Below are 137,319 nucleotides of genomic sequence, written 5' to 3'. Positions count from 1 at the left end.
ATCCGGGGAGAAAACAGCTCTTTTTGGGGATGGGGATGGTAAAAAAAATAATTCTCCTGGCAGGGAGTGGGGCATGTCGGAGAGCGGAGGCCAAGGACACGGCTCTGGGAGAAGCATTCTCATCACCTAGTTTTTAACCCCAAAATGAGGATGATGAAGATGCTGGGGCATAATGGGGTGCAGGCAGGGCTGCTGGCCTCTGCTTGATTCCCCTGAGGGGCTGGGACCCTCCGAGCAGGGTAAGGTCCCCTTCTCAACAGCATCGCCCAGCTTCCCCTCCTACGCCTGCCCACCGGCCTCGGGCAGCAGCTCTGCCTTGGCACAGAGTTCAAACGGTGCCTGATTTGGGGCCGTAACCAGCAAGCATTCAACTGGAGTGTCCGAGGTGGAAACCCTCTGCGTGTCTCTAGGGTGACGTTTTTATTCTGCATCCCAATAAAGCCCAATTCCTCCTTGAGACAGAGCTCCCAATTATTTTTACAAGGATTTAGGGGCATGACATAAATAAATGTACCTATATATATATTTAAATATGTATAAGTGCACACCAAATTAATACCCAATATTGGCTTAAAACCCACGGCACCAGAACACGCATGGATGGAGGTGTGGGCTAGAAGGGGGATGTCTAAGTTTGTCCCCGGAGCAGCTGATGGATGCGCAAGGAGGAACCGGCGGGGGCCGGGTGGTTTTAATCAGTGTGTGTGTGCGCGCGTGTGTGTGTGTGTGTGACAATAGTTGGGTGAAGAAGGGGACCTGACACCGGCATCCTTGATTTGTTATAAATCACACCCGTAAAAAGAGGGGGGAAAAAAAAATTAAATCCGGGGGATCACGGTGCTTTTAGTGCCAAGTCAATCCCCAAGCTGGAACAAAGCTTTGCCAGCCCTGAAATAAATGATGCTGCACCTAATGGCTCTTATCCCTTCCCCGCTGCCTCCGACCAGGCAGCTTTAGGGTTTTAACGATGCCGACGTGATGGGAAGCAGTGTCTGGGCCTGATGCTGATTTTTACCGGCAAAGGTAGCCCCGCCGGGTGGGGTGGAGGTCCTGGGTGACTCGTGGTGGGGAGGGGAGGCTCGTCCCAATGTCCCCAGGTCCCTGCTTGGCCGTGGCTTTGCTGATGCCCCGCAGCCGCCGGGCTCCTCTCTGCTCAATTGCACAGTGCGCAAATGGAATCGCTCTCCTCGCTGTTTGTGGCCACGGGAGTGGAAGAATTACATTGGGCTGAAAATAGTATTTACTTTTACTGATTGAAAAATAGATGTTGGGAAAAAAAAAATAAAAAAAAAATGCAAAAGCAGGAATTGAAACTATAATTACAACAAACCATATGTAAACTCCCAGGTAAACACTGATTATACTGTGTCATTTCAGCCAGACTTTATTAGTGAGGAAAGAAGCAAATCTTCTTTCTTTCTCTGCCTGCGGTGGATGCAGCACGCAGGATCCCACCGCCTGCCATTTGCAGAGCACTTTTCACCCTAAAAAAATCTCATGTTTATGGCCTGATCCTGCATAGCTCTCATCAGCTCAGTTTCCTAGGCTGAGCCGTGCTGTCCCCTTGTGTGGGTGCAGAATGGGTCTGCTGGGGTGCTGCTGTGGGTGCAGGGCTGAGCTGCCCTGGGGCACTTCCTCCCATTTGGGGAGAGGCTGGGAAGGGGCCAGAGTGTGCCAGGGGGATGAGAAACTTGGGGTGCAGGACCCAGCATGCTCACTCCTACAGTGCTGTCTCCATGGGATGGGATGGGATGGGATGGGGTGCCCCAGCTGCAGCATCCCCTTTCCCGCAGGCACTTCACAGGCCCAGCTGCGGGAGGACAGGGCTGGACAGATCCATCCTATGAGAAAGGCTGGAGGAGGTGAGTGGCCGCAGCCTCGCCAGGCCCTTTGCTTGGCCCCCAGCAATGGAACCAGACCCCCTTTATTGGGGAGCTGCATCCCCAGAGCCCAGCACCCCAAATGCAGGAGAGGAGCAGGGTTGGCACGCTGTTCCCGGCTGCCTGGGTTACGCAGCATCCCACTTGCTCGCTGGCACAGCCCATGGTCCCGCAGAGCCTCCAGGATCTCTCCTCCCTGCTGGTCTGGCGGAGACAGAGGAATGCCATTGCACTGGTGATGTGTCAGTCCCCACTGTCCCCCACGTCACTCTCAGGACACACCGGAGGGGACCGCAGCATCCCCTCCTGTGCCATGTGGTGCAGGGGTCACCTGGCAGCACCATCCCCTTCGGATGAATATTTGGGGTGCTCTTGCCGCAGTTTCCTTGCGGGGGCCGTGGGGAAGGTTGGGAGTGGAGGGGAAGAAGGAAATCACGACTAACGTGGGTAAAACCAGGTATGGCTTATACAACAGGGCTGCAGGGCCCGGCCGGCCTTACAGCTTTGCCATAGTGGCACCCTGTGGCAAAATGCATTACTACAGCTGGCAGGGGCTCTGGAGGGGGACACAAGGCCGTGGGGACCCTCGCCGTGGGGGCTCGCAGCCCCACGGGGACACCCCCCCCCCACACACAGGCAGGGATGGGATGCCGGGGGCTGAGCAGCGGGTGGTCGCCATCGCTGTGACATCCCGGTCTCTCGTCATGGGTACCACCCATCCCCATAGTTGCCCATGGGGTCAGCCGGGATGCCCAAACAGCCTAGACATCCCCCTGGGCCGGTGCCGGGATGCTGGCAAGCTCGTCGGTCACTGTGCACTTCTTGCTCACTTAGGGGTCTCCAGTGGCACCTGCGTGGCCAGGCAGCGTGGGGCTGCACGGTGGCGTGGAGGGGGGGTGTGTGTGTGTGTCTTGGTTTTCTCCTCCCGGAGCAGACCCGGAGCGACGGAGTGAGCTCTTTGTCTGCCTGCACGCCTGCCTGTCACGGCTCCCGGCGTTTCCCAGCCACCTTGCACAGCGCGCAGCCACTTTGGCAGGAGCTGTCTCGGAATTTTAATGCGGCTGATTAACGCGCCACGATGCAATCACGGAGCCGGCCATACCCCTTGCCAGCCTTGCCTTTTGGGGGAATAAATAACCAAACCCAACCAGCCACCCCCACCCATGGCACATCACCCCATCCTGAACTGAGCTGGGGAATGGGACCGAGCTGGAGATGCGAGGTGATCCCAAAGGGAGAGATCCCATGCCAGTCCTGTCTCAGCCCAGCAAGCCGTGGGGTGTAACACAGATGCTTCTGCCATCCCGGCCTGGCGGTGGCAGAGCTGGTTTTGGGGATGTGCCAAGGGATGTGGCACTGGGTAACACAGCAAGGAGTTGTGGGAAGGGTCACCTCTCCCTCTGGGAACAAGGGTGAGCGATGGAAAACTCCAGGCAGAAGGGAAAACGGTGAGGGAGAGAAAGTGGAGAGACAGGGGAAAGCTGCCTGCTGAGCAGGGAGGAGGAGATGGGTGAGCAGATAGCCCTGCCGCCCAGGAGAGGACGAGGGGGAGTTATTGACACAGAGGACACGTTGCTAAAAATTAAATCTGTCCCTTCCTCAGGCGGTGTTGACAGAAGAGGATGGGTAGGAGATATCAATGGCAGGCACACGTGTCCCAGGAGAGGGTGAGACACCAGCGGAGACGGAGCAAGAAATGAGCCTTGGACGGCTGCAGAAAAGAAACTCAAACCCTCTTCGGAAAGTGGGGGGCACCTACAGGCTGGGGGCACCCCATGAAACACCCACCCCTCCAAGCATCGGGGAGGATCCAGTGGCCATCAGGGCCTGGCATGGGCCCCATCGGTGTTGGGGAAGGTGCAGGACTGTGCGAGGGGCTGGGAGACACCCTGCATCCCTTGTTCACGGAGCTTTTACAGCAGAGAGGGGTGCAGGAGGAAACCTCCCCTGAATGTCAGCTGCTCTGGTAGGGCTGTGCCAGACCTTCGCTGCAGCCAAAAACAAGATGGGGAAGAAGAGATACTGAACTCCTCTGCAGCGGGGTGGGGGCTTGTGCCTGCCAGGCTTGGTGTGGGGATGCTCCCACCTCCATTGGCCCTCCCTGCGCTACCAACAATTCCCATGCAGGCAGCCGAGCTGAGCAGAGCGGAGCCGGGAGCGGCCAGGGAGGGAGGGAAGGAGGAAGGCAGCAGCCGCAGTGACAGGGCCTACAGCCTGGGCAACCCTGTGATGTTCATGTGCTGGTGACCGGGAGCACCATGGCATGGTGCTTCTTACGGCATGGACATACAGGGGAGGATGCTCGCAGGGGCACAGCAGAGCAAAGGGGGAGAGGTTGGGAGATGCCACTCAGGACCCATCACGCTGCTGGGATGTGCCCACAGGTAGAGGAGGACATGTGAAGGGGACGAGCGGGCACCCAGGGAACACAATTACTCCAGCACCTAGAGTAAAGGCCTGAAGGTTGCATGTATGAAGCAAAGGTGGTTTGGGCCCAGATGGGAGAGGAAACCCATTTCTGGAGCACCTCCTCCAGTGGGAGATGACTTCAGAGCAGTCATGGAGGTTTGAGCTGGCCAAGGGTTTGGCTGAGAGAGGTTAGGCTGACATTTCTAACTTGATTGCAACGAAGCAGCTCTGCTGGGGAAGGTTGCAATGTTTATTAATGGTAGTGAAGGAAGGGACCAGCAGATTTTTAGATCCCTGCAAGCGTAAGGAGGGAGAATGGGCCCTTTCCCAGGCGTTGACCATGGACCATGACCATACTGCTTCACCATGGGGCTTCCCAGATGTCAGCCATGTCCCAAAAAATAAATGATGAAGAAAGGGGGAATAAACCCCAATGCAAGGAAGGTGGCACAAGCCACCCCTCTGCCTTAGGGCTTCTCTCGCTAAAGGCTGGATCAACCCTATTTTGGGGGCCTGCAAGGCAAACCCCAAATGCAGAGCAAATGCCACTTGACGGGGGTCTCTCATTTCACCTTCAGACCAGGGAATCCCTGTTTCCACAGCTGCCGGGTGCAGACCCGTGGTCCCACCATAGCAGCCTTTTCTCCCAAGTAAGAGCTTCCTTTGGGAAGGTGATTTCACTCCCATATGCACACTCCCTGGTTTTCTTTGGGGTTGTGTCCCCCCTTTAGCATCCTTTTACCCTATTAATATCCTTTGACTGTCCTCACACCTGCAGACAATCTGGTCCCCAACCACCTCCACCTCCCCCCTCCTCAAAAGCTTCCCTCAGCTGTCTTGAAGTCGTAGCTGAAATCTGCGGTATGTAGGAGGAGAAATTCAGTCTGACAGCAGTTTAAAACACCGCACTACTTGGCAGATTTAAATGCTATTTTAAATATAAGCTATGACACAACGGACAAAAATAGCATTGAAAATACCCTGTCATGTTCCATATTGCGAGGAATAGAGAAGCAGACCAGGCTAGAAAGGAGCAGAGAGAGGGGCCAGATGGAGAGGAGAGGTTATTTTATTTGTTTTAAAGAAACTGGATAAATGTATTTTGTATGTGACTGGGTAAATGTGTTTTATGGAGCATGGAGCCAAATAAAAAAAAAAAAAAACCTTCTCATGAAAAATCTACATATTTTATTCTATGTGGGATCTGCCGAAGCAGGTTTGCTGGTAAAGAATTGGTGAGAGGATATATTTGTTACCAGGTTGTTGTGGTGATGCTCAACACCAGCAGCCACCAGCTATCGGAGACCGCTTGGTCCTCTCTGAGCCTTTTTCTCCTCTTTATTTATCTATGATTTAATAGGAATTTTCTCTCCTTGAGAAAAAAAAACAGCCACCCTAAAACACCTGGAAGTGATGGTTCGCTTGCAGCTCCCGGGTCGGTGACCCCGCAGTGTGCCAGGCCGGGAGCAGGTGCCGTAGGACCTGATGTGTCGCGGCGCTGGGCTGGGGGTGTCGCTGCAGGGTCAGCCTGTGGGACCAGGGAGGGATGGAGGGATAGAGGGATGCGGGCTGAGCCGCCACCGATTTCCTGAGGCGTGTTGGTGTGTGGCTGGAAGATGCCGGGAGCTCTCCTGACCCTGCAGCACGGTTGCCCACCCAGTGTGGGTGCAAAGCGCCCAGAGTATCTGGGCCCTGAGATTGTGGGGCTGCAGGGAAAGGTTTCTTCTTCATCGTCCTTCCCGACTACAAGCGCTGCTCCAAGCTGCTCTCCTCCCAGCATCTGTTTTCCCACTCCTCCACACACCCCAACATACAGGGCAGGACAAACATCCATGCCCTCTTTGGGTTTGTCTCAGAGGAGTGGGTTTTGGTTCCTTCTGATCCCCCCAGTATAACCAGCAGTAAATCTGGTGGGAAAGGGCTGACCTGAGGACGGTCCAAGAGGTTTGGGGAGAGGTCGAAGTGTGAGCGAGGCTCAGGCTGCAGCACCACACACCTCCCTGAAAAGCTCTGGAGATAAGGGCTGGCACTCCCCACTGAGCTGTCCCTGCCTGGGGACAGGCGCAGGGGTCAGCACCCACAGCACAGCAGTGCCAGGTGCCAGCTGTACCCCCCAGAATGGTGTAGAGTGTGGGATTTGCTCCCAGTACAAGATCCGAACAGCTCTGCCTCTGGCTGCCTGACTGCAATAGCAATTGCCCCTGCTTATGCTGCGGTAAGGATTTGGTACCCGACAAGCACGCGATGGCACAAGTTACCAGGGTGGCCAAGCTGCCAGCACACTGTTGAACTCCCCGGCAGGACTTCAGGGCCTCCCTGAGCCCCCTCCACCCACTGCTAGTCCCACTGCAGTGGCAGAAACCAGCAGCAGAGACCTGGAGCAAAACGTTTTTGCCATCACCTTCAGAAAGGTCTTTTTTATTTTAAACTCAGCATGTTATTATAATAGAAACACACAATTTAAAGAGTTTAACAAAACAGTTCAATGAAGCCACGTTAGCATTAGAAACCAAAGACTGAGATCTTTCAAGCCCTTACAAATCACCATGGCCTGGGAAAACGTGCCCTTGGTTTTCCCAGCCAACATCTCTAGGCAGATTTCCCTGACTGTACAGTGTCGATGGCAAAAGCTTTTTACTAGGAGAGAGAGAACTGCCCTGAGGCTGTGCTCCCATCTCATCCCCTCACACTCTGGGTGCCTGCCCCCAGCCAGGGGCTTGCAGCTTCTCCTGACCCTCCGGCTGTGTCCACCCATGGGATTCCTGTGGACAGCAGCTCTGTGGGCACCATGGCAGTGGGACCTCGAGCACCGCTTGGCATCAGGAACGGCATCACTGCTCACACAGCCAGGCAGGGAAGAAACTCTGCGAAGCTCTCGACACGTTACCATGACCTTCTCAGGCTCTAGGCTAAGGCAACCTGCAGAGAAGGGCATCCACACCTGCACATCTTAATAAAGATTTTAAAGACCCCCCAGTTGCCCTGCCTGATGCAGGCTGTTGCAGGGGCAGATATACAGCCGTTTCAGCGTGAAGTCTGGCTCTGGACTCTAGCACCAAGTGGGATGTACTTGTACAGCACCTCTCGGCCCTTGTGCACCTTGCAAAGGGGAGTGCGTGCCATTCTCAACACCTCCCTGTGTGTGCAGAAACCCAGAGCGAGAGGGAAATGGGAGGATCCCCGGTGAGAGGTGAAGGAAAACCTCCTGGTAGGGCCAAGAGAGGCTTTGCTGTGTTACAGCCAAAGTAGCATCACTGCTGCCAGAGCTGCTCACCGGGTGATTTTTATGCCCCATTCACAGAAGCAGAACCACTGCTCTGTAAAAGCAGCCTTTTTGTGCTTGTTTTCTATTTTAGATGAAAATAAAAGCATTTCTGTGTGTTTTGATCTGCCTCACTTCCTTACTGACACTCTCGAGATGCTCACAAGAGTTTGGCCATGGCAGGTCCCCATAGGTCAGCAGGGTCCCCAGGACTCCCCAGGGAACTGCAGCCATGCAGGTACAACCAGTAGCAGAGAAGTGGAGCAAGGATGAGATGGATGTGTCCCCAGTCCCTCTCAGCCTTTCCCCTGGCTGCCTCACCCTCTGAAACATCATCCCCTGTTGCAGTACAAGCCTCGGGGTGCAGCGTTACTGATGCTCGGGTACATGGCAGGCACAGCCATGGGGGTACGTGGGGCTCGTGGCCACCTGCGGCAGGTATCACAAGGCCAAAGCTGCTCACCAGAGCGGTGGCATTGCAGTCCTGCCTCCTTTTACCACCCTGCCCAGCTGCGACGGCAGCTCAACTCCCTCCCTTGCTCTTTGTTAACCACTGAATTCATCTGACAACTCAAAGAGAGAGAGAGAGGGGAGAGACCCTGCGGCCCGCCGTGGCCGGCGCGGTTCCCCGGCTCCCCCTCTGCCCTCATTTGCAATGCTTGAGTGGGGATTTCTCTATTTACTAAGCTAACAATGTGGGTTCCCAGGGCCTGGGCTGATGATGACATCCCGGCGCTGGTGGGTGGTGGGGCCGGGGGGGCGGCGAGGGCTGGGGGGGGGATTGCATAATGCCGAGGCAGGCGTGGGAAACCACAGCATCTGCGAGAAAAGTCTCTGCCAGGCGCTTTCAGCATGGCTCAAAGGGCTCCTGGGGAAGCCACGGGGCAGAGGGAGCCCCGGGGACCCAGTGGCAAGGGCAGAGGCTCACACCCACCTCCCACGACCCCAGCCCCGCTGCCACGGCCCCACTGCCACGGCCCTGCTGCCACCGTCTCCGTCCCTGGAAGGGTTAACGCGGGCCGCCACGGGTCTGCTCATTACAGGGTTAAGGGGGAGATGGCACTTGCAAATCCCTCAATTACCCGGGCCAGAAGGCTGCTCGGGAAGAGCTTTATTAACGGTTGCCGTCTTCATTAACCGCTTCTCCACAGCTGCCTAATTACGGCCGCCATTAGGCTCGCCGGGTCTCCCCACCACTGCCCTGACCCCCCGGCCCTCTGATTAACCTTAATTACACCTCCATCCCTGGGAACGGGGTGCTCACCTGAGCGGGGCCGCGGCCAGGGGCTCGAGGGTTGCCTAATTGCAGGCATCCCCGGCGGCGTGGGGAGGGGGCCAGAGGCGGCCGGTGGCCAGCCGCCCGCGGCTCGCCAGATGTTCGCTGCTGAAAAGCAGAGGCCTGCCCTCGCACTGAGCTAAGCGGCGGCAATGAGATCGGTAGCAGGGCATTGAGGGAGGCGGTGAAAGGGTTTCCCACCTGAGCCGATGGGGCTCGGCCGGGAGGAGAGCGGGGCTCGCAGGCGAGGGAAGGCGAGGGATGAGGGATGGGAGATGCTGCGAGTGCTGCTGTTGGTCCCCCAGCTCTCATCCCTGCCGGGAGGCCCAACGCCCTTCTGGCTGTCCCCCACAGCCTCGTTCCTCTCTGGTTAGGCTATGGGATGTCTCCCAGGCTGGATGCAGCACATGGGGACGCCTGTCCCCAGAGGTGGCCGTACGGTGCATGCCCACGCTCGGTATTTCAGGCAAGGCCACAGGCGCTATAGAGGGTGGCAGAGACCCCGCTGCCCTCCAGCTCTGCCTTCCCCAGGGTGCTGCCACTTCTGCAGGACAGCCCCAGCCTGACATACCGCCCTGGCCTCCTTCCACAAAGACGACGCTGCTGCTTTTCTTCTCTCCCTTGCTGAACAGGGCGAAGCACAGCTCCTCGCGTGCAGGGAAAATGGAGCCGCTTTCTCCCGCGAGATGCCCCCACCACCTTATTCCCCCTTCTCGCCACACACCTCCCTTTTGGGAGCAAAAAAAAAAAGAGATAATAAAGTTCTTATTTCCACCACATTTGCCATTTCCTGGTCTAAGTAAAGAGTGTCATAAGAGTGACAAGCTAAAAGCCACTGATTACTGTGGATTCATGGCATTTATTCTCCTCGTGAAAAGAGCAAACATCAGAAATAATGTGGTCCGGCCTGCCTTGGAGCCTAACCCTGCAATTAATCAGCATTCATGTACAGAAGGTGCACGAGCATCTGATATGCAGAGAGGGAGTAATTAAAGGCAGATGCAATCCTTGCTTCCTGCAGGCCTGGGGAGGGCAACTGTGCCCCCCCCCCGTTGGGGTGCAGCCCCCCAAAGTCACCACTGTCCCCCCTTTCCTCTGCAGCAGCCGGTCACGCTCACCCTGTCCGCCTTTGCTGGGTGCATCGTGGACAGGCTCTGCTCCCCAGAGCAAGCGGGGCAATAGGGACCCCCCATCCCTCGGCTGTTCAGCAACAGAAGCAGGAGGGTTTGGGGATGTGGCATTTAGGCGAGCTTCCGATGCCTTGAACCCTGACACGGCTTGGTGACACCGCGAGGTCCCCAGAGAGGGGGATTGCTGTGGGCTGGGGCTTGTCCGGGACTATCACTGGTCTCCTCCTGCCGGGGTCTGCCCCGCTGCTCCTGCTGATCCTGTCGAGACCTTTAATCCGTGGGGGATCAGCAAATTAATCCACTAAAGCATGAAGGGCCTGAGCTGTGTTTAATCGCTCCCTTTTGTGTCAGGGGACGGCTAAATGACCATACAAGAGAAAAACCCACAGAGGGGTCAGAGGGGAGGCGGTGGGCGATTAACCCCCGTCACCTCCCTCCAGGCTGCGGCGCAGGGTGAGACAGGGCCGAGCCCGCAGCCGACGGGGCCGGGGCATCATGGGCATCAGTTGAGCCGGCGTCCCCTTGCGCCTCGATGCCCCGTGTCACTGATCAGGGATGGCATTGTGGCCCACGGCGCTCTGCAGCCCCCCAGCATGGTTGGAGCTGCCCCAGCTGCAGGCGAGACGAGCTGTGCGAGGTCTCAGCCTAGCTCCCAGCAGACAAGCTGTTATCACGGCAATTACCCCCCAATACGCCCTTTGGGAGCTATTTCGGCCGAAGGGTCAGTGGTGCTGACAGCGGCCGAATCCTCCCCTTGCCCCCGGGGAGGAGGAGCTGTGCCGGGGGAGGCTGAGCAGAAGCCGTCTGCTTGCTCCAGCACAGATTGTGCCAACGCGTGGTTGAGCACGGCGAACACTCACAGCCAGCACCCTTCAAAAATATCACTCGGGGAACAAATGACACCACCTCCCCCTCGCCATCCTCGCACACCAACGCCCTCGCTCCGGCAGGGGCGGCCACACCAGCCTGGGTGCCACGGCCCCCCCGGTCCCCCCCCTCTCATTTTCTTCAAAAGGAGAATAACCTGCAATATATATATATTTTTTTTTCCTTTCTGGAAACTAATGGACTCCTTAAATAGCAAAAATTGCACCCTGTAATTAAGATCTTGCTTTTTAAATGATTAATCATTCTAACCCCTTCCAGCGGCATCCCACTTACTGCTGCTCTCATATTGAAATGCAGATCTGAGAGGGAGGGAGCCGAGCAGGTCTGCAGAGAGGAGCAATTAAATCTTCCAGCTGTCGCTGGTCCACCCCATCCTCCGTTTTTTTCGGGAAGCCCTGGGCGTTGTCCGCCGGGCTGGCTCTGTGCCCTGATCCACAACCCCCCTTTTGATCCTCTCATCTCCATCCTCCTCCCCACCTCCATCCCTTCTTTTTCTGTTGTCTCTTGGTTTCCGGGCTCAGCGATACTTTCTCACTGCAAGGTCTGACCTTCTTTTCCTTGGAATTGCTGTCAGCTCCCCAAAAAGCCATCTGTCCCCCTTTTCCCAGGTGAAAGGGGAAAGGATGTGAACGCAAGGTTACAGTAACATCAGCCGGGGCCGGAGAGAACCAGCAATCCCAGTCCAGCCCATAACAACCAGCTGCCTGTTTGGGGACTGCTGCTCTGCGTCTCTGCCTACACCAGTGTCTGCAGCCCTCCGAGGTCTCACCCTTCTGTCCTTCTCTTGGCTTTCCCCTGAACCGCATCCCATTGCGAAAAATCAAATCCTGCAAAAGACACCCGTGAACATCTGCCACCTCCTTGCAAGGGGTTCCCCACAGCCTCGGCACATCGCCTCCCTCATTCACACTTCCCTGGGACCAGCTACGGGTTTCTCAGGATGCTTCAGCAGGAAAACTGCTCAGCTGTGCAGAAACCATAACCAAAAGAAGGTCCTCTGCCTAAATGCCTCCTGTAGACCCTCTTCAGGTTGGAGGGGATCCTTCAGGTGTTTTCTAGAAGCATGCAGCTGGTTTTTCAGCCCATCACGGTGAAGCTATGGGTGGATGGAAACCAACCAGGGGAAAATACATCTGGTTTCAGTCCCCAGCAGGGTCAGGCTGATAGCTTGGGAAGGGCAGGCTCTCTCCTGATCACTACCTGAAGGGGAAGGACCTCGGATGTGCGTTTCTGTTTCAATGCTCTGCAATAAATCCCCTTTTCTGTCACCCTCTCAAGCCAGTCCCATGGCAGGTCTGCGAGGTGGCTGAGACTCCAACCCGCATCCCCACGGGCCGAGGAGGAACTTGGTACTCTGGGTCTATTGAATTCAGTGTAATAGACACAGAGTTTCTCCAAGGAACCAGAGAGGGGTGTCTCCGGAGTTTCTGTGTCTCTCTGACAGTTTGATTTTTCTGATATAGAAATAGAGAGGAGATAGGAAAGTGTATAACCATGTGAGATAGGGGAAAGGGAATGACAAAAAGGGAAAAAAAAGAGAGGCTGGGATGGGGAGAGCATGCTCCCGACAGAGTGGAAATGAGAGGAGAAAATGGTTTCCCAAGGCAGAGGAATGGGAAGGGGGCTCCTCTGTTACTGTTATCTCTAAAATGCTGCACCTGTCTTCTCAAATGTTTCAAAAAAAGAAGATTACCAGAAGATCTGAGGAAGGGAGGGAGATTGGAGCTCCTCTGGACCATCCATCCCACAGCCACTGCATGGTGCATTGGGCCAGCGCAGTGCTGAGCACCAGGGCAGAGCACGGGAAGGGTGCTCCACGGGTCGGGGGAGCGAGGAGTGAGCCTCTTTCATAGTACACGTAAGACACTGTTAGCCCTCAGCATCAGCACTGTTTCCACTCTGATTTTCAGGCTTATTCCTTATATTCTGGATTGTAACATCTGGCTATGACATGGCTATAGGACAGGACGTGTTTCTCCTCACCAGGTGCTGACCCGTCCCAGGACACAAGGCAATACTGCCAATGAGGTCAAGGGGAGTTCCAGCCCTCCACCCTCATCCTCTCCACGTGGATGTATCCAAGAGCGAAGAAGGTTCCAAGGCGCCTTGTCCCTGCTGAAGAGTGCTTTGGTCTTTATATGAATATGTTAGGGAAGAAGGTCACAAGGACGGCTTTTAATGGTGTGGACAACACTGATTTGGGACTTCATTCTCTGCCCCCCCCCAGCTAGAGCTCAGAGGCCTTTTTCCCATGACAAAATTGAGACAGTATCAACAGGCCACATAATAATCAATGGGGAACCATGCAGAGCATGAGCTGCCCTTCCAAAGGAGTGACTCCTTGCAGTCTCCACGCTGCTCTGACACCTTCTCTTATACAGTCTGGATGCTCCAAAAAACCCAGTGACCCTCCAGGTTTTTAAAGCATTAAATGCCCAGTTTGTTGGTGTTTTGGCTTTGGTCTTGCTGGGAAAAACCTACACAATCAAGCTTGTACGGCCAGAAGCACCTCAAGGGTTAACCAGCAGGAAGCGGAGTCAGGTACAGACTAGTCCTGATGGGACCAGATTTCCAGAGTACCAGAAGGAAAGTCAGCAAACTCCACCAAGATCTCTATTTATGGATCCCCGCTCCTCTGCATGGCCCCTTTCTTCCTCCTCTTTGCTTTCCTCTTTTTACTCCCCGGCCTGAGTTGTAAGGCACAGGACTCCGTCCCATCCCCGAGCCCCCTCCATGCCATCATTTGCATTTTCACCAGCCTTGATTAATGCCAGAGCCTGTTTATAGAGTTACAATCTCCAAATTAGGTTGCCGAAGGCATCCCAGGCCAGCCCTGGAAAAATCTCGGTGGCTGAAAGGAGCCATAACTAAGCCTCAAGCAGACGTCTTTATTCAGCTGTAATTGACGTTTAACAGACGTCTGTAACTTCGTCTGGACTTATAAAAAAAACCAAAAAAAAGTTCTCCCCTCTCTTTATGTTCCCCCCTTTTATCCAGCAGTCAAAAGTGTAAGAGCCCACCACACCGGCCCCACTCGGTCAGTGTGCAGCAGGGGCAGTGACAATAGTGGGGCTGAGACAAAGCCGCAGCCCACGCTGCACACACTGGCGCCTTGTATGTCTATTTACCTCCTAGAGTGGTTTATGCTAATTTATTGGCGAGCGACGACCACTTCTGCATACTGATGTGCCGCCACTTCTTTCTGCGCAGGGGCCCTCGTCTGCAGGGAGGCCCGTGGGGGGACCCCCTTCCCCACCCGTGGTGCCCCAGAAAAGGATGCTGCAATTCTCGAGGCTCCCCATGTGCCCCCCAACCCATCCAAGCTGCCGGTTTGATAGCACGACGGCCTTTTATTTTGGTCCCCTTTGGACGTAGGGTGCTGATACCATCCCTTTGCACAGGGATGTTCCACGCGCTGGAGCCAAAGAGAAGCAAACCAGACCCATAGCCATAGGATGGAGCTAAGGGCACAGAAAGAAATGCTATAGATAGCTGTGGAGACAGCCGGATTTTCATATAAATATATCTTTGCTGTGTTCTGCTGACATGTGTGAGTATGGAATGGTGCTCACAAGTCAGGAAGACACTAGAAATCAGGATAAAATTATTTTCTTCTTTCCTGAGTGCTTACATTGTGTACTATTCTTTGCTGCACAATGGTTTATTTCAGCACTGGGACATGAATTCTCAGATCAGGTTTTGCCGACTAGTCCTTGAAGGCAAATTTTCCTTTCTTCCTCAAGAAGATCTGGTGCTGCCCAGCCCATGGCCAGGCAAGAGCCCCTGTGCTCTCCCGCAGATGATCGGACCATCAGGAGGACAGTCAGGTATCTCTCTGCAGACCACATCCTTCCCAGAGGAGGGTTTTATAGAGCATTTTCAGTGTAGAGACTACTCAGAGTTAAAAAGTAAATTGGTTTTAGCGGCTCAGGATTCCCCAGAGAAAAGTGAAGCCAAACGGGATGCTGCTGCTCTCACCCACAAAGCACTTTCCAGCACCTACCAAGCACAAGTCAAGGCGAAGCCAAGGCTTGGAGGCAAAGCCAAAGAAACAACCGAGGCAAAGGGAACAAAGTCGGCAGCAATTCATTTTGACTCTGGGGCCTTGCTGTTTGTAGCACATGGACCTCCTAGAAACCTGATTAGTGCCATGATGATGTGAAGGTTGGGGACAGTCAAACATGGGTCTTCATGTCCATGGCGTGAGCATTGGGTCATCGTATTGCAGATGATAAAGTGAATAAGTCGGGCAGTTTACCCAAAAGGAACAGAGGCCATTTGCAGGTTTAACCAAGCAGTGGTCCAGGAAGCTTTAAGATGTATGTCAAAAGTCCTTTGGAATTCCCCAGGAGAGGATGCAGGGTGTGCTCCAGCACCCCAGTTCTCCTACTGCTCCTCCACACAGGCAATTCATGGCTGCAGAGCAAGGCAGGAGACCTGTCTGTGCAGTTAAAGGACGTGCCTCATGGCTGGCAGAGCCACCCAAAAAGAGTGAGAAATCTCGCCTGAAGTACCAGAGCAGTGGTAAGGTCCCAAAGCCGGGAGCTTGCTCCTGCTGTGGTGGCCAACAGCCAGAAAAAAAGGGTGGCAGAGTTAGTTGGACAGGTGGGACTGCGAGAGATGTCTCAGAGGTCAGCAGACCTTGCCTGTGCTTTGCTGGCTCAAGCCTAGAGACACTTGAACATGCCCTTGAGAAGCTGCTGGTTGGCAGGGATTTGTTTGGGGTGGGTGCCTACTGCCAAGCACAGCAAGCAGCCTGCACAGCCGCTGCTATCCACAGCAAGCATAAACTGATAGAGCACCTGCACTGCAACACCACCTTCCCTCAGAATGCCAAATGTAGGTACTCCTATTCCCTGGAAGACTGGAGAAAGTCATCGTGCCTCCAATGTGACTTAGGACAACCTCAGGGCACTGGGATTCCCATCCTGCTGCCCATGGAGCTGGAGGTGGCCGTGGCATCGGCACCAGTGCTGCCAGTTCAGCGACTGAGGGACCTCCCCAAACTGGAGAAGAGCTCAGCTTGCCAGAGAAGCCATTTTTTCAGCTGCTTTATGCTGCTAAATTTACAGAAAGGGGCTGTGTCACAGCCATGAATCCAGTCTTTTGTGTTTCAAACCCAAAGGCTCAGGGTTTCTTTTCTTTTTGTGCTGCTCAAAGCAGCAGTAACTTTTGCAGCCCCTCTGGCATCTTTCCCTGGGGCTTTTTGCACCAGCTGGGGGCATGGCATGGCTGTGGGGAGGGAGCAGCTTGTGATGCCATGCCAGAGTGGTTCCCCGTTCCTGTGGAAAGGGAAATGGCCTCCCCGTAGGTCTCTTCCACAGTCCTCCTGCATGTCAGTGCAATGAGCCCTGGTCATTTCCCTCTATCATAAGATCAAGGGCTTGCAGGAGTCTGAGGTCAAGAAAGTCTTCCCAGGCCAAGGTAGGGACGAGGGGGTTTCTCCAGGCTTCCTACAGCAGTGGAGAAGGAGGATTTCCCACATAGGGCTGAGCACAAAGAGCCATAGCTGCCGTGCATCAGTAATACTCAGGGGTGCCTTTGCTTGGGGCCAGCGAGGGAGGTTCAGCAGCGGCACTAGAGAATCACTGGAGGGGTACATGCATGAAGGAGAGCCTCTTTCCTCCCCCCCGCAGCACCTTGCCTGTGAGGGAGGGCAGGCAGGGCAAGCAGGGCTCTGGGAAGGTGCCAGCCCAGGGCCTGGCAGCCTGCAGTCCTGCCTGCACCGCTGCCTTTCAGGAGAGGAGGGAGATGTGAGCACCATGTCTTAGGCGAGGGCACCTCATGCTGGCAGCTCCAGAAATAGCCTGGAAAGCCTTTGTTTTAGTGATTTCCCTTCTTTCTTGCAGGGCGGTTTGCCCCAGCTGGTGCTGGCAGGGGAGAGGATGCTCAGGAGCAGCGTGAGGCTGCGGGGACCAAAAAGCCAGCCCAAGCCTGGAGATCATGCTCCTCTTTCCTCTGCCACACGTCCCCCTGCAAACCCATGCCCAGAGCCACCCCTGCATGAGGCCAAGCCAGGCTTTTCCTTGGTCACCAGCACCAAGCATCCTCCAAGGCCAGGTCCCCAAGGTCTCGCTGCACCCCAACCCACCAGGGCATGGGGGCTGTGTGTGTGTGGGGTGGCTGCCCTTCCACAGCCTGACTAGGGACACCCCCACGCATGGCAGAAAACCCCAGACATTTAAGGCTGAGCCCCCAACCCCAATGCCGCAATCTGCCCTCCAAAGGCTTCTGCATCTTCCTTCTCCTCCCAGGGCAAGCTGCCTCGGCAGGGGCATCCCCAGGCCTCACCGGTGAGCTGTTATCTGCCAGTCAAAAGTGGGTGAGAAAAGAAACACACCCCCCCCCCCCCCCAAAACAAGATGTCTGGTGTGAATCTCCTGATCCTGCTAACCCAAGGGCTCCACTGGAGCCGGCCGCGTGCAAGCGGCAGCCCTGGGTCTTGCTTAGCAACGGGGCACGGAGCAGCCTGCGGCTGGCGGGAGAAAAAAGGGTCTTTTCTTGTCGGTGAAAGATTCATCGTTGGGCTGAAAGTGGCCCCTCCCCTCTTTCAAATACTTGTCAGCAGGGAGAATACAGCTTAGATACTGGGCTGATCAGATCATGGCTAATCTGTTATTCCTGGCCGCGAAAACTGCCGGAAGACTTTCAAACAACTTCACTGGGAGCGTGTGCGGCGGGAGGGAGCAGGCAGGAGATGCCGAGCTGCTGGCAGCCCTATGCCGGCATCCCGAGGGCATCTCCCGCTGATGAGGTGTGCAGGGGAAGGCAGCACCGGTCCCCCACCCCATGCTGGCTGGGGCTGGCAGCACCCTCTGTGCCACAGGCAGGGGTGACAGAGGGGAAGGGGTCAGTGCTGAGCAGTGGGAATGGAGGAGATGGATTGGCCAAAGCATCCCCTGCCATGAGAACTAGTCCCTCCTGGTTGCATGGCTTTTTCTCCCAAACCAGGTGGTTTGGAGGTGTTTGTCACTGTGGAAGGACAGTTGCCATCTGTACCTGGGAGCCTTGGTGCTGAAGAGAGAGTACCAACAAAAATGTGGACAGCTTGGAGAAAGGTGCTTTCCTGGTTACTTCCTCCCTCTGGGCTGAGATGTTTGCAAGGGAAAAAAATAGACCAGGCAAATTAAAAAATTCATACTCAGTGGTTTGCAGGAATTTCACGTGCTGGCCCAGATTCTGTTCCTGTACATGGGGGTACATCAAAGAGTTGCAGTTAGGGAGCACACTCACAAATATTCCCTACATATCCTCCTATGCCCAGCACTGGGGCCAGTGTGGGCAGCCAGCCCAGGGGACAGTGGCAATGCACCCTTACAGCCAGGAGCCCACTTCTCCCTACAAAACCAGGGTAGATGGAGCTGCTTTAACCATTGTCACTGCACACAGAGGTAAGACCTGATGCCCAGGCCTGGCACATGCTGCTCTGCCTCTCCCCAAATGGCCTGCTTGCCCATGCATTTTGCCCATGCGCCTCACCCTACTCCCTAACTCTCTTGCTGCTGCTGCCTTGGCCTGCTGCATACTGCTGCCAGCCTGGCTTTAGCCTTAAATCTACCTCTTCTGGGCTCAGCACTAACCATGGTTATTGTACAGGACCTGCTGTGGAAATGGACCCTTGGTGGGATGGCTCTGCCTGTGATGGAAAGGAAAACTACCCTCAAGTGGCTCAAGCTGATGGGAGCCTGTGGGAGGGGGATGGATGCCCAGCGAGCCTGGGGACTGGCTCGCACCCCGGCAGGCTCCTCTTAGTCAGGAATAATTAATTACCTTCTCGAGGATCTTAGCTTCAGCCCTTCCCTGTTCATGCCCCAGCCCAGGAGAGGAGGGAGGGAGGAGACGGCAGCGAAGAGGGTAGAGAATTAATTGGACATTGTGTTGGGAATCGCCTCCTGGTTGCTGTCAATCTTGGGAGTGAACAGCCTCTTGTCTCACTCAATAGGAACTTTATATGGTCCTTTAATCCTTCAGTCCGTATTGTCAGAGCTTCCCCCCTCCTCCTGTCTCTCCTTCCCACCGCAGGACTTTTGATGACCCCAGCTGTCTGAGGCAATACAAAGAAGCCCCTTAACTAACACCCTGTGATCTATACAGGCAATAAAGAGGCTCCCCTTGACAAGGATTTGCGGGCAGAATATATGCAAATGCTGGGAGGTGCACGGGTGGGGAGGTGTGCTGAAAAAAAAGCCGCCGCACAGCAGTGCATGGCTCCCAGCACTGGGGTTGTGGTGGCCCAAGTGGGGATGTGGTGCAGGTGAGAGATGGCCAGAGAAAACCAGGGCTGGCCGGGGCTGGCCGGGCATCGCACACTCCGCCATGGGCTAAAGCAAACAGTAGTGCCCCGTTCATCTGGGCTGCAAGTCCAAGGCATCCATGGGCATGTAGATGGGGGGGTCCTGGCCCGTGCCCCCCTGTGCTTTGCTCCTCATCGGCCACCTCCTGAAGTCAGGAGGCCATGCTCCTTCCCACATTAGCACATGAATGGGGTTAGGGGTGGGGGGGAGGCGGGAAGGGGGGCAAGCCCCCACTGTCCACTCAAGCAAACAATTTGGCTAGCAAATTGACATAATTACAAGGGACAGAGAGAAAAGAAAGGCGAGCCCCCTCCCCTGCGCTCCAGAGGGCCCGACCCCTGCCGAGTTACTTAGACCCTTTGTGCGACTCAATGCTAGGTACTGATGAGGGGACGTATGCCCTTTTCAAGGGCCCTAAGCGACCGGCTGCCCTAATCTGATTACAATTTACAGCGCTCCTTCAGAAGGGGCTGGAGTGGTGCTCACGCAGGCCTGGACACGCCGGGTCTGACATGCACGCGCTCGCAACCAGCGCAAAGGTAGACGGACGTGCATGGCGAAGGTAGATGGATGTGCACGGCAATGCTGTGGCCAGCAGGCTGGCACGTGTGTGCGAGGGCATGCCGACACCGCCGGCAACATGGACAATGTGGTTTTCAGTGCTCTGGTTGCGTGTGGTCAAGAAGGCTGAAGGCACGTCTGTGGGGACACAGCTTTGCACACATGGGCACACTGCCAACAGGAGATCTGCTGTGGTCAGCATGTGGGCCATGCAACGAGCCTATTTGAGCCCAAACCTGGGGCTTGCGCAATGTGCCTGCACCCACACCCAGGCACACCAACACACACATGGGCACAGATGTAAGCATGTGACTCCCTTTCTCGCGGGCAGGCTCGCAGACAGGGATCCTCTGCAGAGGCATGGGGGTCCCCACCAGGAGTGGGGGACAGCAGAGGCGAGCAAAGCCCTTCCCCCGAAATCTCTGCAGCAGCTCGCAGGAGCGGGAGTGCAAGCAAAGCCTACCACCTGCCTATTAAAAGCGGGATTAAACGATGCTGTTCCCCCCCCCCCCCCCCTTCCTGCTCTCCTTAACATCATCCCCTTGGGGAAACCACCACCTTTACACGAGATTTTCCTTCTTTTTTTTAAACCTCTTTTCTGCTCTGTGCCCAATAGATCTCAGGGGATTAGCAGCCAGGCTGGGCCTTCCAGCCTCCTTGAAGGCAGGTTGTTTCAACCAGCCCCCCCATGGGAACCTGCCTGAGGACAACTTTGGTCAATGCCTTCGGTGCTTCCCAGCCAATTTGTACCACCTAATCCCCGCGGGTATGGACAGCCCCTTTCTCACACGTCCTCCCGCCAATCCTCTGCTCCTTGCGCTCCCCTGTTGAGAAACCCTCTGTCCACTGCTGGGGCCGCGACCGCACTTCAAACACGCCAGCCCGACCCCAGCATTGTTTGCCAGGGAATTAAAACTGCAAGGCCAGCCCCAGCGAGTGATTTAGGTACTGAGACCAGACTGAGCCCCGCAAGAGCATAGGCAATAAAATGCTTCACTGCCCAGCAGCCTGGGCAATTTAGGTGTCTTCCCACGAGGAGGAGGCAGAGCCCAGAGGGACGGGGAGTGGGGTTGGGGCTCCTTCTGCTGGCACGTGCACATGGGGCAGGACCATCTCCCGGTGCTCGCTGACCTGCCCCACCAGAGATGCAGGCTGGCCACCTTGCTAAAGCAATGACGGTCACTCAGTTTTTGCCATTATGGACCCTTGCAAGCTACTAGGAGCAAAGACCGGAGGCCATCGGGGCTGGATGCACAGCTGGATGCTGGCTTATCTGGGACATGGCCAGAGATCAAATGGGGTGAGACAGAGCGACAGTGATCCAGTGACGCAGTAGGAAATGAAGTGCCCAAAAGGTCTGCTTCTGCTTACAGGTTTTGCAGACTTGGGGCAAAAAGTTTAGGACTCCCTTTTTGAAATGAGATTGTCTACGGTGCCTGTCACTAAACAGCCCTGTGGTGCTTTCTGACGGGCTCTCTGGATGAAGCTGTGAGCAGAATATGGCTGTTACATCCTTTCCCCAGTGCAAAGAGGCTGGGAGGAGATTTCCTTCCTCCAGTGGAAACCAGCACAGGGAAATCAGGAATTGCCCTTCATCTTCCCATCCGGGCCCTGGGGCAAGGGAGCAGCTCAATGTATGCTCAGCCTTGTCAGGGATCATTCTCCGGAGACCATGTCTAACCCCTGTCAGACCTGCCTTTGCCATCATAAAAGAATATAGAATATACCACCAGCTGGCAAGAGGGCTAGACCTCCTGATGGCCCAGCTACGGTATTTCTGCATTTCCCCTTAGCCAACAAGCCGTTTCCCTGCGTCCCATGCCACTGCCGTGCTTGATACCGTTCCTGTGGACGATTTCAGGCCTTTTGTTATTTTGTTACTCTTCTTGTTTCAAGGGCTCGGTTGTCTCAGGCCAAACAGAGGCAATGCCGGTTCAGAAGACAGCATCTCCTGCGCCTGGCTGTCCCTGTCCCCATGGCAGGGGAACACAGTGTTTCGGTGCCTCCTCCTCTGTCACAATGTTTTTCAGCTCCACCAAGCAAAGTGTCCAATTAGAGCAGAGCCTCTTGCTTCCATCTTTGCCGACATTTAATTAACATGCTGCTGCTGGCAGCCGCTGACAAATTCCAGAAACATGTTGTAAAGGGTTTTTGTCTTTACCCAGCATGGAAAATGAGGGTGTCATATCCCAAGGGGATGTGAATAGCTACTTTTGACTCCCCCCCCCCAGGTGTGAGAATTACAGCTAGACGCGGTGAAGAGACCTATCAGCCCTCCTACCTCCTTTTTTCCCCGTTTTTCCTCTCCTGCTCCTCACATCATATCACCCTGGAAAACATGCAGGTTTTAGGCCTGATTTTCATTCCTGTCTCTTCCAACTCTGGCTGAAGCCTGATGGTCTGGTTAAGAGGCAGGGGCTGTGCTCTGGCTTTGGGCTTTTACCACCCGGATAGCACTGGTAAGTGGAAGGAGTGGTCTGATGACACTGGAAGAAATGGCTGAAACCAAATAAGAGGAAAGGGTCGTGCCAGCCTGCGCTATACGCACAAACAAGGCTCCCAAGGAGCTGATGCAGGCCTCGGTAGAGCAGGTCAAGAGAAGGTGATGGAGGAGGCATGTAAAAGTATAGACAGACTCAAAGCTGGCCCTCACCCAGGCCTTGGGTGGCAGCACGAGTGCAGGGACAGCTGCTGTGCCCCAACACCCCCCCCCCCCCCCCCCAAAAAGCGCCAGCCTGGCCTGTGCTTCCCACACGGGCTCAGCCCCCGCTCTGGAAGGTGTAGCTGCTGCCGCCAACTGCTGTATTTTAAGGCACCGGGTGCTAAGCCAAGGGTCTCCACAGCCTGCGCTATCCCCGCATTGCCATCGCTCGTGCATCCATTTTGGCCCCTGGGCACCAGGAGTGTCCCAGTGCCTCCGCTTTACCCCCAGCAGCCAAGAGCTCTCCCACTAGCTGCTCTGTGCTGGCAGCGGGCGAGACAGGGTCTGGGTGACATCCCATCCTGCTCCACTACTGACGTAAGGGAGCACAGGCCTGGAAAGAAGAACACGTTTTTAATTTATTCACAACAGCTCGTTACAAAAGCGGGAGAGAAGGGCAGAGCCGGGTGCCTCGTCGTCACGGGGAGAAAACGAGCCTTCGCCCAGCCGGAGCAGGGCCCGGGGTCCCGCGGTGGGGGACGAGGCCGGCGGGGGCAGCCCCGCAGGCGGGAAGATGGCGGGCAGCCCCGCCGACCCCCCTGAGGGGGCAGCGCCCTTGGCGGGGGGGGCGGCGGAGGGCCGCGGGCGGCTCAGGGCGAGGCGGGCTTGTCGGGGTTGTGCATGTGGTACACGTCGCTCTCCTCGTCCTCCGGCACCTGCGGCGCGGCAGAGCCCCCTCAGCGCCGCGCCACGGCGGCCCCTCACGCCGCGGGGCGACAGCGCCATCTTGTGCCTCCCGCCCCCTCCGCCCCGCTCCCGCCGCCGGCCTCGACCCCGAGCCCCGCCTCAGCGCCTCGGCCCGCGGCCGGGCCAGCCCGCCCGCCTCCCTCCCTGCCTCCCTCCTCACCTCCCAGTAAACGTCGTCCTCAAAGCAGTTCTCGGTGGCGGCGTCGCCCCAGACTGGCAGCCTCAGGATGGCCCCTGGAAGCGGGCGGGCAGGGCGGTGGGCAGGGGGCCGTAATGCCATGTGGGATGCGGGCAGGTGCGGATGGCTGGAGTCCACCCATCCCGGCAGCAAAGGGGGCAAATGCAGCCCTGGCATGGTGCCTATCCCCCCTTTTCTCCAAACCCGTTTGACCTTGCTCCCCCCCTTGGCTGCCCGGTTTCCCCTGCTCCTATGGTCCCACTGCAGGGCGTCCAAATGTGAGCAAGCCAGGGGCCGCAACCCTTGCAATGCAAGTGGGGAGGACGCATCCAGCCACAGGCAGGAGTACGTGGATGCCTCCATTGCAGCCGCAGGCTGGACTCAACCCTCCCCTCTCTGTGCTCCCCTCCTGCTTACCCACAAGGGCCCCCCCGGCAAAAGCTATCAGCAGAGACACCACAATGCCAGCCGCCTGGAACCCTCCCTGGACGCTGGGTGTCCGTGTCTTGTATGTGCCGGTGAAGTCAAATGCCTTGATGAACCTGCCGAGGGCAGAAATGGCAAGGATTGCTCCCGGCAGGAGATCTTCCCCAGATCTGGAAGAGTCATGTTGTCCTGCTCCCTCAGGGACTCCTCCCTAGCCCCATCCCTCTTCTGCAATGGACCAGGAGAGTGTTGCAATGACACAAAAGACTGCTCATTTCCTTGTCCTCTGGCCCCTGGCAAAGCTTTACCTAGGAGGAGCCCAAAATACAAACATTTCTTTTGTATTTCAGACCTTCAGCCTTACCTGACCCCCCCAAACAACACAGGGATGGAGGGAGGAGCACCTCCCCACCCACTGTGCCCCAGAATAATGCCAAGCAGTAGGGTTGTGGCTCACTTTTTGAGGCTACCAGAAGTCAGCTGCAAGAGATGAGTCTTTTACACTTGAGTAAGCCCGACACTGTTAGCGCACCCCATGTTTTTGAGGGGGAAAAGGGCAACTGAACAGTTAACAAGGTCTGTTAATTCCTCCTTGCTCCCAGCCCAAGAAGCCCCAGGTGAAATCTATTCTCAGGGAAGATTTTCAAGCTGTCTTACCCTTCCTTTCCGTATACATCCTCTGTGGCTGCAGCTGCAGTGATGGCCCCCACAATGCCCCCAATGAGGCCCGGCATGGCGTGGAGGTTGTGGATGCCACATGTGTCCTGGATGTGCAACCTGGACTCCAAAAAAGGCTGAGGGGAAGGGATGCAGAGGGAGATCAGGGACATGAGCACAGCCCTGGAAAGGATTAATTCCTTCCATGGAGGACTGGGATAAGCAGAGAAGGAAGAGTGGTATTGTGTCCCATCAAAGAGCTAAGGGCTTGTAGACAAAGATGTAAGCCAAGCTCAAGATAAAATAACAACATGTCCTCCAAACAGTCTCCTATTGTGAGACTGAACCTTCCTGAGCATTTTGGGGCAGCAAATGGAGTCAGAAGCGCATCTACATAAGGGATGCTGGAAAGCAGTAACCCTCAAAGGGAAGTGAATCCATTTCTGGTCTCCTTAGCAGGACCAGGGCTGCAGACCCTTAGAGCGGCACTCACCGTGAGGTAGACATACCCCACCGTGGACACGATGCCACAGATGAACCCGACAATAAGGGAGCCGTATGGAGTCAGCATCATCTCTGCACTGGTGCCCACGGCCACGCCGCCTGCCAGCGTTGCGTTCTGGATGTGGACCTGCAGAAGTAACCGCCCTGTCTTGGCATCTCGGGGAGATGCAATTGCTCAGGGATGGTGCAAATGGCAAAGTGGGAGAATCAGCTCTGAAAATGTTTCTAGAGGAAATATCAGGGCCCATTTTCCTGCTTGTTGGTGAAAAACAGGAGAAGAACAGGCAGCCTCTGTCTGTAGCACAGGCGCACATAGACTCCTACTCCCTGTACCACACACATTCTTTGCATCCACAAATCTGGGTGGGGAGTTATGATGAGATGGAAATTGTCTCACCCATGTGTCATGCAGGCTCTGCTGTCACAGAGACATGTCACCCACACACATAACACGTACAAGTCAGCCCCCTGATTGCTCACGAGCTGCCGTGCAGGCCCTGCTTGCCAAACATGGCTCTGCAATATGCCTATCAGTAGCTCTCTGGGCAGAGCAAGTCCAGTCCCTGCTGTGACTTAGGTCCACCATGTGCGGGGCATCAGCCTACACATCAAGCAGTGTAGGCTCACTCACTCACTTCCCACTTGCTTATTTTCAATATAGGCTCTGGGTTTCTGCCTGGATGCTGGTTTCACCATCATCCCCTGAAACCCAGTATCTGTTCAGCAAAGGACAAGAGCCAATCATTTCCTGAACCCTTGATCAACCTCATTATAAGTCCCCTGGGCAGCACAGGGCTCTCTGCTTACCATGTCAAGCTTGCCTTTCTTCTGCAGCATGCTGGAGAAGGCCACTGTGGTGAGGACACAAGCGGCCAGCGAGCAGTATGTGTTAATGGCAGCCCGGTGCTGGGCATCCCCGTGATCAGAAATTGCTGAGTTAAAACTGGGCCAGTATATCCATAGATACAGGGTACCTGGTGGGATGGGAAGGAGGGGACGAAGAAGAGGCGGGGAAAAGAGAGAATACAGGGATTGAAAAAAAACCCTCTAAAGAAGATCTTTCTGCACAGGGGGAAGTTAAATCCCATAGTCCTGCTGCCCTGGAGCTGCACCCCCCATGATGGGACCAGCATCAGGAGGGGCTGGCACAGAGGGGGAATCAAAACACGTCCTTGTCTTCCCAGGTACTATCTCAGTCCAGCCACTGATGAAGGGAGCTGAGTAGCTCTGAGAGGTGGAAGACGGGGATACAGAGCTTCGCAGCCCCAGATCCTGGTTTCAGTTTGGTTTTTCCAGAGACACAGGAGGGACCAGTCCTCTGCAGCCATGTGGTCCACATGTACCAGCACCCCTGAGGTGGGGGCTGACTCACCGATCATAGCGAAGAGGTCGGAGTGGTACACAGAGCCCTGTTTGTCCTTACTCTGCTCCAGGTTGGGTCTGTACAGGATGCGTGTCACTGTGAGGCCAAAGTAGGCTCCGAAGGTGTGAATGGTCATGGAGCCACCTGCATCCTTAACCTGCAGCCATGGGAAAACAGAGGTTTGCTTCTGGAATCGCCACTCATTATGGAGCTGAGGTCTGGTCTGCATCATGCCCACCTTGTCTGCCCACTGATTCTTCCAGCCTGCACTCAGTCATGGGGAGAGGTAGATAAAAACGCTCTGGTCCTGCTATCTATCCTCCTTGTTTGATCCCATGCATGGCCATGGCATTCCTCTTAGCTTTCCCTTGGAAGGCATCGAGGCAGAGGGGAGTTTCTGACCTGTCCCAATGGCAGTGGGTTGCAGCGATAGCCAGGTTGGCTCCCAAGTGCACTCAGGTCTTCTGGGAGCTCATTTGCTTCCCAGCCATTCAAGCCCTCTCTCGGAGAGCAGGAACCCTGCCTCTGACAGCAGACATCTCGTCCTTTTTGATTTCCTTTTACAATGCCCATATTCCAGCAGGGAAAACAGATGAGAGGGAAATCTCAGGCACGAAGAGAGTGACTGGTCCTTTGTGCTAAGACTTCTTGTCTGCCTCAGGGGCCGTGGCAGAGGGACCCAGTGCTCTTGAATTGCCAGGCTTGTGTATAAAACCCCAGAAGATCTCCCTTCTCAGGGAAGTACCACCCGCTGACCCCCTCCTTCATAATCTGTCTACTTTTTCTGCCTGAATTCTTGCATTTCAAATGCTTATGAAGGCAGTGCCTTGGTGGAGCCATAGCAAAGGGAGACAATTTGGAGAGACACGAAGAGGAAGGAGCAGAACCAAGTGGGTGCTGCCTAAAGCCTTACATGAAGCAGGTTGAGGAGGATGTACTCGTTCACCGCGAAGAGCGTGACTTGAAACAAAGTCATGATGAGGAGCTGTATGGGGCTGGTTTTGCCCAGGATGGCCCCAAAGGCAATGCACACAGAGCCCACACTGAAATCAGCATTGATCAGGCTGGAAGAGGGGAAGGAAAATTGTGGTTTAATAAGGAAATGCTCTTCTGTAACTCACCCTCACCCATCCCCAGCTCTAGAGATCCCACCTGAAGACAAATAGGTGATTAGGAGAGAGCCCTGGATTTCCCACTGACCTTCCTCCAAACTTTACATACTCTCCAGGAAAGGTGCTTTCCCCCAAATTGTTTAAATAATGTGGAATATATGTGTTCTATGCACTGGCATCCATGGTGCTTGGCCTGGGACTAAGGGGTGATGCTCATCTCACATTTCCCTTTGAGCAGTACCACCATAATGGCAGGTACCTTTGGGCTAAAAGGTGGAAAGCAAGTGGAGGTATGCAGAAGGAAGACAACATTTTAGAGACTTGTTTGCACATAACAGAGGGACAGGCGCTGCCAGCTGCTTGGCTCCCATCCCAGTTCTTCCACTGGCCAGTCAAGAGATGGCATCCCAGAGCCCACCTCCTCCTTACTTCTCCACTCCAATGAGGATCTTCCCACTCTTGAAAGAGTGGAACCAGCCTTGCATCAGGAGAGCCCACTGGATCCCAAAGGCAGCAAGGAGGAAATTGAAACCCACGGCTCCGAATCCGTAACGCTTGAGGAACATCATGAGGAAGCCAAAGCCCACAAAGATCATCACGTGGACGTCCTGGAAAGCTGTGCAGAGGGAAGGGACCGTCAGCTCTGTGGCAACACCAGGGCTGTGAATGCTATTTGAATTTGGTTGTGAAAGGAAACTAACCACATCAGTGGCAGTAGGGGGGAAATTCAAGAGAAAATGTGTGTTTGTCCCATGTCCCCACATTTCTAAGTCTGAAAATGGCTCAGTTTTTGGAAACTGGCTTTAGGTTAAAAGGCTCAGTCTTGAAAGTAAAAAATGTTTATTAAAAGCTGTGTGCAAGAAAAGACCGGAAACTAATGGAATGTACAAAGGAAAACATTTTTCTATTCAGATTGTTTTTTCCTCTTCTGCAAAAAACCTTAGAAAATGTCACATAAAATGAACAGCGAAATTTTGTTGAAAACACATGAATGGTTGTTTTGGGTAGATCCATCCAATGCAGGGTCCTGGTGATGGCTCAGAGCAAGAAGAGTACAAGAACAAGGGAAGTTTACAAATACATTTTTAAATGCCACTGAAATCAGTGGCAAAATACCCTTGAGACCAGGATCCCACCTTGTGAGATTCTGAGTGCTTAAACCAGAGAGACCCAGTTCTTCCCACAAATGTTCAGACCTGCTAACTTGAGACCCTCAGATGCCCTTCCCCGGGGGAAACCAAACCTGCATGAGCCTCTTGAAAGAACTTCTCGGTGCAGTAAACCTGCTGTACTTTTTAATGCTGCACGTTTCTATCAGATAAGCATCACTCTGCAATTAAGTGAGCTGAAACACTGCATACTTACAAAGTGAGCCATGCAAACCCTCACACTGGAGGCCACTCTGCCCATGAAAAGACCAGGAGACCCAAGGCTGGGATCCAATGCTGGGAGATTCCCACTAGCAAACCCACTCTGTAGAACAGGTAAACACAGCATTGACAGAGCTATGCCAGCAAGTTCTGCATTATGCAGCACACAAACCATTATAGTCACTATAACCAGCAATATCTGTGCACCACGGAGAAGGCATAAGCTCAGGGCAAAGGAAATTCAGTGATTGAGAGTCTGCTCTACTCTGAACCTGTGCTGAAATCCAGCAGCCCCAGATCCGCTCCTGCAGGGACAGTGGGGTTGTATCTGCTGCTTCCACTAAGGGCTGGGTGAGGTGTAGCTCTGCAGAAGCCGTGGCTTTTGTCCTTTGGTGCTTTACAAGATCCTGCAACTTGTTTAAGGACAAGCATTTGGACAGGCTCCAGAAATGTAATGCCATGTTGCCAAGACAGGTTAATCTGCTTGTTTTTATAAATGCCCCCCATGACTATGAAATCACTTGTAAAAAAAGAAAGGAGGCGAGATCTGCAGCTGGCACTGTTCAGCAGAGGTCACTTCAAATGCACTTCTCTGCATGTCCTAAGAACCAGTCTTCCTAACTCTGGTTTTACCATACAATCCCACAGACTTTCCCTCTGCAGCTGTATTTATTCTCCCCACCTCTCTTCTCCAGTGTAAGCAGCACAATACACAGCTAGAATTATCTGCTGCCATTTGCATTATATATTCCCACTTTCATCCTAAAAGCAGAAATACACAGGTCAGAGTTAAAGCTGTGGACCGTGCGCCCTCTGAAAACACTGAGGATCCCCACTGTGTGTTAGACCTTGTAAAAAACACAGGAGGAAGAGCAGGTCTTCCTTCAAACTGCATCCAGTCTAAAGCCTTTTCCTAAACCTTGCATTTGTTTTCCCTTGGGAAGAATAACATTGGCATTGCTCAGAGGCAGCCTAGGCACTGCCATGCCCTAAAGGTTTTGTGACCCTGCTTTTGTGGGAGGACAATTGCCATCACTATTGAGAGGAAGTGTTTGGGCTTTGGGAATGCTACCTGTGCAGAAGAATGTAATTTCTTTTCCCTAGAGAGCAGATGAGTCACCCATTAGGGAATATCAATGTGTGATTCAAAATGAGAAGGAATTGCCTCACTGACTGGACCTGGCAATTGGCACCACTGACACAAACATGCATAGGCTTCCCTCTGCCTGCCTTTCCAATCATCTCTGGGCTTGGAAGACCTGTCAGTTTGTCACTCCTATCCCACTGCTATTGCGAACAGGTCCTATGGACAGCAGTGGTCGCAGACACATTAATACAAATGATCCTTCGGTGTTCAAGCATTGCACTCTCTTCTGAGCAGCGCTGGATGGACACAGGGATCAAAATGCCAGGGCTTGGCTGCCTTGCCATGTTTGTCCATCTTTGCAGAGAGATAATATTTCTGATTAGATAATGGAGAAAAACCATCTGTGCTTTTGGGCACATGAGCCCTTCCTCAGGTTTGAAACAGAAACATAATTCAAAGCTCAACAGAGTGAAGCAGTTGCTCTTAGGTTGATTTAGTTGCGTGAATCCATGTAGCCATTTGAGGGGGAATATTTGGTGCTGCGGAGCAGGGGTGGGAGATGAGGACAGAAAAGATGTCATGCCCTTAGCTCCTACAAGCTCTTTCTTGGACCGCTGATGTCCTCCCAGCACATCAGTGACAAGAGCAGCCCTCAGGCACTGCTGCTGCTTCATGCCAACCAATGTGGGGTTAGTCCCAAGGGCAGATCTCAAGGGAGAGCCCAGGGCAGCCGCGTCCGTACACTAACCCAGAGGCTGGCTGAGCAGCAGGTTTCTGCAAGCAAATCCTTTTCTGAACTAGCTAATCCTTAGCAGCTACAGGTTTCTATAGCTCCTTTGATTTAGCAGGTGTTTTTAATGGAAATGTTCTAAATAGATGCATGACTCAGGCCTGTTGCTTCCTTGGAAACAATTGCCTACAGAAGCAGCCTGTTCTGAACGGCTCGCAGAGATGACCAGCCCTGGAGATCAAAGCTGGCCAAAGGTACCACCTGGCCAGAAGGGCTTTAACCACCTGAATAATCCCCGTGGCAATACGATGCAGTGACCCAAGAACCTTGGGAACCTGGCAGGTTAGGAGGACTCCAGCATCAAAATGCCGCTAGCTAAAGGGTAATTTACTAGTGAGGGGGAGGACGTAGGAAGGGGAGGAAGATGTCACAGGATCTCAACAGCCATTCCTCTGTATGCACAGAAAAGCTTGCTCTGATCCAGAGCTGAGGGAGGGGGCAGCAAGCCGAAACTTGCAGGGTGGTGGGAACACGTCAGCCCTATTCCTGGAAAAAAGACGTCAGGTACTGGTGTCACGGTACCCTGCTGACAGAGCCCCAAGAGCACTGGAGGGCCATGAGGCTTTTCTCTTACTCTTTGGTGTACCCCAAACCAGCCTGAAGGCAAGAGCTTGACTTTCCAGCAATCGGTGGAGATGTTGCCTCTGACAGGCTCTGCCATGGGATGGGCTGGGCTGGGCTGGATGCGATGGCCTGGGATGGGATGGATGGGGTGGGGACCAGCCAGCACCAGGACTACGCTTCCCGAATACTCACATGGGTATCGGAAGTAGAAATCGTTCTCTATGTCGCTGGTCAGGTTCATCTCTCGCTTCTCTTCCTCCCAGTGTGCATCAGCTTCGGGGCCAAAGCGCACGAAGACCCCGAAGAGGACGATCATGGCCACCTCCCAGAGGAGGCATACGAGCGGGAGCCGCCAGCGCATGTACGTGTTCTTCGCCATCCCCTGGTGCCTCGGACGCTCCATCCACAGGGATCCCCAGGGGCCCAGCAGACCGTGTGAGCCCACAGTGCCTGGCCAAGGCTGGCGACATATATAGGTTGGAGAGGGCGAGGTGGGGCCCAGGGAGGTGCCTGCAGCAGGATCACGTTTCAGGAGCTTCACCAGGCTTGCTCCTCTCGCCCTCCTTCTTCCCTGGGAGGAGGAACAGGTCTCGGCCCCTTTTCTGTGAGCTGCTCCGAGGACCTCTGAGCCCTGCCTCCCCTGGGGACAGTAGCTGTGGAGGCCAGTGCGAGGGGAGTGGAGCCTGGGCGTCCTGCCCCTTGCTCTGCCCAGCCCCACACCCCTTCCCTTCCCCTTGCAGGAGCACCCTGACCCCCGCTGCCCCGCGTGCCCTCCGTCCCTGCACTGGGTTCTCCCCTCGCCACCCCCCCCAGCTCTGCAAGCACCCTTCCCCAGCTGGCACTGAGGGTGAAGGCAGGGTGCCCCTTGCTCCAGCTCTCAGCTGTCCGCCCCTGTCTCATCTGGCACAGCAGCAGCGCCAGGAGGCCCTTTGTCCCGGGGTGAGACTGTCCTGCTCCTTGCTTTGCAGCGTGTATCCAGACAGTTGACTGCACCCCCTGTGAGCCAGGATGGAGGTGAGCCCCATGCAGGGCAACTCCCAGAGCCTCTTGGGCAACACCAAACTGTCACCAGCATCCGCTTCCTCCCGCGAGCCTCTGTCCTGCGTGCAGAGATGGGGGGACACAGCCCTGCTGCAGCGGGGGTCTGCCTGGGGCTGCCCGCCCCCTAACCAGAGTAGATGGTTCTCTCTGACCAAGAGCAAATGGGGCTGAGCCCAGGGGCCATGCTCCCTTCCGACGACCAGGAGAAGATGAGTTGTGGGGCCTCCCCACATCCCTGCAAGCAGCCTGAGTCACTGGGCTGGGCTTTTGGAAAAGCAGTCTGTGGGGCAGTCCCAGGAGGAAGAGGAAGATATATGCTTCAAACCAAAAGCCAAGATCCTGCATGCATGCACAGGCATGCAACGGCCCTGCCAAGGCTGCCATATATCTATAAGGATGTTCAAGTGACACGCGTCCCATCATTTCCCGGAGTGATTTACCCAGCACATCCTCCTGGCAAGACAAGCTGGGCTGGGGCTGCATGAACCTGGGCAGTACTCTGAGATGGTGCTGGAGATGGGGCTGGAGACATCAGCGCTGCAGCCTAAATGTCCCTCCTCTGGTATGGGGCTTCCTTTAATTAATAAATGTAAACACAATACTCCTTTTTTCCCATGGTTTTGAAACATGTGCTCTTTCCCCAAAGAGCTGGGCAAGTCCTTCAAACAGATCCCAGCTCCTTCCTCTGCCTGCAGATCCCCGAGATGCCTGTCAGTCTTCAAGAGATGAAAGACTGCAGCCCAGGCAAGCTGCCCAAATTTGCTGATGGCATCTAATTGTGGCCGGCAGGCTGAGCAAGTAGCACTGATTTCTGTGTTGATTAGGCAATAATTTGAGTTTATTAGTTTTTCTTGTTTGCTTTCTTCTCAAAATGACAGATGGCAGAAAAATGCTGTGGATGGTCTTAAAGAGACTGACAGCCACACAAAATCATTCTCCAACCTCATTTGGGCCCTGTGCAGGCAGCAGGGCAGAGGCAGCTTTGGGAAGAGCTGGGGAGATGCAGCTCAGGAGCACTTTTCTATGGCAGCGGAACCAGCTAGTAATCCAGACACACCAGGGAGGGTCAGCTGGGAGTAAGACAGTGAGTGAACCCAGACAGCAAGGGAATGCTGGACCATGGGAGAGCATCGGGGTGCAGGCTCCTTCCTGCAGCCCCGGGGGAGCACTGGGAGGTTGGGGCCGCAAACCCGTGCTGTGCTTGTCTTGGCAAGGGTCCAGACACCAGCACCCCTCCCCTCCTGTCCATGCCTGGGCTGAGGAAAAGAGAACCCCATCTGCCTAGCCCTTACCCTGCATGAGCTGAGCTTCAGCTGGCTGTGGCTGGACTGGGGTCACTTGGTGGAGACACCTAAAGCAAGTGGATGTTGCTGTTGTCCTGAGGACGGGCACTCCCTTGAGCAATGCTGCTTAGGGCCCACCCACTATGTTTTTGGGTCTCCCATTACACACAGTTTCTGCAGGGCAGTCTCAGCTGTACACACCAGGAAAGAAGAGATCTCCAGCTAGAAAGAAGCTGAAATCCCTAAACAATACCTGAGCCATAATTGCTAGAAGCAGTGTTGATAGTTGCATGTTCTCCTGCCAGCTACGTGGTAGGACCAGTCTTCAGCCCTACCCTAGAGCAGCTCTTATGCACCTTGAGAAAGGCAACACAGTGGCACAGAGGAGCATCTTACAACACAAGGGAACTTGCTAAGGTACCGTAGCCACCAGCTATTATGCTTTGTGACTACTCTTTAGCAGAAGAAACTAAACTGCTGAGCTTTTCTAATCTGTGGTCTCACTGAAATGGCAGCGTCCCCAGAAAAGCAGCTTGTGAAGCCCTTGCACAACCCAGGAGGTAGCAGCTCTGTCCCACCCGCTGTCCCCAGCCCCTTTCCCCTGTGTCTGGAGGCTGAGGACAAAGGCTAATGGCTTTTCCGCTGGCCCGATAGTCTCACCTTGCTGCACTGCCTTGTGCTACCCCTCCTTATCGACCTGGAGATCAGTGCTTTGCTACTGCAGTCCCATCACAGCTGGCATGCTCCACTGACCGCCCATGCTGTGAGAACCCTTTAAAGGACCAGCTTCTCTCCAGGCTCCTTTGCAGGGCCAGGGTAACACTGGAAAGGCTGACAGGGCCGTGCCAGCACAGGTGCCTGCAGCGATGCTGGCAGGGTGCTTCCTATGGTGGGTTAGACCAAGTCCTTTGTATTCATCCTACGAGGTACCTAACTGTGTGGTAGGACGCATGGGGCAGATTTCACCATGCCCCAGTCACAAATATCAAGCTGCTTAAAAGCCCTGTTGGGAACTCCACGCCGGTGTGAGCCAGTGCAGTGCCTGCTGGAGGCAATGCTTGCCTGCTCCACCACTGAATTTGGCCCATCATGTCCAGCACCTGTAAGAGCAGCAAGGTTTCCCCAAAAAATCAGTGGGATGATGCTGGGGGAAGAGGAGCAGGTACGTTTGTCCTTCTGCTCTGGAGACATGGGAGTAGGGCTGGCAGCGGTCAAGTCTCAGTTGCCTTGGGAAGGCTCTGGGTGAGGGTTGTACAGTACTGGTCCCAGCTGGGTCTCTCCCAGTTTCTCACTTTTATGAGCACTAAAAATATTTGAGAGATGTAAAAACAAATTCTGAAGCACACAGAAATCCCTCCCTCTTGCCTAGAGGCCTCAGGGCAATTTCACCCTGGAGAGGAGGGAATGGGGGCTCCTTGGGTCACTGCGAACTGTCTCGGCAGATCTTATCGCAGCCAACGCTGGGCCAAGGCTCTGTGCTGGCTCTGAGAGGTGACCGCAAAGCCAAGGACTCTGGGGGCCTGGAGACACCCAGGGGAGAGCAGAGCTGGAAGCTCCATCTCCACCATCTGCAGCATTGTGGGCGCTGGCCTCACAGTCCTTGCCTGCTTACCCTCGCCTTTCCCTCCTTTATCTCCTGGCAGCTCCAAGGATTCACTGGCGTGAGGAGAACCAGGTAAAACCAGGCAATACCAGAACTTCCCCAGAGGAGGGACGTGAGGCTGGGCTACCCCACATGCAGCGATCCTTGCTCCTGGCTGGATTTACCCCAGAGCTCATGCTGTCTTGCCTAGCTCACTGGCAAGCAGAAGGGAAACAGATCAAATTCTTCTCCATTAAGACAGAGAACCGAAGAAGCTGCCCCCCAGGAGGCACCAGTGACCTTCCACATCATGCTGCACCCACACCAAAGCCACCTCCAAGGACTTTAACACCCAAGAAGCACAGTCAACCCTCAGAGCTGCCGCCTTCCCTTCCTGCAGCTTCCTCCCTTCTCAGACAACTGTCTGGAGATCCACCAAGGAACCCTGTGCCCAGCTTGACTTGCTCTCCAGAATTAGTGGGCAAAGCAGCAGCAGCCACTACCAGTAGCCTTTGTGCATGTGGGGTGGAGGGGGCACTGGAAGATGACGATATGGAGAGGCTCAGAAGCGTTGATGCAACACAAGTGAGTCTCTGGGCATTGCCCAGCATCAAAGGTGACTCATTGCTTGTGCAGGTCCTTGAGGAGTGTCCAGAAACCAAAGTATCTGAGTCAATCCAAAACAAAACCTTTTTTGGCTGGCTCAGCAGAATGGCAAACAAACTTTCCACCTGGGCGGGAAAGAGTGGTGGTATGGTGGGAGATCAAACAGTTCATTTAGGTCTGGGTTTTCTCAGCCCTTTTTTCAGCCCTCACCATTAAATATCACTTGGAGAGAAATGTTGGAAAAAGGTCAAAATAAAGCAAGACTTTTTTAAGTTAAAAAAAACCCTATCTGGATCAAAGTGCCAACCAAACGTGAGCCCAATTTACAAATGGTTTTTCCTGTGCCCTCTCCTTCCTCCCAAGAAACCACATTTAGCAGCAAGTAAATGATTGTCCAGAAAGAACCCAAGGACTCTGAGAGAGAAGTCAGTGTCCTTGGGGAGCAGGCAGAGAGGGCGAACGTCTCTGTGAGCCCTGCAAGTGCGGGACAGTGCAAGAAGCAGAGGCGTGAGCGACTCCGGCTGTCATGTTGGGAAACATGCAGGTCACTGGGGCTCAGCCAACACTTCTGATGGCTCTCCCAAGAGTTGAATGGGCTTCAAGAGCAAATATGCTGGAGTGGGGAGGAAAGGAGCAGGGGCTTGAGCAGCCGGTGGCAATTCCCGCATCGGGAGCTGGCGGGCTTTGCTGGGAAACTTCCCCTGTGCCCCAAGTTTGTTTCTGGTCCCAGGTGGACCGTGATAAGGCAGGTTTTGGTCATGGTCTGCTAAGCATCCTCAGCAGGCTGCTGGGATGGATGCCAGTGGCTGGGCAATGGCAGCAGGAGCATGGTCGGGTTGGCTCTTCTTCAGGGCTCATACAGGAGAGTGATGTATTGATAAGCAGCATGAGATGTCTCACAGGGCCAAGAGCAACCCCCAGCCAGGAGGAGGGACCCATGGCTCCCCAGGGAGCCCACATCCCCAAGACCACAGGCTGCCCGCCACCCTTTCAACCAGGGAGACCTGGTGTCCTTCCCTTGCTCTTGGTGGCAGGTTACTCCTGCGCACCCGAGTGGATCAGCTCCTCGTTCCAGCTCATTAAACCTGCTTGCGTTCATAGTCACCAGCAAACCGAGTGGGTGCTTTATTGCCTGCTTGTCTTTGTTGCTTTATAAATACGACTGGCTGCTGGCGACACTGGTTTAGGCTGGGGCATTCAAGCTCTGGAGAGAAGGGTGGTGTGGACATCTGGGTGGCTTTGGTCCGTGGGTCTTTCTCCTCCCTGTTACCCGGTGTGATCCATCCACACTTGGATCACACCTTGACTGCTAACACCCACGGGGTAAAGATGTGCTCCAAGACCTGCAGGGAGACGATGCTCGGGGGCAAGGCAGTTGACGACAACCCAGGGTCTTCGTCCTCCACCTCCCCAGACGTCAGCCCCTCTCTAGGCGCCCCAACCCTACACCTTTTCACCCATACGGGCCCTGGGTTGTCCTTGCTGTCCTCCGGGGAGGCTCAGGGAGGAGGATAGGCCCTCGGGTGACACCTCCGCCAGGTCTGCAGGACCTTCCGGGGGAAGGCTCTCCCTCCCGCCCTGGGCTGGGCCTGCCCGCGGACGGCCGATCGGCGACGGGGGCCGCCGCCGTGCCGGTTTGCAGGCTGGCGTTGACCTCTAGCGGCGAGCGGGAGCCTGCTGCGGTGCGGTGCGGGGCGGGCCGGGGCGGGAACGGAAGGGGAAGCTCCTGCGGCTCAGCCCCGCGCCCGCCCGCCGCCCCCGGCGTGCGCTACCGCCGCCCCCCCCCCCCCGCTCTCCGGGCTCCGACGGCCGCGCCTCCTGCCTCGGAGACCCCGCCCCGCCTCGGGGAGGTCACGGCTGTGACATCATCGTGGCGTCACAGCCTTTACGCCCAATGCGGGGGAGAGGAAGGCAATGACGTCACCGCTACGCGCGCCCTGCCGGCTTTAAATTTTAAGAAGGCGGCGGCGGCTAATCGGCTCGCTCCGGGCGCTGGCCTCGCCCTCTACGTTCGACACGGATCCTGGCCAATGGAATGCCGCGCTGCCCCGCACGCACGCCGCGGCCGGCCAATCGGCGGAGAGCGCCGCTCGAACGGCCGGCGCCCCTCCTCCCTTTCGTCCCCCGCCCGCCGCCAGCGCGGGCGCCGCATTGCGCAGGCGCGCCACGGCGCCGCCGCCGCCGCGGCCCAATGGGGAGCGAAGACTGGGGGGGGGGGGGGCGGTCCCTCGGCGGCGGCCAATGAGGGCGCGCGAGGCGAGGGCGCCAGCAGTTGTACCGGGCGATGGCGGCGGGCGCGGCCTGACGGGGCCTGCGCGCGCGGCGGGGGCGGCCGTTGGGCCGTCTGTGGGGCGGCGGGCGGGCGTCATGGCGTGCTCGCACAGCGTGGTGTTCCTGCTGGACACCGCCAGCCCGGGGCGGCGGGCGCGGCTCCAGCGCGGCGCCCTGCGGCTCCTCAACCACCTGGGCTGCCGCTTCGGCCTGCCCCGCCTCCGCTGGGCCTTCAGGTTCTTCGACTCGCTCGGGGGGCGCGGCGGGGCCTCGCGGGGCGGCGGCTTCCGCCCGCCGGGGCCCCACGCCTGGGCCCGCTTCGAGGAGGAGCTGGCGGAGCGGCTCGGGGCGCGGGGACCCGCCGCCGTCCTGCCCGGGCCGGCGTCCCGCGCCGCCCTCACCCACAACGGCCTCAAGGAGACGCTCCTCGACTTCCAGTGGGACCGCCCGGAGATCGCGTCCCCCGCCAAGCCGCTCCGCCGGAGCCGGAGGACGGGGCCGGGCGCCGAAGAGCCCCCGGATAGCCAGACGCCCCCCGAGGGCTTTGTGAACGCCGTCTTCCTCTTCTCCCCCTGCCCCCACTCGCGGAGGGAGCTGCGGCAGTTCGTGTCGGGGAGCGACGCCCCTTCCTCCCCTCGTGACCCGCCCACGGCTCAGGAGCTGGCGGAGAAACTCCTGCCCAAGACTGTCCAGGAGTTGATTGTGGACCAGAAGATCACCCTGTTCTGGGTGGACACTGCCGAGTGGCCTCAGGTAATGAGATTATACCGCACAGCTTTCAGCTATGGGTACTAGTGGGCCATCTTCTACACTACCTTCCCGTATAAGAAGGGAGAGCCGTTTTATGCTGTAGTCTTTGAGTGGTAGGGAAAGGTCTGCAGTTTCTGCCACGTAATCGTGTTCAGCAAGAGACTGAAATCTGGAATGGTAGTTCTCCCCGTGGAGATATATCAGCAATTGAGTAACTGTACAGTGTTTTTTGATGGGTCATCTTGTGCTTTGAGTTAGGTTGGAGTTACAGCTATTCAGAATTCCAGATAAACAGTCTGACAATTCAGGAGTCTAGATACATGCTTGAAAATATTAGCTACCTCTTAATTCAGTGGGAATAGTATTTTTTTTTATTGGGTTCCTAATAAGGTTAATAAATTCTATAAAATACCTGGAAAGCACTGTGTTAAGATGCTCTGTAGGTGTTTCTTATGCCAGTTTTTTCTAAAAGCATGCAATCTCTATTTGTTTGGATGGAAGTTATGTCACTGCCAACATTAACTTGAGATCTCTCTGTTACTTTATTTCAGCTGATCCAATCCCCAGATCATGTTGGATACTGGACAATGTTTGAACTGATCCATCAGATGGGAGGCACCATTTTGCAGTCTGAAACTTTAGTGCAATGTTTGAGTCACCACAGGGCAGATCTTGCTCATGGTTTTCTTGGAGACTCAGGTTCCCCAGTGCCACAGACTGTGCCTTGGACTATGCTTCTGCCATTGGATTCAACTTTGAACTGCTTGTTCTCAAAGCCGTCTGTGTTTCAAGCAGTATTCCCTCAGCAAGAAGGAACAGTGTTTCTCAGCATGCCTGGTAATTAAAAAAAAAAGAAATTGGTGTGCAGAGTAATAATTGAGATCTCTCATGCAGGGTCCTTGATAAGTTTCCCTTGTGAACAGTATGGGTATAAGTAATTTCAGATATTTAAGAGCCTAAGTTTAAAAAAAAAAAATTCCTGCATGTGCTCTAGTTCCTCTGATAAGACACCTATTAGCCCATATTTCTGATTTAGTCTCTTCAGTTTCCCATGCTTCCAGAGGTTTGGATGCCTGAAGAGCTCTTTGCTGGTTCCACCTTACATAGGTAATACACCCTTTTCTTCTAAATGCTTTGTCTCAGCTTCAATTTGGCTAAAGTAAGAACACAAAAAGTACCTTCAAAAGACAGCAGATTAGCTTTAAAGCAACATGAAGTGCGCATTGTCTCTTTAGGTGTCCCTTTGTGCACTTAGTTCCTCCATGAGAGCTTGGGAAGATCAGTTCTGCAATACGCTTATGGTAGAACTATTCCCAGTTTAATCTCTGAATTTGTTTTTCTTGCGTTGAAGTTGTCTCTTCATCTAGATGAAAAACCTGTTTTATAAGCTTTATCCTATCCTTGCACAGGAGGAAAGAAGCAGGAAAGCTGTGCTGTGGTCCTGGAACCCCTAGCCATGAGCCAAAGACAGCTGCATTGTCCAGTCAATATCTTCCTGAAAGGTAGCTTGACGTCTTGGAGCTTGACGCAGGCTGGCCACTTTCTCACAGAGAGCTGGATACTGCAGAGCTCACCGGCTGAGCAGGCAGAACGTAACAGGTCACTGTTTCATCAGCTCTTAAGGAGTCTAGTGACTGAAGAACTGCACATGGTAATTTTTTTTCTTTGCCTTAAACTAATATCTGTTCTGAAATGAGCTGTGACAAAAGGGGTGACAATGTATCATGTTGTGAAGACAATAGTAGTGGTATTTGTTGCACTGCAAATTGCTCATTTGGAGCTAAATATAGAACATTCTTTAGAAGGTCATGTAAATCTATAACCTGTTTGTAAAGTATAGGTCTCTGTATTTCTAGATAATGTAAACTTTGGGGTTTTTTTTCATGTAGGTTGCTGAGGTATCTCTATGTAAAACTTGGTGCCCCTGCACGGCTGTCTTATCACCACTTTCTGAGAGCACTGCAGTTCTGACTATACTTGGCACTGAGAAGACTGCTGAAGTTCAGCAGTGCAACCTTGAAGGAGCTGTAGTGGAGAACTCTTCCCAAGACCATGCTCTTCACATCCCAGATGTTGTGAATAGTGTGTTGAGTAAAATTAACACATCGGTGGAAGATTCTCTGGCCAGTATGGGTAGGTGTCAGCCAATGCAAAACTTACCATCTTTTGATCATCTCTAGATCTGATTTGGTGTGGAAAAATCTAAAACTAATAATTTCCTCAGCAAGGAATCTCTCATTTTTGGGACTTGTTAATTTCATCTTGTCTTCTGTGACTCGGGCCTTGTGATGCAGAAATCTGCACTGTTGTACCTTTCCGTTTTATTGACAGAGCATTAGTTTCCATTAGCTTGTAGACAAAGCGCAGCTACTTGTGCCTGGGGACAAGTTTTTAGAATGAGGTTTCCTAAAATGTGTCATGTAGGCCAGCCCTGGCCCAGTAAAGATTTTGGGTGGGGCTGCAAGGAGGCTGCTTTTAGCTCACCTGTTTTGTGTTATAGTAAATCTTAAAAAGAGTCTCCCTGCCTGATGTATTGGGTATTAAATTGTCTCTCCAGGAGCAAAGGTTTGGAAACCTCTGCTTTAGAGCCTCTGGAGGCTGGGACCTTCTGCCACTTCATTTAGTTTTCTAATTTTTTTTTGTGTGTCTGCTCACAGGAGAAGAAACTCCTATGCCAGAGTGGGTCGAACGGGAACTGTCCCATACAGGGGGCTGGCATCCTTCAATGCTTGAAGCATGGTATCCTGCATCAAATGCTTGTGGAGCAAGCTCAGATCTGATGGAGTCATTCAGGTATTTTTCTGAAACATGTCTCTCAGTAATAATCAAGGATTTCTGCTTCCTGTTAATGGAGTATGGCTGCAGTGTTGCTCAGAGTTCTAGAATTAAATGCTACTCTTAGTGCTTTTATTACTGTACTTAGTTTACTGTGTACTTTTGCTTCATTATGTCTTGGTGTATAGACAAAAGGAACCGGGAACAGGATGTTTGGGTAGCAGTTTGTGTGGATTAAGATCTTGACAGTCTCAGGAGTGATATAGGTGACTTAAAATGACCTTAAGCTACTTGGGGAAATGTCAGACTTCATCTGCTCTTATGGTATGATAAGATCCACTGCAAGATACTGAAGATAGTGGTTGTTATCACAGCTGGTATTTAGTAGGAATGAATAAACCTGTTTTCTTCAAAGAGCTTGTTGAGTGAAACAAAAAAAAAAAGCCTAATGCAGGATAGCTTAGATAGCGCGAAGCTGCTCATGTAGTTTTTTGGCATGGGTCAGTGGCATATCCATTGTACATCAGGCAACTCTTGTTATGCTTTTTTTGAACTTGGTGTCACCCTCTTGGTCTTTTTGTGTCTTTTAAGGAAGAGTTTTGGGGAGCAGGCATCGGAAGAGTACTAGCATGCTTTAGGCACACTATATTGCTGTGGACTGGCACCTAGAAAAACTGGATTCCTGTCCACTGGGAACTTGGGATATGCCTCCCACTCCCATATTTTGTGATAACTGTATTAAATGGCTCTTCTATATAGTCTCCTGCAGGTTCCTTGTGCTAATGGGAAGGATGATGCAGACCAATCTGAAGTGGAACTCTCGGAAAGGCTATCTGAGCTGTACCAGAGAAAATTCAGTGAAACATCTGCTGCAGCTGGACCAGGAAATAATAAAAGAAGACGTATGTATACTTCGGGATTATATGTGTGTGTTGTCAATTAAAGATCATAAAGACTTCTCAGCGGGCCTTTTCAATGCATGAACCCTAGAGATCTGTCCTCTCCTCTGAGTAGCCGCATGCTTTAGATTTTTTTTATTTAGAGACAGCATTATTTACATATTAATATTAGGATTGTCCTTTAGTACAATCCAAATGACTCTAATTCAAGGCTGTGCAGTGACTGACAAAGCTGTTAAAAAGCAGCATGCAGAGCTTTGCAGTTTCACTAACTGTTGAAATAGGGACCGCTCCAACTAGTAGTAAATATTGCAACCTCTCAAGTTTGTTCTAATTTTGAGAAATAAAACACTTTCTTCTAGAAGAGTTTTATCATTGCATTTCAGTACACTAACCACAGTTGATTATATTCTGACCTGATATATCCCTAAGTCTTGCTCTGTCAGCTATGTCGATTTCTGTGATACAAGATTGCTTCCTATATATGTAACTTCTGGTTATACCTGTGTAAGTTCTTATGCAGAGCAACAGTTTTCACCTGCTTTTTACTTTTGGTCATGTTTTCCACAAGAAGGTTACTAATCTCACTTGGCAGTAACACAGAATTCAGTATTATGCTCTACCTTGGGTTGATTTCCTGCCCCAGTATGTCTGACAGTAGAACTCTCTTTTTGTGGCATTGCAGGTGGGGTTCCCCGAACTCCAGTGAGGCAGAAGATGAAGACCATGTCCAGATCCCTGCAGATGCTCAACGTAGCAAGACTGAACGTAAAAGCTCAGAAGTTTCAACCTGATGGTGTGCCATCAACAGTCAATGAGAAGGTTCCGCAGAAGCTTTCATCAAAAAGATTGGATGAAAAAGTGGAAGAAAAGGAAAAGGCACTTAAAATATCAATAGGTATGCATTATCAGTTCTGATATTTGTAGGAGGTCATATGGAATTTGTATGGAAGGGAGAGGGAAGGATAATAACGGAGTAGTGGGTGCTAGGGAGAAGATCAATGTTTGGGTTACTGTATCTTCAGCTTGGCACAGAGCGGTTATTTTTTTCCACCGTTTTACCAGTTAGTTTCTAAAAATGTTTACAACCTAGTGTTACAACTACTCCTGGGGTTAGTTTCTTGCCTTGTCTCCATCTGAAAAAAGCAATAAGGAACTATCTTTTTTCTTTAACCAAAAGGAGTAGAGGGGAGTGCCCTATTTACTAATTATGCAGAAGTAAAGGAAATTTCTTGACTGCTACAGTAACCTGAAAGCTTGCTAATCTACTCGGAACTAAGCTTATCATTTGTCATGGGTTTGGAGCTGGGACTGCTTCTGTTAGTGTTCTGTGGTCTGGATATGTCTTTGCTGGAGAAAATATATCTTTTGATGACCTCTGTGCCCCTCTTCAGCTGAAATGGGTGTTTTATCAGTAAGGTGTGGTGAACAGGCATTTAGTTAACTTGGACCATTTCCCTTGCAGACTTCAAAACTGAGGAGGAACTGCAGTTCCATTTAATTGCAAGCTACCAGAAGGCTGTTGCTGAGGGAGTTCTTTCATCTGTGTGTGCCCAGAATATGATTATGGTCATTAAAAGGTTCTTGAAAGTACAAGATACCAAAGAGAAAGAGGTAGGTAAGAGCATGTGGGCAGGGTTGTTACTGATCTGGAAATGAAAGTTTTTAATATTTTAGGCTACCTTTCCTTCATCTTACCTGAAGTTTTTATGCACAGTTGCACGTAGTCAAAACCACAACTGCTAACTACTCCTATCTGTGCTGACTCAATAGCGAAAAACTGTAGGTAGTTGTAAAGAGTGTAGGAAAATCCATTTTGGTTGTCAGTTTACACCTTTACTAAAGATTGCAACAGATGTCTTTTTCATTTACATTGACCTCATTCTAAATTCTAATTTCACTTATTCAAAGACAGTATTTTAAAAAATACATTCTTGAAAACCATATTTTAAAAAAGATGTATCTTCTGGTTTTTCTTTATATGGCAAATCTAGGCCTACTACTTTTCCAGGAAAGAAAAATAGTTCAGGGTATTTCTTACACTCTTTAACACTGCTTATAGATTTAAAGTAACTCACTGAAACCAAAATTGGTAAACTTGTGAGTAATTGAAAAAAATAGTGTGAAAGACAAATCTTATAGTTACTGAAGAAGGCCTGAAGCTGCAAACAAGTGTCCTTCTCTATGATTTTAAGCTACAATTTCTTCTGTCTCATGTCATTGTGACTTTGCTACTAAAAGAAAAAGAGAATTCTTTTCCTTGAAGGAGAAGAGAAAAATTGAGCTATTCCCAAAAGAATGGGTCAACAGAGGAGGGGTGGGGGGGAAAACCTGTCCTGCAGACAGGGAACAGACTTGAAGTTTTTGCTGTAATTATGTGTCTCTGCAGGTGGCCTGTGTGGAAAGAGTTAGAAACCATCTCCTGAAGACCAGCAAAATGCTCAGACAACAGCATGGCTTACAGAAGGAGGCCAAAGTCAGAGAGTATGAGACACTCTATTTACTTCAACTTCTGAGATACTGTGGAGCTGGTTAGCGATTTTTAATGGTGGCTTTTTTGTACAAGTGGAAAAGTATTTACATGGGGTAAATATTCGAAGGAGAATCTCTGGTCACAGTAAAAACATTTCATTAAATTCAAATATACATACGCTGTGTGATAAGCATTGCAGCCTATATCTGAAATGAGGCATCTCCCATGCCACCAAAATGAAATGCTAACCAAATTACGCTGTCAGAAGGAGCCACTTCCCCTCCCATTGCTTTTTTGAGCATACCTTTTGCAGTAAATATGCTGTTTCCACCAGAAAAAAGGCGGGGAATGATTACTTGTTTTCTTAGGTGCCGACTTCAGGTGTTTTTGCGCCTTGAGTTATGTCTTCAGTGCCCTTCACTGCAAAGTAACACTGACAAAATGGAGCAGCTGTTAGAAGAGGCAAGTAAATTATACACCAGGTTGTGTTTCTGGATGGCACTAGAAATGTGGACCTGGAACCTGTAGTTTTCCCTTGGTCTTACTGTAACACTTTATATTACTTGCTAAAAAAAAATCTGGTGTTGCAACTGTCACAACTTAATCTGTTTTCCCACTGACTTTCTCTTCCAGATGACAGATATGCTGCGCATTTTATGTCTGACTGAAGACCCAGGGTATCTTACAAAGTTTCTAGAGGAAATATTAGAATTGTAAGTTCTTTAGCATGACTTAAGTGTTACTGGGGACTGTGGTTTTGGTTGGATATCTTCTTTGAGTAAACAGCAATCTACAGCTTTGATTTACTGCATCTTTGTAATTTTCAGAAGTTTAGGCATGTGCTGTTTGTTATATCTTGATTAAAGAAAAAGTAGCTGATAAGCAAGTAAACTAATGAAAGAGTTGATTTTCAGTTGGTTTTTTTTAATTGACACTTAAGAACAAAGATTTAGTTCAAACTTTGGGATTGAAACACTGACAGTTTTATGGGGCATTGTATTTGATGTGGGTTCTCTCTGATGCTCTAGGTATGTGAATTCTATACCAAAGACCCTTGGAGATATTTACTATGGTCTTGGTACACAAATACCCCTGAAGCTGGCATCTGTTCTGCCTTCAGACTTCTTCAGTGATGACTCTGTGACTCTGGATAGCAAATCTCCAGGCCTTCCACCATCTTTATCATCTGCCTTAACTCCCAGTGCTGTTCACCTACTCACTGAGAGTGATCAGCTGGAGGAGCTGCGCACCAGATCTGCCAAAAAGAGAAGGTAATAATTCCAAATAGGAGGCAGCTTGTTGCAGCCTGGGCTGTGGCTGAGGAGTTGTCTAAACTACAGCTCAGTCATTGTTTCTGTTGCTGGAGAGCTAGTTGGGGCGAGCTGACACCCGCTGATAGCTCTGCAAGCCTGAGAGAAATATTAATTTTTCATTTTAACTTGCCATTGTTGACTATATCAAAGTGTAATCTTGATTCTGTATGTGTATCTTTTGCACAAGTAGAGTTCACGGGCATCTTCCATCAGAGAAAGAGGATGTTCTACTGTGCAGTAGATGACCCTATATCGTTAAAGTTAAAACTGCAATTTACTGTAGACCTCTATGTTGGGGGTCCTGTGTACATGTTGGCAAACTGTGAAATGAGCTTTAATACCAACCTTAAAGTTAGGTATAGCTATTTATATTGCAGATCATCTTTCAGTGTTGTAATGTGAAGTACCAATGCAATTTGCAATCTGAATTTAGGTAAAGACTTCCTATCTCTAGAGTCAAACCTAAGTTTAATTGTCATTAGGTTGATAACTATGCTTCTGATCTTATTTTAATTTAAACTTTGTATACTTTCTAAAGGAATAGTGTATTAGCCAGACACAGGAGCATGACAGAAGCACCACAGAACCTGCGTCAAATTGAGATTCCCAAGATAACCAAGAATCCCATCAGAAAGGTAAAACCTTCCAAGAGGATTGTGTGTGTTTTGCTTCTGTAGGGGTGCAGCAATGTTGTGAAGTGACACTTGAGTGCAAAAACTCTTGCTCTGTATTCACTTAGTAAGTATGCCCTGTATCAGCTGTGCAGAGATCAAAATTGGTTTGAGGGAGAAATTGAAATAATGTGTGGTTCAGAGCTTACAGTTAGTATTCTTAATAATTAAACATAACATGCTGGTGAGGCTAATTTCTTTCTTGTTTCAGGAGAACTTGTGTTCTTACCTTGCCACTGAGAAGTCCCAACAGATGCCTTTGTTGCAGAAAGCAGCAGTGCAAGGTATATTAACTTCTAGCTTTTCCATGGAAAGGTGCATCTTCAGCACATGTTCTCCCTGTAAATTTTAGTGAGCTGTGATGAAATTATGCTGAAGCATGCTGGAAATCGAAGGAAGTTTTGCTGAATTCTGCAAAAACTTTGAGGAAAAAATAATCACTGTATTCTGTGTGTGCTCACATGCAGAAAACTTAAATCATGTATCCTGAAAAGAAAACCTTTCCATTCTTCCTTGAACCTTGTAATTATTTCCATCTTCTCTGTCCTGAAAAGAAAATGAGGACAAGAGTGAACTCCTATATCTGGAAACAGGCTAGCTCTCTGCAAAATACTTAATAAAATTAAATCCTACATAGCATTCTCTGCACCAACATATACTTCAGTGGAGATTTTGTAGCTCACTTAATGTTTCTCTGTCTGGAATGCTGACTGGCTGCTTTTTCTGCTATGGATCTGCTCATAGCTTATTGCTGGGATAATGCAAATAATGCAAATTTGTAAGAGAAGTCCAGGATGGACTTGTTCCAGTAGCAGAAAAGCAACTTTTCAATGCTTTGTGCCCTCTAAAAAGTTGTTTTTCTATGCTGGTATGTGATGTTCCCATCTCTAGTGGCCTGACAAAATTACCTTCCTGTGATTTCCACCCCTCCTCCCCCCTTTTTTTCCCTTTTAATCTGATAATTTCTTGCTTTGTCTTGCCTCACAGAGGTTACAAAGGTAAGGAGGAACCTCTTCAATGAAGAAATACTTTCACCATCGAAAAGGTCTATGAAGAAGATGCCCTAGAAGCCAGTCAGTATCTGCTGTGGAAGGCTTAAGTTACAAATGCACTGATGAAGGCACTAAAGGTAGGATATGACTTGCACATGTAGGATTGCTGTGGAAGAGCTTTTGCTAAAATTCCTTTTTTTGCATGCTCAGTTCTATGAAACAATTAATTATGACATATTTTTAATGAAAGAGGAAAATATTTTTAGATCACTGCTGTGGTGTTTTGGAGGGTGAATAGGATGGTATTGAAACTGAAACCTATTTTTTATTGAACTCGTTCTGGCTCATAAAGAAAACTGTTAAAAATGCTTGGTTAAAAAAGGATCGGAGAATGAAAGTTATCTCAGTAGGTTAATTTATGTCTGACAGTCAGTACTATTAATAATATTGAGGGAGTGGGAAGGAAGTGTAGACCCCGGACTCATAGCTCATAAGTTATGATGATAGCTTATGAGTGCTGAGAGACTGATGCACAATGATTCTATATTGGCTGTCATTCTTCAACTGAAGCCTGTACAAAACTATGTATTTATTTGTCTGAACTGCTTTATAATTATGTGATGTTATAGCTCTTGCTTGATTCTTAGATCATCGCAAGTTATTGACCAAGAGAGTTGCAGAAACACCACTACATAAGCAGGTCTCCAGGAGGCTACTACATAAGCAGATCAAAGGCCGGTGAGTAAGCTCTTTCTGAATTTCTTCATTAAGTATTGGATGCCTAATTAATGGCTGTGAGTGCAAGAACCAGGTATCATCTTTGTGGTCAAAGTGTCGTCTTCACCTAAGGCAGTAAGAGAACCAGTGGGGGCTAAGTTCTGTTGTCTCACTGGGGAGAAATACTGCTTGCTTCATCATGTAGGTCAGGGTGCTTTAATACCTGCAGCTAGCTACTGTTTAGGTTCAGTTGCTGTTTCGAGGGCTTCTGAAGAAAAGGCCTGTGCTGTGTTTTGTGCTCCAGGCTGAAATTTAACATTTACTTCCATGTAGAACTGTTACCTATACAGCTAGACAGTTACCCATACTCAATCGAATGTTAATAGGAGGCAAAGTGCTTACTAATTGCTCACTTAGAGTAGCCCACAAAGCCATATATTGTTGTAGAATAGAGTACTGCTTTTCAATCTATGTGGTAAGTTCTGTTTTTGGAAATGTGAACAGTATGCCAAGTCCAAAATGTCTGCTGTTTCTCAAGGTCTTCTGATCCAGGTTGTGACACTGGTGTTGTAGAAGAATCTCCAGAGAAAGCCATAAATGGTAAGCACTTATTTTTTATTAAAGGTGGTTTTGCTGTGTTGTAGCTAAGAGGAGCATGCTTCAATTTAGGTAATTCATGAATAGTCAGTACAAAAGTATTGTACTATTCTGTTGGTGGAGCACAGCCTTCTCTGACAGAACCACTTGCTGCTCGCTGCTTTGACAACCCTGTATAGCAGAAGTTAAGAAAGAAAGGTAGATAGTAACTCTTTTAAATGAAAATACATTAAGGACTTTGAGGATGAACAAGATTCTGAGCTGCTATAATTACTGTCAAACCAGCACATGTGGGTGTTGGTTTTTTTAATGTAACTTCAACATGTTGTGCTGTGGCCCTAACACTGCTCTGATTTCTACTGTAACAGATAGGCACCTGGCTCTGTGAAGTGTTTCTATGTTATGTTGGCTATTGCTGTTTCTTAGTCCCAGGAAGGAAGGAGAAAACAGCATGGTTGGGCAAGTGGAAGATGAAATCACTAGTAAAAAGAGACAGGAGCTTTAACTAATCATTTAACCTGGCTGTAACTTGAATTGAACATGGCTTTTCTAGCATTCCTTTCCATATAATTGCTAGAGAGAGGGATGAGAGTAATCATGACTTAGAGGAGGGGGCATCATGATTGGAAGAGGATTTGTATGCATTAATGTTCCAAATCCCCAAGAAAGTTGAAGCTTGCTTCTTCGCATGCTTGCCTTCCTACATGAGATAGTTAGCTGTGTGGAAGTTTCTTCTTAGAGTGTGTTCTTCTTGGTTATGAACTATTCCTGAAGATGTCCCCATGGTTGAGGGAGAGAAAGAAGGCTCAATCTCCAATATCCTTACCTTTTCAGAAGCAGGCTTGAGAAGAAGCCCACGCATCAAACAGCTGTCTTTGAATAGGACCTGCTCTGGTGTTTTCTATTCCACTACACAGCCCAGCTCACAAAATTCACACCGAGTCCATCAGGGACAAGAAGAGAGCTGTACACTGCCAGATGTAGAAGGTACTGAATGGGATTTGAGCAGGCTGATATTGCTGATCTGAAAAGCTGGCATGGATAGCTCTGATTTGATTTGTCTCTACAAGAGACTGTAAGAAGTTAAGAGCTATTGTGTAATATCTTCTGTAGACAGAAATTCATCCCCAGTAATTATTTTTGAACTGGGATACTGAATTTAGAGGATGGTAAGGCAGCTATTTCTATGATGAATACACTGCCATCTTAAGAAACCAGTCAGGCCCATCTAACAGAATACCACTTGATTGTCAGTCTGCATTCCCTAAATGCAGTGAAATCCCTGTAAAATATGGGACAGAAATCCTAAAGCTTACTTCAGTCTACTTTGGCAGCATAAAGGAATGACTGATGGGATCTTCTTTGCTGGCTTTCTCAGTAGGATTATCAGCTATAAATGGTGACATTTGGTTCTTTATATTGTACTTACTAGAATCCTTAGTTGTGAACCAGAACTTTCTTAAGCTAAAAGCTATAAATAGAATAAGAGGCTGAGCTATTTTGTACTTTTTTCTGCTAGAGCACTCTTTCTACAGATGGATATTAGTTTCGTATTGGGAAATAACAATAATTCTGGTGAAGCTTTAACAGCTGGCTAGAAAAGAACATGCCAGGGCTATAGGCTTTGTATGCTACTTGTCCATACGTCTGAAGTGATTGAGACAATTGTTTGTGGCAGGTTACTTGGTGTTAGTTGTATTGTACTGTTCCACTTTATAGGCATTAAGCAGCATTCAGAGAGCCCCACTGTCCAGACTCCCAAGAGGTTTTTCTTTGGTGCAGTCATTGACGTGTGTAGTCCTGCAGTGAAGCATTCACCTGGAAGGAGGAGAACAAGAAAAGATTCTTTAAACTTAGAGGAGCTGACTGCCTGTCAGGTAGAAACACTTACCTCTCTCTTCCTATCCCCTGTTTCAATTCATGTTTAGTGAGACCTACACATCTTAAATTTAGTGTTTCTGTTAAGTCTAATCAAATGTTCTTTGTGTTTTAAATCTTGAGAAGTAAATATCAAGAGGGGTAGATAATACTGCTGGAATAGAACAAGCATGATTCTTTTTTTTTTTTTTTCCCCTGCAGACTCCTAGAAAAACACCTCATAAATTTTCCCAGAAGCCACTGAATTCTGCCAGTAAGCTACCAAGGAGGTCACCTCGCATTCTCCACAGGACACCACAGAATCTGGAGAAGACTGTTGGCAAAAGTCCAGCTGCTAAGCAGACTGCAGCTAAGTGTCTGGGAAAGTACTTTTCTCATCCTGTACAAAGGGTCAAATCGCCATCTGCGTTAACTGAAAGTAAGAGGGTTCACTTACTGCAAGTAATTTCTAAGGATTGTTCTCCAGCAGAAGGACTTTCCCCTCCTTGCAAAGAGGCTGGCTTACAAATACCAGAACCTGAAGGGTTTGCAGTGCTCAATGCCTCATTATTACCTCTGACACCTTCAAATCCAGCTGCTTCTTCCCCCTCTGCTGTCCAGGAAAGATGTTTTACAGAACTGCAAACTCCAACAAGACGTTCTTCGAGATACCTCTCAAAATTAGCATCTCCAGTTAGTACTTGGAGGCAAATCCTCTCAAAGGAAATTCAGGTGCAGTCAGATCCGTTATCTCAAGCAATTAAAAGTACTCCCAGGAAACCTGAAGATCCAGGTTCAAAATTATGTACCAGCCCACTGGGTGCAAAAATATCACAGCTCGCTGTGAGGCTAGAGCCTCCCTTCAGTTCTCCTCTCTGTGAAAGTTCCACGAGCACTGTAACAATCTGCTCTCCTTCCCACACGCAGGCTAGGGAGTCTGACCGGGAGCTTAGTGCATTTAAACCATCTTTTCAAAAATCTCCAGGTATTACTGGCACTTCACTGAGGTCCCTGCTTCACACATCCAAGCAGGCCAAATGTGGACCAAATTCTGGAGGAGAGAACCTCACACTTGCATGTGCAACACCACCTGAAAATAAGGACAATCATCATGATAGTGGTAGTAACTCTTCTGTAGAAAGCCTTCAGCTTTGTCAGTCCCCAGTTACAGAAGATAGCCCTTTATCAGAGAAAAATAAACAGATGGATGTAGTGTCTCAGAAGTCTTTTCCAAGAGAGGAAGCAGAAGACTTGGAAAAGCATTTGTCTCCAAAGCCTTCTGCTGGAGGGCAGGTATATGCACAGAATGCTGAGATAGAGTGTGAGCAATTGGTTAAGGAGGGAAACTCCAGTGCAAACACCTGTGAGTCATTCCTAAGTGGTTCTCAAACAGTTAGTGATGAGTTGGAACCAAGAACCCTGCTGAGAGAAGAATATATGGGGCTGAAGGCTCCAAGTCTTAAGAGACATTCCAGATTTTCCCTGAATACTACACCTCCTATGCCAAAGTCTGCTCCTGCCTATTCTTTACGCTGCACTGCAGACAGGAGGCAGCGGGAGGCTGCAGCACGGATGGGAAATCCTCAACTTCTAGCCAAGTTCTCTACTCCTAAAAGTCGTTGCAAACTGCCTTCTGTTAGCACACCGACTTATGAGGTTGAACTTGAAATGCAAGCTTCAGGCCTGCCCAAACTTCGCATTAAGAAAATTGGCTCTTGCTCATCGTTGGAAGTTCAACCTGAAGCAAATGCCAGCAAACCCAAGGGAGGAGAAAGCCCCTTTGGTGATCTTGCTATGACCTGGTGTAGCAAGCACCCGGGAAAACTAGCAGCTGCCTGTGTTTCGCCATCCTGCTTTCGCTCTTTCCACAGTACACCTGGGAAAGGTAGAGGACAGACCTACATATGCCAGTCATACACCCCAACAAGCTGTGCCTCTAACGCCACCTCGCCATCCCCCTTAGAAGCAGGAGTTCCCTGGACGCCTTCTCCAAAGCAGAAAGGGAAGACTACCCCTGATGCTATCAACGATTGGCCTCGGAGAAAGAGAGCAGCAGGCAGTACTGCTAATGCTAGCTGTGGTCAAAGTGAGAAGAATGCTGATGAACAGAAAAGAATGTCAACAGGCAGAGAAGGAGAGATGAAGACCTTGGAGCATTGTAGCAGCAAAGTAACAAATACTCTTGGGGAATTTGAACTGGAAGGGATCTACAGGCTCCAGGACCAGGCATCTCCTAGTGACTCTGAATCCAGGGCTGATGAGGACTCTGCCATGGGAACTTTTGGCTTGAAATCTCGGAAGCGGGTCTTTACGTATCTATCACCAGAAAAGGAGGAGAATCATGATGCCAAGAGATCTTGCACTGATAGGGGCAACTTGGATCTCACTGACTTTTCCAGAGATGAGGGCAACAGAAGCAAATCAGGGATGGACTCTGTACTTCCTGAGAGACAAGGAGCATGTGCGCTCATAACCCTTGAGCAGTGCAGTTGTGTAGGGGATGATGATGTCTTCCTTTTGTCAGGTAATTAAGTGGCATGAGTGACACTCCATTGAAATTCAGAGATGGTTAAAAGTGTGGGGTAAACAAAAACAGGAACACAATTGTTTTCTGTCTGACTATCTGAGGGAGAATGAGGTGGAGAGGGAGAGTGGGTTGTAAATGACATGGAAGTTAATTATGTGGAGAGGCAGACTGGATGTGATGAGTTCATCAATGGAGTGTTAGTGATGGGAGAGAGATCAGAGAAATATGAAAGAGCAGGAGGCTGGAAGAATTAAAAGGAAGGTTTGAGAACTTGGGGGGGGGAGGATCCCAATTGCATATGACTGGTGATTTATTTGGGTCTGTGTTGATGCTGCTAGCTGTTTCTGCCCAGCATCCAGCACTGAAGCCAACTGTCTTAAGTCTAAAGCTTTAGTATAGACTGGAGCCCTGGCAGGGTTAGTCCTGTGGATGTTGATATTTATTGGTGCTCCAATTATTCTATCTGCCTGCAGTGGCAGGCCTATTGAAAGTGGGTATCAGAAATGATTGCCTTGCTAGCAGTAATGTTGTATTGGTAGGTATTTAACTTTACCTCTGCTTTTGCTGTGGGTACTGATGATTCAGCTGACCTTGATGAAACAGGCTGTCTCAGCTCTGTAAGCAAGGCCTTCTGAATTTCAAATACTTAATCCAGTATTGTTCTAGAAATTAGGTGTTACAGGGGACTATGGCAGATGTTGTTCTGTAGTCATTGCATGCCCTGAAGCATTAAGCTTGTGACTGTTTCCTCTTGCAAGGAAGGGTTTGTATACAGAGGCAGTGCCTTACTCATTCAGCAGGTATCACTGAGAAAAATGGGCAAACTTCAAAGCCATGTTAGTCCATATTCAGGACAGGAAATAATAGCAGTATTTAGCCTTAAGCTGGTCCTGTAAGAGACTTTCTGTACCTACAGACCTTGTTTTTGTATTTACAGATCATCATGGTTGTAACAGGTTTTTTTTTCAGGACACATGAGTTAACTGAAGAGTAACTATGTTTAATACCAGTGAAGTGCTTTTCTACTAAACCACCTAAGAAAATTAAATGTGCCAAGAGCTAATTCCAGACTTCCGTTTACCTTTCTTGATGCCAGAAACCCACTGTGCCAGCCTAGATTTTGTTTCAGATAAACTCCAAGTATCACTTGTACTGATGGAAATTTTGAGGTAGAATAAAGGCTGTGTATGAAACTTACCTGAAAGCACTCTTGAGTTGTCAGTTTACTGCAGCATCTTGCTGTGCTTCTCTAGGCTCAACTCCACCAGTGAAGAGTGTGCTCTCTGCTACCAGCCTTCTAGCACTGACCCAGTCTCCGCTGTTGTGCCAGGGGCAAACACCACCATCTCGGAGAAAGTGTGTTCAAGGTAACCACCTGTGCTGTAAGGAAAGGCTGGGCTTGAGCAGACTAGGTGTGCTCTCTGCTTGCCTGCAACTAAATGAGAACAAAAGCATACTGTGCTAGGGATTGGTCTTTGTGCAGAACACCTGTGGCTGTATCTGCCATTTCTGCATTCAGTGTCCCGATCTCACATGCTTCCACAAAGCTTGGCATGAAGTGGGAAGTTTGGAAGGGAGGGGAGGTAGCAATGAAGAAAGAGCGTAGCTTAGTAGGAAGGGTGCTGTACTGTTCTTGTTTCCAGTTGGTATTTGGCTTCTTGGAGTCACCGGTAAACTTTGGCAAACTGGCTTTAATTTATTTTTTCTGTTTTGTAGAAGAGGAATCTGATGCTTTTGAAATTACTGCCAACCAGGAGCTGTCTCCATTCCACATCATGGCTTCCAGGAAGCATCCCCTTAGCAGGACTTACTCACGGAAAAAGCTGCTCAGCTGAAGTTTGGAGCCACAACAGTATGGGAAACTTTGCGTTATTCCAGCTATACAACATTGTTTTTAACAAGGACCGTATATTTGGTGCTGGACTGGAGCTGTTTTGTGTTGGTAGGAGACTGGATGCAAGCGTATGACAGTGGAAATAAGGCCCCCTCTCAAAGTTTGGGGGTTTTTTTAACCTCAATTGCAGCATCTCTCCACCCATTCAAAGCCTAGCTCAGTCTTTCTGGTACTTCTCCTGCACGGGGTAGCTGAGTTCTGCAGTGAAGGTTCAATTCTGCTATGTAAAGAGGGAGAATTGTCACTTTTCTGCAGTGAAGGTTCAATTCTGCTATGTAAAGAGGGAGAATTGTCACTTTTCTGCAGCTTTCTTGTAAAATAAACTGATGTGAATTTTCATTGTGTCACTTAATCAGAAATCTGTCTTTAGCCCAAGTGATGGGCAAGGGATTGGGGCTGCAGGAAGAAGGATGCTGGAGGTGAATGAGCACAAAACAAGTTGCATGCTCCTGCTGTGTATCTTGTCCTGATACTAACTGGATCCCTCTGTTAGTTGCATCCAGTTTGCCACAGCTTAGTGGGAAAATAACAAGCAGATTAACTCTGATAGATTGAGTAAATTGCTCAGCAATACTTGACAAATGCCAGAAGAGTACAGAGGAAGGGAAGGATAACTTCGCTGGGAACAGGGAGGGAGAGAAGTTTGATTCTCCCTCTTTGTAGATCACTAATGGTTTGGTGTATCTGCTCCTAGCCACTGCTGGGTAAGCAGGTGCTGATGGAGTAACTTTGTTGTCCTTCCCTGCAAACTTGCAGTGAGCCAGAGAGGACTGGCTGGGGAAGCTTCCTTGAGTGATAAAACTTGGATGGACTAACTGGAGATGACAGTTCAAACATTACTGTACCAAACTGAGTCACTGATTAAATAGTGACTTAGGTGCCTGTGACATATGTGCCTGCATTCTAACCCCATGAAGACAGCTGGAGCTGTGATTCAGTGCCTGAGATGTAGCCTACAAGGGGCTAAAATTGTGCATTATCTTGGAAGGGCTGAGGTTTTTTTTCCCTTAGGATAGCTATCTGTTTGTGCATGGCAGGGTATTGGGGAAGTCACCCTACTGTGTCTAGTGAATGCACAGGAAGCAGAGAGCTATGAAGATAGTGTGAGGTCATCCCAAAACCAGGCATGGCGATGCAGAAGTTTGTTACATAGCTTTAAGGCTTTGAGGGGCTAGATTGTATTGAATGGCATTCGTTTCCCAGAAACACTTGTTTGTTGCAGGAAAGCTGACTTTCCTTCTGCTAAAAGAGGAGGAATGCTGTACTTATGAGCGGTTCTTTTGCTTGTGGGAAGGGTGCATCTGCTTCAAGGATGTGGGTTGATAAACAATCGTAGAGCTCCAAGACTACTACTTGAAGCTTCCAAGTAGGATGGATTCTTCTTTTGCCTACTGAAGATCTTTATTTTGAACAGCAGAAAATAAAGTCTCTGAACTTAAATCTTGTGGACCTCTGCCATACCCAGAGCCCTCAGTAATGTCCCCCCTGAAAGCCATACCCCTACAGGCAAGATCAGGTATGTAGGACGAAGTTCAGAAGGTGGTTTCTACTTCAGATGCTGGCTTTTAACTTGGTGTGTGTTACTCCTCCAGTGGTAGTTGTGGTAGCTGTGTTCCTCATGATTTCAGACTGAAGCAGTGGCTTGCTTTCTGGGGTTGAGTCACCAAGCTGCTGTTTTCCCCTCTTGCCCTTCTTAAAGGAAGTATCTGGGCTTTCTTGCTCTGCCAGAGTTAAAACTTATGTCCCCCTTCCTGAGGTAGATGGTGTCAGTGTTAAGTTGCAGGATTGTATTTAATCTTCCTCGCATCCAGACTGGAAGTTTTCCCAAGAATATGGAAACACTGCTTAAAGCAGCTTAGAGGCACCCTGGATGCTTCAGACAATTGTGCTGGCTGGAGATGCTTTTCCTGCAGCAACTCCATGCAGGAAGCTTACCAGCTCTGGCTGTGAGCACTTAGAAAGCAGATATTTAAACATTAAGACAACACTGTGACAGCAGCTGATGGTTAAATAAAACTCCTTTCCTACATAACTGGAATAAGTGACCACTGGACCCTCACAAGTGACTGCTTCATAAAACTCACTCTGCTTTATTAGAAAAGTTACAGTAGAAATGTAAAAAACCAAAGTTACTACAAAAATCTATGTACAAGTTCTGCAGGACTGCAGAGCATTTCCCTCTGAGGCTGCTAGGGCTGAGCAAGCCCCACAGCAGAGGTTTCCGAACTGTAAACAAGTTTTTAGTGTTAGAGGCCAGGATGGAAGGTATCTCCCACTTCCCAGTGTTTAAGCTGCAGAGGGTGCAGGAGGGAAGGTGTGCAGTCAGTGCTGTCTGGACTGACAGCAACATGGAGAATGCAGGCTGGTGGTCCTATACATTACGTGTTTCTTCCCTTATGATGAGAAGTCAGGTCTTTTTCTTCCTCAGGCCTCTGAAATGTAACAGGTTTGTAGCCAGGCTGGCTTGAGGGGCAGGAAGGCTCTTAAGTTCACGCCAGCAACATCTGCTCCTCCCTGCCCTGTGCCAGGTAAGCGTTAGGCCTACGTCTAGAGTGGGTTCTTCCTCACATCTATTATTGCTGGGTGGTAAGGCACTGGGGTCATGTTGAGGCTGGCTCTGCGCAGCTCCCGGCGGGGCTTGGAGGCAGGAACGAGGCTCCACAGCGGGTGCACCTCATGGGGCTGCCCTGCTCGCAGCAAGTGCTCGGCATCCCTCTGCCGAAGGTCCCCAGGGCTGTCATTGGGCAGGGAGGAACGCCTCCATGTCGATGGCAGAGGGGCATGCACCAGGTCCCTGCTGTCATCCCTGACCCGATGGCTTTCTTCAGCAACAGCCAGAGGCACGGGCTGTTCCCCAAGGCTGGATTCCTCGCAAGTCCCGAGCACAGGGGGAACTCTGTCCCCAGCCCCGTGAATGCTTCTCTCCATCCCTCCTGGGAAAGATTGGGGGTACAGTGAGATGAGTGTCAGGATCTCTATGTCCTCATCAAAACCAGTGCCTGTAGAGCACTTGCTCAAGGCCAACAACCAGCTACGCCCGCACTGCTCCTGACTCTGCTCCAAGCTCTCGCTCCCAGGGAAAGGAATTTAAACTCCCTCCCTTTTAACTTGGTAGGAACAGCAAAGCCCCCGCCTGGGTTTCCCCTCACCTTTGGTCTGTCCAGGATGGAGGTTCATGTTACTCAGCCTCTGGTTCAGCTCCTGGTTTGTCCACATATAACGGCTCAGCTCCTTTTCCAGCACCTGAATCCTTGCCTCATACTGCAGCTTGCTGCTGGCCAGCCCCTCATCCATGTGCTCTACAAGGAAAAACAAGGCCATTTCAAGCTGCGAGCCCTACGAAAGACAAAAGCCATGCCACTGCTGCCTGTTTCAGGAGCTGGGGGGGTTACCGCGGCTCTGCTGGAGCAGTAACTGCATGTTTTGCTCGTGCTCCTTCTGCTGCAGGGTGAGCTGGCGGTCCATCTCCAGGCGCTGGCGCTCCACAGCAGCCTCCAGCCAGTACACCAGCTGCTGCTGCTCCTCCAGCTGCATCTCCAGCTCCGAGAAGGCAATGTGCTGCCTGTGCTGATCCTCTCGCAGTGTCACCACCTGGCCAGGGCCCAAGAGCAAGAAACATCTCAGCTCCCTTCAGAGCTCGGAAGCTTTCCTGCACCGCTAAGCCTGAGGAAGTTTTTTGGTACAGTGTATGAAGGTTAATAGTCCTGGGACGTCACAGCTGCCTCACACAGGGAACAGCAACATGTGGCTGCACTGATGTGGCAGAGCCACCACAGGGATCCAAGCCTCCTATGACTAGTTCAGCCTCTCCCCCAGGTGGGACAGGTGGGGATCATGGTGCTGTGGCTTTGTGGCCTGACCTTACAGGGCAAAAGTACAGTAGGAAGCAGGCAGAAAGCTTGAAACTGAGGAAAACAAAGAGTTTGGCTGGGTACTACAGCTCCCACCAGCACAGAGGGCAGTTGTCTCCCACCTTGTCAAAGTACTTGCAGAGCAGAGCTCGGGTCTCAGAGGAGGAGAGGTAGCTGAGCTTGGCCATGAGGTTCATCTCACACTGGGACAGCAGGCTGGCCGAGGCCCGCAGGACTCGTTGCCTGCACGTGATGGACTCATTCTTGTACTCGATAGCTGCATCCAGAGCCTCGATTGCCTCATCCAGCTGGAACAAGATCCGTTCTTCCTGCCAGGGCAGAGCTGCAGTTACTAAGGGACAAAGGGTTTGCTCTGTCTCACCCTGCCCTAACTTCCCTTCTCATCTCAATAGCGCTGGCAAGAAGTTGGGATGTGCACAGTTTGGGGACATGGGGGAGTGTCTGCTAACAAGCCCATGCTCAGGTCTTTACTTCTCTCTTACTACCTCATGCTCTTGCAAGCAGAGCCACCCAGCCCAAGAAGAAGTACCTCTGGGGACAGCAGGGTGCCCTGACGCAGCTTGTTGTCAAGCTCCAACCTCTGTTTGAGCAGCTGGTCCTTCTCCTGGCGCAGGTTGTTGATCTCCTGGCGGATCTGCTGCTGGTCGTGGGCACTGCCATGACGCAGCTGGCCATTCTTCTCAGTCAGCTCCTTTTCCAAGTGTTCCAGGCGGCTGGACACGCGCACTATGTCATCTGTTAGGGCCTGCAGCAGAAGATGCTCAAGGGGATCCGCTCTAAAGGCAAGTCAGGCCCTCAGCCCCTTTCTACTCCCTCCATAGGTCAAGTGACCCCACACGCACACATAAGCCAAGGCCTATCAAGCCAACTAGCTCAGAGGCACAGCACAAGCAGGCTCTTCTGTAGAGGCAGATTTCCTACCCGCTTCCCAACACCACCTCATCCTGGCCTGCAGCCCTCTGCCAGACCCAGGATGGCACCCAGGTCTTCCAGCCTCCCACCTCTGCTGGAAATCAAGCAAGGGGTTGAGGTGTCACACTCTTGTCCTACCTGGCTGGAGCGCAGTCGTTTGCTCTCCAGGCCGTTCTTCTCCTGCAGCAGGGCTTCCTTTTTGGCCACGATAGCTTCCCGCTTCCTCAGCTCATCTTCCAGCTCATCCAGGGCCCGGCGCTGCTCAAGAACTTTATCCATCTCCATGTCCAGCCACTTCTTCTGTTCCTCGATTTTCTGACGGAAGGAGAGGCAAAGGGCACGTGTGTGCATGCGTGCGTGCAGACAGCAGCAGCAATGCCCACGACTGCTAGACTAAAGAGCAGTGGGGCTGAGATTAGAGCGAGAGTCTTGATCCCATCTCTGCTAACCCCTATAGCCCAGACTTCACTGGTTTTATCCTTCCAGCTCCTCCAAGAGGCAGAGCTAAGCTAAATCCCCAGCTGCCAAGGAGTCCCTGGGGGCCACATCTCCCACCACCCTTCCGCTAACAGACAAGATTTCACAGCTTCTTTACCAATGCTAGTATTTAGAAGAGATCCTGGTCCTGGGGGTAAGACAAGATTTAAGTCCTCTGCTACTAGATGCAAGTGACATTATGGACTGTCCTCCTCAAAGGCAGGATGGGCTATGTCCCCCGTCTCAAGCTGAGGTCCCTGCTTCCAGATCTCCCATCAGCCTGCGGTCTGCCAAGCAGTCCCCTTCAAACAGGAAACAGGAGGCAGGCTTGCTCTGCCGGTACCTGCTGCTGCTCCAGGCTGATCACGGAGCCGTTGCTGCCACTCCGCCGCTTCCTCTGGAAAGCTGCAATTTCCTCTGTTTTGATGCGCAGGATTTTCTGGTGCTGCTCGTGCTTCAGTTCCAGTTCCTGCATGGGAAAGAGCAGCCATGAGCGTTGAGGGGGTGGAAGCTGTTTGCCCTACGGCCAGGGGCTGAGGGACAGGTTATGTTCTCCGCTAGCTCCTTGAATACTCTTAAAAAAAATCCTCTCGCCATCTCCATGCTCTCCAAGACAACCACAGACCCGGCCGGAGCTACCCTGGCCTGCGGAGCAGCTTACAGAGCCAACCCATCGTCATCCTCGCAAATACCGCAGCAGCACAGCTGCTCCTGCCCATTCCTACCTTGACTTGGTGCTGCCGCTTATTCACCTCCGTCTCCAGCCGCCGTTTCTGCTCGCTCTCCTCCCGCAGCCGGCGCTGCAGCTGGCCCTGCTGCCGCCGCATCAGCTGAATGTTCCTCTCCAGCTCCTGCACTCGCTTCTCGCTCTGGGCCGAAAGCGACACCAGCCTCTCCGTCGCCTGCTTCTTCTTGCACAGAACCTGCCGGAAGGCGAAAGCTGCCCTTGGGCTCGGCACCTCCCCTGCGTGCTTTGCAGAGATGCCCCCAACTCTGCCCCTGCCCACCTCCCCGGGTGGGCAGAGCCCTTCCCACTCACCCGTGCCTTGTTCTGCGCGGCCGCCACGCGTGTGCGGTACTCCTGCAGCTTGCACTTCTCCCCGGGGTCCCACAGCTCTTTGCCCTCCAGCTCCTGGAGCTGCTTCTGGCTGTCAGTGAGCTCTGCCCGTACCTGCTCTGCCTCCTGCTCCAGCTCGCTGATCTTCTGGCAGTACTGCCTGTTCAGCGCCTGGGCATCCTTGCCTGCAACACAACCCCCCTCTGCCATGACCTCCAGGCCCCCTTCCCTTGCAGCCAGGATCCTGCCGAGGGACGGACCTTTCCTCTCTCTCCCCAAGTATTTTTGGCTACAGAGAATGAATGCTCCCTTTCCCTCAGCTACTCCAGGGAAGGGAGAAACCAATGGGAAGGGTCTCAGTCAGCCGGAGGGATGGAGAAACAGGGCTCTGCTGCCTGCAGGAGAAGGGACCGAGCATAAGCAACGCAGGGAGGGAAGGTGAGGATCGGAGTAGAGACCAAGCATCACGACTGGGAGGAGATCTCATGGGGAATGGGTGCATATTCCCACCAGCAGCTCTGCACCTGTCTTAACGAGCTCCGTGATCAGCTCCTCCTTCATGCGGATGTTGATCGCCAGCTCTCGGATCTTCTGCTGTGCTTGTGCCAGCCTCCACTCGGAGTCCTTCCCTGGCAGGCGCTCCCACGGACTGAGCAGCGGCTCCCGCCTCCGACAGACCTCTGCAACACGGATTCCCAGGTAAGGAAGGTGTCCCATCTTAGCAGCCAGGTGACAGGACAATCCGATCTCAGATCTATAGCCAAGATCTGGCACAGCATTGCCCAGAGTCACCCGCAGCTTCCACCAAAACACCCAGCTCTTGCCAGATCCCAGCAGTTCAAGTTTCTCCTTAACAAAAGCAGCTAGACTCATCTGCTCCATTTTTGTCCTCTGGGCTCATCCAGGTGGGACATCAAGAGCACCCAATGAAGCACTGCCAGCCTGAGGAGGACTGTCCAACAACCTACGGTTGCCACTTGCCTTTTGATAGCTCCAGCTGCTCCTCCTGAATCGAGTGGGCATTGCCTCCGCTCAGCTCCTCGCTCAACTTGCAAATCTCTTTCTTGCTCCAGCTTTGGATCCCGTTTCTAGAAGGAGCAGCAAATTAATCAGTTGGGTCTGGGCACTGCTAGAGCTCTTCCCAGTAAGGACCCTCACTTATCCACAGGCCTCAGAAGGAGTTAGAAACAGTAGCTGCGGTCAGGAAAGATGGTAATTAGCTCCCCAATGAGCAGGCAGCTGTCTCAGCAGAATCACTGACCTCAGCGGCAGCATTTGCTTCTACATCCTACGTGAGATGTGGGACTGCCAGGTCACGCAACTGCCAGGGCACTGCACAGTGCTGAGACAGCTTCAACTCACCGGCGCTGGGACAGGGACCGTTTCTGTTCCCACTGCTCCTCCTCCTCTCCCGAAGACAGCTCTGATGGCTTCTCCAAGTCCTGGCTGAGCTCCCTCCTCAGCACCACATCTTTGACCTCTGGGTTGCCGGTTGGGCACTGTGCGTGGTTCAGGTGCCAGCCTGCCAGGTCCTCCTCCTGGAAGGAGGGGTTGCTGTCGAGCTTCTGGGGCAGAGAATTGGAAAGAGAGGAAACATGCTGCGTGAGAGCCGGTGTTAGAAAAAGCAGCTCTCAGATGGGCATCACTGCTACACACAAAGAAAAGCAACGAAATGGAGTTGAGCCTATTTTCAGGAGAACTGGTGTGTTGCTAGACCCAGCTGCCTGCCCTCCTGCCTTCTGCTGCTCAGACGCTGAGCAAATCTGGAACCTGCCTGTAACATCAAAGTAAAAGCCTCAGTTTTAAAGCTGGGCTGTTTTTGCTGGAGTTGTGAAACTCTTTGGATGTGAACACTGACTGCAGCCCTCTGGACTATTTCTCTCACAAGGTTCGCGTTCAACAGAAGGAAAAAAGCAGTTCCTACAGTGGAGGGCACCCAAGTGAAAAGGCAGCAGCTCCTCAACGGCACAGACTTATGCCCTCACCTTCCTGCAAAGGGCTCTTCCACTCTGCTCGGTGGGAAGGAGCCCCGAGGAAACCTCGCTGAGGCCATGGGACGGGGCAGCATCCAGTGGGGCCGTGTGAGGTCTCTGGCTGGCAGTCACCAGGTGAAGGTTTTCCAGCAGTCCTGGCACACACAGGTTTGGCATTGCCATCTCCAAGCGCACGTGCAGCTCTGAGATCTTATCCTGCTGCTCTTGCAGTTTGTCGCTCTAGGAAGCAACGAGAAAAAAGTGGTTACGTACACGTGGATCCCAGACCTGCTGCAGAGGAACCCAAAAACTGGGCTGTGCTCTCCTGCGGAGGAAGGGGAGGAGTGGGGCCGGTGCCTGTAAAGAAAGCACGGCCCAGAAATACCTGCAGCTTATACTGCTCCATGGCATCCTCCAGGGCAGCCAGGAAATCACGGTTCTCCTCCTCCAGGCGCTCCACTTGCCTCTGCAGTTTGGCCACCTGCTCATCTTTGATGGACTCACACCTCTTCTCGGTGTTCACCTGCCCCCCAAAATATAAGACAGGCAGCATCAGCATCCACCTTTGTCCTTCCCTTCCCATGCTGGACTCTGCACAGGCACAGCAGCTTTGCAGACCCTGATTTTTCCTGCGAAATAAATCTCTCAGCTGCAGATGAATCCAACTTCTCCCTGCGTGCTGGGAGGACCACATCTTTCTGCCTCCCTACGGTCTCTTGGCCAGGTTGCCGCTTCTCCTCTCCCTCTCCTGACCCTTCCCCCATGCCATGCTGAGGCTGCTGCCTTCAGCGGCCATTGGATGAACCCAACCTCAGAGCTGCAACACCCCAACCATTACCTGGGCTTTTGCCAGCTTTGAGCCTTGTGCCTCGGGGCTCTGGTCTTCCGCAGAGGTGCTCTCGATGCCGCTATCCAGGCCGGCCGACGTCAGCTCACTCCTCTCGCTCTCCACCGCGCACAACCACTCCTTAACCCGCAGGATCTGCTCCACCGTCAGGTTACTGTCCTCCTGCAGCTCCATCAGCAGCCGGTACGCGGCATCAGTACAGGTCCGGTAATGTGCGCACTCCGCCAGCAGCCGAGCCGTGGGGTCTGGCACGCATCGTTTGGCGGTGGCCGAGCGGTTGATGATACGAGTCTCGGAGCGGTGCCGCTGTTCCAGCGCCTTCTGCAGGTTCTTTATCTGCAGGTGAAGCTCTTCGACATGCTCCGTCTCCTTGCGGCAGTTCACCACAGCCTTGTTCTGGATGTTTTGAGCCCGGCTGGCGTAGTTCAGCGTGTTGAGGCTCTCATCAAAGTCGGAGGAGGATGGGCTGACACAGGCTATCATCACAGTCTGGGCGTTCCCCCCCAGAGAGTCTTTCAGGATCCTAGGGAAGAGCACAGTGATTAAAATAGCTGAAATACAAATAATGGAGGAACCAGAAGGTTTCCAACCCTTTTCAGAGGTTAAGCCCAAGGAAAACGATATCCTTGCTCTGTGGCCGGTTCGGCACTAGTGAAGTGAGCAGAATCATTAAGGAGAGGAATAACAGTTTGCACTGTGGCAAGGTTCCACCTGAGTAATTCCTGAGGCTGGGAGCTCCCTGACTCGGTGATCACCGATAGGCACGTGCTGCACGGGAACCTGTTGGAGATTGCAAAGACCACCCGCTCGAACTAAAAACTAACTGCAGACCATCAAACAAGCCTACTGGAAGCATTTTTTATTCATTGCCAGGCAGGAAGGGCAGGATAACCCATGGTGACACCCCATCTCAGCTTCAGCAGCATGACTTATGCAAGCCTCGTCTTCTGCAGCACTGCAATGAGCTAGTCCATCATTTCTATCCTGGCCTCATTGCTCCTGAAGCTTCCCTACATGAAAACCATAGAGGGTACACCTGTAAACTGCTGTGAGGCACAGCAGGTCAGCTGGCCCTGTACCATCAAGCAGTCGGTCTGAGAGCCCTGGTGTGAGAGCAGAAGGGACAACTGGCCCTGCAAGCTCCTCTTGGCTAGCCTGGGGACTATGCCACCAAACCTGGCAGGCTGGGCATGGGAAAGGCAGGGAAAAGCATCACATCCCTCCTGCTGGGCCATGAGCCCGTGAGACGTGGGGGTCCTGGCCGCAGCTGTACCTGGTAATTTTGGAGTCCCTGTAGGGGATGTGGCTGCTCTTCCTCCGAGGGTCTCCCAAGGCACTGATGACGTTGCCCAAGGCCAGGAGACCACTGTTGATCTGGATACTCTCCTTCAGCCTCTCCCCCGTGTTTCCCGTCTTCACAATTCGCTCTGAGCCCGCCAGGTCCACAAAGTGAAACTTGGAAACCAGGACCTGGCCCGAGGCAGGGACGGAGGGGGGGTGCTGGTGCAGGGGGAGGCGGCCAGCCCCGCGCCGCTGTTCCATGGTCACCGTGAAGATGGTGTGCGAGCGGCTCGACTGCCTGTTGACGTGGGTAGCTCCCGTGTGCTTGGCTGTGTTCCCCATCTCCAGCAGGCTCAGCACCTCATCCAGCCCTTCCACTTCTGACTCCTTCACACCGCAGAGCACTGCAACGGCAAACGGAGCTGTGGCTGGGAGGGGTGGGCTGCCCGAGGATGCTGCTCCTCTGCACACCCTGGTGCCATCGCCCTGCCCGTACCGTACCATGCACAGACCGGCTTTCTACACTGAACAGGACTAAGCACAGCAATCTGCTGCAGGAGAGGGATGGAGGGAGAAGACCTGGCTCTGCCTTCAGGGATAGATAACCCAACCCTGGCCTCGGGCACGGGGAGAAAAGGGAGCCCACGCGCAGCCACACATACCAATGTTTCCCTTGTCATCCTCCCGGATCTGGATGTCTTTGCTGGCTGTATCCACCTGCAGCAAGTCCCGAAACTCCTCCTTGTACACCTCCAGGTAGGACACTCGGACCGTGTAGTCGATCAGGTCATTCTCATCGATGAGCCTGAAGGTCTCAGCCATGGCTCGCGGGATGATGCCCTGCTCATCTTCATTGATGGAAGCTGGCAGAGAGATGCACACGGTCACGGGGAGCAGCGAATGCCCGGGGAGCCCGTGCTCGCCAGGGACAGAGCCGCGGGCAGGAGCCTGCCTGCAGCACACGTCAGCTGAAAAGCAGCAGCCTCACAACCCTCCCCCAGCTCAGCCCTCGCAGCCCACATTAAACATCCCTGTGAGTCTTTCTAAGCCACAGGACCTTGGGGCAAATCCTATCCTACGGCTGTGCTGGAATCCAGCCACGCTGTTCGTTTCCAGTCCTTCCTCAAGAAGGAAAAGGCACGTTAGCGTTTCAGGAGGTAGCAAACACCATGCCTGCAGCTACAGCATGCTGTCCTTTGAAGCCAGCACAACTCCACAACTTTTCCCAGCTCCAAGAAGGTTTTTTTGTGCTTGCAGCCTGCTTGTATCTGGTCACAGCACCCTGCTGTCTGAATTTTAAATGATTTTGCTTTTGTCTCCAACAGCCGTGTAAAACAGCAATCCCCAAATTTGGTGCAACGATAGCCTGAAACGGGAGACTGAAAATAGAGGTAGATTGAAAATACGGAAGCAATGTAGTGTTTACAGACTATGCAATTAACTAAAGCTGACTGAAACATTTACAGTATGTCCTCTGTAAGATATCATAACACCGTTAAACCAGCACTTATAGGAAGGAAAAGCTTCCTCTTTCCCCGTCTCCATCACATAAACAGACTACCAGGATTAACCCCCGCAAACCTCCCTCTCCTTAGGGCTTATTTCAGGACAAGGCTGACAGATTCAAGCCAGCTGAAGGCAGCGGTGCCCTCGGAAGATCAGCACCACCACCTCCGGGCCAGACGCAGTCCTCTCGCTTGTCCCGCAGCGCTCTAGCAGAAAACCTCCACGCTGCGATCTCAAAGAAGGTGTTGCCCACGGCGGGGGGGTGGCTACAGCAGCGTGGGTGGTGGGGGGGAAAGGCTGTTGGGGTGGGCGGTTCGGGGACGGGTTGGTGGGCTTGGGCCGGGGGGGGCCGGCAGCGTCGAGCGGGAGGGCGGGCTGGAAGGATCGGCTGGGATGGCGACGTCGGCGGGTCCGGGGGGAGAGGGCGAAGCCGACGGGATGGGGGGGGGCGGCAGCACCGGCGAGGCCGGCGGCTGCGGGGGGGCGGCCGGGCCGGTGGCTCGGCTTGGGACGGAGGGAGGCGGCGACGCGGCGCTGCCGGGGAGAGCGGAGGAGGGCGGAGACGCCGGCGGGGCCGCGCGGCCGCCGGCCACGCCGCGACTCACCGACGCTGGCCTCCCCGATGGTGTAGGTCTTGCCGGAGCCGGTCTGCCCGTAGGCGAAGACGGTGGCGTTGAAGCCGCGGAAGAAGGCCCGCAGCAGCGGCTGGACGCAGGTCCGGTAGACGGCCGCCTGCCCCGCCGCCTCGGGCAGCACGGCGGCGAAGCGGAAGCGGCGGCGGCGGCCCAGCGCCACCTCGCCGGTGGCGGCGTCGCCCCGCAGGCAGGGCCGGTGCCCCCGCAGCGCCTCCCGGGGCAGCAGCGGCCGCACCCGCACCGCCACCCGCACCGCCGCCCCCTCCGCCGCCATGGCGGGGCCGCCCCGGGCAGCGCGAAGAGCCCGGCCCGGCCCGGCCCGGCGCGCCGCGATGGCGTCAGCCGGCTCCGCCCGGCGCCGCGGAGGGGGAGCGGCCAGCGCGGCCCCGCCGCCCCCGGGCTCGGGCTCGGGCTCGGGCGCGGGGTCCCGAGACGCTCCTTCGCTCGTGAGGTGCTCCCTCACTCGTCAGACGACGCTCCGTCACTTGTGAGACGCTCCACCGCTTGTGAAACAACGCTGCACCACCTGTGAGGTGCTCCATCGCTCACAAGAGGCTCCGTCTCTCGTGATGCTCCACCACTCGTGAGATGCTCCCTCACTCGTGAGACAACGCTTATCACTCGTGAGATGCTCCCTCACTTGTCAGACTGCTCCATCACTTGTGAGATGCTCCACCACTCGTGAAACAACGCCGCACCACTTGTGAGACACTCCGCCACTTGTGAAACAACACTCCATCACTCGTGAGACAACGCTCCACCACTCACGAGATGCTCCATCACTTGGGAGACAATGCTCCGTCACTCACGAGACACTCCACCGTTCCTCACAGGCATTCCCACGATCACCGTGGGGAAGGGACGAGGGGCTACGTGGCCCTGCCAAGGGACGACGTGCTTGAGGTACAGGCGTGGGCAGCCTCCTGGGATGCAGTTTGTGGAGCAGCTGGTGCAAACAGCCGGTGCTTCCCGGCCGCCTGCTGTGCTGGGAGCTGGCAAGGCCGGCTCCGGGCACTGACAGACATTCGGGACAATCTGAGCGATAACAGAGTTTTTCATCTGGCCGCCTGCAGCTCCCTCTGCACCGCCCCTGCGGCTGTGGGGAGGGGTATGGCCCTCGTGGGTCCCCTGGGTGCCGTGGGAAGCGCTGGCTCCTCGGCTGCGCGGAGAGGAGTCGCACACGCCGCTGGGACCGCCGGCGAGGCACGGCCGTGCTCAGCATGGGGCTCCGGCTCCCGCTGCGCCGGAGCGCCAGCTTCACCCCTGACCACCCTGCCCTCATGGAGATGCCTGGCCCCACTGCCCTGAAGATGGAAGCAAATGTCCTCGTTATGGGAGCGGACAACGTGGGGAAATCAGGTAAGAACTGACCGTGAGCTGGGAGCAGGGGGTTCCCAGGCAGGGAGACCCATTTCTCTCCCACAAAAAAGGCTGAAAACTGCAGCAGCATTTGGAGAACAAGCTGCGGAGAGCAGCCCCACAGAGAAGCCGGTGAGATGGGGCTGAGCTTTCGGGTGCGGCCGTGATTCGAGGTGGGGAAGCCAAGCACAACCCTGTAGGCAGCGGGCAAGCAACGGGGGAAGGTATTTTCTGCTGAGCTGCAGTTTGCTGATGCTCCAGTTCATGCTGTGCGTCTGCTCTGCTCACAGACCTGCTGGTGGCTGGGAGAGAACCAGAGGTTGTTCCTGCTAGTGGGAGTTTACAGGGGGATGGTGCCTGACTGCTCTGGATTTAAAAAGGAAAATCCTTCAGGTTTGGGGTTATGATGATGATTCTTATCCTTCCCTCTGCAGCTCTTACTGTGCGTTTCCTGACCCGGCGCTTTATTGGGGAGTATGGAGACATGGGTGAGTGCCAGGCCAGGGCCAGGCCAGTTCCCGTTAGGGACTGGGGTCAGGAGGCGAGCCTGCTTCTGCCTGCAGGATTTCATTGCTTCCCATCCTCTTCTGCCTTTCTCCAGCGCCTTTGCCTGCTCCTGGGGGGCTTGATAGTTGTATTTGTTCAGTGACCCATCTCTTTGCGCCAGAACTGCTTCTCTGGGGTGCAAAAGGTCCTGGGTGGCAGCTGGTGGCACCGGTGTGCCCATACTGAATGCTGGGGTGGAGGCAGGCTGGGACAGTCACAGCTGTGAAGGCCACCACACTCCATGTGGTTGTTGCTGTACAAAAAGAGCCCCCGGACCTTGCCTTGTGGAGCACGGTCTCCCAGGGTGGACGTGACAGGCTTGTCCCCAGGAGGAGAAGACCTGGGTCGAGGGAGCTATCTTTTGGGTCCATGAAGATGATGATTTTTTTTTTTGGCAGATTTCATCTATAGCCACAACCTGACCGTGGATGGCCGAGAGATTCTCTTCCACATCTGGGACGTCCCCAGTTCCCAGGTGAGAGGGCTCCACTCCTGTCACCCGTTTTCACCCCAGGGACAAAAAAAATTCTACTAAAAGTTACCTCTGGGGAGCCACAGGCTGGGAGCTCCAGCTGAGCAAAGCTCTCGCATCGGATGGTTTGTAGGCGACCAAACCCTTCTTGCCTGCAGAGCACAGGGCAGCAGTATTGCTGGCAGGGTAGCAATAGTCACCGTAGCCCATGGTCCTCTGGCTGAGGACATTAGAGCTGAAGCACTAATATTACCAGGCCAGACTGTGCACAGGACTGTGCTAACGAAGTGGAAGTGCCGCTCTGAGGTCCCCACGCTGTTATCACCTACAGCCTGCAGTGCTTGGCAGCTGGGTGATAAAGAGGACAGTGATGCTGAAGCCCAGATTGTGTCCCCTTGGTGAGGTCTGCCAGGAGCTGCTCTGCCTTCTTCAGTACCTTTCTTTCTCTCTGTGCCCTTTTGCTGCTCACTTTTGCCATCCCAAAAAACCCCCCTCCTTTTCTCTTTCCCCAGGAGCAGGCAGAGGAGGGCTCCTCAGAGGAGAAGCGAATCCAGTGGGCAGACAGCTTTGTCCTGGTCTACAGCATATGCGACCGTGCCAGCTTCAACATCCTGCCCCTCAAGATCCAGTTCATCAAGGCAGCCAAGGAGGGGCAGAGCCAGGAGAAGGTGCCCATCGTCATTGTGGGCAACAAACGGGACCTGCACCACCAACGGGTGGTGTCCAGCGAGGAGGGTCGGCTCCTGGCCCTCTCTTTAGACTGTGGTTTCTACGAGGTCTCTGCAGCCGAGGCTTATCACGGGGCCCTCATGGTCTTCCATGGACTGGCCGAGCGCATCCCTGACACCAAACTGGCACTGAAAAAGGGTACGGGGATCCGTGGCATCGTCAAGACCATGTCGGCCGTGTTTGCCCGTAAGCGAACAGACTCTCTCTGAGCTACGGCATGGGTGTTGCTTCTCTCTGTGCTGCCCGGCTGGACCAAGCCTCCTCCCTGGGTGCCCATGGAGATGGCATGTGTGTTTCCATAACTATGGTGGGTGGGTTCCTTGTTGTCCTCCTAATGTCGGGGTCTGGGTGTCCTGCCATATACAGCCAGTGCAGCCGAGGACTGTAGTGCCTTCCTCTTTGGCCCCATGATGGGGCAGAGGCTCTACTCTTCGCTGTACCAGCTTTTTACGTGCCTCCTGCTTTCTCCTTCCATCCTCCAACACTGGAAACCACCAGGTGATTTTGCCACAGCTCCAGGCAGCGTAACGCCCAGCTCCTTTGGCAGGAGCTGCCAGGGCTCTCAGTGAGCAGGGAGGACACGCCACTTCTGCACGGCTGCCCGGCTCCCTGTCCCTCCGCTCCTACCCTGGGATCCTTATTCCTGTTTCACGCTCATCAGGGTGCTCTCCAGTAACACTGGAGCACCCATGAGCTGGCAAGGTGGGGGTTTCTCCGCCAGGGAGCCACCGGCAGTTCCCACATGTGCATCATGGTGTCAGAGTGTCCCAGAGCCTGTGGCACCAGCTGAGCCCAGAGGACCTCGGTGAGGGCTGACGCCTCCCATCCCACCCGCCTTGCTTTTGAACTGTCCTGCTCATGTCCTCTCTCCCACAGCCTTTCAGCGATCGCAGCCATTTCCCTTGTGCGAGCACTGTACTGGCTGTGCCTGGGAAAAACCAGACGTGTGGCTCGTTCCCAGGATGGGGATCGCACCGTGCGCCTTCCCAAGCTGTTCCTTCTGTAAGGCTGCCTGTCCCCGGGGAGGAAAGGAGGTGGGGAAAGGGGTTGCTGGGCTCATCGCCGAACCCTTCTGCTGCTGGGACGTTTTTCCCTGCCTTTCCCCAAACCCTTCCCCTCGTGCATCTGGGAAAGTGGTGTGTTGGAAGAGGGTTTGTGTGTGTGGTACAAACACAGCTTTCTCTGCTGTGTTCTGGAAATGCAATAAATCATCTTTGGCAGGAAGCCCCCTGCTCCTCGGGGCTGTGAATTTGTACTCGGGGCATGGGAAGAGACACGTACTGTGCTGGGCATGAGCACCCACCGTCCCTGCGGCAGCGACCCGAGGATGAGTTTCCCGCTCCCTCGGCCCTGGGTTGGGTGTCTTTCCCCACTCTGCTCCCTCGTTTTGGTGGCTCGCTCCTGTAAAGCAGCCGAGCAGACGTGGTGAGCGGCAGGTCGGGAAGGTTTATTACTGCAGCGGATACAACAAGGTGTTGCGGGAAGCCAGGCGGTCCTGCGGGAGAGAGGCTCCAGGAGCTCCACCTGTTCTCACCAGTCTTCTTCCTGACCCCACCATCCATCCCACCATCAGCTGGGGTGGGTGCCCAGGGCTTTCCACTCATGAGTCCTGCTGGTCGGTGGGGACTTTCAGCTCCTCCATGGAGGAGCAATCTGTGGCCAGGGATGGGCCCTGTAAGGGGGGATGGAGCGTAGGAAGGATGGGGAACCGGGCTTGCTACGGTGATGTTTGATGGCTTTGCTGTCCAACCTGCTCTGTCTCTGCACTGTTCTCAATGTGTAGCCCATCTAAATCCACGCTATCTGCTCAACAGGGACCAGGGTAGCCCAGTGCCAGGCCTGGCTGGTCCCTTTTTCTCTTTTCTGGTCTCACTGTTGTTTCCGCGTCTCCTTTACCTCTCTGGTCCCCTCTGGTCCCACCTCCCCCTCCCTTCTCCTTCCACCAGCAGGGCTTTTGGATGCCTTTATTCCCCCATCCTGGCCCCGATGCACTCCAGAAGAAGACATCTCATGGCACGTCTACCACTTTGAGCTCCTGTCCTAGTACAGGGGTGCGTGCAGGCGGCTGACGGGGGCCTGGGCAAAGCGTGCTGTGGGGGGATTAGAGGGGGGCTGGGATGCACTCATCCTGCCCACCAGCTCAGTCCTTCTTGAAGGCAGGACTGTAGAGGTTGGTGTAGTAAGCCCGGCTGTACATGGCCTCAGGGCTGAAGCGGTAGGAGCCCTCGCTCACCCGCCTGTTGTAGGGGGCGAAGGCGGATTTCCGTGGGAGGGGGCACTCAGGCTCGAAGGCAGGGCTGCGGTAGAGGTTGTGCCGCAGGAAGAGGGGGTCCTCGAGCCCCAGGAAGGAGAGGGGGTGATGGCCGCGGTACAGCCGCCAGTCGCCCCTCAGCTGGGATTTCTCCTCAGCGGAGGGGGCGGCGGGCTTGGGATCCTCCTCCTTCTGCTCCTTCTCCGGGCTGGGCTTGCTGCCCGCAGCTGCCTCCTCTTCCTTCACTGACTGCCTGCGGAGCTGAGAGATGGGGTGAGCACCCGGCCAGGCTGTACCCACCTGCCAGCCCTGCTCTCCCTGTGCTACACAGCCCCCCCAAAACTGGGGGAACCTCAGGACAAGCCAATTTGCCCCCAGAGAGGTCCCCAGCAGAGGGGAGCGGGTGGCTGTAGCCCCTGGGCAGCTTGCGGTGGAGAGATGGTCCCAGGGGAGCAGCAGAGTGGGGGAAAGGAGAGGGGACACGGTCTCAGCCTGAACTTTCACCTTCCCAGGAACTTGTGGTCGCACCCTGGCTTGGGCATGAACTGTGTGAAGGTGCCATTGCTGGCTGACCTGCTGGCTCTATGGGGGGGACTCGCTGTCACGGCTTGGGGGATGCTCAGGAGGAGGATGGGACTGAGGTGTCCTGACAGCACCCATCTCACCCCTCTAGTACCTCCTGGCACTGCCCGGAGCTATGGGGGGCTCATGGGAGGAGGTTGGGCAAAATGGGGTTTGCTGGAGATAAACGGGACCCGGATGGGGACAAACTCACCGGCACGTAGCTGTACAGGGTGCCCAGCAGATGCTTGGGGGCACTGACGAGGGTCCCCCCGAGAGCATCCACCGTCTCCATGGCCTTGGATAGCCTGCGGGGGGTGAAGAGGATCAACCCCTCCGCCGCGTCCCAGGCCACGGCCGGGACCTTCTTCACGCTGGAGATGCCGGAGGCGCAGGCAGTTTGCAGGTTGTGAGCCATGCTGCCAACCAGCCCAGGGTCGTCCCCTGCCTGCCGAGAGAAACCAGCTCAGCTGCTGGCCCCGGCCCCACCAGACCCACCAGGCAGGACAGGGGTGGCCCTGGGCTCCCCGTCCCCTCCGCAGCTTAAAGCCCGAGTGCTTCGGCTCGCTGCTTTGCAAAAGCCACCGCAGCCCTTTGCAGCAGGGTCGCTCCCTGTCCCCCCCCCGGCTCCCCCCACTCCCAGGCCCCTGGGGACCCTCTGCCCCGGGCTGCGCTTCCGCTGCAGGCAGAGGTGAAGGGCAGTGACCCCGACCTGCCGCTTCCCGTCCCCACGTCCCAGCGGAGCCATTCCCAGCCCCGCCAACTCACACCACCCCTCGCTGCTGGGACCATGGCGGGGGATTTTTCGGGGCTGTTCAGGGGCTTGCTAGGGAGCTTGGTGCTGACACCCCGTAGCAGCAAAGAGGTCTTGAATGTACAAGCCAGGGTGACCCTGCTAGGCACAGAGGCTGCCCCCAGCCCCCAGCTTTGGGGAGTCAGGGAAGGGGGCTGCTGGGGCTGCCCCCTTGCCAACCCCCCCTCGCCTCCTCCAAGCTGCAGTTCAGGGTTCAGCAGAGACGGGGGCATCGTTCCCAAGGGTGTTGAGGGAACATCCCCCGTGCTGGCATGGTCCATGGGCAGGAGGATGCTTTGGAGCGCCCCCGGCTTGCTGCCCCCCTTTTCTCCATACTTCCTTGGTGTGGTTGTCGTCTTTCTTCCCCGCCTTCTCCTGTTTCTGCTCTGGCACCTTGCTCTGCCGCCGGCTCAACCAGCCGGCCGCGGTGCTCTGCCCATCACCGTGGGCCCGTGGCGCTTCGGGTACGCTCGGCTTGGCCAGGTTGCCCTGGAAAAGGAGCAAAAAGCCACCACTCGCAGGGAGCTGGCAGGTCCCATCCACCCTGTCCTGCTTAGCCTGAGGATTTCACGGGGGGCCCTGGGGTGTGTAGGGAGCAGAGGGTTTCATTTATGCACGTGGGAAGAAATCCTGAGGGCCACCGGGAGCTCTGGGATTTTGGCACTGGTCAGGGAAGGGATTCCCACCGCAGTGCTGGGTGGGAGAGGAGAGTTGCCTCCTTCTCCCCATCGTCTCTGGGCCTCTGCAGGGGCTTTTTGCTTTAGGAAGGATGTTATGGCAAGACCATAAATTAACAATATATATTGGGAGCCAGCTAAAAATAACTTGTCCCACTAATACGGTACAAGGTTGTGTGTGAACATGCCATGGGAACCACTGGCCCCGGCTCATCCTGCTGAGCGGGGGAAACAGCAGCACCCACAACTCTGCTCTTGGACGTGCTCCTAGGAGCCTGAAATGTCTCATCTGAAAGCAGCATCAGCCCAAAAGATGGTATGGGGGAGCAGGAACCTGGCAGGTGGATTTTGGCACTCACCAGGATGGGGATCCAGGTGGCTAGCTCCTGCCCTTTGGCTTTGGCACGCTGGAGGCTTTGGGTGGTTTGCTGGTAAGCGCGGTGGGAGACGGTACCAACCAAGGCGCCGATCCGGCCCAGGGTACTGGGAGCACTGGGAGTGCTGGACTGCTGCTGGGAGACCTTTGCTGCTGACTCACGTGTCTCTTTGGGCTTCTGATCTGAAGGCAGGAGAGCACAGGCAGAAGAGCAGCGGGGGGTTTATGTCTGGTGGGACAACCCTCCTAGGCAGCCCTACACCAAAATCTAGGGGCTTCCTCCTGCCACGTGCATCCCACGAGTGAGGTGCCACCCCACGTACAGGCAGCCCACGTCAGACAGCCTCAGAGGGGATTTGGGCATCGGGACTACCTGCTTCTTCGTCCTCCTCCGGCAGCAGGTACTCCATCAGCTTCTCCAGCCCTCCCAGGGCTGTGTCGACCCCCGCGGCTGCCATCTGGCTCACCGAGTTCCTCCTCGTGTACCTTGCCGTCGTTTCCACCGTGCTCTTGGTGGCCTCGTAGCCCTCTGCTGCCAGCTCTATGATCTTATCCACGGAGTTGCCAATGGTGCTTTTGGCACTTTGGAGGGGGGAGGAGATGGTGCCCTTCAGTTCAGATGCAAGCTGCGGGCGGAGAGATGGAGAACAGCCCTGCCGGTGTGCTTGGGGTGGCATGGGACAGCCAGCGGGACCACGGGGACCCCAGCCATGGCCATGCCAGTAGGCAGCCCCGAGAGGGGCATAACAGGTCTCTCCAGCCTGGGCTGGAGGTAGCTGGCAGGGTTGAGACACAGGATGCTGTTGACCTATATTTGGGAGCGCCCCAACCCTCGCCTGGGCTGCAGGAGCCCCTGGAGGAGCCCTTGCTTGGAGGTGCTGCCTTGTTTCCCCCCTCAGCAGCCCATCACCATCCAGAAACAAGACCAGAGGAGACATGCTGTGGGCTCTGCAGAGGGGCTGGGGGGTCCCAGACTGTCCTGCCTGTGACTTACCTTGTCGACAGGGTACTGGAGGGCAGGGATCTTCTCCTCCAGGTGGTCCAAGCCCCGGCATGCCAGGTCGTTAGCCACAGCAACTGCCTTGGGCAAAAGCACGGGGTGGGTTGGTAAGAAAAGCTCGCGGGCTGTGCTAGGCACCTGCTAGTGCCAGCACTGTCCCACCAAGAGAGGCTCTGGTGGGCTCCCCCCCCGTGTCCCCCCCGGTGGATGGACTCACACTGAGGCTCCAGCCTGCGCACCACGGGCTGCACGCTCCACATGGCCAAGGCGCTGGCACCCTGCACGCCCCGCTCGTAGACCTCGCACACCGAGGCCATGAGCGGGTGGGCCTCCTTGGTGCTGGCGTAAGTGCGCTGGAGGCTTTCGCAGGTCGAGCTCACCACCGGCAGCTGCAGGACCCTCTGCAGCACGTTCTCCTGCGTATGCAGCCGGGCATCGGTTAGCCAACAGCCCTTCCCCGAGGAACGCCCCATCGTCCACACACCGGTGGCATTTGGTGTGTTGCAGTGACCACAGAGGACCTCAGCTCACGCTGGAGGAGGAGGGCATTTCTCGAGCCCCATTGAGGGTCTCCCAGCTACGTTTCATACGGCACAGCCGTGGACAAGCAGGCTGGCTGCTGCCGCTGAAGGAGCAGGGACACCACAGGCAGTGTTGGAGAGGTGACGGTCCCCACTCCCCCCATCTCCCAAGCTCTACAGTCCAAGTGCTCCCGCTGGCTTTCCACCCTGCTCTGCTGCATCTTCCACCTGACCCACCTCTTGCTCCTGTCCTTGGGCCAGCAAAGACCAGTGCCTTTGTGGCACCTCTGTCCTGTCTGCCTTGTCACCACTGTGACAAGTAAGGGATACGGACCTCAAAAAGGAGAAGGGGAGGGGAAAGGAACAGGTCTGTCCCTGAGGGCGCACAGGGCTTTGGTAGAAGCCATTGCTCTAAGAAGAGGGCACCAGAGCTCTCCAAGGCAGCAAGGCACCACGTCCCCACCCCCTGCTAGCACGGGAGACGTGGGATGCCAGTATAAACCAGCACAGCTGACACCTGTGTGTGCTGCCAGTGCCAGAACACAGCTGGAGGTAGGTCCCTCAAAGCTGGGTGAGCAGGATAAACCTGCAGCTTCAACCCTCTGCTCCTGCCCTCACCCGGTGCCCACCTGGCGAGGTGAGACAACTGAGAGACATTGCAGCCCCAAGGGAGGACCGAGGCGAACGTTGGCTCATCACAGCAGCCATGAGGCAAGAGCTCTCTGGGTTGCCCGGGACAGAGCAGAAGAAGCAGCTGAGCTTTCCCCTGATCACCAGTGGGCGAGAGGCCGTGTTTGGCTTCATGTCCCACTTGTGACCACGACTGCGCTGTGAATCTGCATATTTGAGAAAAACTGTATTTTTTGGTACTATGTTATGCTAATTTTGGCTTGACACAGAGCAAGTCCTCCCACAAATCCCAGAGTTCAGCAATGCTGGGGGCTCTAGCTGTTCAGAGCAGTGCTGCAACCACAGCAGCATGATTGCTGGAGCTTTGGGGTCCACAGTGGGGACACAGGTGAAGGACAGGCACTGCCGGCAGGTATCACCGAGAGCTCCCATCAGCTCAGGGTTAACTTTCTTGATTCTGAACTATTTAATTGCAAGCAAGCGAAGGCTTTTCTCCTTTCCCTTTGATGATGCTCTGTATTGTTGCAAGTAAAGATCCATATAAAGATAAGAGGGGGACACATGAGACCACATGAGATGTGACTCATACTCATCCAGCAGAGCCAGTACATGCTACCTGGTGCCCTTGGCACACCTCTGCCCTCCCCTCTCTCCCTCTTCCCGCACCCACCTTGGCACTTCCATTCTGCAGAGTCTGATTCTTCTTCACTGTCATCGTGACACATCCACCTGCAAAGCAAAGTTGGGAGCCGCAGACCCCGCTGCAAAGGCAGGGCTGGCCTCAGGCTCCCCCCACTCACTCCTGCGCTCCCCCCGAGCACAGTGGTGCTGGGAGCTGGGCTGAGACACACACCTCCCCTGGGTACAATGGATGCGGCATTGCCTAATGCTTGACTTTTTACCAGTTAAGCTGTAAGACTAATGACTCCACACAGCCCTCCCCCGCTAGTGTGTCTTAACACCCAAAGATGCAAAAAATTAGTTGAGAGGCATCTAGTTTGGAGGAGCTACAGTACAAAGCAGGATAAAAGGCACTGGCAGAGCTGTAAAGCAAAGTCAGAGCAACCAGGATGCTCATAGATGTGCATGAGGGCCAGGCTGAGAGATGCTGGCTGAGAAGGGGTAAGAAGGCAGGACAGGAGCAGAGAGAGGAGCTGCAGGTAGGGATGCAGCGAGCTGCCCAGCTGCGGTCAGCATCCCCCTCCCAGACATCTGCAGGCAGCTCTGCAGCTCACGATGCCAGCGCCCATCCCTGCGCAGCCACAGCTCGATGTGGGGGGCAAAAGCATTGTGAAACACCCGTCTCCACCGCTCCTGGCTGGGTGACACCTGAAAGCACCACTCCAGCTCCCAGCCCCAGCACAGACTCCCTTTTCTTAGCAGCAGATGAAATTCAGGAGATTCAGGGAGAGCGGGTGATCCTTGCTCTCACCCGCCCCGGTCCCGCTGAAGCTGTCCCTGGAGCGCCCGGTGGGGACCGGCTACTCACCAAGGGGCAGCCCGTCCCCGGCAGAGCAGGAGCAGAGAGTGGTGGCTGCACCGTCCCTTCACCCAGGTCCTCTGAGAGTGATGCACCGTGCCCCGGCCACTACCACCACGAGGCCCCACCTCCCAGTTGCACGGGTTTGGGAGCTGGCGGGCTGTGGTGGAAACTGGCCAAAGAGCTCCCTGAAGCCACCGTAATTTGGAACAGATGATGGCAGAAAATCCCCTTTGTCGTCTTCTCTGCAAAGCCCAGAAGCTGTGGCACAGCTGGGATGCACCAGAGTTTAATGCCTCTCCACCAAGAGAAGATGAAAAGAAGCTGCCCTTGGACCTCACCACCTCAAAAGCAACAGATCATGAGCAGCCAGGGAGAAGGTGAAGAGTCAGGCAGGGTTTCCTAAGAGATTAAAACCTTCCTGTATTTCTGTAGCCCCTGTTATGCCCTGTGGTGGACCAGGATCCTATCCTGTTGGGAAACGCAACACAGACCAAGAACAGTTTCTCCCCAGGAGAGTTTACTAAGTTTACAATAGTTTAGAGTTTACAATGAGCAGAAGGCAGGCATGGGGGACACGTCCTGCATAAAACAATCTGGTTTAGCCAGGTCTGCAATTTCTAAGAGAATTCATGGAGGGTATTGGCGAGGAGGCTTTTAGCTGAGGGTCAGGGTAGACACTGCATTAGGAAAGCTCTAGGCATTTGGAGTAGACAGAAATGGAAGAAAAAATCAGGTTGGAAGTGATCTCTGGAGGTCACCTCATCCAACTCTTGCTCAAAGCAGGGCTACCCTTGAAGCTAGATCAGGCTGCTCAAGGTCTCGTCCAGTCTTGAAAAACTCCAGGATTAAGATTTCCATCTCCCTGGGGCCCAGCTCCTGTGCTAAACATACTCGTGGTAAACTATTTTTTCCTTATATCCAGCTGGAATTTTCTCTGTTGCAATAGAGAGAGGTTTTCTTTTTGCCTGCCATCTCTTATCCTTGCTCTGTTCATCTCTGAGCAGAGTTTGTTCTCCAGTCTGTACTGGTACGGCATGTGATCCATGCCCCTAAATGTCTTTCTTATCCTCTCAGTGATCTTCTGCTGGACTCTACTCAAGATCTTTCCCGTGCTGCTGGGGCCAAAACCGTTCCCCAAATGTGGCTTCACAAGTGCTTCATAGAGAGGAACAACTGCTCCCCTTGACCTGCTGGCAATGCTCTCACTACTGCTGCTCTTTTGTGGCCAGCCTGCCTCACTGGGTGGGAGGCACTCTGCTGACTCACATCATAATTAACAGATCTGTTTGCGGTATTGATTGAAAAGAAAGAAGACACCACCTGTACGGAGCTACGATAGGTTTTGGTTATTGACTATGGAGATCAAGGATGAGCTACACAGATGAGACAAGGACAACACGGTGGAAAGGGGACAAATGCCGGAGAACAAAGCAATATCCAAGGGGATCAGTGCAGATGAGTGATCCAGGCAGCCTGCTGACACAAGGCTGCTGTGTGTCCTGGACCACCCGGCATAAGGCAAGGAGACCCTTGGTGTGTGACTCGGCATCAGGGGAGGCCCAAGCAGCAGAGCCAAGTCCTTGAACACCCGCAGCTGCCCGGCACCCCTGCGCAGGACAAGGAGGTGTGCACCCAACACGGCTCCATGGCTCCCTGCTCCTGGCTGTGCTGCTCATACAGGGGGGTGGGAGACTTCCCAGGGACGTGGCAAAGCCATGCATGGGAGGAAAATACCCCCTTTTCTCCCAAAGAACCTGGAGTTCGCTTCCAGCCTGGGGCTCTGCAAAACTCGCAGACCTGCCTTGCTAGCTGGGTATGGAGGCATATGAATGTCCTGGGCTGTCTCCAGCTCTGTGGTGGGGTGAGTCACTGCTCTCCAGACAGAGGGACAAAGGGCAGCGGCAGCCTGCTCAAAAGTTTGCTCTCTTGGCACTGAGACTTTTTCCAGCCCTGCTGGCCTTGCTAAAAGCGCAGGGGCCATGCCAACCTTCTCTCTGCCTTGGCCGGAGTTGGGATCAACAGACAACGCAGCCTTTGCCCCACTAACGCCTTCGCTCATCTCCTCCGCTTCCTCCGGGGCAGAGGCTGTGCCGGCCCCGGGCTCTGCAGTGCAAAGGTACCACCGCCTCCACCCCCCTCCACACCACACCACCCCACACCAGAAATACTTTCTGTGTTTCTGCAGGCAACATTTAGAGCTCACTGGATCAGCTGGGTGCAGGGAAGCAGTTTTACACCCTTGTCTCCGCAGTCCGCTCCATACCCATTAATATACCATGGTGAGGGGATGAGCCAGATCCCCAAAGACCTGCAAGGCATCTTTACATTTAGGTCTGGGAGGGGGCTGGAGAGGTAACTAATTCATTTCTATGCCCTATGGCAGGATCAGCACCCCCTAAACCACTGCTGGCAGATGTCTGTCCAGTTTCTTTTTAAGGACTGCTTTCCTGGGCAATCCATTTAGTCTTTTTTTTTTACTCACAGTTCAAAAAAAAAGTGATTTAATTCTCCTTTGCTGCAGTATAAATGTATTACCTCCTGGATGGATTCAGAGACCAATTGATTGCCTTCCTCTTGGCAGACAACCTCTTAGACGCTTCAAGACTTCTCACACCCTCCCCCAGTCACCTTTCCTCTACAGAACCGGTTCATTTGGTCCCTCCCTGGAGATGTTGGTTTTCAGACCTTTGATCGTTCTTGCCATTTACCTGGGAATCCCAAATGGCTCACAGATTTCTTGAAACGTGCTAAGCATGGTATTAACATTAGGAAGGCCTTGTCTGTAAGTAGAATAGAAGATGACTTTGCACATCTCACACAGACCACTCACCTGTTAAGTTTCCATTACGAAATGTGTATGAGACAAGTAATTCAGAAGGACACTCTTGCTAAAATGTTGCTGAATGCAATCCTTTATCCATTGTTCAGGAACTGACATTTTGGAGCTTCCAAGTTCGCAAGGCTCTTACTGCAGGGGATAGGAGCTAACAGTAAGCTTGGTTTTAATGGTTGTCCTGGCTCCATCCCTCCCCATCTCAGCTGGAGATGTTACTCTTCACTCCCTGCCCTGAACAGACATTTGCTGTTAAACAGCTGCAGCGATTTGCCCTACGACACTAAGACCCATCCAAATGAAAGGTTGTTTATAAGCTACTACAATGCAGCTACACCCATTCCTTTCACTGTAGCTGTGTCTACACTGGACAGAAGGCTCCAGCTCTCTCCGCTGGTACTCAAGGGCAACTGATGGCAATTCTGAAAAATGTCATTTTGCTTCAGGGCATGTCATATGCAGTTTTACCATGTACTCACGTATTTACTTCTTCACGTTTTTGCAACTGAAATGGGGATTGCCAATGAATCTGATGAATCTGGCTGCCACCTTGCTACTGCGAAAGGACAGCTCTATAACCCAAGAGCAAATATAGGCGCTGTCTCTTTAACAGCATCATCCTTCATAAAATTCAGAGATCAGAGGGAGGATTCCTCCTTCGGCATCTCTTTTCCCCACCCTTTAAGTCACACACAGACATGGTGTCACACTCATCTCAGTTTATTGCTTGTGTTCAAACAGCTGTCCTTATTTCAACTGCTGTATTAGAAACAAACAAACAAACAAAGGCACTGAAAGGATTTTTTCCATATGATCGTGATTCTATGGCTTCAGTCACATTACATTAAGGTATATTAAATTGCTAGCCTCCAGCTGGGATGCAGAAGGCAAGTATTAGTGCTTAACATCCCGTAAAGAGAGTTAATCCTCTAAGTTCCAACCCACATCATGTAGAATGGGACAGGTAAGGCTGAGACAGGCTGAGACAGGCTGAAAATTCACTGCCCCATCTCCCACATGACGTCCATACCTGCTAATCCATGCCAGTGCCTACAGAAGAAACATCAAAGCCTGGCTCACGGCTTTGCACAGTGTTTGCCTGGCACAAGGGAAAAACCCACCCTTCTCCCTCCACAGGGCACAGGGAGGTGTAGCTGCCCAGGGGCCACGTCACTATATTAATTCATTTCCCTTTACCTGTGAAGTACAAGAGAAAAAGACAAGTCAGTCCACAAACCAGTGAAAGAAGTATTTTGTGTCCGAGAGCTCCCCTGAGAGGAATTCAAAATGCATTTTTTTGCAAGAAGATGAAATTCTGTAGACAAAAGGCAGCCAAACCTCTGCTGCCAAACCTTCAAGACTCCTCTTCCTTCCTTACAGGGGTTGCTACACACTGGGGTAATGATCAAATCTGACCAAGGGAGGGATAGGATCCACGTTGCCAGGAGCTCAAAGGCAAATGGAGTAAAGAAACAAAAACCCCCATTGTTAAAAAGGAGAGAAAGCCCTTGAAGACAACATATCCCATACATAATGCTCCATTATAGTCTGAACAACCAGTACGCTCTACTTTTAATGGTATTCATTTCTATATGAAAAAGAAGAGCTGCTGCAGGCCACATTGGGTCTTCAAGCACACTTAATTACCCTGCCCAGCAACCTCTTTTCTCAAACACTTCATTGGCACGCTAACACTTCAGATTCAAACTAGAAGTAATTCCAAGCCCGACCACAATGACTTAAGGTAAACTGGGGCACTGCCTTACCGTGTCTACTCAATTCCACAGCCTTCACCTTTTAATAGAGACCAAAACCTTTTAATTTCTGTTTTCAGACAGCATCAGAAATAGTAAGAGAGTACCTTGGTCCAGGTTAGTGTAGTCTCTGTTCACATCTCCTGACAGATTAATCAAGGAGTCCTTGTACCAGAAAGTAGCAGAACACACAGGCCTAACTCTGATGAAGAAAAATGATAATTTTTTCTCCTATATAATGTGCAAATTTTTCTCAGGTGGTGTCAGTACTGGTACTCTGCAAAGTCAGGAGCAACAAAGACTGCATGCCATGTTAGACAGCCGGACACAGCATTTCTCCTTTAACCTAGATTACACAGCCAGGCAATCATTCCCAGCGAGGTAAGTGATGAGCAATAATGCAGTTGCAGGGCAAATGTAAGGCATTTTCAAATGGTAGAACCCATTCAGCCAGCAAGGGAACACACAAGAAATCTTGTGGTCATGAGAGGGGAGGATAGGAGGACCCGATAGGAAAATCTAAACCATGAATGCCCAAATCCAGTAATAAGCTTTCCTTCTCACAGGGGATTGTGATATTATCACGACCAAGTCCGTTCCCTTCCCTCCAGGAGCTTACACAACTAGAACACACCCTTGCAGTTTTTCTGACTCAACGAGCTCTGAGCCCGGCTTCTCTCCTTAACTGCAGGTTCCAAAGCTCCTTATTATACTGGATTTTTTCACATAAAATTAAAACAGCAAAACAAGCTCCTTAACACAGTATGATTAATGGAAAATTGTTGCACTTGGAATCACAGGGGTTTGGGAATTAAGGTACGTGTGTAATGGGAAATTCAGTGCTTGTGAGTGATTCCAGATTCACAGCTTTGGAAACCCAGTTCCCTAGAAATCACAGCATCATCAGCACTCAGACAAGCTTCTCCCACACGCTGTCCTTCACCAAAACCCTCAGCCATGGCCTGCTGAAGAAGTCAGAGTTGGTGGCCAGTGGTCCTGGGCTCACATTATCGAAGGAAAAGAAGAAAGTGCTGATTTCCTGGGACACAAATTGGCACTCGCTAGACTACAGATCCAGCGTCACCAGTGCACATTACAGAGATCATCGGAAGGTCAGATCATACCTCTCTTCTGTTAGCATCACACTGCATTCAAACCACTGCCTACAGGTAACAGGATCCATCAACCCAAACCCATCAGAACACTCGTACTTGACTTCAGGCCATTTTAACCACAGCTTCTAACTTGCCTGAGCCCACTATAGAAAATCTGACTGTAGAAACCTTTGATAGGTGAATTCCATGATTAGTTATGAGTCATATACCTATTACAGTTGTCTATGCAGCTATTTCACAACCCTGTATTAAAATATAGGAACATCAGTATTTCCTTATCTAGCAGCCATGTTCCAAGTCCTGTTTCTCTTTGTGAAATATTACTCTGCCTTCTCCCATCTCCACTCCATCAGGGAGTGTGTCATAGCACTAAACTCATCTGCAAAGACATGGGGAAGGAAAAAGGGTAGAATTCACTTATTCAGAGGACAAAATTAATCCTGAGGTTACTGTGAGACATGTTCATTTTGAAAGTGCCATATGGAGGATAAAAACCTATCAGATGATCAAAGCTGTTGGCTCACTGTATACTATGCAGCTCCTTTTATGTCACTGTTTCAGCTTCAGCTGTGGGCTTGCTAATGTGAGGATCCCCACCAGGGAGGAGAGGACGCCACAGAAACCAATCACTCCTGGGTTGGTCTTGCAGATCCCTAGAGTATCCAAAGGACCTGAGAGATCACAGAGATTCTTCACCAAGTCCAGCAGCAAAGGAGGATGTCTTTTCAGTATCTGAAACAGCAGGAGGAGAAAACCGTGCAAACCACCACATCTCACACAGTTTAGTTCCTGATTGTGTTTGTCCCAGAAGGAATTCTCCTTTGTCTTTTCTCCCTGTACAGCTTGTTCCAGCCTCCAGGAGATCTCATACCAGTCCCTGGCTAGATTCATCAGGAGTGAAAAGTAGTAACACTTGGTAGCCCAATTCCGCCACTTCAGCTTATCGACATCAGGTTGGAGCCCAATGCTCTTCAACCACAGGACAGCATCGCAGACGAAGTAGAGGGCACGGGTCAGGTTGGAGGCTGTAAGGCAGAAGCGAGGAACCACATCTGGCAGCTGTGTAGTTTTCCTGGCTGCTACCAAGGCATGTACCATGTTGCCCAGTCTGAACACTGCGAGAAACCCCAAAAGGTTAGCATGGCCTAGCCTTTACCGCAGAGACACAGCCCTACGCAGGACAACTTGGCATGTCACTGTCCCCATGTACTTTTAAAAGTGGGCTTTGGGCATTTGTATGCTTAAGCATTTTCTTCTCACAGCGTGAGAAGCTAGTATTAGTGAGGAAAGGGGTGTAAACATCTCAGTTCTGTCCTGCACTGGCCCAGGACCTACACACAAATTTTGTTAATAGCTAGGACTTGCAGCCTTCTCCTGCCGCTCTGTTCTCAGCGCCTGGGTGCCCTCTGGACCAATATCACTCACAGCTCTGAACGAGTCAGTATCAGCAAAGAACGTGACACAGAGCCTCCAATTTCAGCTTCACAGGATTTCACCTAACTCTGTGGACAGGAGATGTTATGGCATTAACCCCACTGCAACCATGAGCTACAACTTTCCTAAGCTTCTGTGAAAGCTGGTGATTCATGTGCCAAGCACACCGAGACCCAAGTCCCTCCTCAGCCATGAATTTGCCAGAGGTACACGTAGTTGCCTGCAAACAGGAGCAGTGTATTCCATTTCAAGCTATAATATATGGCAAGCCTGATTTCATCCGCTGCACAGTTTAGGTTTCACCCTGTGAATGTTAATACAATATTATGCAAAATACTTTTCATAACCTGCTGCACCGTCACAGTGACAGATGTTAGCAGCACCCAAGCTTAGTGGAACTGCAAGACTCCTGAATTTAGGCCTGACGTCTATTAGCGAATTGTTTAGCAGAAGCAGGAGAATTATGGCTATGCTGATAAACCAGCTGGCCTCTCGGCTAGAAATCACCATACTCTGGAGCTAACTGGAATTATAAAACAAATCCATGGTAACACATTAAATGAGAATATTTGCCTCATGTGTTGAAATTGTTCCAGGATTGAGCAACTGGTAAGTAGGTGTAAGATCAACCTGAAAGCAAGCAATACAACCACAGCAACAGCGTGACCACAATGGATGCAACTGTGACACAGAATGAAGTGATGGAAATGGTTAGACTATGAGAAAAGTATGGAAGGGTATAAGATTTAGTAGAGTATAAATGCTGAAGAAAATTAATATGTGAAGTAGGATATAAAAAGCCATATTGAAGGATGGTCCTTCAGAGGTAATTTTATTGGCATGATGATCTTTAACGTTAGGCCATCTCAACCCATTAGCTGGAAGGACTAATGAAAGCTCAGTAAGCCAGCCTTGCATTGTAACTCTGCGGTCTGTCCTTCAACAGAGATGACAACTCGATGTCTGCAGCAACCGTTGACTGTTAACTTATTTCTCTAGTTCTCTCAGCGATAATTCAGACTGCCTGATCGGAGAGGAGGCTGAGGAAGTAATAAATGTCTCTCTGGCCCTATCTAGCCGGGCAAGCCAAGGCAGGGATAAGGTCTACTGACAATTTTGTGATGTACTAAAAGAGGTTTTGTGGCTCTAGGTAAGTTAACTACAGAAAACGCAAGGCCAGGAGCTGTTCTGCTGGAAGGAGCAAGTGAAGACGGACTCATCCCTCTAGACACCAGGTACTTACTTTTCCGGCCAGAGCTCATGCTAGATTCCAACTGCTTGAGTTTCATTACCAGCTTCTCTTTATCAGCCTTACGCTCTATTAAATAGCTAAGCAACATGCATGTGTACTGAGTGGCTCTGGAATGGAAAAAATGAGGAAAACGGTACACAGGTGAAACACGGACGATTTGCAGCAGGGGCAGCGTTTATTTCCGAGGTTAAGGTCACCCCCCTCGCACCCGGGCGGTGCCGGGGTGAGTTATACCCCTCGGGGGAAGGGGCACAAGCGCAGGTGGGGCGGCTGAGGACAGGCAAAGCGGCGAGCGGCGCGGCAGGAGAGGGGCCGGGGCCGGCCCGGGGGGACCGGGCAGCTCTCCTGCCCGAGGCAGGGGGCCCTAGAGCGGCAGGGGGGGCTGCGTGAGGGGCCGGCCGAGGGCCCCAACACCCAGAGGGGCGGTGGGGATGCTCCACCCCACGGCGCCGCTGGCCCCACCGGGGGTCCCCGGAGAGCCGGCACCCAGGGGCCGGGGCCGGGCGGGCCGAGCCCCCGGCCCGGCGCGGGGAGGCCGCGCGGCCCCGCACTCACCGGAAGAGCTGGTCGCGGCCCTGGCTGCGGTTGGTGAAGTCCACGAAGCCCTCCATGGCGGCGGCGGCGGCGGCGGCAGCCGCGGGAGGTGTGCGGGGGCCGCGGCCGCCCCGCCCCGCTCCGCCCTGGCGCCGCCCCGCCGGGGGAACCCTCCGCTCCGGGGCGCGTTCCCGGCCGGGCCCTGCCGCGCCGCGCCGTTGCCACGGCGACCATCAACAGCGGGGCAGGTGTCCCCGCTAAAGGCTCCCCCCGGCCGCGCCGGCGCCGTCGGTGGTTGCGGCGGTTCCGCTCGGGGAGGCTGGAGCGGCCCGGCCCGGCCCGGCCCGGCCCGGCGCGGCGCGGCGCGGCCCCTCGGCTCCCGCTCCGAGGTTAGGCCGCTGTGTGGGGTGACGGCGGTGGGGGTGGGCCCGCCGTGAGCCCGGCTTTGGCCTGAGGTGCTCCGGCCCCAAGGGGGAAGCTCAGAAAGCACCCGGGGGCTTGGAAATTAAGTTTATAACGTCCAGTGAAACCACCCGCTTTCCAAATTAATTGTTGGGATACTATCTAGGCCGAATAAGTCTTTTAACGAAGAACAAGATAATATTTTTTAATGCTGTGTCGTAATTCTTGTACAAACTCGTGCCAAAGCTTTTGCCCTCCCGTTTTCTGTGGGTAACCTACAGCCACCTGTGTGGCTGATATTCCCGGAGCAGGACAAAACCCCTGAGTAACAGAGGCGATGCAGCGAGTAGAAATTAGCTACGTAGAACAGGGTTGCTCTGGCTATCGATACTTAAAGGACCCCCCCCCTTCCCTCCTAGAGATCATTAATAATCTTTTTCTTTCCCCCCATTACCGCATGAAAGTAGATATTGCACGATTCTTCGTTCTTCTGCATCTACTGTGATTCCTGCATCTGTGGTGTGTTTTGCATCTGGACTGGCAGAACCATGGCTGTGTATATCCGGAAGGATCCCCTGGAGATTCCTCCACCATCTGAAAAGGACTGGCTAAAGGAAGACGAGGAAGATTTCTTCCTGCAGGATCCTGATCGAAAGCGTGATGCGTTGCCTCAGCCCTTCAGGATGGTCAACAAACTGGTGACGCTGGTTTTTGAGAATGCTATGGAAATCATTGAAAGAAGGGAGATGTTCCGAGAAGTGCAAAAACTAAAGGTCCAGCCTACAAAATGCTTTCCTACAGCTGAATTCCAGGTACAGAGCCCCTCACAGAATAGATAGCATTAATCACCATAGCAGTTTTTCCAGAGAATATCCATTCAGTTGATTTTATATTCTTCTGTTCATCACCTTCCTCAGAATCCACCACCATCTCACTGATTCACTTCAAAAGGCTGCAGCTTCTAAGCTTGTCTGACAGGTTCTGCTTCCCACCCATCTATCACACCTCTCTGAAAAGAGAGAAGCAGATATTAAACAGCACTAAATTCACCTTCTGCTTCTCAGGCTGGCTCCACCCATGTTTGCCAAGGAGAAGTAATTAGTCAGTAGCATATAAATGGGCAAACTCAGCTCTGTGTTACGGTGAATACCCTAATGGGAGTGTTGTGAGCAGAAGGGCAGTGTTGCCTTCCCCATCATTCTGTGAAGGATATGCTGGCGTCTGCTGGTGTTCTACGACTGCCCAGAGGAACTCAGCATCCCGTCGCAGCTCTGCGTTTGCGGTGGGAGGGCTGAGTACTACTGAGTTCTTGGCCTTTAAAGCCCCTTCTGCTTATCGGAAGGGAAAAGGTGGGAGCAAACTTTCTCATTCCCAGTACAGGAACAATCTCTGTGACAGAGATGAGAGCCCCTCCCCTGCTCTTCTGATGAAAGCTCATGCAAAAATTTTTCCCTTGTAGAATAAATCAGCATTTTCTGTTGGTGAAAGGGTAGGATTGTATTGCTAGTATGGCTGATGTACCCTCCACTGGGGAAGCAGTTTGGTACACTCATCTTTTCCCTTTCTTGGTAGGTAACTGGAAGAGCCAATTGCCTTGCAGTGTCTGGAAAATACATCTTTGTCGGTCTGTCCGTGGGTCTGGCTGCCTTCAAGGTGTCTGACTGTAAGGAGGTCTGTGCTTGGGATGCAGTCGAGACAGAGATTTGTGCCATCCATGCTTCGGATTTGGGGAATGAGAGCCACATCCTGCTTGCTGTGGATGAAATGGGTTAGTGTGACATGGATTTCCTTGACCTAGCTGGGGATGGCTGTGCTCTGGAGCTGGGGAGTTGGTAGCTGCATTATGGAAGAGTGTTAAGTCAGGAGGAACATTAGAATGGCTGACAGGTTTCCTAGAAAGCCCTGCAAAGAGGGCATTAGATAACAGGTTGTAGGGTGTCAGAGTGGCCCTTAGGGCCTTGTGATTAGTAGAGGGTGGGGGTTTGGTGTCCTCTCCGGAGCAGCAGAGGCAGGTGCAGAGCTGAGAGTGAAGTGCAGTAAATTTTAGGAACACCTTGGACCAGAGAGAAAGAACCATTGCTAGGTATGACCTCCTGCCCGTGGTTTGTTTCAGCACCTGTAATTGCACAGCCCTGTGGTAAATAGGTTGGTTGGCTGATTCATCTGAAACCTATCAATTCTGGTGGAGATACTTTTCAAACTGGCTTATCCATCTCTATGTACAATCGAGTGTTTGCTCGTGCTGGCATAAGGAAGCCAGCAAAAGTTCAGTGCTGGAAGCGGTGGGATATTCTTCCTTGAGCCCAGGAGAAAACGTAGTCCTGTTCACTCTCCTGCATGTTTTAACAGCCATCTCCCAAGAGCATGGCTACTATCTGTTCACTTCTCTTCTCCTGCTACTGTTACTTTTGTATTTCTATTCCAGGGCTTGTCTGGCTCTTCTGCTTTCACAAGGAAGGCTTCCTACTCGTTAAAATCCTAAATGAAATGGTAAGTACTGAGTTAATTCCATGGACACTGGGCAAAGGCTGGTAAGTAATCACTCATGAGGAATACTAACTGCCCTCAGGAATTTCTGTCATGGGCAGCAGCACTCCAAGTGTGCTGCCCCGTATTTATTCCTGTTCTTCCAACAATCTGTTTGGCCTTCACCCTGTTGAGAACTGTGTAAGGCCGTGGAGCTCTCTGAATCGGTGATCTTGCTTTGATGCCAGCCCGTTTTTCTTTGGCAGGAGGATATCAGCAAGCGAAGTACTTGTGAGGAGGTGGTGCTGTCCCCAGGAGGTGATTACGCAGGAGTCCTGCTGCAAGGCAAGTGCAGGAACATGGTGTGTTGGGTGATGGCTGTTGTGTTCTAGCAGAGGGGCCAGCAGCAATGCTTTTAAAATGCTCAAAGTGTTCTGGGTTCCAGGGATCCTGTTCCTAACCCTCCCAGTCCTTCCTCCAGCTTAGAAAGCTGCTCCTGCCACTCTCTGTCCTCTCCAAAAGGCCTGGTATGGATCAGGACTGATCCCAAACTGAGCTGTCTGGAACTGGTCAGCGCAGTTCCCAGCTCCCAGAAGGCTCAGTGAAAGCAGGTTTCCCACTCGTCTCCAGAAGTACCAAACCCAGTTCTTCCTCTAGATTGCTATGGCTCACTGTTACACTGGAAATATGTACACTTGAAAAATTTTCTCTGCAGACATAAGCCAGACAGCATAGAGGCAGTCTTTAAAAAAACTACAACAAACTCCTTGCTACAACATTCTTCTGCTTCATGGCAGCTGCCTTTGTCAACCCATTTGCTGCTAGCAGGTTTTTTGAACCTGTTTGGTGGAATCTGCCTGGACGTATGCTGAGAATGATATGCGTAGCATCCACAGAGAACCAGTGTGAGACCATGTCTCACTTTCTACTTTACCTCAGAGGCTACAGGTCAAATTCTTTGACTGAGTTGCTTAATGGAATTTGTTTGGTGGATGTTGGACCTCGAGGACTTGAGCTGGAGGCTGAGACGTCAGTCTCAGTCAGGCATGTGAAGCATTAAGTGGGAGGAGAGGTGGGCTGCGTGGAGTTCACAGGGATTTTATATTTCAAAAAATATCCAAATCTTGTTTTAAGGATATAAGATAACAGAGGCTGCTTGCTTGAAAGACCTTTTATCCTCATTTCCAATTGCTCAACATGGTTTCCCAATGCAGACAGCACAAAAGCTTGGCTGGAGATCTACCGATTGCCTAAGGATTCCTGGCTGAAGGAGATGGAAAAGAACCCAGGAGCTGCAGCAGGGCTGGCTTGCAGGGAGAGGAGGCCAACTTGGACATCTGCGGTACGAAACAGATCCATCTCCCACTGTGCTATTTTTTCTTGCACCCTTTTGCCTACAGGTCTTTCCCTAAGCCTTGCTCCGGCAGACAGCGACAGCAAGATACAGGCTGAACAAGTCTGTTGGCCCCGGGGAGATGGAGTATATGTCTCTACAGCTGCTACAGCCGCCCATCCCACATTTCACAAGGCCTTTTTGTTATTGGGACATGTTTACTCTCCCAAGACTGGCTTTCCAACGAGGTTCCCTTGGTCCCAGGGCTAGCATTCCTGTTGCCCCTCCCTGAAACTGGCAGCTCCTTTCCGAACAGTATTGCCCCATCTGAGGAGGCCCTGTGTAAGGGTATTCCCACAGGGCTTCTCCCTTATGTTACTGGGGAAAGGTGAAGGAGTGGGAATCAGGCCTGATAGCTCCACTTGGGAGTCTGGTCCTGAACCAGGGTTCATGTTTTAGGCTATCTACCAGATGAGCCTGGTGGGGCCACGTCCGAACCCACTAGAGCAGGGCAGGGTCTCTGCCTGTTTGCACTAACCACTGCCACCTCTGGTTCTTTGGCAGAAAAGTCTGGAGCTGCATGGAGACAGTTCTGCAGAGATGGTAACTGGGCTCGATGAATGTCCTGAGCTGTTATGGGGAATTTTAAATGCTGAGTCAGTGCTTAACCCTCTCCTGCATCGCTTTCACCCTGCTAGATTTCACTTCTCAACCCACAGGCACCTTCTGCCCAGCACCTCCAGCTAACCCTCTGTGATACCTGCCTTGTAACTCTTCCCTTCTCCTTCAGCAGAGACTTTCCTGGCCATTTAAGAGGGAGCTGGTTCTCAGCCCTGTGTTCAGGGCTAACATCCCTCTTAACCTGGCCAAGCAAAAAGCAAACACCCAGGTGTTCCCTCTTTGCTGATTCCACGTAAACTACCCAAGTTCCTGTCACTTCCTTCTCAGACATGGTTGATTATTTAGCCAGATCTTTTCTATTTAGTCAAGTGTCAATGTGTGTGGGTGGGGTGGTGGGGACAGACCGGTGCTAGTCCCCTGTAGTACTTTCCATTCCTAGCCAAGCACATATGTGACCTCTTCCAGTCCTGGGCTTTCTGAAGTAAAATCTGGTTCTTGTATTCAGGAGCACTCTGCAACCTTTAGTCCTACTTCTTTTTTTTTTTTCTCTTTTTTTTCCTGAGCCTTGATGTGCCCCACCCAGGCCTGTGCTGCAACAAGAGTATTTCAGAGAGATTAGTAAAATCAGAAGTGGAGGTTATTTAGGGCACAAAGACAGGAGGTGTCTGGGCAGGACATCCTTTGTAATGTTGTTGAGAAAGCAGTGACCTCCCTCAAGCTTCTGTGTTTTGGCCTGAAGAATGAGCCTAAACTCAGTATCTTCTAGGCAGTGTCAGCCAAGCTTAGCATTCACTTATGTTAGGAAGCGTTCGATTCCCATGAACAGGTAAAAACTCAGCAGCATAGGGCACAACACAGTTCTCAGTTCTCAGGCCAACATTTTTCTGTTGCAGGAGTCTCCTGTGTCTGCAAACCAAGCTGATGCAAAGCTGAGTCTCCCAGTGCTGCTGCTGAAAGTGAAGCCACCCAAACCCATTACAGGTTAGGACTGATTCTGTACTTGCAACCTGCAGCCTCCTTCAGGTGGCAAAGGAATCATGGCTCTTACGACTACAGAACAGGTCAGAAAGTTTCAGTAACATGCTCCCTGGTCCCTTCCTGACCTGTCTTTGTAGTTACATGTAATCCTGTAGTGGGAGTTGCTTCTTACCCAGCCATCCACCTTAGCACAAAATACTTCAGCATGTCTTGAAGTGGGTGTCATATACCCTCGGCTTCATTGTCACCAGAGAGGGAGGAGGTTGTTTCCCAGATCCTAGCAACCTGATGGCACCCCTAGTTCACCACTCTGAGTCCTGGATTCATAGGAAAATGCTGAGGATGGGGACGGAGCAGACCTTATGCTGGGACACTTTCGGGGAGAATGACACAGAAAGGCAAGGTGAGCTGGGTCCTCAGATGACTTGCCCTCGTGCCTGCCTTCAAATACTGGAAAATGGGCTAGTGATGTAGAAAGTCCCACAGAATATATTCTTCATGTTGAAATACTTCTACCAGGAAGATGCAGTGTGTCCCTCTTCAAGACAATGCCACCCTGAAGGCAAGATGGTCAAAGTGCCTCTGAGCACTCCATGGTGTCTGCTTGTCCAGGGCTGTGCCTTTTCCCTTTGTGTTCCCAATCCAGGCAGTAGTTTTAAAAGCCCTTTGGATGCCTTGAAGAAAGTGGATGATGACAGCATGCTTGGCTTGGGGTACAATCACCTAATCAAGGACTCCCAGTGGGAGCAGCAGGAAGCAATCTTCTGCAGCACTTATTGGGAGTATCTGGAGGCCGAGAGTGTGAGAGAGAGCAAGGAGGAGATCCCCAGGTGAGTGGGAGCACCAACCAGAATTTCAGTCCATGAGACTTCAACACAGGGCACTTTTTAAGTGTAGATGGAAGCCTCTGTCTTAGCTTTGCCTCCTTCATCCCAAGGCTTCAGGGCAGGGGGCTAGAGCCATTCCAGGTCTTGTCCCAGTGCTGCCTACTATCAAGGCCTTTCTTTTATATATATTTCATACTTCCTTTTTTTCAGACATGCTACTTTTCATTTTCTCCTGCCTAGCCGGATCCTACAGGTGGGACCTGAAATGAAAGTACAGCCAGGTAATCCAAATGGGCAAAAAGCTGTTAACATATGAAGCACATCATTGCATGATGTAGAGCTCCAGTTAGAGCTCAATGGCTCTGGCTTGGGTTCACTATATAAATTCCATCTCCAAGGACATAAGCCTGGATAGAAATGTCAACCTTAAGACTTATAAGTCAGTCACTGGCATGGAGTCAAACAAACTTATCTCCATAGTTAAAAAAAACCAAAAAACCACTACACAAAAAGACCCCAAAACACCAAAAAAGATGAGGGGGCACATAGGCAAGATAAAAATAACAGGCAAGGGAAGAGTTTGTTGTGGTTTAGTTTCTGTGTGAGCAGAGTTTCTGTAAGTCCCATCAAAGAAACCATGAGAGCTCTAATAAGAGCTTTCTAATGGTATTTTAGTGTCCTGGATTGTTCCTTTCTTTGTCTCCAATCTCCTTCTCTTTTTTATTGTCCCCTTCTTTGTACCAGATGTTCCAGCTGGCATCGGTGTGCACTGGGATGGAAGCCACAATCTCTGCTTGTACGTACTTAACCGTCCACTCAAGGAGAAATCAGGTAAGAAAGTCTTGCTTTCTCTAGCAGAGCAGTCTGTGGGGAGTGGGAGTATTCAGTCACCAGTGGCTGTCATTCAGTCAGATCTTCATGATTCAGGGAAATGAGGAATGGGGAGGAGAGCTGCCCCATATCTTGTAGGTTATGGTTAGGCTGGATTGTAGGGCTCCATGCTGTGTAGGCTGGCAGTATTTTGAGTGAAGACACTCTGGCAGGAGACCCCAGAATGGTGCATGTTTTATTGGGAAACTGGAAGCTGGTACCATGAGAGAGAATGTTCTGCACCTTCTTACAGTTACCTCTCTTCATGTCCTTCTGTTTAGATTCTGATCCAAAGCCTGATGTTGTGTGGCCATGTGCAGCTCCAATTGCATGCTCGGCTGTCAGCTCCTGCTCCAGGTACCTGGCACTGGCATGTGAAGATGCAACAATAACTATTTGGGATAAACAGCTAGGTGAGCTTGCCCTTTGGGACTGTGTATTGGAATCACAGTGGATAAATTGCAACCTTCCCTAGGAGTTTGAGGCTCTGGCTTGGTGTGAACAGGGGACTGGCAGTGAGTTTACAAGCAAAACTGAAAATAATTTGGACTCCTTCATGGGATGCTTGGCCAGAAGTTGCCAATGCAGCGTGGCTGCCTTAGCCCTGACAGAATCCTTCCCATCCACAGCAGTGCAGGGGCTGTGAACTGAGGACTGATGCCTGTCTTGCCCTGAGGCTGTGGCTGTGAGACAGTCACTGCTTTGTCACTGCACACTCAGGTCATCTTTAAGGCTGTTGTGGCATCACAGTCCAGGCTGCCATCGGTGCTAGTGTCATCCTGCCATGATGCAGGGATTCTTCTGGCAGAAGAATCTTCTGCCGTCAGGATTGTTCTGGTGGCTGCTGCCCCCGAGCAGGCCACAGTCCAAGCTAAGCTTTCCTTGGATCAATTGCCATTTCCTTTTTCTTACTAAATTGCTGTCTTTCCCTCCCCCGCTGCTTCCTCAGGATACCCACTGTCTGTGACTGCCATTGTAGAGGAACGTCTCATCCGTAGCATCCACTTCCTGCGGAGTTCTGCAGCTGTTAGCGATGAGACACCTTGTCCTGGCACAGATTCTGTCTGTCCCATTGTGCAGCTTCTAGTGCTATGTACAGACAGTTCTTTCTATTTGGTGAAAGCACCCAGGGCTGGGAAGTCCAGCATCACGCTCCTGGCAGGCAGGTGAGGTAGACTGATGGACCTTACACCAGCCAAAGAAACCATGTGGTATAGTGGTCAGGTCCAGCAGGGAGCCCCAGATTTCTGTGGAGTAGAAAAATTTCTACTGCTTTTACCCAGATAGCTCTGCCGTGCTGCTGTCAGCAGCAAGAGTGGTTTTGCTAGGAGTCAGTTCCAGTGCTAAGATCCAACGGTTATGCCAGAATTGGGGGTGCTTCTGAGTTCTTCTGTGCACCAGAACACAAGTGCTTGTAGCACTACTCCAGGGCTGATGTTCAACTAGCTGGGTCTCTGCCAGGTACCCAGGGGAATTTTTTCTTCTCTCTTCTGCCCTTGCCAGAGTAACTTCCCCCTAGAAGTCAGAGCAAACATTTCTTGCCATCTTTCTAGCAATTTTATCTTCACTTATCCCCTTGGTTTGAGGAGAAGTGTCAACTTTGGGGAAGCTGCTGCTCTGAAGGCTATGGTTTCATGCTTCCATGGCAGGCAGGGGATTTTTATCTCCAGCATAGTTCCTAGGCAGGTTTGCACAGGGATGGGCCTCGGGGGTTCCTGCCCAGGAGGAGGCAGGCTTTGTCTCCATAGGGAAGGGGCTTGGCTGGAACTTTATGCCAGACTGTGTGCCACAAACTGCCATTGTCATTATCGCAGCCTCTCAGTATGTGCCAGGTACATGAAACAGTGGCATAAGCCTGAGTCTGTTTTACAGGCCTGAAGATCCAAATCTTGCTGTCAGCGCGGTGGTGCCTGTCCTGGCATTCCCCAGTGCAGTGAGTATTACCACCAGCTCTCAAGAACTCTGTGAGAACACAGGTCCATCTGGCTTGGGATCCTGTTTCCAGTAATGGCTGTAACTGTGTGCCTAGAAGATAAAGAACAGGGCAATCAGATATGGTACTGCCCTCACATCCTTTCCCAGCCTCCAACTATTTTTAGCATGGGGACTTCCTGCACCAGTTACAGGTCTGTGTGTAGCTGGTCACTCTCAAAGGATTTCTCTTCCGTGATCTTAATCAGTATCCCCTTGCACCCATGTCCTCTAATTGACCACTGACGTGGGTGGCACTGAAGAAGGCCTTCTGCACATGAATAGGTCCAACTGCAAAGACAAGAGAGTTCAGCCATGAAGCTTCAGGCATCAAGGTCAAATATGAGAGGGCATCATGGTGAGCAGAATTTACATGCACAAGTCCAGCCAGACCTTTCAAGTGGCCTCAGAAAGTTTTCAGGCATGGGGAGAAAAGGACTAAAAGCTGCTCGCCAGAGCCAGCCATGCAGAAAGCTGGAGCTAGTTAATTTCTAACCTTCCCTGCTGCCTTTTTCCAATCCCAACCTGCAGCAATTCCAGTCCAAGTTCCCTGCGTGGCCTATTCTTGATCTGCTGTGGCCCTATGACTACTGGGCAGGCAAAGAAAACAGCATCATAGTTGGGGATGTGAAGTCCTGAATGTCATTCCATGTCCTTTCCAGGAAATGCTTTTCAGTTCTTTTACGTCTATTTCTAAGTGTCAACTTGCTGTTTCAGGCCCTGATCTTCTCCTGGGATGGCACAGTGTCCCTGATGAATGCTGCCACGTCGCAGATTGTTTACTGCTTCAGTACTCCACCTTCTCATGCTGTAGCATCCTCCTGGCAGCCAGTGTTCATAGTGGATGGTGTGAATCAGTGCTTGCTGCTTCGAGGTGGGTAGCGCCTTGGAGTGGTCTTAGGTACATGGTCACTGGGTGCATTCAGCTGTGCACTGATCCTTGATAATTCTTATTGGATGACTCCTGATGCAATAACCCACTGTTCTTTTTTCTGTCTAGGAGATAGGCAGCAGAACACAGATGCACTGGCACAGACCAGACCCAGTCACAGCACCATCTTCCTTTTTGACTTCAACTCCTACCCACTGAAGGAGGCTTTCCCAAAGGAACCAGATTTGCCTCTGAAATCCTTGCAGAACCTGCCATGGATTGAGAGATGTAACATTTTCTTACGTGATAGGTAAGGTTCTCCTTCAAACTGATAGGTAAGTGCACCTGCATTATTGTAAGCTGTGGTGTTGCTCAGGTCCATGCAAGGTCTCGCCCTGGAGCTTCTGGGTTCTTCTGTGTGCTGTGACAGATTTATGTCTGGGTAAGGTTGATGTTCAGGTAGCTGGATTCCTGACAGCCACCCAGAACCCTTCCTTCTCTCGTCTGTCATTCCTGGAACAACTTAACTGCTGTAAATCAGGATGCCTGGGGAAAGCTCATCATTCCAGGTAGAGAGGGCTTGCTAGTTCTAATGTGCTTTTGTGCAACACAGATTGTGCAAGATTGTCTGGGAATATGATCCTCAATCATCTGCGTCTTCCTTTTGACCCCATAGCCAGGCAGAGCTGCATCTTTTTTGTACCTTGCTCCTCCTCTCCGTTTCTACGTTCACTTGATGTTTAGGTAGATTTGTGTTGGAGGTTTCTTGCTTTGAGAAGGTCTCCAGAAGCCTCAGGCCGAGGTTGCAGTCAGAGCTTAGCTGATGCATTGAGTTCATGCCGTCACTAGATGGCAATGTGACATCTCTTATTGGGTGACTTTTTCCTTGAATTACTCCTTTTGGCAACCTGGAGCCAGATCCGTGTCAATGATACTCTGTTTGTTCTTTTCACTATGCCTTAATTCTCCAATTTGAAATGGAACCGGTGGGTGCAGGTATGACCTTACAGCACATATTACCTGGTAGCCATCCCTAATTCCTTGTGTCCAGTGTGAATCCTGTGGTGTTGTCTGGCTAGTTAAATGCAGAAAAGTTTCATCCTATGCTACCAGCCACCACTTCTGTCCCTCATTCTCATAAAGCTGGAGAGGAGACTCTTGTCTGCCTTATACCAGAAAAAGTGGGGAGACATCACGTCCAGGGATATCTTGCTCCCTGGGTACTGAGAGCTGAAGCCAGAGCAGAGCAAATACAACTGCAGTGAGACCAGTGTCTATAGAGGATAACAGGCAAAGAGAAATATGGAGGTCATTGCTGTCAAGAACAGCAAACTTGAGTGCTGAGGGGCATGAGGGAATCACTGAGGTTTTTTGGACACAAGAAGTCTGAACTGCTTAATTTGTTTTGAGACCCAGGGACCCTTGAGGGAACCAGGCTAAGGTTGTCTGCACACTGGGGGAATGGCAGGGACTGTTTTAACCACCCTTTTCTTCCCTCATTAGGCAGCAGAGTCGGCTGGGACCCAGGGAGCAGTTGCCTGAGTACTGGAGTCGGCTGCAGGCACAAGCAGCTGCCATGGACAAGGAGAGACAGAAAGTGAAGGGACAGAAGAAGCTGTAGTCAGCCTTGCATCCTGAGAGCCAGGCTCTGCACTATTACAATCCTGCAGACCCATGATCCAGCACTAATATTTTGACAGCAACTCTATTCAAATCTATCCTGCTGCTTTCCATCCTGGGGCAGTTTGTCATCTGAAATAACTGCTTACCTGCCACTGCTCAGCCACAAGGATCTGCACCCTGCATCTCTCCTTACCTAACCCTCAGCCTGTTCCAGCAGGGTTCAGCCCCTCCTCATTGGAGACAAACACTGCTGATGGAAGAGTCTTGAGGTAGGAGAGGCCTCTCACCAAAGTGGCAGGCCCAACACCTGTGTGGTTCAGCTAAGTATTTGTGCTGGGTCTCTGAGTCCTCCCAGAGACCTGGAGCACCAGAGCAATATGGTATGTTACAATGTCCCTCCTTAATAAAGCCTTTTCTCCAGTAAAAGTCTCTTGCTCTTCATAGGACTTGCATTTTGTCAGACTCTGATGTTCTATCCTTCTGTCTCTGGGGCTCACCAATGTGTCTCATCTTCTGCTCTGACCCAGATGGGCAGGCAGCAGCATCCTTGTGCTTAGCAAGAGACCTGGTCTTCAAACCAGGCATCAAATCAGCCATGAAGGTGGCATCCCCCAGAGCATAGCAGCGCCAAGCAGCAGTGACACTGCAGAGTGTGTCAGGCCTGACCTAGGCTGTTCCACAGTCTAGTTGTTTCTTTTGACTTCAAAGCAGGCAGTTTTGGGATAAGACTGCTTAGGAATTGCAGCCTGAAAATGTGCAGACAAACTCTGTGGGTTAAGGTCAGGCTAGAACTGGTGTTAGGGCCAAGAATTTGTCACTGAGAAGCAGGACAGAAGCTGGGGGGTTCAGAGAATTCCAGGCTGTGCTGAGCCAAAGACAAGCCAGGAGCATGGTCAGCACGTTGGTCAAAGGCCATAAAAAGCTGAAGCATCCCTCCTATAGGCAACACAGGACAAAGAACTAGCAGGGACAATTCAAGGCCAAGCATCCATATCCATGTATTTGTTTCTTACTCCAGAAGTGTATTAAGTTAGTAGCTTGCCCTGTATGCTTGACAGATGGGGCAAAAAAGTATGCAGGCTCCCTGGTCAGTCTTTCACTTGTCAGTATTTTCAGGTCTGCAGTGCCGTGGGAGACTGGCAGCATCTAGATCTTGGCTGCAGAGTCTGATTGCTCAGTCACAGGCTGACAGCCTACCTGCATTTTGCACTGGGCATCTTTGTTGCTCTTCAGGCAATCAGGGGTCCTCTGAAACCTGAGGGGCTCTGGGGCAGGTGACCCAAAATATCCATTCTTAAGTATAGCAAACATATGCTTTCTTGAGCATAAAAACCACGAGAAAGTCTCAGTCCTTTTACAACTGATTGTGCTTCCAGGATGACTGCCTAATCCACAAAGAATCTGACAAACCTGCCAGCAACCACTCCAATCTGTGTGCATGGGTGAGCTGTACTTTTTCCAGGTCTCCCTCTAGTGACTCCCCCAAAGGTTCAGCAAAGCATCTATGCAGGATGCTAGGGATTCAGCGCAGGCTGAGCTATGTAGACATTCCCATGCCAAGGTCCCATTTCAGTTTTTTTATAGCAAGTTGTCTTGTTCTGTTTGAGTTTTGATGGGAGGTCTCAGCTCATCCTCTGGAAATAGTCAGTCAGTCTGTTGTGGAGGTAGGAAAGAGGAGAAGCATTCCACTTGTTTCACAGTCTCAGATGCCTGGTTTTGCTCTGGAGAAGGACAAGATGTACGAATTAAACCTTCCTATTTGGTACCTTTGTGAAGGGCTTTGAGGGCCATAGTAAAGCCTTTTGTGCTGTCATTTTCCATCTGCCACAGATTACAGCTTCACAGCTCATCTGATTGTTACGGATATTGATACTGGGTTGTGTGAGCACTTGCCATCTGCTTCAGTGCAAAGTCAAGAGGGTTAGCTCAAACCATCTTCAATGCCTGTTTAAACTGAGCCACCTGGTTCAGCACTGAAGTGAACAAGGAACAATACTTGATCTTTTCTTCTGTTCTTGCTGTGGTGGCAGTAACAACTTAATTATTTTGTTTCTGTGGTACTTTAAGAAACAATGGACCTTCTGCCATAACTGGGCACAGGGGATTACTCAGGGTGGGAATTCCTATTCCTACATTGCTTCCTGTGCTGCAGAGAGCCAGCACAACTAATACGTGGCCCCTTGAACAGCACTGGGTCTAGTTCTTGCTATTTGTGCAAATGTAAAGGGCTTGGGGATCTGTGCCCTTAATCCTACCCCATCTGCTTTCCATTCAAGAAGAGGAGCAGGGCTTGCCTAGCATCAGAAGAGGCAAAACAGGATCTGCTAAATGGTTAGATGTACTGTGCCTCCACCAGTTTGTGTGTATTCATCTTGATATATGCTTGTTTGTTTGCAGTTTGAATTTGCTCTAAAACTCTAATCATGTGCTTGGCCAAGATAACCAGGAGCTGGCAGGCTCCACAGAGAAAGGAAAACAACAAGCAGCTGCAGGAGGCTGATGAAGAGCCTTTGTTTTTACTCATGACTTCAGCAGGGGACCATTTGTTTCCTGATTCTTCGAAGGGATACACAAAAATTGGTATGATCAGCATGTTGACATGTGCGTTGGTGATGGAGCTCTGTACTAAGCTCCACAGCACATTCTGGAGAGGACCAGAGGCACCCGATTGCTTATTCCAAAGATGATGCCCTTGGCAGCTATTCTTCTATTCCTGCTCACTCCGTGAGCCCTAGGCAGCTGTAGGTCTGAACAATTTGAGCTATTCTACTGCTGGAAACTATAGAAAGGCCTTGTGAGGTATCAAAAATATCACCATGAAAAGATGAAACTGTAAGACTTCTGGCTGGGCCAACTCGTAGCTCAGTGCCAAGTTCAGTGAACTCAGAGGTGCTACCTGTGTATAATAGGAGCAATTTGGCTCCATATTTTAAAAAAGTAAAATAGAATTTAAAAAGCAGTTGGTGGTTTGAGGCTTGTGAGAGGGAGGAAGAAGAGCTCAGATCCACAGGGAGGCGCTCGAGCAGCATCGTTCCAGCAGAGCCAGGTTACTGCCTAGCCATGCGGAGATGGTTTCTGTGGGAGAGGAGGCTGTGCTTTAATCTCCCTAAATTATCTGCTGTTCTCTGCAAGAAGCCAAATGTCATCTCGCTTCTTCGCATACTTGCTTGTGCTGTGGAAGCAGAGGAAATCAGAGGCTGATCTGATAAGATTCCCCCACTCCTGAGGGCCAGCAAAGGTTTGGGCTGTTTGGGTAAGCCATGTCTGTGCTGTTGGAAGGAGTGTGGTGCTCAGAAGAGCTGAAGTGTCGTGTGCTCCGGGAGCTGCACTCCTTGCACCCGTGTTGCCAGCTTTAATGCAACAACCCACATATCCCATAGTTCCTCACCACATACAACCTGAAGCCATCCTAAGGAGGAATCTGCAAAGACCTCTGTGTCCTATCTGGGGCAAATAATGTCCCTGCAAGGCACTGTGGGACATGCAGTGGCGCTTAGGGCAGGGCAGTCCCAGCAAGTGCTTTCTCTGTTTGCTGTGGAAGTAGGCACAGCACAAGGTCAGGCTTTCACCCCTGCTTTACAAATCTGTGTCTAGATATAGGTGAACCCGGTACCGCATCCCATTCCTAATTGCTCAAATAGCTCTTGTTGTCCGAACTAGTGTTGCCTCATTACCTCTAAATGCCAGTTCCCTGTACCAGGGTACAGTTTCTTGTCTTCTTTTGAGTCCAGGCTATAGCTGTCAAGTTGTGCTGTTCAGCCAAGCTATGCAGATTAACTCTTTTGATCTTCCCCAATGCATTGTGCCAGACATCTCAGTCTCGTTTAATTTGGGGTTTCTGCAAACCCCTTCCAGTTTGTCCGTTTCTGTTCCAGTTTGTTGCTGTCCAGTGTTTCTGGTACTGCTCTGTCAAGGACCTGGTACAATATTCACGTGTGGTCTCTCATGGGGCATGGGGAGCCAGGTTCTACTGGCCTTCATACCTGATTTTGCACGAGCGGGACCATTGGCTGGGATGAGAAACAAGCTGTGTTTTCAAGGCCAAAATACAGGAGGAGGTTGGCTGAGCCTAGCTGAGGGTGCTAGAGAGAAAAGAGATTTCCATGATGACTAGCGTGATGCTGTGTTTTGGCTATTGCCCCGTCGATTTACAGGCACTTTATACAGCTGAAGACGGACAGGGCTCGTGCTGTGAAGAACTTGCACCCTACGTAAGCCACGTGCTGGGGCCGGGAGGTAGTGCAGCGGACTGGCCATGCAGTAGGGGAGGATTTGTCATCGCAAGAGCCAGGTCTTCACGTGGCACAGCTTTGTGCAGTGCCATGTGTTGGCTCGGCCTCGGGAAAGTCCATGCTTTAAGAGGAGGGGAAGGCAAATGACTCGTATCACTGCAAGGCTGCTGATTAGGCAGGAGGGAAATGTACAGCACCTGAATGGTGAATTGGCCTGGGCTGCCAAGTGTGAAACACTTTGCCTCAAGCTTGTCCCACTGAACAGCTTGTTTTGTTAGAAACTTTGTTTCAGCCCACTTGAGCAAATGGCAGCTCTTCTGCATGCAAAGGGCTGGAGTTGTTGGGGTGAGAGGGAATAAGTTTGTGTTGTGAGGGGGTGTACACAGGAGATGGAGATCTGTAGGGGGAAAAAAACAAGTCCCGCACTGAGCAACAAGGAAGAAACACTAATTAGGCAATGAAGAGAAACCTGCCAGGTTGCAATCCTGACCTAACAACCAATTATAGGATAATATAGCACAGTAATGCAGGGTAAACACTAAGTAGAGGATGTTTCTGAATTAATTCCTTTTTGAAACACAGTGATCATTTAAAAACATCCGGTATCCTAATTTTAAACTGCCCATCATAGATGCCAGCACAGCCTGTAGTAAATTGTCCCAGTTGTTAAATTACCTGTGCTGTTTGAATTCGTACCCTGTTTCTAATCCGAATACGTCACATTCCAGCTTCCAGTCACTGGACCTTGCTGGATCTCTGGGAGATGGAAGTGCCCACCAGCAAAAGGTGTGGTTTGTGTGGAGGGACTTACAAGCCATTTATGTGTGCAAAGCAGACGCAGGGAGACTAAACAGTTCTCTGTGTCCACGGTGAAGCAAAGTAGTGGATTCAGGTTAGGTATGAGGGGAAATTTGTACTGGCTGTGAGGGCAGCATTAGCGTAGTTTTTCTGGGGAGTCCTGCAGTGTCCATCAATAGACGCCTTCTCAAACATCTGGCAGGAATGGCATCATATAGACCTTGCCCTGCCCAGGGAGATACACTAGTATAGGGGGAACTCTTGAGTTCTTTCTAGCCCAAATTTCCTGTGATTCTCAATTTCTAGAATTGAAATGGTCTGGGTTCCTGAAGCCTTCCCCATACACTCTGCACTCTGGTCCTTGCTCTCCCTGAAGGCTATAACATACTCTTTGTGTGGTGGAGGAAAACGGGGAAAGCATTTCATCCAATTCCTGGGGCAGTGCAGAGAGGCAACAGGAGAGGGGAGACAGACCGGGAAAAAGATTTGCAATTGCACAAATGGGAATTGAATGCTCAATTCCATTACTAGTAGCTTTTGCCCTTTATGGATCTCCCCCATGACAGACTCCTGGCAGAGACTGCGGCAGTGATGGTGGATGAGACAGGACTAAACAGATCTGCCAGGTTGTACTTCCCTCGTGCTTCAATAGCTCTTACCCTTCACAGTGCTACTTCACAGTGAGTAGGCAGTGGATACTATGGTTTTGTCATCTCTTTTTTTTTTCTCCCGGTGCTGTCTCTGTGGAAGTTCATATTTTAGCAATTCATTTCCTTAAGAATATTTCTCCTAAAAACATTACCAGAAGGTCCCTTGGCACTGGTAAATGTTTGCAAAGGCTGAATTGTGTTGATCGGCGTTGCGGACAAGCACCCTTCCTGCAGATTAAATCGGAGCCAGTGCTGCTCAGTGGAGTAACAAGGGGTAAAGCAGGTATGAGTGATAAAAAGAGGAAGCCCTGAGTTATTTGGCTTTGCTATGATCACTTTAATCAGTGGTTTTCAGGAACAAGCTGTATTTTTCTTCAGTGCACATTACCAGTGTTGTAAATCATCATTCCTCAGGGATCAGGGAGGCTGAGGTTATTTACTTGTTGGAACCAGAGTGAAGAGGTAAAGATAGAGACTTACACATTTCCTTTACAAAATGAATCTGAATCAAAAGCCTTCCTCTGTATATTCTCTACCTCTTGAGGGAAAACCTGAAATCCAGATCTGGATTTTACACGTGCATCTTGCTATGACTGCACTGATCCTAATCTTCCAGATTGGGGAAGAAAATACAGAGCCTAACTGTCATTTAGGCTACCTGTTCTGCTTATGCGCTTCCATTTAAGTCAGTCTTAACAACAGTTTCTCTTACTGAACACATTAGGGCAGTCTCATTATAACATAATTATTTTGTTGAAAGACATGCATCTTGTTGCCTCATTCCAGAGCTTCCGGAGGAAAAATGCTAATACAGTCTGCAGTTTGATTATCATTGTGGTGACAGTTGTTTCCCTATTTAATTTTGACTTTGTTTTCATTCTTTGGGAACAGAGCAACTGCTAGAGCCCCTCTCCCTCTTTCAAAGATGCCATCTTGCAGCTAGGCAATATTTAGCAAGGCACTGGGGCAACAGAACAAACACATAAAAGGCACATAATGAAATATGATGAATTGTTGGTGAAAAGATCAACCAATTAATGCTTTCAGCTGTTGCAGCGCAAAAAAGACATATTCCCTCTCCCAAAGGTAGATCAAGTACTGTTATGAATTCCTAAAGCATCTTTAGAGAATTTAAATGCATCTTCCAGCTCTAAGCTGTGGACTCACGTAGCATTCCAGCAATTATATTTTCCCAAGGATGAACTGTTCCTGAACAGAATGGCCACTGAAGTGCATTTCATATGAGGGATTTCAAGTTAGCAGGAGCTTATAGTTCTATAAGTAAGGCATGTATCATCTGTTGGAAAGCTAAGCATTTCCCCAAGAAGTCTGGAAAAAATCCTGTGAAGACATTTTCAAATTCTGAGTACAAATCCAGTGGTTTTTTCACTTGCCTTTATTATCTAATTAGAGGCACAGGGTGAAGAAGGAATAAGAACACTAAGGACATAGGTTTTATTTTTTTATTTTTCTCAAAGGAGAAATATTGCTGTATTTTGTTTCATTAATTAAAAAAAACACAATCCTTTTCACTGAAACGGTCTTTTGGGCAAAAACTTGTGTCAGCGAGCTCCATGCACATGCTCAGTATTTTGGTAAAGAATAGAGGCATGGTTTTCAAAACAAATGAGTGATCTTGGATGCCTTTACCTTGTGATACTCAACTAGACTTCCATCAAATGGACTGTTTTCATTGTCCCCAAAAGGAGTCCCTCAAATCAAATCAGAGTATCTTAAGGTTTTTCAGATGAATGTAAGATATTTGCCTAGAAAATGCACTGAAGTTTTGGCTGTTATTCACGTGAGGAAAAAACTAAATCTTCTATTGCCGCATAAAAGTTCACTAGGCTAATGCTGCAAGGGCCATTTGACTTGAACAGTTTCAATGTCCACCTGAGACTGTGAAATAAACTTCCCTGGGTCAAATTCACTCCTTATGTGGCTTCCTTGAATGTGTTGACCTCAGTGGATTTACACCAGGGAAAAAACATTTCCTATTTAAATCAACAGGAGGGAACTTTAGTTACCTGCAGCCACACTGCGGATTTATAAGCGAGCAGAAGGTGGGTATTACTGAAGTACGCCCTATATGTCCCTCAGGCATTGCACCAGGGGTACATTTGCAGAGCCATTGGGCTTCACTGCTTCAGAGCAAGGGTCTGCTAAACTGCAGTGGCTCTCTGCATCTCCAGGCAAAGGCAGAGCCTCATGAGCTTCCATCCAAACCCCTTCTTCTGGAGCAGCATGGCCACCCCAGCTCTGAAATGCAGCAAAGTAGCGATTATATTTATCAGCCTACTTAATGTTCAAGTTCTGGGTAAACCATGAGCTGAGCCCTGCATTTGCTGCAACCCCTTGGGCAGAGCCAAAGGCCTGGAATCAGAAAAGCTGAGCAGGGCTGAAATTGCGGACACATCTGCAATTGTGCCTGCAGCCCTCCCTGCTAAAGCTCTGTGCCGGTGACAAATGGCTCATGTGAATGATATTGTCCAGCAGAGACAATGCAGCTAATGCCCAGGCAGGGGCAGGAACCTGGAAATTGCCTCCCACGTTGCTGAGAGAGTAAGGGGAGTTTGAACTAAATCTGCTGGAGACTCAGGGGCCTTCTGGGAAGGTTGCTGAAGAGGGCAGGGAGCTGCAGGCTATCTCTTTTTCAAGGGGCAAATGCCTTTTATGCAATTATTTTAGACCACTTCTTGGCTTCAGTGCCCTCCCCACGACAGTGAGGCTGATTATTTGTGCTAATGTCCTCATCTCTGTTGAACAATATTGCTGCTATATTTAATATGAGGGAGGGTTATTACAGTATTATCTAGAATGAGCCATAACCATTATAGGTTGCTCTGTATCTCAAAGCTAGTTTTAATTAAAATTGCCAATAACTTTTGAGGTCTTTGACTTCTGGAGTTGAAGCAAAGGAACAAGATGCTCAGGTGGTTTAATTTGATTGTACAACTAATTATTAGAAGGGTGGAATCAGGTTCACTGTAGCTGATCCCTGCAGTTTCCATGCTAGCTGTGAGAGTCCATCAGAGTCCAGCTAGGCTGACCTTTCCAACACACGTGTATATTTGGGAGCAGGTTATAATTTCCACAGGCCCATGGAAGGACATGTTATCCTCCCTCACTCCGCTCAACTTGATTTTATTATGAGCCAGAACTGTGGGACTTCATCTTGCCTGGGATGCTATTTGATCAAATGCCCCGCTAGCGAGAAAGAAAGAACTGGGTCCTCAGCAATTGCTTGGTCTGGTGTAAATGCAGAGAGTTTTCCTGCTCCCTCCTGAGCTTCAGCAAACCTGGACACCACATCTGCTGCTCTACCAACACGTGTGACAGAATAAGAGGTCACGTCTCCCTTTACCTGCAGAAAGTAGAAAAGAGCCTCACAAGCGTGATATTAAAAGACTGTAATGAACATGCAATTAGAGATCAGAGAAGCCTTCTTGCAAGAAAGTGCTAATTAGTCCAATCAGAATTTCTGTGTCTCTCTTTTCCTGTGCACATCAGAGTTCAAGCTGTTGATAGTCACAGTAAACTTGGAAAAATCCATTTATATCCAACACCTGATGGCTGGTATAAGCTATGTAATCGATCTTCTTTACCTAGACCTTTGCCTATGGCCTACATGCGATCAATACGCAAGTGCAGCAGAGGTGAGCTCGAGGCTGTAGCTGACACTGAAGGGAGTTTGCAGTTGGATACACTCATTGGCTTGAAGCAATTCCAATTCCCCCTTTTACCATGTCCCTCCTCCACCCTCTTGCCCTGTAAGACTGTGGACGTGTTTGAGAAGTTACAGGTAAAGCATGGGGCAGATTTCTAGCAGGGAGAGGGGAAAGGGACTGGCATTTCATGCACGTTAAAGCAGCTTTGTGAGGAAGGGACCACTTCAACCCCAGAATCAAAGAGGTGTAATGAAGAATTAAATGACATTTCCCCCTGACTTCCTCTGCCTATGCTTCCTCTCCTGAATATCAGCACCTGGCAAATTTTCTTCCCTGATGTCAGTCGATGGGCAGTTTCCCCACCTCAAGTACTGATGGGTTTCCACTATTTACTAACACCTCCCGTGTGCCAGTACACTTAGCACTGTAATCACTACCTCCAGGAGAATAATCATCCCAGATTTACCCTTATAGGAGATTTACACTCAAATTTACAACCCGTCCCTTTCCTAGGAGCATAGAGACAATCCTACACCATTACATGGTTTGAATAATCTGGAATCCCACCAAGTCATCCATCCCATTGCTGCAATGATATGATTAGAGGCCTTCGTAAGAAACCGTGTGTACTTTGGCTTTATTTTGGTATCTAATCAGTTCACATTGAATCAGTATTAGCACCGTAACATGAGGAAAAAGACAGCATATTTGTTTGGGAAAATAAAGGCAGGCAACGATGGTATGTGTGAGTGATATTCCTTCTTAACTGTGCCATGAAACCATTTTTTCTCAGTCTGAAACTTCAGTCTCGATTTCCTTAATAGCCAGTTCTTTCATTTTGTTCTCCTTGTTCAGCCTTAAAAATTATTTACAAGGTACTTCTAAAAGCGGGTGATTTAGGCTGCTCTAATGCTTGGTTTGTTTTTGTCTCATCAAATTGCCTGCTGACCTGCAAGCAGCGGCCAAATCAGACTGAAATTAAAAAGGTGGTGGAATATGCCCCAGTCTCTCCTCAATCAATACCAGCCTAAATTACTGCAAACCTGGAGCCATGGTGCATGTAATACATCATTTTGTAACCCCATAAATTGCTTTTAGCCAGTCTCTTCTGATTTCTTTTTAATGGCCTTTCAGCTAAGATCAAGTGTAACATCGGTTTCGCATCAGCTGCGTACCCTACCCGGGGACCGTCTCACATTGGCGCTGGGATGAGCTCAGCCAAATTGTTGTAACTCCTCGATGTTGGTCATTTGGAAGTTGCTCTGAGATGTCCCTGCTTTGCGAATCGCATTCAGAGAGGCAGTACTTGCCTGCCACGGACTGTGAAGTCCTGCCCAGGGCTGGGTTCTTACTTATCTCATCCTTGTTTTAGGGAAGGAAGGAAGAGAGGTGGAGAGAGGTTATTGGACTTTGGGATTTAACCCGTGGGCTACATAGCTCCAAGGCACTAGCCCTTCCTACGGTTTCTTTTGGGCAAACGGAGCTGTTTTAATCCCCGGTGGGGACCTCCAAAAGCCGTGGTCCCACAGACCTCTTGCTGTGGCCTCCAAAAACCACAGCTGGGGAGGTGGTGCCCTGGGCAGTGCATCTCCTGCTCCTGGATCATCCCTTTGCTTGCATGGAGCCATGTGAGACTCGAAGAGCAGGTGTCAAGCCTCCCCTCCTCCCGAGACGGCCCTGCAGCTTGTGCTGAGATGGAAGATCCTCGCCATCTGCTAGCATTGCTGGCCTGGCCACACCACTCTTTTCCCAGCAGGTATCTGCCTGTGTCACAAAACCCGCTGCAAGAGAGGCCCCAACCTGCCTTTAGACCAGCTGCCTCCACAGCTGAGCTGGAAATATGATGAGCACTGAGAGAGCAACTTGATCCCCTCCAGTGATCCTTTCTAGAGGCTGTGTCCCCAGAGTTATTTTCAAATAACTTTCAAGAGAGGTGAGTTAAGCCCAACCCAACCAGAAGCAGGACCAACACTGCATCCCTTCAAACAGGACTCTCGCTTTTTGATGCCTTTCCCCATCCTGAACTCCCTTTTCTGTGGCTGTTTGCACAATGGTCCCGGTTTCAGGAGATGCCTTCTCATTTCCCATGAGATGTGCAGCAGAGAGACATCTGCTCTGGGTGCAGCCCCTTCACCTGCACCTTTCCAACACTTCCCACATAGGATACCAACTCTTCTGTAAAATAAAGTACATTCTTCCCCAGGCTTAATTTCAAGGGAGGTGTTGGGAGAATAAGAGATAGCATGTCCTTTGCATTTTGCAAGTCCCACTATCCCAGACCTTCCTGGACATGAGTAGCTGGGAAGAGAAGTCAACTGGAGGTTGGCTACTCTGCTTGCTTCGAACATTACTTGAAAATGAAAACTTTTCCTCTAATTTCAGTGCCATTTATCTCAGTTTTAACCAGAGGGGTGGGTGTAAGGGAACAAACAAACATTTTACCTGAGTTTTCTTTCCTGGCCATGCCCCTAGAGCCAGTCACAGAGCTGGATGGAATTTCTCACCCGTCTTCCCCAGTGAGGTGTACTTCTGCCACCTAACAGCAAGCTGTGGATAGGAGCTCCAGGGATGTCACTCCCCATCCCCAGACCTCTTCTGCAATCAGAGCATGGCTTCAGCCAGCTGTTAAAATTGTCCTCCTGGTCCTGCCATTCCCTTTGTCCCTTCCTGCCCCCTTGGGATCCTTCCCCAGCCCGTGCAAACACAGGGGACCTGGAGGCAGAGCTGCTCAGAGCAGTCACGTAGGGCCCCTCGTCCGCTGTCAGCCAGGCAGCAAAGTCCAGCCCCTCTGTGGGACCGGGAACATGGGCTTTGGGGCGCAAGTGTTAAATCCAGCAGCAGATGTTTCTGGGGTGTCACGTTGGAGGTGCCAACCACCTCGCCCCTTTTTACCTTTGCTGAGAGCCAGTAAATTTAGCTATTCCTCTGTTGTTGCAAATGCCACAAGAGAACCGAACTGTGCTCAGCAGCAGACAAAAATGCAATTGATTGTGAGAGATAAGAGGACTATATTTTCCAATATAAGGAAACTGGAAAGATTTTATAGAGCTCCACTGAAAAGAAATATTTTTACAAGAAAGTAATGAGAACTTTCAGAAGAAAAGGTTTAACTTTTAGCAAGAAAAGGTCATTTGTCTGTGGGTGCTTGCTGAACTGCCGGCTACGCTTGGCACTGACAGCAGCTCCTCTTCTCTTGGCTTTTCTGTTCCACTTTTCCCTGGCGATTATCTTAAAGAGCTGTTAGGAAATCTTGGAAGAACTGTGGAAGTAGCTGTAATTAAAGTACCGCCTTGGTCTGTGTTGGTGCAATGTGTAAGTGAAGTGATTCCCTGGGCTGGGAGAGACATAATGAACTGAATTACCCATAAGATGCTTAAAATTTGTTGACTTGATCTGTGCAACTTGTAGCACCCTGAAATGAGAATGTAGGCTGTGTTGCAAAGAGCTCAAAACACTTTCAGTTGTTCAGAGATGGTCAGAGATCAGATTTTCCTATCAGAAGTATCAAACACACCCCCTCCTTCCACCAAAACACAACCTTTTTAAAAACATCTAAATAGGAAAACGATGCCTGCTGTTGGAGGGCAGAAATGCAAATGTCCTATTTCAAGTTGGTGTTTTAAAATGAAAATTTCCATTTTGTCTTGTTTCCAGTTTTCCCAAGGGGAATGCCAGCATTTTCCCATTGGAACTGCTGGCTTCCTTTCAAATGATTTTTAGTTCGGAAGAAAATTAATTTTTCTCTTGGGACAGTTACAGGGTCAATCTCAAAGGAAACAAAACACTTCTGAGACTCTGGGAGAAAATGCTGTGTTTCCCCCTGCGTACTAATGCCCCTTTTACTGCATAAGCCACTTGTATCATTTTACATAAAGGAAAGATGCAAAGGGAAGTGGGTGTGTTGGGGGAAGACATGTGCAAGCAGTGGCAGAGCAACCCACGAGTAACTGGCCTTTATTTTTCTAGGACCTTAAAATCAGATGCTACCCCAGGGCAACCCAAAGCAAATCAGGGTGGGATTTCCCAGCTCCGGCTGCCGAGGGAGAGAGCAGCGTAACCGCTTTGAGGCTACTTTGAGGTTTGTTGTACGTCTACTGCCTTTCATCAGGAGTTGACGTAAGTTTCAAGGTGACACGAAGAGGGCATTTCTACAGCCTTTGCCTCTTGATGGGCTTCAAGTGGATTAACGGCTGCCCAGAAGTCACCGCACCTTACAAGCAATGCAGTGCTGCCTGTGTGACCAGGATGTTGCTGGCAGCTTCAGAGAAGGGTACCACTTATCACTGTTATTCTCCATAGGGAGTCTTAAAGCTCCTCAGATCTTCTGTAACTGAATAAAATGCACATCCAGCTGCAAATTTAATTCCTTTTCCTTTCTCTCTGAGTATCAGGAGCAGCATCCTATAGGTAGGTAAGCCCTGATGCATTTTTACATATCTTTTTTTGAGACCGCAGTATTTAAAACTTTCTGTTAATAATAATAAAAAGCCCTCTTAATTAATAGAGCTTGTAATAGCGACACTGGCATACAAAGCAAAATTTGACAAGAGAAATTACTTCTGCAGAAACATAATAATGAACTTGTGTGCAGATCACAATACTGATAGGCATAATGTACTGCATCTGGTTTCATTTTACAGGTTTGACCTTTCACCGAAAATGAATTTTAATAGGCAATTGACTTAAATAATTGGTATGTGTTCAAATCAATACTGGAATGTGATGGCTAAGTGGTTAAAATAATTGAGGTGTATGAAAGGGTTTTTTAAAGATTTTCAGATTCAGATCAGAAGGGTGATGTTTGTGGAGATCGGAGCTCAGTTCTATGGCTGCGCTATGTTTAGTTCTATGACTAAAGTACCGTGTACGGCCATCACTTCAGCAAAACTACTTTTTTACCTCCCGGAGCCCTCCCAGCAGGGTGACTGCTTCTCGCAGCTGCACAGAAACAGGCTCCAGTGCTCACTCCTTCTGCTCTTGCGCAGGGGTTATGGAGATGAGGAGGATGCCGTGCTCTCTGGATTGCTGCGGGAGGGAGAATCCGGGTGCACATCCACCCCGGTGTAAGTTAGAGCCACCTTGGGCATGCTGTAGCGGGCACACTGCTCTCAGCCCCTGCGGCTGCCCTGAGTTGGCCGCATGCAGGGGTTTCGGGGTCCTGCAAGTTAACGCCTCTGTGATCTTAGCGAGCTCACGTTTTGCACGTGCAGAGGAAAACCATGTTTTGCAGAGCATCGTTTCTGCAATGGTCCACAAGAAGGTTCCCTTTGATTGTAAAGCACGGCTGTCACTCCGGCTTTCATTTATAATGCATGGATAAGAGTAGGGGATGCCTCATCGCACCCCAGCAGCAAGCGCTGACAGGTACGTAGTGTTGGTGACTGCTAAGGACCTGTTATCTCTTCTGAAACTAATGCAAACGAATTTAACCCTGCGCATTAAAAAGAGGGGCTGAAAAGTGAAGGGCAAGACAGCACACCGTGATTCGAGATCGCATTCTGACAGGTCACGGCTGCTAACCAGCCCCGCTAGCTGCAGTGAGGGCTTTCTGCACAGGACAATTTTGCTGGTGATTTATGAGGTGGAGTAGACTCCAGGTTGTTCTTCCATCGCTGACCTGGCGCTGCAGATGGAGCAGCAGTGCTGGTTTGTCATCGGTGGCACAGGCAGATATGCCTCAGCGACACACTGGTGCTGAAGTGCAGAGCGAGACGTAGATGCTTTTATTACATCTGTATATACGTGTTATTTTTTTTTAGCAGAAGATGTATGCTTTGCTGCTGAATCTATGCCTAACGTTTTTATATTTCTCATATTTTATCATATAGAAACGTTTGTTTACTTGTCCAGAAAGAAATAAAAAACCACCAGAACACCAAAAGTATTTCCATTTGGACACTCTGTCAGCCCTTACCTCCAGTTTGGCCTCTCCTCTCTCTCCCATGAAAGGACATAACTGATTTGTCATTAAAGTCACACATTTTCTCCCTGGGCAATCCAGGAGACTGGGGTAAGAGCTTTCAGGTGGAGAAGATGGGCTTTTTTTGATGCATTGAAGCCTGACCACCTGAAAATCATTAAGGGCCATGAGTTTATAAAAGGCTCTTCCCCAGCTTAGAGGGATGGTGGTGGGTGAGGTGCTCAGGTTGGAGGCTTGCAGGATGAAGAGCTTTTGTAGAGAAGGGGGATGGCTGGGAGAAGAGGAGCTGCTTGGGAGCCTGGATGGTAGGTTGGTGTTGGTGACTGCTCTGGTTTTGCTTGTGCTTGAAACAGCTGCTTCACTTTGGGGCTCAATTGCTTGTTGTGGGATGCTGAGAAGCAGAAGAGGGCTTGTACTTGGGCAAACCAAGTGAGAAAGCAAACCTGCTGAAATATGGTGAAGTTCTCTGGTTGTTCAGGGACCACCTTTGGGGAGAGGGGGCTGTGCCAGTGCAAGCTCTTGCAGTTCAAGCATCTTTCAGTAGAGCTGCTCCATTTGCTGCCAGGCAAGTCAAATGTTGACCTGAGTTTGTAATGAGAACCCAGGAGAGATATCCGGGTATGAAGTGCAGCGCTGACTTTGTCAGTAGCTGGCAATGTGGTCTGTGTTCTGGCACAATTTCTCTTTTGATATGCATTTATATCAGGAAGAGGAGGCTGAGCTGCAGAGCTGGTTAACCTGCTTGTCTCGCACAGGGGGGCTGGAAGGGGAAGTGCTGTGGACTCTGGTTGTTGCACTTACAACAAATTCTGCCTTTTTTGTGTTTTACCTGTCTGCTTCTCTTCTGGCTGCAGAGAGATGAATTTTGTGGAATGTATGGATGAATGTTTCAGCTTATCAGGAATCATTATAAAAAATAGTAAACCCCAAAATCTAGGGGCTTTTGCTGTTGGCTAAGATGATGTGATAAAGCCACCAGGTACCCTTGGGGCAGGTCAGATGAGCTGCCTTGCAATGCTTCGTGTCTGTCTGGTGAGGCTGGCTGTGCCTGGTAGGGGATGGCCCAGGGGAGGACTGGGGTGTTTCTGGGGACCACAGGCTCTGTGGTATGCGCTGCTGATGTGCACAAGGGTGGCATGGAGAAACCCAGCGTTTCCTGAGAGGAGCTGAGCATGCCACGGTGGCTGCTCCCTGCCAGGAGGCATCTTGCTCCCAGCAGACCAGCCTCATTCAAGCAGAGTTTTGCTGCATCTTCTGAAGCTAAATTTATGAGACTATTTACAAAGAGTTGCCCCTATTTTTAGCCCAGATCAATTCCTCAGTCTGCTTTTGCTGTGCAGCTGCACATACAGCTGTACTGGGGTGATGGAGGGAGCAGCATGGGACTGAGGGCAGGCGAGGGATCAGCAGGGGTGTCCCTGTGGCTGTGCTCAATTCACGTGAGGGCTCTGAGCTCTCCTTGGGTTTGAAGTGGGGGGGGGGGGGTAAGAAATTTGGTCTCTGGGGCTGGTCTGACCCTGGGTAGCTGCTGCAGCTCTGCCATGTCCCCAGGGATTTTCTGCTGGCACCAGTGTCTCTGCTCACTCCAAACTGGGTAAGGCTCAGTCCCACCTGGGAAACCAGTCTTTTAAGTGCAGGCTGACTCAGTGATGGTATAACCCAACTCCAGTGGTGTAAACCCAGAATGCAGCCTCCGACTTGGCTGGATGTGCAGCAAGCTGAGGCTGAGCAGCATCTGGCTCCAAATGAGGTTTCTCTCCTCTTTCATCTGCTCTTGGTCTCAGAGTTGGACTCTAAGACAACTGAACAATGAGATCAACATTGTTGTCTGTATTTTAGCAAATACTTCATGTTTTAAGACTCTTTATTGAAAAAGGCAGGCAGGAGCTGAAGGACTGTGAGGAGAGACATGTTTTGCACAGGCGCTTTTTTTTTTCCAGAAGAAGTTGTAAATTCTGCAGACTAGAAAACATTTTTAGCTATATTTGCTCTCAAAATGGAATGGCTGCCAGCTCAAATATTTTTGTGGTGCTTCTGTAAATAAGGTTCACAGGTATAACTGATACAGCAATCTATCATTGTGCCAAGTGGCTGCTCCACTCTGTGATTGCAGTTTGATCCTGATGCAGAATAACTTCTTGAATATATAGGAGAAATAATCATAGCTTGTTTTCCCAGGATATCCCTTCTTTAGTAAGATAAAGAAGCTAAATCCTTCCATCAAACCATGTTTCTGCTTAATTAATGCATGTCGCAGACCCTTCAGTAGAGTCGCAGTTCCCAAGTGTGACAAAGATGAACGTAGCAGTGGATGGCAGATGGGTCTGACACAGATAGAAAGGCATAGGGGAAAAAATTTACCCTTTTCTCTTTGAGTAACTGGACATCCTCAGCAGTGCATCTGTCATAATGCTGCCGAGATAATCTATCTTCTACAGCCTGAAATCTGATAGGATTTGAGACTGACAGTGTGGAAAATAGAAACTGTCTTGGCATTGAGCAGACCGGCAGGGAAACCTCTTCCTGGGGGTGGGATTGACAGTGTGGTAAAACCAATTACTGTGGACCCCCCGTCTCGGCTTGCCAGGGCTGCACTTATGCAGACAACGCTACTGGTTGCAGTAGCTCTGCTTGTGCTCAGGTGAGCAGTTGCCATATGTTGAGAGTTGCAGCTTTCAGGGCTTTTGCAGTATTGAACTGCTGTACGGAAGTCACTTTTTATAAAATGCTTTTTGCAGTTATACATTATGTACTCGAACTGTTCTACGGTGCTAAAGCAATGCCTGGAGGAACAGTGCCTTCTGGAAACATCACTTCACTCCTATATCTTCTGGAAAGTTCATTGCTGCCGTGGCAAAATTCAGTTTTTATTAAAAATGATTAATGTCTATGAATTTAATCAAGGCGTATTCACACAGTGGCGGTTTTACTATAATAGTTTGATTTTAAACAGCTTGTGTCCTGATGCGTGAGGTGTGTTATATTATTTGACAGCGGTGACATTTGTATTTGTAATTACTAAATGGTGGCAATCCATTGGAAAGCCTGCCCCACTTGAGGGAATGAAATGGATGGAAACGCACAGCATCGAAAAGCACAAAGTGTCACAATACATCAGCGCATCCTGAGATTAAAAAAGCCAGGGATGGCATTATCCTACCAACAAAAGCACATACATGTTCCCAAATAAATTGCTGAGTTTTAATTATTTCTTTTGTATTCATGAAATATTCTCTTCCTGCTTATTGCCTGACACAGTTGCCTCTTCATTTCATAACACGGGAGCGTCTCAAAAGCAGAAGATGTCGTGCGTGGGAGTCATGGTCCTCTTGGGGTTTGATTACAGAATGCTGAAAAATTGGGCAAGTCAAGCTGGAACAGAGAACCCAAATCTGATATAAATCTTGATAAATTGGTCAGGGAAAAATATGTTTGGAGCTGCTGTTTTTAAAGTGCTGAAGTGTAGGATAAACTTATCACCTGGTACAAGCTATTTTGAAAGTGGCTTTAGACTATTAACACTTTGCAGATATGATCCCTCCCCCTGCAGAGGAAACTCAGTATTTATCAAAGTGCCTGAGAAAGTGGGGTAGTAGGGAAAGGAGATATCCTCAGGCCTGCTGGTAATTAATGGTACTTGTCTACTAGTTAAGGAAGAGCTGTTGGGTGAGATTGCTACCTGGATTGTGCAGATGTAGCAAGAACATGGAGATCTAAATGAAATTAATAACTTAGATGGTTTATGTCACCTGCTGGGATGCCTGCTGACACTGGGCTGCACTTGTTCTTGACACCAAACTCCTCATCTGCATGGTCTATTAGGGCATTTCCAGTCCAGTTTGGGTCTCTGTCCTGGCTGCACTGCAACCCTTAGGAGAAAAATAGACCTTGTTGAACCTGTACAACATGCAGAAACCTTCTGCAGAACTGCTCCTCTGCAAGATCTAACACTTTCCAGCTAGCCCTCCAGCAACCTCTGAGCTGGTGCCCAGCTGGGGGTTGAGCATCTGGCTTTGGTGCAAGCAGCATGGACAGGACCTGGGGACCAGGTACAGCCAGCAGCATGTGGGAGAGGCTTCTCCATATTAGCTGGATTATTAAGGCAAGACAGCAAGTTCTAGAGCTATCCCAGGTCATTGCAGGGTCTGACAAGGTGGTCTTCAGAGCAAGTGGGAGTTAGCTGTGAGCAATCAGGGCATGGACAGTCCTGCCTGGTGGCTGGAGCAAAACTGCATATCAGACTACAGATGGAAAATACCTGGGATGCTAGCGGCCAGCACACAGACAGTGCAGACCAGTGGTGGGAGGGGAAAACTAGTGAGAGCCCCAAGCCAGGGGCCTCAGGAAAAGCTAGATCAGAAGCGTCCCATAGTGGAGGAAGGGGTTTGCCTTCAGGGTCTCCCAGGCTGCTCCCCAATAGCTTGTGCTATCTGGGGGCTTTCCAGGAGCTCTTAAATGTTAACTAACAGCTGAGAAGGATGGTGCCATGGCTGGAGGAACATGCTGTGCAAGAAGCATGTGGCAAAAGATTTGCTGCCCCCATTGTATTTCAAAAAGCTTGCACCAACTGGGGAGCCACCTTGCCTGGCTCTGGCAGAGCTGCTGGCCCTAGAGGAGACCACTGTGGTGGGTGCTGCAGCTTAGGTGAGGGGACCCGCTTACTTGCTTTACAGAAGGCACTGAATGTTGTGCTCTGGAGCTGCCTGCCCCTGTTCCACCCTTACAAGCTCTGCTGTCTGCACAGTGCTGGAGCCGTGCTGCTGCCCTTAGCAGTTGGTGTAGGTGTTGCTACTGCTCAGGACTTGGATACATCCACCCTCTGTGATCCTGCCGGGAGGAGAGTCTGTAAATGTACATTGACGCTAGCTTGGTGCACAATGGATCTGGATTTGCCTAGCTGGGATGGTGTACACCCACCTTCATGGTGTCTGAGTAGATATTAGTCTTGTTTTCTTGCAAAGCTCCAGTTGCTGAACAGGTCCTGCTGTAAATAACAATCTTGTGACTTCCTCAAGTGTGTGTTGCATCTGGATTTTTTCCTGATAGTCATAATAGATATTTTGTCTTTCCTTGGGTATTGGATTTATCCTTTGCAGGTGCTAATTTATACTGATTGCAGCTCATCAGTCTTGCATCTTGTCTGCCACAGGGTTTCTTACGCTTTCTAACTTTCTGAAGGGAATGTGTATTGACAGCTCTCAATGAATTCTACAATACAGGAGGTGCACGCAGGGCTGAATCCTTGCGGTGAGTCCTAGATAGTCCCTGACAATGCCTAATGATTTTATTCTCAAGTAAATGTTTCATTATATTAATCCAACAATGGCAAAAGTAGTGCAAGACTTATGATAGCCCTCTTAGGTCACCTATTTTTGATAGTGTTTTTACTTAGACTATCTGTCATCTTGCCTTGGGTTCTTTGGTAGATAGCAAAAACTGTCTTTTAGATAAGACTGAAGTCCTCTTTCCCAAGTGGTTTTCTAGGTTTTTTAATCAAACTTTGCTTTCAGGAATGATCTATAAACTCTATCAGTATTTATGTAAAAAGGGGTTCATAATTCAAAATGCAGAAATGAAATATTTAGGTAAGATTAATCCTGAAAACATCACTGCTCTAGCTGTATAATCATTCATTTTATGACATGGACATATTTTTTTGGCTACTAACTTTTCCTTTGAAAAAATCTAGTTCTGTTGCAGCTTAAAATATTAAAGTGGGGAGAAAGAGAACAAGTTTTGGATAGGAACAGTATGGGAATAGAAGCTGATGGCATTTAAACCAAAGGTAAAAAGCCATATGTCTGGCACAGAAACAAAAATAATTAAAACTGCTGTGTTTTGAAGGTGGTCCCTGACCATGTGTACCTACTTAGTGCAGCTCTACAGGTTGCTGTCCGATATGTCTCTGCAGAGGCAGCAAGATAATGTAGTTGCATTACCTTTCTCAGTCTGGGGGAGATGCTCTGATGGTCCATTTCATCCTGGAATAGGTTAAAACCTTTAAGGTAAGAACTACCTAAAGGACATCTTTGTAGCAAAGACAGATGGTACTGATCTCTCCAGGCTACCCGTTGGTACCTGGTGGGTCCCTCCATCCTATGGGTGCTAAAGCCCTGTGCTCTCATGATGCTGCTGAGCGCTGTGGTGGATCGCATGTAGCCGGCTTTATTAGATGAAATTGAATCGTGAATGTCCTGAGGCTGAGAGAGATTTTGCTTACTTGTCTATAGTATTTCCAGACCTAAAGCTTGATTGCTGTTGTGTCAACCTTGAACTTTTGTGGTTTCTCATCTTCCAGCTAAAATGATTCAGTCTGGCAGGAGGCTGGTGAGGCACTGAGCTGCTTATGAATGCATAGCTTGTATCAATAACGGAAATAATTCCTCAAAACCATGCAATGTGTCAGTTTTGCCACAGTTTAGTCAGCTGTTCATTTTTGTGTTGGCTTTTTATAGTTGAAATTTTCTTAAAATGCACTGTGCAAATTATACCCTGCCCAGTTTGGGATGACTGATGGTGCACAGGCTGAGCTTGAGGTTTGAGTGGGGTGAGTGAATGGCAGGGACCAGTACTCCTTCAAGTGCAAGGTCTTATGAATCCTGCTGGGAAATAGATATGGAGTAGAAAGGTTTCACTGAGCAACTTGATGTGTGAAATCAAAATCCGCCCAGATCTCAGGCAAGTGGAGCCACACAGATCTTCCAGAACATGTTGAATTCCCATCTTGGACAGTCAACTCTAAACAGGGCTTCAAAGGAGTACAGGCACGTGGGTCTAACAGTGATCAGCTGGCAAGCTGAGCTCAGGTAACTGCGCAATAAATCTCTAGTCCAGAAGACGCACAAAATATGTCTCATCCCTACAGATCTGGGTACTAAAGTACAGCAGGTCTTGCAGGTTATGCAAGCTCCAGCATTAGCTGTTGTGTCTCCTGGGGTCAGATGTGCTACTGACAACTGCTTGGTATGCAGCCCTGCCCTTTTACAGGCAATTTGGGGCTGGGCTGAGGAAGCTGGGTAAATCCTGAGGATGCCAGTTTCCCTGGCTTAAACAGCTTGCAGTGCTTGAGTAGTTGCCTGTGGTCTACAGGAGGTCCTCTAAATACAGGTTACCAAAAGGCAAAATTAATGTATTAGTCCTGACTATCTCAAACCTTGACTTGCATTTATGCTGTGCTTGCTACTGCCCCAGAAAATGCATGAGATTCATAACAACTTGGATTTAAACAGAGCTATGTCTTGGCAATGTCATTGCGCTTCAGCCAGGTTCAGTGAGATCTGAGGGCTCCTATTACCCATGGCCATCTGCTCTGGTGCATGGGAAATTTAAGGTATCTGTGTTTCCAGGGCCTTATAAGGTTTTAGCCTTTGAGGATAATGGTAACGGAAGCATCTTAGGGGCAAAAATGTCTCTTTCCTGTCTTGTGCTGCCTGCTCCCCTCTGTGCTACGGTGCCACCTGCTGCTCCCCAAAAAATCTGGATGGGAGGTCTGGTGAAGGGGTGTGATTAGCTGAGCTATGCTGTATTCAGAGCATTTAAAAAAGAAAGTGGAGATCCTGTAAAATAGCAACACAGTTAATGCTGTTGGGACCCCTCTGAGGGCAAGTGGTGATGATGGAGCTGCTGAATTATGGCCATGAGCTCATGTGAGGTGGCTAAGGTGGTGATGCTGCCCTGCAGGTGCAGGCAATGGGTGTGGGTTGTGTGCCCAGAGCCTGGGGCATGCTGAGGAGGAAGATCAAGATGGTAATGAGGGAGCTGAAGGGAGGTGTCATTGCAGCTGGAATGGATGCCATGCAGAGAGGAGTGAGGGGATGGACCAGGGCATTGGAAAAAGTAAAGCTGTTCCTCCTGTCCTGTTGAAGAGCAGCAATTGCATGAGCCCCGAGTTATTGCTGTGTGCTGGTGACACTGTGCTGAATGCACAAACCCACCTGAGACTCGCCCATCCTGGCTTTGTGTGGTTTTGTGCCCACTTTCAACAGCAAAACAGTTGCACAGAGCATGAAAGCAAATGAGCTCTCAGGTGCTGTGCTTCTCTCTGATTTATCCTTAGAAAAGAGCATCCTGATGTCCCATCCTGATGGGAAGTAGCTGAAGCCAGCTGGCTGTATTTACAGCTTGTGGTGCTCTGCAGTGAGCCTGACAGCTCTACAGCGAGCCTGACCTCTGCTCTACAGCAAAACCCTTTTGTGATGCAGGATGGTACTGGAGTGGAGATAAATTAAAGGCCTGAGGGTTTTAATAGACTAAGTATGAATGATAAAATTGCACTGGCATTCCTGCAGTTGTATAATTTAACATAAGATTAAATTAGTTTTATCCTGCCCCTAAATTTTTAATTTTTCAATGTTAAACTTGCCCCACCCCCTCTTCCCCCTTTGAAAAAAATTGCAGTTGCTTCATGGAAATATTCAGTGATGAGGAGACTAAAAAATATGAAGAGTTTTGCAGATGCTACTGGAGCTTTTGGTATCCACACAAATTGCTGTGTGGGTTTGGGGAAAAAGGAAAGTAGTTGAAAGTTTAACTGAGTGCCTTGACTCACGGAAGAATCCCAGTCCTGTTCAGGGATCTTGCAAGCAGGTGCTGCTGCTGGGGTGTGCTCAGCCAGCCTCCCAGTGGAAAGATGGTTAACAATGAAAAGATAAAACGATGCTGACGTAGACATTGGTGTGAAAGCACAGCATGCGCAAATGAAGTCCAAACCAGGCTGTTACTGGCTGTGCCACAGTGTCACCCTCTCTACATTGTAAGATGCCCTTTAATGAGGGATGCCTATTTCTCCCTCTCCTCCTATGGGAAAGCTTTTCCAGACTTGCTCTCATCTAATGCTCAGACACCTAATTTCCAGCACAAACTTATTGGTTAGTTATATGCAAAATTCTTCTTGTGCCAAAACTGCTTTTTGTCTTGCACATCTTTGGTGATGGGGATCACTCCAGCTCTTGGGGGTCTCTGTGTAAAAATAGGCAGGGTCTGATGCTAGTAATCTCCCTGATGTATTCAAAGACTGTAATTGTACCCCTGGTCTTTCATTTGCAAAGCAAAATGAGCTATTTTTAATCATCTTTTGTGAGATTAAACATCTATGGTTCTTTGTACCTGTTCCAGTCTGAATTAGATCTTTCTTGAATTGGGATGCCTGGGCTTGTCCTGTTTTTCAGATCCCTTACCGCTGCCTGAGCAATGACACTAATCTCCAGCTTCTCCTGAGCAGACCTTCTGTAATAATTGCAAAAACTCATTAGCCTCTCTTGTGGCCCGTCATATCATTGGCTTGTTCTATCAACAAATACACAAAGGTTGTCATCTTCCCAGGGGCTATCCGTTACACTCAAATAGAAACTATTTTTTCCTGTCCCTGTTTCAATAATTTCCCTGAAATGAATACATGGTTGTTTCAGGATCTCTGCAGGCACGTGGGATACTTGCAGCCACCAGTACTGTGTGTCTGAGAAGCATCTCTTGCAACCGAGAGGGCAAAGGATATCAGGCCAAATTTGTCAATACTGTCCAGCAATTCTGATGCCTTGATAGCAAGTCAAAGCAGCTGTGTTAAGGTTAGTGTCTGGCTGCCTTGCATGGTAAAAGGTTGAAGGATTACTCTGTAGATGCTGGGAAGATGCCTCCATGGTGATGCTTTTTCTCTCCCTGTGGGGGTATTTCTACAGACCCTGCAGGTGTCTGGAGGGAAGGTTGCTGTGAGCTTCCCAGCCTTGCCTCTACCTGGTTTAGGAAATGGCTGGTTACCTGACATGGGAATTCGAATGTCTGAAGGTGGATCTGGGTTTTACTGCTGTTAACTACCCTTGACTGCTTAGACACTGCGCTGTTGTCTTTCTGAGCAGAAAAATCAGAAAGGGTTTCTGTCTCTTGTCAGGAAGGCTTTAGAGGAAGCATTGTCATGACCTTGAGGAGCTGTGTGGAGCTGCTTCAGTTTGCATGGTCCAGTCTGCCCCTCTGCACTTCAAGCTGTCACAATGTAAAGCTATTTAAACACTAGCTGTTATAGTTCTCCCATAAAGTCAAATGAAAAACAAGTATGTTGTACGGTCATTCTTAGTCAACAGTAGTACCAAGTGATGCTTAATGGGTCAGGTTGCCTCAAGCACCCAAAATTGTCCACTCATAGAAAGCTACAGTTGTTTGTTTCTTTTTTTTTTTCTTGCACTGGATGAAGTAATGCACAGGGCATTGTCTCTAATCATCAGGTCAATTCCTGTGGAAAAAAGCTGATCAAACCCTTAATTTATCTTCAATTGATTAGATAACACTGTCATGTTGAGAAGACACTTATAAAGACCACTTCAACCTTAATAAATCTGAGAGAAAAAGAGACAGTTCTTAATTTTCCAGTTGGCTACATAGAATTTGTTAAAGCCATATTCTGTGAAAATTGGCTCACCCTAGAGAGCTTCCAGTCAATCACATTGTGCCTTTAACAAAGGGCCTCAGTAAAGCAGCAGATGAGCACCCAAGACATGAATAGCTGAGTGTGGTAGGTGGTTTAAAAATTACTTATTAAAGGAATTGTTAGTGCCCTTGTGAGTGATACAGCTGCTTTGCAGCATTCAGTGCTCTCCAGAAAGGAGACCTTGATATCAGCAGCAGGAAATACTAATTGATGCAGCCAAGATGGGTGTGTTTTGAATCTGCAAATTGCTTTAAGTCTTAAGAGAAACTTACTACTTTTTTTTTGTGTTGGCATCTAGCCACCCAAAAATGCAATGGGGGCTGTGCAAAGTGCCTGGTCATTGTCAATGATGTGAAGACCCACAGATGTCTGAGTGCTCACAACTTCTGAGGAGTCAATCCATGTGAGCTGGAGCTGCTCAGAGCACAGTACAAGGCATAGCTATTTTTGTGGGCTCTCATTTACTAATAAAGGCTCTTTGCACTGACTTAAGTGAACAGTCTCATTCCTTAATGGAGCAATTACCTTACCAGCAATGTGAATGTGTGAGTTCCTCATGATTTTCTTTTGCGGATGTCTTGCTATAAATCTGCTTTATATTGCTATTGGCTAAGCTGATACCCATATAGAGGGGACTATTGCATACTGAGGGAATTGTGGAAGGAGCGTGGGGTGCTCTATCTATAGGAATGATGCATCCACCTTCTGGCTGCTGTTCTTGATTCCAGAGCTACGCAGGGCTGCAGTATTTGTAGAGCAATCCTTTCAATATTTGTTAAAGCTATCTGCAGTATTGGGTAGGACCTCCTTTTCTGTTGAAATAGAGTTACTGAATGTATGCACAGAGATGTTTCCAATAGGATTATTTTATAAAGCAGAAAATAAACTGAAGCGCTGTCCAGCTTCAAAAACACACTGGATTTTTCTTGAATTCCTACTGAATATAGAAATTAAGGCTATTCTTAAAGAGGATTTTTTTTTTCCCCTTGCAAGGCCAAGTCTGATCTTGGTGCCATTTTTTTCACTGATTTCAAGGACCACTGGGTCCTAATTTGTAACCACAAACTTTCTACTACATGAATTAGAAGAAGTAATTAAAATCTAAATGGCTATTTCTGGCTGGAGTCTATGGACTTCAGACACTTAGCTGCTGAAGGGAACATCTTTCAATCAGCTATAGTTGAGCTTTGTTCCTCTTTAGGACTTGGGGGAAATGGGAGTTCAGTAAACAGGAAAATGCAAAATTTCAAAAGCCTTATTGTTGAGGGCAAATATTCTCTTCTCCACATTTGTTCACATTAATGTTGCTCTTGGTGAAAACAGGTGAATGAAGGCTGTTTTCTGTGAGGATGGGGGTGGATCCATCGGAGCAGATTAGGAAACTGAAGCTGTGGTCTACTTTCCAATTCATTTTTGGTGGCTTGAAAATGAATCCAAGTAGAAAAGTTAAGGTAAACCAAGTTCCTCTTGATCTAGTGATTTAAAACCAAAGATGAGGAGTGCAGGCAAACACCTAGGAAAATCACTGTCTTGATGTGAACTGTGGGACAGTCTCACTTCTGTCTTCCACAGGTGTGTGGAAACAAATGATGTGAGATGAGCTCTGGCCAGATCCTGGATTTTCATAACTCCCCACCTTGAGTAATATGTTCTCAAGGGCAAGCTGGAAGCACTGGAGCGTTTTGCCTATACTGCAAGTATCACAATAATGAAAACTTCAAATCATTGCATAACTCCAGGACAGTTGGACTTTTTTTCATTAAGAGCAAGTACATTTCTAGCTCTTGTGGAGAGAAACCTTGAGCTAAGTATAGCCTAAAGCATTTAAACAGACGGCAGATGAAAATAATGCAATGGTTGGAGCTCTTTTAATAATGACTCTTAGGGCTTAATTCATGACTTTAAAGCTCTTGGGGTTGGAAGTCTGAGGACTCCTGGGGTCGGAGGCACATCAATAACAGTAATAGTCTCTCTATGGATTGATGAGCTTAACTGAGAAATGAAGGAAAACGGCTGTGTTCAGTAATGATGGCAGATACATCACAACTTTTGAGCAGTGCCCTGTCTGCATGTACCTAGGATGTTTTTACTTGGCAAACATGGACCTGAACAGTTCAGGAGGGTATCCTGAGCCAGTGCATGTAGGCTACAATTCTCAGTCAAGTTGGAGACTTCTACATCTCCAGCATGTACATATCCTTCAGGAAGGCAGGTATCAAAGATGGTGTCCAGGCCCTTCACAGTGCCCCCCCACTCGTATTGTGGTCCTTTGTCTAAATGGAAATGTGTGGTCCTGGTTTGAGCTCTTGAACCTCTGTGTCAGAGCCATCACCTGGGGGTTAAGACATCTTTTGCACATCGAAGAGCTCTGCTGGAGATGCACAAAAGTAAAATCTCTGGACCTAGATGATTAATGGTAGGCATTGTAGCTGCAAATCCATGAATTTTGTTCTTATAGTAAGGCAATATATCCTGGCTGTCAGGATAGTGGTAATTCAGGCGGAGCTGCTATTGCTAAACTGGAAAGCTGTTCCTTTCCAGCAAACAGCTGTATGAGATTCCTACTCCCTCCTCATCTGAATGGAGGAAAACCCAACCCACCCTGTTTAGCAGGCAAGTCAGCTCTCCTGCAGTCTGATAAATACTTGAGGCTTGATAGTCTTGCTTCCTCCACAGAAATGTTAGTAGCCATTTGCCAGCTGTTTTCTCTGACCTACAGTCATCGGTGCCTGTCAACACATTGTTTTTCAGAGGTGGCAACATGAGATCTAGCAACAATCAAGTAATCAGCAGCATTGCCCGAAGATCTATTAGGCAAACTGAGCGAGGCAAGAGGCAGAGCTGCAAATTGCCTTATGCTTCCAGTCTTAACTGCAAGAGGTATTTAAAAAAAAAAAAAAACGACTTTCAAGTCAGATAAAAAAACACTCATAAGCTAGGCTGCCTAGAAACAGCTTATATGAGAGCATCTATTTGGACTAATGTTGATTGGATTTAAATTAAAATATAGGAGGGAAAGAGCGGTTAAGTGGGCTTTTATGTGCCTTGTGCATAGGAGAAGGACAACTGTGTGTTCCTTTGGCTAAACTAAATTTCATATTGGTTTGCCAGGTGAGATTTGTTTGGTGAAGGCTTTGTTGTATGCTGGATAAAGTAATGCTGTGGCTGGAGGGCTCTAGCTGGTGCTGCTGTGGCTGGGCTAAGGCTCTGTGAGGAGCTGGAGGGAGCCTGGGAGCTTTGAAGCAGTGGTAGCCCTGTTAGCTGATGTCCTTTTGCAAGGTCCTCTGCCTCCTTGACTTCAGCCCACGGGGACTGTTGCACCCCAGCTAACAGGATTTTGTGGACATGGATGAGTATATGTCTTGTGCAGCTCCTACCTGCTCCATCTAGTGCCTCTTGGCAGTCCTGGTCCCAGGCAGAAGGGGTGAGCTGGTCCATGTGTGTGCAGCAGAGGTGTCAGTTTTTTGGACCTCTGGGGAGGTAACATCTGTTATTTGTCCAGACAAAACTTCTGATTGGGAAAAGACCTGTCCAGGGGAAAGAATTTTGAGCTGTGTGAGTGTATAGATTTTTTTTTTGCACATCCCATAAATATTCTGCAGCAAATAGCAGTGGATATAAAACAAAAACTTATATGATTTCGTTATCAGCAAAACACTTATGCTGTCACTTGAATTCTCAATCAGAAACTTTGCCAAACCAGCATTTTTTTTATTGTTGCAGCCGACAAAGTTTCTTGGAAACAAAATCACACTCCAGAATTAATAAACGCTGATCTGAAAGTTCCATTTCAAGGGGATGATTTGCTGGGCAGGAATTCAAGTTCTCTTGTTTGTCTGAGGCAGCTTGTTCTCTTCTGAAGCACTATGTGCATCCCTATGCTGCTGTGAGGCAGCACCTGTGCCACTGAGGGTGTCTCCCACTGGGGTCTTGGACACAAGCTGCCACCAAGAGTGGGATGGCGATACATGGCTCTGTGTCCAGCTCTGCAAAGCAGCTGGTGCCTTCAGCACTGCTGGGCACAGCTTGCTGTTCGTTCAGCATCTCCTGCAAGAAGGACGCTCAGGTTCTCCCTTTGTCTTTGCCAACAGCCCTGATACAGTCTAGGAAAGTGGCTTTTTCTCCACCTTCTTGCAATGTTTCTTCTCTTTGGGTAGCGGTGGTTGGGATTGAAAAAATCTCTGTGTAGGGACTCATACGAGTGAGATGGCAGCACAAACTGAATGTGTGTTGGTGCAAAGCATGCTGCTGCAGTCTATGTAGAGTGTGTTTTGGCGGTGTGTTTTTTTCCTCCCCCCCTGCCCCCCCAGTTATGTAGTGTGAAGAAGGTAAAAGAAACGTGGTGTGTTTCTGGAGCTCGGTGCCTCTCCAAACCTTTTCTTTCTGCCTCTCTAATTTCCTTGCACTGTCCTCACTAACACATCAGGTAGGGGTTGGCCAGCACAAAGTCAATGGCCTCTTGGATGCTGTAAGCTTAGAGCTGAAAAAGCTATTTTCTGTCTGCATGTGGAGCTGGTGGCACAAGGCAGTGTGACATGGCAGGAGGCAGAGCGTCTTGTGTTTTTATAGGGCAAGGGATGCCCTTAACGAGGGTCCCCTTTGCTTTTAAATGTTTTTGGTGACCAAAAAGTAGGTACAACGTGAATATCCAAGCCCCATTGTCCTAGAGGAGTGTTTTTTGGATTTCCACCCTTTTCCTAAGTTTCCAGCTATATAAATTGCCTTTAAACCTTTATCTCCTTCCTTTCTTTCCCTCTTTTATTAATACCAGTGTTGCTTGAAGACTCTGGAACAGTGAAAAAACTTAACCCAGGAGAGCAAAGCAAAAACCACCACTGGTTTTCCAAGGTGGAAATCAGTGGTGTATCTAGTGAAATGACGACTCAGCTGTTGCAAAGGAGAGCAGAGACCTCGCTGCCCCAGCTAAGGCATGCCGGTGAGCTTGTCGACAATGTTTGTAAGAGAGATAAGCAAGACTCATCTTCAGGCAGGGTGCAACACTGTGCAAAGTTGCCATAATAAGCCAGAGCTGCTGCATGGAGAGAGGCATCTCGCAGTTGCTGCAAAGCTAAGACAGAGGTTTGTGACTGCAAGTCCCTGCTGTGAGTGCCTTGGTTGATCTGCTGGTTTTCCTTGGTCTCCCTGTGTTGTCCTTTCCAAATGAGTTTGCAGGAAACTCTTCTTGCTCACTTCCCATTCCCAGCTGTGCCCAAGCTGCTCTGTTGGGATCTTGATATGTAAAACAAACTGGTATTGGACCTGAAGAGGTAATTTCCTACTCTCTATTTAGTGCTGACACTTGAGGTCATCGGCTGTCTTGTGTTAGACCCTTAATGAACTTAAGTTCAATTACCTCTGTCTTTAAGCCAGCTAGGTGTCTTTGCCTCTAATTACATGGCCTGCATCTCTAGCACACTTGCCTTCCTTACTAATTTTCTCAGTGTTCTTTAAGCCTTTTGCTCTGCATGTTCCCAGGGACCCTGGGTAAGACCAGCAGCCCCTGTAAACCAGAACAGTTTGACTTGAGCTGTCTGCTGTGCTGGGTTTTAGACTGGCTGTCCCTCTCTTGTCCCCAGCCTGTGGTCCTAATTAGAGGTACCCTGTTGTAGTGCCATACCTGTCTGCCTTGGAGTGGCCTTTTAACCCTTCCTGGTCCCTATCACTTGGTAGCTCACCTGATGCTTTTGCAGCAGATACTTATCCTGGCCAGCATGGACAAGGCAGTCCAGCCCTCTTGTCCCTCAGCTGCCAGCTACTGTCACTCAGATCACTGCAGAAATTAGCTTGCATCAGTAAGGTATAAAATGAGAAAAATTTGAGGCCAATCAGCATAGCTGTGCCCCAAACACCTGTCCTATGTGTTCCCATCTCACAGGTTGATGTCAAGCACCTTGCCTAACCTACAGATGTAAGCCTCCATCCTCGTGACCCATTAACTGCAGCATGAAGAGACATCACAATGGGGGAGATGGAAAGCTGCTTAGTAATGCTGCTGGGCTTTAATGGCCTCTCACCTTCTGAGCTGCAAGAGTTTGTTCAACAGCTATAAGTAATTTCTTTGGCTTAAGCGTGCATCATAACTCATTTTTCTGAGTATCACTTGGAGATTTCTTGAGGTTACGGATGTACCTTAATAATTCTCGTACTCTGAAGCGCAGAGGAAGCATCTTTGGTTTCTTATTTTCCCTGATGTCTCCTGTCCCCCTCTTACTTTTCCTGACAGATAGCAGGACTGGCTGTACTTAGACTGGTAGGATCAAAATAAATGCCTGATGGAGAAGTCTGTTTTCATACAGCAGCTGACCGCAGAGACACCTCACCTTGATGGGCTGGTGTGCTCTGTACAACACGAAGGTGCCTCACCTCGCAGCTCTCACTTGTATCTTCAAGGATAAGCAAATTCAAGCTGAGAGGACCACACTGGTGTTGCAACTGCTCTAAACATTAGGCTCTGAGCTCCCTTATATGACAGCAATAATGACAGGCCATGATGGGCAGAGACATCCCACCTCGAGGTCGGGGTTTGGGGAAGCACACCTTGCACTATATGGACTTGGTGTAGATGGAGGCCGGCACATGTGTGCAGGGACCTGGGCTGTGTCCTTGCTGGTCAGCTTATCTGTGCTAGCAGGAGAGGCACTGTGTCTTGCAATCACACCCTTATCTTGTGAATGACACAGCTTCTTGCAGAGCTTCCATGTGGCAGGAGTGCTCAATGGATCTCAAAATATTTGCCCTCTGTCAACTATGTATCAGTTACCCCTCCTAGCATGCAGAGCAAGTGAATTCAGGCTAAAAGTGTCTTACTTCATGAGGCAGTACAGCAAAACCCAAGCTGAACAGCCATTGCCATTTAATTCTTGGCTGATGAATGAGCCAGCAGTTTCCTTGAGAGCAAGTGTGGGTTTATTTTCTTTAGGTTATCCTCATTTTTCCTCTTCTCTGTTGTATTGCTTCTAAACCCATAGCCTACAGCAGTAGGTTAAGAAAACAAGTCTACTTGGTGAGATACACCAGAGCCTCTGGAAAACACCGCATGGAGACAGTAAGCTGATGTCTGTATTTTGCAGAGTAATCTGCACCTAGTGCTTTGGGAGTGCTCTTGGCACTGGCTGTTTATGTTAATTGGGCATCACTGCTGGAGCCCTTAAATGTCTCAGAGACACAATCCAGCCTCACAGATTTCCATGGTTCCCTTCTTGTCTCCTTGACTTAAACAGCAGAAACCTGCAACAGTAATGTTTTATGTGTTGTATTCCCACATCACATGACATGCAGCATTAAAGGCTTTGCAAAGTCACCGGCACTGAATAAGGGCCTTTCCTTGGGGTGATGAAGCAGCTGTATTCCATCTCTCCACCCAGGCAAACACACTGCTGAAGTATAGGTAAGGAGGCCTGGGGATGTGGGGGTTTAGAGGGCTTGCTAAAGCTGCTGCTGCTGCTTGGGACCGCTTCTGCTGTTACAGACTCTTCTCTCCTTTAGGTAAGAACAGATAAGCCAAAGTGACTATTAATCTGTGTCTTGTTAGTGCTCTCTGTCTTTTGCTGAGACTCTTCAGTGGCGCTTGCTAGGACAATGTTGCTCCATCTTAGGATCTGATCTAGTTGATGACATGCAACCTTGATTCCTCCTCATCTAGCTTTGACTTGGGGAAGTTATGCCAGGGCAAAGCTTCACACTAGCTGACAGATTGTTGTTGCCCTTTGCTGTATGCTGCTACTAACTCCCAAAGAAGTCTGTGAAAAGGATGTTTCTTGAGATTTGAGCATCAGTATGCTTTCAAGTGCCTGTGTGAATCAAGGCACAGGCTGTGGCCAAGAACCATCCAGCTGTGAAGTGCAACCCAGTGATCAGGTGGGATGCACACAGTGGAGGCAGATTTAGTAGAGACCTTGACTTGGTCAGTTTGCGGCCATACAGTAAGCCCTGTCCCATCGTGAGGCAGGGAGATGAACCTGGACCCATGTCTGCTCAGCAACACATAGTGTGTGTGGGGATGGGAGAGCCAGCAAGGGAACCTCTTTGGGTGTCCCACAAGGGAAGATGAACCCTGCACCTCTACATGTGTAACTTATTTTCCATCCTTTAAGAGCTCTTTGGAACAGTAAAGTTGCTCAAGAAATGTCTTCACTAATGTTGGCATTAATCTGAAAGAAATACTAGATTACACCTCCCAACAGCAGATTTTAATTTTGAGATATGTATTTCAACCTATCAGAAGTGTTGTTTGGATATAAAACAAATTAATTCCAGTGAAACTTACTGAATAAGCATTAATTATTTCAAGTTCATTAAATGTGATACAGATTATTTTCAAGAAAGCCTTAATTGAAAAAGGAACTGGAGACTTTTAACTGTTTATCTGCCAGTCTTGGCCAATTATTCTCTGTAGCCAGAGTTAGAGGATTAGGTTAAATATCTTTCTACTGAAACAGGATGAACATACAGAAAATGAAGAGCCTTCGAATATCCTTGCCTTAGATTTCAAAGCAGCTTCTCATCTGATAAGATAGAGTTGAAGATACTCTTGGAGTGTGATAGCCTCATCCTCTGGTAAGATAGAGCTGGAGATACTCCTGGAGTGTGAGAACCTCATCCAAAGCCTTTGAAGACACTAGGGCTGGGGTGGGTTGTGAGAACATCCATAAAGTACTACCATGGTCTGCCTCACTTGCCTGAAGAATTTGCTTGAGCACCAAAATCAGTATTTGATCAAGGAAGAACTGTCATCTTGTCTTGTACAGGATCTCTTTGTCAACACTGACAAGATATTGTACCATTCTACAATTAATGCTAAACTGAGGAGGCATTTTGCTGCTTTTGGGCTAAGCCTGGGGGATTGGTGGACTTGAGGGCACTCAATAATAATTTCTTCCAACTTAATCTCCAAGACTTCTGGAAAGATTTCCAAATGCACTTCTCAAATCCCTAAAACCCTTTCTGAAAAACCTTTTCCCAGCTTAAAGAGTTGTGAAGCATTTTAAGGACAAACATCTTTTACTTTCAAATATTACAGGGGTTTAAATCCTCCTCCCACTCATTCCTTGTGCTCTATTTTCTGCAAAGCAATTATCAGCCTTTGCTAATTTTTATCAGCATTATTAAATGCTTGTAGTCTTAAGTAGATCTTACATTCACCTGATGAGTGAATACTCTTCATATATAAACCCTCTCACTGTTTTGATCTCTGGTCCCAGCGTACACTCAGAACCCATCTGTGCTTTCTTAATTGTGGATTTTGCACCAGGAATGATTTGCTGGTACCTCTGTAGCACTGTTAGCTGAGCTATTTTGTACTGCCATGGAGACCCAGCCCTCATGGGTGGTGTCACAGGCTTTCTTCAAGACTCAGCATAGCTCTCCAGTGCTTGGGGCGAGGCACAGCCGATGTAGACAAGTGACCTGCTCCTGTTGAAAAGCATGTGCGGCTCCTGCTCTCCAAACTGATTCCGTCACAATGTTTTGCCAGGCTTCTCAGCAGCACAATGTGCTGAGTCGGAAAAATGTAATTCACCATATATTAGGAAGAATAAGCAATTATCCCTTGTCAATTAAGCCTTCAATCAGTGCATATAAACAGCTGGTGATGCAGAACAGTCTTCACTTAAAATTAGAGAACCTTTTTGGAGAGCTTGTTCATTTCCATATATTTACCAAATTTTCTTCCTACAAAAATACCATTTCTTCTTTAAAAAAAAAAAAAAAAAATCTGTGACTTAATCCTCTTGGTCTCCAGGGCAAATGATGTATTTTTAGGAGTGACTAATTAGTGAACATGTGGAAGGGGGGGATTTTAAAGCTGCTCTGAAAAGAGCGCTGTCACTTGAAATGTTCAGGCGATGGTTGCTGGTTATTATGCATTGCCAGCTGTTTCTAGCTTGGACAGACAAGGCTGGGCTTCCGAACCACAAGTACTGAGCACTTGCCCACTAGCTTTGCTGGGAGCCTGATGCATGGCAACTAACTGCAGGCAGACCCTGGGAGGGAGCAGCATTGGTGGTGTGTATGTGTGGGGGGGTGCTCCTCAGCGAGCACCGCTAATAAGCCATTATGAGGCGAAGCGTAGCATGCATGGCAGTTAATTTTGGCTTTAATTTTATTTAATAGTTCATAACATTTAATCTCAATATTTAACTAGCTTAAATAAAACGAACATCTTGTGCACTTTCTATGTTAATTGGCAATATTTTGCTGCTGACTGCTCCTGTGCTCTTAGTCCTCCTAAATCTTTCCCTTGACCTTAATTGATGCTCTCCAGGCTTTCTGCTGTGACACAACTGAAACAGGTTATTTCTTTCTGCTGTTTGTCACTACCTTTGAATAGAGGATATTCACCAAATAGTGGAGAAACAATAGCTGAATGATGTTGCCTTGGATGGCTGTGTGGTCTGGAGAGCTGGGCACCAGTCAAAATCTTTGGGGAGAATTTTTGGCCTTCCCTTGAATGGCAATGCACAATTTTACTTGCAGACAACCAGTATTTCCAAACATAAATGCTTTGAACCACCTGAGGCTGAGTACAGGCTGCAATTCCAAGTGGAGGGAGGAAAACTGCAGATCTCTTCCATGACTAATATACTTCATGTACCAAAAGAACTTGATTTTATTTTGCTTTGCTAAATTGCCACTGTTTTAGGTCAAAATGGACTTTACCAAGGAGTGGAACAAACGACACCGTTTTGAGGGTATGTGCAATGGATGGCTTGGGACATGATTGGCTTTTGGGAAGAGGCAAAAGCGAATGAACAGCTCTCAGTCTATTTTGTGGAGAAAATGCCCTCAACCCTCACTGCCCAGTGTGGCAGTTAATTCTTCTCCACCAGCACAGCTGAGTGAGGATCATTTTTTCTCCTTTTGAGGAATGATGGGTGGAACAGCAGCAAAACCCCTGTGCACTGTCTTCTGTCTGATTAAATTTTAGTCAGAGAACTTCCTTCTATCCACAGCCTCTCTGCCTACCGCTCATAAAATGAATGGAGTACAGTAATTCATCCAGCCTGCGTCCCCCTTAATAGAGTACATCACATTAGAGGGTCTAATAGGTACTGGGACCACTATATAACTCATCAGTATGCTTATGGAGTGCATTTTCCCTTCACCTTTCTCCAGGGTATCTGTAAAAGTATGGCTATGCAGTCTGGGCTCATCATTAAACTGGAGGTAGTAGGTATTATTGCTTCTCATGGGATTGTGAAAGTATGGTCTGTGTAAACTCATTTGCACCAGCCAGAGGTTAGAGGCCTATATCTAAACTTCATCTTATCACTGGAGTTAATATATGGTGATAGGTGCTGATAGTAGAATGATTGATTGACTGAGGTTAATTTGTGCGCTGAGGGATATGGGTAGAGAAGGAAGATGTCCATCTCACGAATCGCATGAATGCTTGTTCTATATATATA

At 50.3% G+C, this 137,319-nt stretch overlaps 7 protein-coding genes and 2 long non-coding RNA genes across 16 annotated transcripts in view; 4 read left to right on the top strand and 5 right to left on the bottom strand.

The window, feature by feature from the left end:
- Positions 1-5,457, top strand: part of LOC115342242 — a 23,942-nt gene extending 18,485 nt beyond the window's left edge. Inside the window, exon 2 of the long non-coding RNA XR_003923690.2 lies at positions 3,484-5,457. This is a non-coding gene — a long non-coding RNA (uncharacterized LOC115342242). The remainder of the gene's footprint in view (positions 1-3,483) is intronic.
- A 17,321-nt stretch (positions 5,458-22,778) lies between these two features.
- On the bottom strand, positions 22,779-31,751 carry RHCG (Rh family C glycoprotein). Its single transcript, XM_030014953.2, has 10 exons — positions 31,332-31,751; positions 27,758-27,944; positions 27,130-27,280; positions 26,226-26,373; positions 25,661-25,827; positions 24,843-24,980; positions 24,350-24,486; positions 23,684-23,808; positions 23,249-23,322; positions 22,779-23,057 (listed from the first exon to the last, which is right to left on the bottom strand). The coding sequence occupies exons 1-10, from the start codon at positions 31,540-31,542 to the stop codon at positions 22,992-22,994; spliced, it is 1,404 nt and encodes a 467-aa protein (XP_029870813.1). The 5' UTR covers positions 31,543-31,751; the 3' UTR covers positions 22,779-22,991.
- Positions 31,752-37,936: 6,185 nt separating this feature from the next.
- On the top strand, positions 37,937-55,726 carry TICRR (TOPBP1 interacting checkpoint and replication regulator). Its single transcript, XM_030014954.2, is given in 23 exon segments — positions 37,937-38,675; positions 39,224-39,509; positions 40,082-40,323; positions 40,562-40,805; positions 41,330-41,465; positions 42,207-42,349; positions 43,032-43,244; positions 43,812-43,960; positions 44,736-44,830; positions 45,188-45,281; positions 45,453-45,532; positions 45,848-46,090; positions 46,671-46,767; positions 47,015-47,087; positions 47,791-47,864; positions 47,866-47,932; positions 48,443-48,533; positions 49,051-49,112; positions 49,944-50,096; positions 50,829-50,986; positions 51,189-53,490; positions 54,747-54,860; positions 55,210-55,726. Coding segments are annotated over 23 exon segments (5,892 nt in total). The 5' UTR covers positions 37,937-38,018; the 3' UTR covers positions 55,329-55,726.
- Positions 44,846-47,127, bottom strand: LOC115341637. Its single transcript, XR_003923470.2, has 2 exons — positions 47,033-47,127; positions 44,846-45,252 (listed from the first exon to the last, which is right to left on the bottom strand). It is a non-coding gene; the product is annotated as an uncharacterized LOC115341637 (long non-coding RNA).
- Positions 55,727-57,450: 1,724 nt separating the features above from the next.
- On the bottom strand, positions 57,451-68,242 carry KIF7 (kinesin family member 7). 2 transcript variants are annotated; one of them, XM_030014955.2, is made up of 18 exons: positions 67,918-68,242; positions 66,469-66,669; positions 65,799-66,210; positions 64,517-65,048; positions 64,064-64,201; positions 63,691-63,918; positions 63,068-63,267; positions 62,687-62,793; positions 62,230-62,385; positions 61,688-61,890; positions 61,374-61,571; positions 60,992-61,117; positions 60,310-60,486; positions 59,789-60,004; positions 59,361-59,567; positions 58,780-58,978; positions 58,537-58,686; positions 57,451-58,320 (listed from the first exon to the last, which is right to left on the bottom strand). In XM_030014955.2, exons 1-18 carry the CDS (start codon positions 68,219-68,221, stop codon positions 57,935-57,937), a joined length of 4,140 nt encoding a protein of 1,379 aa, XP_029870815.1. In that variant the 5' UTR covers positions 68,222-68,242; the 3' UTR covers positions 57,451-57,934. The 2 variants fall into 2 exon arrangements, with proteins under 2 accessions (XP_029870815.1, XP_029870816.1); XM_030014956.2 differs by having other exon boundaries at positions 63,068-63,243.
- Positions 68,243-68,329: 87 nt separating this feature from the next.
- LOC115342124 (ras-related and estrogen-regulated growth inhibitor-like protein) lies at positions 68,330-72,275 on the top strand. 2 transcript variants are annotated; one of them, XM_030016003.2, is made up of 4 exons: positions 68,330-69,306; positions 69,741-69,794; positions 70,251-70,327; positions 70,837-72,275. In XM_030016003.2, the coding sequence occupies exons 1-4, from the start codon at positions 69,168-69,170 to the stop codon at positions 71,260-71,262; spliced, it is 696 nt and encodes a 231-aa protein (XP_029871863.1). In that variant the 5' UTR covers positions 68,330-69,167; the 3' UTR covers positions 71,263-72,275. The 2 variants fall into 2 exon arrangements, with proteins under 2 accessions (XP_029871863.1, XP_029871864.1); XM_030016004.2 differs by lacking the exon at positions 69,741-69,794.
- Positions 72,276-72,479: 204 nt separating this feature from the next.
- Positions 72,480-79,582, bottom strand: PLIN1 (perilipin 1). 4 transcript variants are annotated; one of them, XM_030016000.2, is made up of 9 exons: positions 79,352-79,581; positions 78,533-78,623; positions 76,929-77,127; positions 76,706-76,788; positions 76,085-76,337; positions 75,695-75,894; positions 74,995-75,147; positions 74,080-74,313; positions 72,480-73,565 (listed from the first exon to the last, which is right to left on the bottom strand). In XM_030016000.2, the coding sequence occupies exons 2-9, from the start codon at positions 78,575-78,577 to the stop codon at positions 73,194-73,196; spliced, it is 1,539 nt and encodes a 512-aa protein (XP_029871860.1). In that variant the 5' UTR covers positions 78,578-78,623; positions 79,352-79,581; the 3' UTR covers positions 72,480-73,193. The 4 variants fall into 4 exon arrangements, with proteins under 4 accessions (XP_029871860.1, XP_029871859.1, XP_029871861.1 ...); XM_030015999.2 differs by having other exon boundaries at positions 78,533-78,591; XM_030016001.2 differs by having other exon boundaries at positions 74,998-75,147; positions 78,533-79,582.
- A 3,300-nt stretch (positions 79,583-82,882) lies between these two features.
- PEX11A (peroxisomal biogenesis factor 11 alpha) lies at positions 82,883-89,263 on the bottom strand. Of its 3 annotated transcripts, none has more exons than XM_030015778.1 (3): positions 89,124-89,263; positions 87,725-87,840; positions 82,883-86,162 (listed from the first exon to the last, which is right to left on the bottom strand). In XM_030015778.1, exons 1-3 carry the CDS (start codon positions 89,261-89,263, stop codon positions 85,597-85,599), a joined length of 822 nt encoding a protein of 273 aa, XP_029871638.1. In that variant the 3' UTR covers positions 82,883-85,596. The 3 variants fall into 3 exon arrangements, with proteins under 3 accessions (XP_029871638.1, XP_029871639.1, XP_029871640.1); XM_030015779.2 differs by lacking the exon at positions 89,124-89,263 and adding an exon at positions 88,289-88,408; XM_030015780.1 differs by lacking the exon at positions 89,124-89,263 and adding an exon at positions 88,289-88,408 and having other exon boundaries at positions 82,883-86,072.
- On the top strand, positions 88,760-100,649 carry WDR93 (WD repeat domain 93). The gene is made up of 17 exons (XM_030015776.2): positions 88,760-88,864; positions 89,137-89,481; positions 90,242-90,437; positions 91,095-91,159; positions 91,402-91,480; positions 92,350-92,477; positions 93,033-93,071; positions 93,983-94,070; positions 94,714-94,897; positions 95,105-95,175; positions 95,639-95,725; positions 96,046-96,177; positions 96,714-96,930; positions 97,637-97,697; positions 98,453-98,609; positions 98,736-98,916; positions 100,110-100,649. The coding sequence occupies exons 2-17, from the start codon at positions 89,218-89,220 to the stop codon at positions 100,225-100,227; spliced, it is 2,067 nt and encodes a 688-aa protein (XP_029871636.1). The 5' UTR covers positions 88,760-88,864; positions 89,137-89,217; the 3' UTR covers positions 100,228-100,649.
- Positions 100,650-137,319: the final 36,670 nt, after the last annotated feature.

This window comes from Aquila chrysaetos, chromosome 5 (assembly GCF_900496995.4).
Source record: "Aquila chrysaetos chrysaetos chromosome 5, bAquChr1.4, whole genome shotgun sequence".
In the NCBI taxonomy this organism is placed as follows: domain Eukaryota; kingdom Metazoa; phylum Chordata; class Aves; order Accipitriformes; family Accipitridae; genus Aquila; species Aquila chrysaetos.
The sequence above is the reverse complement of the archived record's forward strand: the minus strand, read 5'-3'. Positions and strand labels throughout refer to the sequence as shown.

What these genes read in the sequence shown, in the direction of transcription:
- RHCG (XM_030014953.2), bottom strand. Translation starts at nt 31,542, where the DNA reads ATGGAGCGTCCGAGGCACCAGGGGATGGCGAAGAACACGTACATGCGC. An exon ending in ATCCTCATTGGAGTGGAGAA is followed by an intron (nt 27,281 to 27,757) that starts GTAAGGAGGAGG and finishes CCCCTCTTCCAG; the next exon opens with CCTGATCAATGCTGATTTCA. An exon ending in TGGGGTATGTCTACCTCACG is followed by an intron (nt 24,487 to 24,842) that starts GTGAGTGCCGCT and finishes CCTTCCCCTCAG; the next exon opens with CCTTTTTTGGAGTCCAGGTT.
- KIF7 (XM_030014955.2), bottom strand. Translation starts at nt 68,221, where the DNA reads ATGGCGGCGGAGGGGGCGGCGGTGCGGGTGGCGGTGCGGGTGCGGCCG. An exon ending in CATCGGGGAGGCCAGCGTCG is followed by an intron (nt 66,670 to 67,917) that starts GTGAGTCGCGGC and finishes TCTCTCTGCCAG; the next exon opens with CTTCCATCAATGAAGATGAG. An exon ending in AACGACTGCGCTCCAGCCAG is followed by an intron (nt 60,005 to 60,309) that starts GTAGGACAAGAG and finishes CTTCTGCTGCAG; the next exon opens with GCCCTAACAGATGACATAGT.
- LOC115342124 (XM_030016003.2), top strand. Translation starts at nt 69,168, where the DNA reads ATGGGGCTCCGGCTCCCGCTGCGCCGGAGCGCCAGCTTCACCCCTGAC. An exon ending in GGACAACGTGGGGAAATCAG is followed by an intron (nt 69,307 to 69,740) that starts GTAAGAACTGAC and finishes TTCCCTCTGCAG; the next exon opens with CTCTTACTGTGCGTTTCCTG. An exon ending in GGGACGTCCCCAGTTCCCAG is followed by an intron (nt 70,328 to 70,836) that starts GTGAGAGGGCTC and finishes CTCTTTCCCCAG; the next exon opens with GAGCAGGCAGAGGAGGGCTC.
- PLIN1 (XM_030016000.2), bottom strand. Translation starts at nt 78,577, where the DNA reads ATGACAGTGAAGAAGAATCAGACTCTGCAGAATGGAAGTGCCAAG. An exon ending in TGCAGAATGGAAGTGCCAAG is followed by an intron (nt 77,128 to 78,532) that starts GTGGGTGCGGGA and finishes CTGCATACGCAG; the next exon opens with GAGAACGTGCTGCAGAGGGT. An exon ending in GGAGGAGGACGAAGAAGCAG is followed by an intron (nt 75,895 to 76,084) that starts GTAGTCCCGATG and finishes TCCTGCCTTCAG; the next exon opens with ATCAGAAGCCCAAAGAGACA.
- WDR93 (XM_030015776.2), top strand. Translation starts at nt 89,218, where the DNA reads ATGGCTGTGTATATCCGGAAGGATCCCCTGGAGATTCCTCCACCATCT. An exon ending in AGCAAGGAGGAGATCCCCAG is followed by an intron (nt 94,898 to 95,104) that starts GTGAGTGGGAGC and finishes CCTTTTTTTCAG; the next exon opens with ACATGCTACTTTTCATTTTC. An exon ending in TATTTGGGATAAACAGCTAG is followed by an intron (nt 96,178 to 96,713) that starts GTGAGCTTGCCC and finishes CTGCTTCCTCAG; the next exon opens with GATACCCACTGTCTGTGACT.
- PEX11A (XM_030015778.1), bottom strand. Translation starts at nt 89,263, where the DNA reads ATGGTGGAGGAATCTCCAGGGGATCCTTCCGGATATACACAGCCATGG. An exon ending in GCAATATCTACTTTCATGCG is followed by an intron (nt 87,841 to 89,123) that starts GTAATGGGGGGA and finishes TTTCCATTCCAG; the next exon opens with AGCCACTCAGTACACATGCA. An exon ending in CATGAGCTCTGGCCGGAAAA is followed by an intron (nt 86,163 to 87,724) that starts GTAAGTACCTGG and finishes GGTTTCTCGCAG; the next exon opens with TGTTCAGACTGGGCAACATG.